Source organism: Centrocercus urophasianus, unplaced genomic scaffold (assembly GCF_019232065.1).
Source record: "Centrocercus urophasianus isolate 14NV4802_14NV808 unplaced genomic scaffold, USGS_Curo_1.0 seq_17, whole genome shotgun sequence".
NCBI classification, from domain to species: domain Eukaryota; kingdom Metazoa; phylum Chordata; class Aves; order Galliformes; family Phasianidae; genus Centrocercus; species Centrocercus urophasianus.
In genome coordinates this window covers 4,963,669-5,107,378 of record NW_024884722.1, presented here as the reverse complement: position 1 = coordinate 5,107,378, position 143,710 = coordinate 4,963,669, and the positions used below count along the sequence as shown (strand labels likewise).

General features: G+C 40.4%; 4 protein-coding genes across 7 annotated transcripts; 3 read left to right on the top strand and 1 right to left on the bottom strand.

Moving 5' to 3' along the window:
* Positions 1–11,050: 11,050 nt before the first annotated feature.
* Positions 11,051–29,455, top strand: BAG3 (BAG cochaperone 3). 3 transcript variants are annotated; one of them, XM_042818554.1, is made up of 4 exons: positions 11,051–11,234; positions 22,603–22,956; positions 25,032–25,364; positions 28,130–29,455. In XM_042818554.1, the coding sequence occupies exons 1-4, from the start codon at positions 11,064–11,066 to the stop codon at positions 28,904–28,906; spliced, it is 1,635 nt and encodes a 544-aa protein (XP_042674488.1). In that variant the 5' UTR covers positions 11,051–11,063; the 3' UTR covers positions 28,907–29,455. The 3 variants fall into 3 exon arrangements, with proteins under 3 accessions (XP_042674488.1, XP_042674487.1, XP_042674489.1); XM_042818553.1 differs by having other exon boundaries at positions 25,032–25,415; XM_042818555.1 differs by lacking the exon at positions 25,032–25,364.
* A 21,116-nt stretch (positions 29,456–50,571) lies between these two features.
* Positions 50,572–88,204, top strand: INPP5F (inositol polyphosphate-5-phosphatase F). 2 transcript variants are annotated; one of them, XM_042818827.1, is made up of 21 exons: positions 50,572–50,737; positions 64,540–64,620; positions 70,842–70,978; positions 71,705–71,833; positions 72,394–72,561; positions 72,853–72,909; positions 73,935–74,133; positions 74,443–74,622; positions 74,920–74,987; positions 75,329–75,453; positions 76,606–76,683; positions 77,140–77,260; positions 78,691–78,819; positions 80,309–80,426; positions 80,963–81,161; positions 81,702–81,773; positions 81,864–81,937; positions 83,071–83,199; positions 83,908–83,995; positions 85,540–85,939; positions 85,996–86,107. In XM_042818827.1, exons 1-21 carry the CDS (start codon positions 50,641–50,643, stop codon positions 86,020–86,022), a joined length of 2,676 nt encoding a protein of 891 aa, XP_042674761.1. In that variant the 5' UTR covers positions 50,572–50,640; the 3' UTR covers positions 86,023–86,107. The 2 variants fall into 2 exon arrangements, with proteins under 2 accessions (XP_042674761.1, XP_042674760.1); XM_042818826.1 differs by having other exon boundaries at positions 50,573–50,737; positions 85,540–88,204.
* Positions 88,205–90,057: 1,853 nt separating this feature from the next.
* LOC122160371 (minichromosome maintenance complex binding protein) lies at positions 90,058–103,264 on the bottom strand. The gene is made up of 16 exons (XM_042818830.1): positions 103,009–103,264; positions 102,135–102,220; positions 101,224–101,364; positions 100,886–100,927; positions 100,388–100,489; positions 99,369–99,498; positions 97,949–98,100; positions 97,585–97,685; positions 95,701–95,870; positions 94,724–94,847; positions 93,823–93,940; positions 93,234–93,399; positions 91,875–92,008; positions 91,139–91,303; positions 90,689–90,777; positions 90,058–90,437 (listed from the first exon to the last, which is right to left on the bottom strand). The coding sequence occupies exons 1-16, from the start codon at positions 103,064–103,066 to the stop codon at positions 90,311–90,313; spliced, it is 1,905 nt and encodes a 634-aa protein (XP_042674764.1). The 5' UTR covers positions 103,067–103,264; the 3' UTR covers positions 90,058–90,310.
* Positions 103,265–103,333: 69 nt separating this feature from the next.
* LOC122160370 (SEC23 interacting protein) lies at positions 103,334–122,257 on the top strand. Its single transcript, XM_042818829.1, has 19 exons — positions 103,334–103,500; positions 106,433–106,962; positions 107,252–107,447; positions 107,640–107,833; positions 108,082–108,171; positions 109,393–109,513; positions 109,818–109,907; positions 110,335–110,476; positions 111,070–111,278; positions 111,923–112,041; positions 112,615–112,782; positions 113,106–113,201; positions 113,385–113,591; positions 114,223–114,378; positions 114,868–114,970; positions 115,915–116,100; positions 116,338–116,500; positions 118,607–118,701; positions 120,047–122,257. Exons 1-18 carry the CDS (start codon positions 103,365–103,367, stop codon positions 118,686–118,688), a joined length of 2,988 nt encoding a protein of 995 aa, XP_042674763.1. The 5' UTR covers positions 103,334–103,364; the 3' UTR covers positions 118,689–118,701; positions 120,047–122,257.
* The last annotated feature ends 21,453 nt before the right edge of the window (positions 122,258–143,710 follow it).

Here is a 143,710-nt window from a genome sequence, read left to right as displayed (position 1 = left end):
GTTTTTTTGTTTTTTTGTTGTTTGTTTGTTTGTTTGTTTGTTTCTCCCAACATTGCCCATTTTTTCAGCTACAGAAGCTTTTTAAAAAGCAACATGAGAAAGGTCATGCCAGAAGTTATACAGGTCTGGGTATGCAGGCAACACATAGAGTTATAGAAATACATCCTGACTGAAAAGTGGAATTATTTATTTCTGCATTTGGTTATTTGGGCTATAAGCCATAAATCATTGGCGTTCCCTGAATGTTATGAGAGTTTGCAGTGTTTATTGCTACATGAAACGATGCAGCAGGACAGATGAGTTGCTGCAAGACACAGAAATGGCCTTGGATTGCCCATTACTAACCAACATCAATAATGTGCATCGCCATCACAACTGCCAAGTCCCTGACAGCACAAGCATTATTGCTTAATGCAGCAATAAAAATAATTCTTTTTTTTTTTAAATTAGGAAAAATTATTTCCTGAGTTTCAGCTTCCAAGTTCATACTGGGCTGGCAGAGGCATCAGAACAGGAGTATTTGAATACTGCTCTGTGGAGAGGGATGTAAGATTTATTCGGAGGCTATAGGAGGCCCATAAAAAGACTGTAGAACTGACTTTAAAGTTTGCCTCAGTGATATATTTGTGCCAGGTCAAACATTTTAATCTGGAAAAAATGGCTCTCAAAGTTTGCTTTTACTCTACCTTTCCATCAGTGTTTGGCCACTTTATATACATGTGTTTTGGTAACATTGTCCTGTCACTGTCAGAGACAGGTCCTGGTAACTTGTGGACAACAAGTGGGGCTTAATTCCATCCACATTCAAGAACAGAAGCACTTTATAGGGCAATTAGGAGCTGGCTTGGTTGTATTCTCAAAGTACATACTGAGAACCAAGTTCTTCCAGTAGGTGTGAAGAGTGACACAGGATTTGAAACACTGGGCAGCGCCGAGCCCAAGAGCACTTTTGTGGAAACCTCATTATTTAATTATATTTTCCCATTAACAACTACTTTTCGAGTTTAGTTAATGAGCATATCTTAATCTGTTAGATATGTACCTTGATGCCTTTACATGCCTTTAATTTACTAAGCAGAATATCACTTAGTGCTGTGTGAAGACAATAATTAATTAAAACAATGGCCCTTTTTACAGCTGGAGCTATTTTCATTGACCAAAACATGAAATAAAGACTAGAGATTGACTCATTTTCCATATAGCTACTTCTCAGGCACTGGATCCTATCTGGCCTTTTTGCTAATTTCTTTACAGCTAATATCTGGCTGATGGACCTAATGTTATATGATCCATCATGACATTTTCAAACAAGATGTAGCAATTCTTACCTCAAACTGCTAACACACAATATCTCGAGGATGCTCCAAGTCAGCACTCCTCTCTTTCAGCAAACCTATGACTGAGAAAAAGGCATTAATTGTTTGGAATGAAATGAAAAAGCTATCAAATTACAGCAGAGCTAAATGAGAAATCAAGGCCATGTTTTTAATGTGTGGTCACTCAATTATCTCTTATCGCTGCTAGTTCCAGTGGACACCCGATGGTATAAGAACATTCCTTGCAAACAGTTTTTACTGACTAAAGACTTGAGCAAGGATTTGTTTTGGACTTGCCTCTTCATTTATCTCTTTGTAAGCACAGCTTATCTTTATAGATCTTGTTAGCTTGTAAACCTTATTCTTAACTGCATACAGCAAGTCTGGAAGTTACATGGTGGCAGAGAAATCCTGCAGAGATGGTTTGCTAATTTGTTCTCATCTCTAAAATCAAAACCTTTCCTTTCTACTTCCACAGAACGTCATTTTACAGATTTATGGCAGAAATGAAGGCACAGCAGGTTTCCAAGCTCTTAATCATTACCTTAGACCATTGCTGCTACCTGCATGGTGGGAAAAGCTGCCCTGGGAGGGCAACTGGCTTGGTGCAAGCAGTGGCAGCCCCTTGTGGGGCTGGCATGTCTGACACAATGTGGAGCAGTGCTGTGAGACATGGGTCAGCCCACTGAGAGCCTGCTGAGAATCACAAGGAAAAAACAAGGCTTAATTCAATCTTTTCTCTCTCTCACTTCAACAGCAAGAGGGTTGGTCTTAGGAAGGAATCCAAGCTCTTGTGAATCTAGTTGGTTTGCTTTGTCATCTTCTGCTGATCAAATTATCCTTCCAAAGAACAGCAGGTGACACTCAAAACAATTACAAATACAGAAGCTCCAGATGTGTGTTAGAAACACCAGAAACAAAATTCCGAGGTCTCCTCCTGACTGCTGCCTTCAGGCAGCCCCCTAGCTTATCACAGTTAGGGAGTAAAACCAGGAAAAAATAGGAGCTTAGATCACATTCTAAGAACGTGCTTTCCATTCCTGGTCTCTCTCTTTTTTTTGTTTTTTTTTTCTCACCCAAAATTTCAGTGCTGCATGAATGAAATGCAAATGAAATGTATTTAGGTTTTATCTGTCTTAGTTGAGAGGTTGAGGGCTTGTGTCTACAAGGATACAAGGCTAACAGTTTGAGATCTGTGAATTTTGCAGCTGATGGGCGCTCACATGTGAGTATACACAGGAGCATGTCACAGCAGGAGATCAGAGCCAAGTCAGGATGGGAGCTGCATAATGCAAGCTGATTAACTGTGGTGCATAAATACGTGGAAAGGGAACAGTTAAATGAGTTAAAATTAAAGAAAAAAAACCCAAAACATAAAGAAGACTCAGTTTGCTGCATTGAAATGCTCTTTTATTTTGAGACCAGCTACTCCTGGAGGAACAAATCTTATCTACAGGCCAAAACCAGAAGAGTCAACTTTGCTTTTCTTGTAGTGCATTGGCCCAGCGTGCTGCTCTAAAACACCTGGTTGCAATGACAGCCAGGACTAGGAGCAGCTAGTAAGAGAAAGCCAACTGCATTTCAGCCTTATGTTTTGTATAAATGCTGCCCTCTATCCCCACTGATCTCTGGACTGAGGAGGAGGCTGTGAGAAGGCAGAAGATACCTTAATCAGACATTCCCACGTCATTCCTCAGAGCTGAAAGTGTTTCTTATGTGTACATATAACTTAATCAGGAAGCATCGAGAACCTTTACACATCTAAAGGTCATTCCACCAAAAATAAACATAAAGATGCTGCCAGCTTAAATGGAAGTTTAGTTCAATTGCCAACCAGAATTTGTCATCTATTTGTCAACTCTTAGTTTGCAATAAGAAAACACACACATATCCTAAAATAAAATAAAACCTTCTGTCATGCCACAGTGTTCCTGTTTGATCATAGTCTAAACCCCCAAAAAAACATTGGATGTGATCCCACAGGGCTAACAGGAGCAAAATGTGATCTGACAAAATCAGCCAGCTAAATGCATAAATAGACTGATGCAGTTCTGCTTTCCTGAAGCTAACAAAAAGGAACTTTGAAGACTGTAGCTTTGTCTTAGCTGGAGTTGCTTCAAATCCCCGTGTTCACAGATGTTACACTGAGCAAAAACTATCTGAGATAGCAGAACAATTGCTGGGCCATCTCCCCAGGAGTCATCTGCCTGATGTGCATGAATGAAAGACGGACAAGATCCCAACATCCCTTTCACTCCTGTGCAGCCATAGGAATCTTAACCAGATGAGTCAGTTCCAATGCACGTTTTAGCTCTGGATGACTCTGAATGTGAGGTCACAGGACTCAGATTCCAACAGATTCTTGTAGACACACTTACAACTGTTACATTATGTTTGTGAAACAAACCATAAAACACACAGCTGCTGCAACTTCAGTCTGCTGAAGATTCCCCACCACCTGGGCTACATAATGATTTTCTTGAATCTGGTTAGCAAAATCACACTAAGCTTTTCTTGCAATTCGAGACAGTATTGTACCAATCACACAGTGCAGAGCTATAAGAGAGGCCTTTTTTCCCCTGCCTGTTCAGAACCAAAAGACAAGTTATTTTCACAGTTCAAAGCTGTATAAGATAGGCCTTTATTTGCCCATTCAGAACCAAAAGATGAGCTACTTCAAACTGCAGACATAAGACTTGATTCATTTTTAAAGTGCATTTTTCCACTATGCATATTTCAGATCCATTCAACATTTTGGTTAATCATCGCAAATGATGATGAACAAGATACTGAATTAGGTTCCTGTGTTTGCTCTCTGCTCCCACTGGTCATGCAGTTAAAACAAAACTGAAGGTACAACGGGGGGCTGTGCTCTCAGCAACTTTGCATCAAGAGCTCTTAAACAGGTTTTATTTCTGAGACTTCAGTCCTGGAACAGGCAAAAGGAGGAATTGCACGCATAGGCAATTGTGTGTTATCAAAGCATAAGAGGGATTCTGTTTAAAATTCACCTGGATAGTCTTTAAAGGAGCAGGTGTATGGAATCCTGCCATCTGAAATTCTCCAAATGTACTTTCTCTTGGGAAATCTATCTGCTTTCATGTCAGAGAAGAAAGAAAATTATACAACATACACTTGGCTATTCACCACTAGCTTACAGCATCCCACATCATGTGCTCAGCACAAGGGAACCTGGGCCCAGCAAGGCTCAGTCATGCAAAAACAGATTTTTGAGCTGTCTGCTGCTCTGCTGGGATCTGAACTGCCCAGTGCCATGCAGTATCAGGTCTCACTGCCGGCTGGGTATAACTGCCAACCCTGTGTAATCAGTTCCCTCTCTTGTAAGTTCTTTGTGGATGTTTGGAGTTGGCATCACTCCCAGTGAAGACGTGGAGCTAGAAAGCGTGGTCAAATATGTAGAGCTTCAGTCGCAGAACTTTCTGCTCCCACTGATTGAAGCACTGGAGGGCAAAGGCCTAATACATAATTTTCAAAAGCAAAAATTTGTATCTAATTCAGGAGGGACTTAAGTAAGCAAATTTGGAGCAAGCCTTTTGCACATGTATTCATCAACGTGTTTTGATGTCCTGAAAATAAATTTGTCATAGGTTCACACACATATAGCACGCTTACCTTACTATACAACCTAACCCTTATAAACATCACTGACATTACAAATATGCCTGTGCTTCTCATGTGCTTCTTAACATGAGAAGATTATGTGGTCATTTCCAATCTCTTCCAGACTGTTGTTCACATCTTCACTGGGCAAAACCACCTTATTTCAAGGCAGGGCTGTGCCCATGCTGATCACCAACAACCAGCTGTTCTGTAGCTCCCTCATTTGTCCTTTGGGTGATGTTCCTGCAGGCTTATGCCCAGCTGTTGATTTTCAAGGAGTGCATAGGGGTGCAATTGCTTCTGAAAATTTCCTTCTGCTCAAATTTTAGTGAGAGTGACCACAGAATCGAAGCCTCTCAGCAGTGACTGGCAGGCAGCAGACGGGCACTTCTCGCTGGGACTGGGCTAAAGCTGCAAAGCAGCTATTGAAAAGGCCAAGGGAGGTTGCAGGAAAATATTGTCCCAGCAGAACCTGCAGGATTCTTGAAACCAAACTCTTCTTGAAACTATTTCTATGGGAAAATTTTCAGCCAAGAGAGAAGACATAGAAAATGCACATGCAGTGATCTCATGGTATGGAGCTCAGCTGCTCTGCTAGAGATAAAGGTTGTCTCTAATCTGTGTAACAGCTAAGAGACATGAAGCACATTCCCAATGCCTGCCCTAAGCATGGGATTATTCCAGGACAATACTCAATTTTACACAGAAATAGTAAAAAATTCCTTCTCGGTGAAGATCACCAACAGATAAGAATTTTCAAAAGGCTTTGTGGGATGGAAGGAGCAGGAAGAGGTCCTAGCTGTGCTGTGCCTCCAGCACGCTCCCCTCGCCACAGCAGACTCTTGGCAGCTCACGAGCTGCTAAAGGCTGGCAGTGATCTGTTCTAGCACTGGGGAACAGAAGGGGGGGCTTTGCTGTCTGAATGCTTAGCGAGGATCTTTCCATGCCAGTATAGCCCTCCAGAAATCAGATCCATTGGATTTCTGCTTTGCACTGTCTGTAATTTGTTTAGTAGATGTGACATTTAAACTGCTAACGTATAGAGAACGGATGATCAACCTAAAATAAAATCAAATATGAGAATACAGCAGGAGATGAGAAAATGTGTAATACGCACTTAGTGACAAAAATCTACTTAAACATAAACAGGGGGAAAAGTAAACAGTCTTGTGGTTAAAGTAAGTTAAAGATTTGAAAGGATCTTTTTAGCTATTGGAGTCCAGGATTTAGGGGGAAATTAGACTGCTACCACCAGTTAGAGTAACAGCAGTTCTGTGAGCTCAGAGAAGCGTAATCTCCTGTTTCAGAAAACTGATTACTTTGGGAATGAATTATTGCCCTGGTGCCACAGTGAACAGCAGATTTATGCATTATCCAGAGTTCAGTCTTCTTCAGACACATTGGGGATGCAGCTCTGACTCAGAGCCTTGAGCAGAAGTCCCAGGTTTCCTCTCTGCCTTGTCAGGCATTATTGATCCTACAGCAGGATGGCTAAAGAAGATAATATCAAATCAAGTTACAGATTGCAGTCCACTGTTCTGATTTTAGAAGGAAATTAGTTCATCAGCCTGCAGGCTGAGGTCTGCAGTGTAGCGGAGATGTTTTACTCTGTATCTCTGGAGCGGGGAGGCAAAGCTGGGAGGTATGAGCAACAATCCTTCAGCTGTCCTATCCAAATTCACATGTGAACGTGAGTCAGAGCTGCTGCTACAGACGGGATATTTCCCTGAAGCATTGTGCAAATATGTGCATGCCAACATTGATCAGATAGCAAATGAAATTATTAACACTGTCCAAAACTCTCCATCCCACATCTCCCGTCCTGCCAGTGCAACCTACAGCCTTGCAACTGAAACCCTGAATGACGGATTCACTTCTTCCAGTTCTCTCTTTGCAACTGCTCTTATCAGCAAGCTGGCCTTGAGCAGCCAGCTAAACTCTTGAAGTGGGGGGAATGCATTCCTGGCACAGTCCCAGGGAGCTCTTTGTATGGCTAAAAAATGCTAGCACTTCTAACGCTGCCCTTGCTCTCCCTGTTGGAGCCGCCTCACACTCCCAGCAGATGCTGCTCCAGCACTGCATTCTGGCACTGCTTTTCTTCTTTCTTTTTTTTTACTTCTTGACTGAGATTTGCCAGCAAACCTTGCAGAGTAAACCAGATTTCTAGGCATTCAGGGCACTGCGGCCTCGAGTACAGAGCAGCAGTTCATCCACTAGGTGGAGGCCTGTAGATACTAATGAGTGATGACCACTGCAGCGATTAAAAAAGAAAAATAAATGCTGTGATAGACTGTATTTCATTCTCCTGATTTGCAATGAAGTACGGCAAGGGTATGTTGCTCAGTGGACAGACCGAGCTGGACCTTCCATCAGAGAGCTGTCACTTAGAGCTCTGCTTAACTGGCTCAGGAACAGGGGATGTTCAACCAAAAAAGCCTACTTTGTACATGGGCATTTAGGTTGACACATTCAAAATATACTAAGCAAGTATTTAGTTCTAAAAATCCCGGATCTCTTCTGTCGCCTTTGTTCCGTATTGCAATTTTCTTTTCTCTGCATATAGATCACAGATATTAAAGTGGTTTTGAACACAGCCAAAGTCACTCCCTGACTTAAGGCAGGGTTGCATCCCATATGGAAAAATAAAGGAAAAGCAAAACTGCGCTGAAATCAGCTTGTGGGGCCTCCTTCAAATTCAAAAAATCTGAAATTTGGAAGTCTGAGTGTGTGCTTTGTGACTGCTCTGTGATTTCAACATGCAGGTTTAAAAAGCTTTTCTCCATTTAGCATGCAAACTGAGCCATCTGCTTTCTTATTAATGCTTTGTACTTTCTATTAAAGTTCATAAGATCTATATTTGTATGTCAAATAATTCCCATGTTACTCTTGTATCTCCAGTGAACAGATGATGTGGTGAGCTACACGCACTGTACACTTCCTGCACCAATATAGCAGTCAATATGAGATCAGACTGTTTGTGCATTGATTTGTGATGCTTTCTTAAAGGCACTGCATTTTCAGTTTTCTGAAATGTGGCACCCAATTGTATCAGCAGCTCTTTTTGTGTGTGTGTGCGTGCTGTCAATTAAACAAAATCCACCTTTCTGAGCAAACCGTAAAACCAAACATCCATCCATGCCTGTGGCTGTAATTTGCAGAGAGTCCTTACTTGAGAATCCTCACCTGAGACCTTTTTGCTTTTATCTGAAGTGTTTTGTGCACCTGGAACAGGACATTCAGGCAGGGAGCTGGATCAGTCCCAGCACTCTGCTTTGGGGTGAGACATCAAACTATGGAAGTCATGGGGGTGGATTAATTCATAATCTATCTCAAATTGGAATACTGAGGGACTCCATGTGCCTGCTGCACTTACTGACAGAGATTTCTTATGACTCAATCTGAAATGACTCCAGCAGAGAACACGGACTGACTCCTGATTAGAAATACAGCTCTAGACACGTGCCATACAGATTGCTATCCACAGGTTCATCAGAAACAGCCTTCTGGAATACCTCATCCAGAAACGTTTCAGCTCATAAATCTTTTCTGTTCAAATGATCTGCTAAATTGTGAGGGTTGCTCAGAAAATAAATTGAAAAGCCAATTTAAAGCTTACCACAAGACGTGTTATTTCCTGATATACCAGAGGTATCTACTTGTTTATACAGTGAGTAACAATGACATCCCTACAGCAGTGCTGCTTCAAATAACCCCAACTAGCCCTGCAGCATGGTGAGGAGGCAGCTCTGCAGCCTGGGGACAGCCCACACGAGCATTCTGCTCCATCATGTGTTGGACTCAATGGTCCTGATGGCTCCCTTCCAACTCAGGATATTCTATGATTCTGTAATCTTGGACAAAGCTGTTACCAGCATCCTCATGTGAAGAGCAGACCACCCCCACCAACATTTGCTGATCCACCTAATAATCTTTTGTTTGGTCTTGAATCAGCCAATTTTGAAGACAAAGAAGTGAGCAAAGACCCTGTAGAGCTGATTAAGATTTTTGCTGAGCAATAATTCCTTATATGAACATTTCCACAAACCGCTCTGGTCTGAAGCATGGCTAAGAACCATGTAAGTTATGAGCTGTATCACCTCAGGGTAGCAGCCATGGCACAGCAACAAAACCTGAATCCCAGGACTGCTGTGCCTAATAACCCACCTACCCAGCAATCCTTACAGCTATGAGAGGCTAAAATCTACCTAGCATGGACAATAATTTAATTAAGAGGAAAAGCACAATATTCAGCCAAGTCAAATCAATCACTCAGATGTTTTCCCTTCTCAGTCCATGCTCATCTCTGCAACCAGATGCTGCAACCATGGGTTTTGCTCCTGCAGAAGAAGCTCAGGCAGATTCTAACCTATCAGCCCATTACAATTTGGGTGAAATGTTCTGACCTGTTTCTTAGCAAGGCACAGACTCACAGCTACATTTAGCCTATGACTCTTAGCTGCTCCCCTGAATTTTCCTTTTATTTCCACCTAGTGGCTGACCTTTTTTTATTAGCTCTGTTAAGTATGTGGCTAACTATCAGCAACAAAGCAACCCATTCACTTCTCTGTATACACTCCATCAGATACAGTACCCATCTGTACTACTTTCTCAGCATACACAAGTAATTTCCCTTTTAACATCTGTGTCCCTCACATCTGAATCAGCTGCTTTTGTTGACTTGGGAAGGACTCTGCCATAAGCTACCAAGAACATATGATCTAAGTGTGCCTCTTTCTGCTCTGAGACAAGGAGTGAAATTCCTCCGCAGAATTTACAGATAAGAAGCAGAACAGGTCTCTGATATTGAGATTCTTGACACAAATATTGTGAAGGCAAAGATGGAGAGCTGTGGGAAGGGGTTCATCAGGGCCAGCACTGCTGGCTGGTCGAGGGAGGTGGTTGTCCTGCTCTGCTCTGCACTGCTGTGGCCTCATCTCAGTACTCTGTGCAGTTTGGGTGCCACAGTACAAACACGACATAAAGCTACTCGAGAGCGTCCAAAGGGTTGCAAAGATGAAGTGTCTGGAGGGCAAGAGGTGTGTGAGGAACGCTGAGCTCCATGGTCTGTTGGGCCTGGAACAGAGCAGGCTGAGGGCAGCACTCATGACAGCCCACGGCTCTTCACTTGGATTCCTTCCGATTTGAGATATTCTATGATTCTAAGGAAGGAACAAGGCTGAGCAATTATCATGGACAGCAGTGTGATAAACAGACCTCACTGTCAGAGGATGGATGAGTGTCAGTGTCAATCAGCGTCACGCCAATCTGTGACCCTGCCCTGAGCTGACAAGGCCCTGACTGTCCCCGGGTGTGCACAGGCAGCTCCTCTGAAGTGATGCACGTGGGTAATGAACATCTGCTTGGAGGAATGCACACCTCTACCTCCTCGGAGCAGCTTTGCAGCAGAGAATGTCTGCACTTCAGGGGCTCGGCATTCACTGAGCAGAGTAACTAATTGTCAGTAGGCATCTGCGGCCACGCGTGCCCCTCAGATGGCTGCAGGTAGTCGCTGTGAAGTGCTGTAACCCACAGCCAGCACACGGAGCTGGCTGACAGATGGGTCTGGGAGCAGACACACACACTGCCTTCGGATGTTGCTCAGTGTCATTGAATCCTAAGACTGAGATGCACCGAGAACGATCAAAGAGTCGATTCTGAAGTACAATGCCTGTCTACACTGCAACTTTGAAACAAGCATTATTTGGGCTACTTGCCAGGGTTGGACACACATAACCTTAACCAGTCAGGCATCAGCAAGGATGACGCTCGTGGCTTCTTGTTCCATTGCACCAGAATCACAGAATCACAGGCTCGCAGCAGCACCTGTCAGAGCGGTAACATTCAGGACCGCAGCGCTGCTCCCCAGCCCGCACCCAGCACGTCTCTCCCCGCCGGGGCTCCCCACCCGCAGCCCCGCGCCGTACTGGAGGCCACCAGAAGTTTCCAGCCGAGCCGGGCTGGGCCGCCTCCCTCCTCCCCGTCCCTCCCCTTTCCCCTCCTCCGCCGGCCGGCGCCGATTTCCAGACACTTCCAGCCCCGCGCCTCCGCCCCCCCGCTCCCGGCGGCGGATAAAGCGGCCGGGTCCGGCCTCCCCGCCCCGCACTCGGCGCATGGCCCGGCTCCGGCATGAGCGCTGCCACGCACTCCCCGCTGCTCCAAACGGAGAGCGGCTCCGAGCCGCTGCCGCCCGGCTGGGAGATCAAGGTGGACCCGCAGACGGGCTGGCCTTTCTTCGTGGACCACAACAGCCGAACCACCACCTGGAGCGACCCGCGCCTGCGGGGCGACGCGGCCAAAGTACGGCGGGTTGGGGGGCTGCGCTATGGGGGGGGGGGGGGGGGGAAGGGGGGAGGTGGGAGCCCGGCGCCGGGCGCTGGGCGGGGGGCTGCCGGGGGCTGCCGGGGCCGGGCTGCGGCTCAGCGCGTGGCAATGCAGTGAGGCCAGGAGCTGCCTTTTGTCTCTGACGCACTGCAGTCCCTTTTTTGTGCATTAAATCATCCGATACCTCGGCTCCGGGGTGTTTATTTAAAGTTGGTGAAGTGCACCCGGCCTGCCCTGGGAAGTCTCGGCTGGGTGTTTTTTTGGGTTTTTTTATTTTTTATTTTTTTTTTTTTCGGCTGCGAATGAGCCGAGTCGACGTACAGCGCTTCAAAGCGACGCGACTCAGACTTTTCAGGAGTTTTCGGATGTTTTGTTTTGTTTTTGGTCTGGTTACAAAGTCTGTCATTCGCTGTCTTCTGTGTGTAAGCGCGCTCAGGGAAAAGCTCCATCTCAGTCCTAATATGTCCATGGCTGCGGGCAGCGGGACCCGCAAAGTGGCTTTTCGGAGCCAGACTCTGAGCCTTCAGAAGTTGCGGCCGTGTGACCCGCCTTAGTATTAAAGCGGTGACTGAACAGAAAGTGCTAGAAACTTGAGCTGCATTGCAAGTTGCCAGAGTGGTGGAAAAACAGATCCTGTGGGGTTTTCTTGCATTTCTGAGCGAGCAACGCTGCTTTCATCCCGGGTACGGCCGACCGCGCGGCCTCGCCTTTACTTCTGCAACCCCATAAAATGGGCAATGATGAAGCGTAATATCGCAGCGCCGGTGGAGGATCTCTGTCCGTCCTCACGACCTAAAATGTCGCCCATCGCTGCTGTCAGGACGAGGCTCAGGATCGCTCCGCGCTGGACCCCGGCCGGTGCTGCTTGGAGCGGTGCTGGAAGAGATTGCCTCGGACTGCGCGGAGCCACGGCTGGCCCCGAGCCCAGCGCCGGCTCTCAGCTGCCAGGGCCGGCTCCGGCCTGCTGGAAGTCAGCTGGAAGAGCCCAGCTGCTCCCTGGACGTGGCGCGCGTGGAGCTGGCAGCCTGCTGCACAGCAGCCAAGTGCTTTGATCGCGGTGACGCGGCCAAGTGAGCGCTGGCTGTGGCCATTGCTTTGCTGCCCTGTCGGGGAAAGCTGTCAGCCTGCTTAGTGTGGGGAGAGATCAGTGCTGCCTGGGCTGCCATCTTAGGCAGAACTGCTTCTGTGGGGGGAAAAAAGCCCCTTGTGTGGCATGCTCTGTGTTACATAGAACCATTGGAAGATACTTGGTAACTCCAAAATGTGTCTTCAATGTAACTGGTACAACTTCTCCCTCTCCCCCGCCTCAAGAGTCTCTCCTAAAAAATGAGGAATAAAACATGAAAGAGTGTTTTGAGGAAACATGAAGTTCTTACATTTAATTGCCCATTTTATGAGTGCAGACCGTAAGAGGAAGCTCAGTGTGAAAGCAGATGAGGATCATACAGAAGTGAAGGGGCTGTGCTTTTCTGTTCTCCCACAGCTCCAGCCACGTAATGCTGTGCAGTTACACTCGCAGATACAAAGTGCTGTTTGGAATTGAGGAAATGCGTTGTAATTGCTGCAGTGTAGCCTTTCACCCCCATTTTCAACTCCGTTATTGAGCGTATAATTCTGGTAGAAAAAGATCTTGTTTAATCTAATTTGGCGATGTGAATATTGAGAGTGAAATAGGGAAAAGAGCTTTAACTCATTTCTGGATGCTGTCTTCCGAGTGGTAATGAGGCACCTGCTAACATTGGCTATTACAGCAATAAAAATATGCTTTTTAGAACCATAAAGTATAGAAAGTCCTAGCATTCTATTTATTCAAGGCTTTTGTTATGGAAATAGCACTTGAAAGTAACCCATTTAAGAGAGAAATCACATTTAAGCTGCATTTGATAATTGTATAAAAACAGGATTTGAAGTGCTCTAATGGATCAGTGCTGGTTTTGAGTGGGTGAGTGAAACAAAACAAATTTTCATCCCTATCTGATGTTAAATCTGTGGTAACATAAAGTGCCACCTCTGCTGCCAACTTGTGAGTATTACTACAGAGAGAAAAAGTTGCGCCTGCTTTTCAACTCTTTTTTTTGTGTGTGTGTGTGTGTGTGTGTGTGTGTGTGTGTGTGTGTGTGTGTGGAATTCACTTTTTTCCACACAGCAACATCTGTCACTGCTCACTATAAACAGACACATGTATGCTTTGGGACTGGTCACAGAGAGAAATACTTCCAGAGGTAGTATTGGAAGGTGGATTTCTGGGTCTTTTGACATACTGTTGCGTTAAGAGAAGCCAAAAGCTTGCAGTGATGCTGCAAGGCCATTTGTTGGAGCCCGGAATTAAGAGTACATGGTTGAATTAATGGATGGTTTCTGAAGTCTTTTTGCTTTCAAATACAGGCAGAAAAGCCAGGCATTGACAGCTTCTCAGTTGCATTATTCTTAGTCTCTCTTCAGTGAGAGGGGTTTCAGGAGTGATCAGGGAACTGCTGAAGCTGACTTCGTGTCAGACCATGTCTCGTCAAGGGTGGTAACACAGACAAAACTTGTACTGACTCTACTGATACGCTGCTTTCTGGATTAAATATTGATGTTACCCAGCGAAACCAGTGACTTTTATTGATTCCTTTTATGATAGTCTTTATCAATCCTTATTCCCTCTCCAAATATTCCGTCTTTACAGAGATATAGGCAAAAAGTGAGCTGTTGCCTGCACTGGGCAGTGAGTGGAGCACAGGTCCAAAGCTAACTGACTCCTTTTAGCTGAGCAAGCAGGCTGTGGCCGTAAGGTGCTGCGTTCTCCCAACAGCTGATCTTGGTCCTCCTACTCTAGATTTGCTGTCAGTGTAACTGTGCTGACTGCAGTAACTGTACCTGTATCATCAGGCAGAAAGAGAAATGGCTCTTGTCAAGTGTGAATCTATGACAGAGTTGTTTAAAATGAATGGAACCACACCTTGATTTTTTGCATTGAATGACTAGCTCAGTTTATTCACTGATTCAAGTTGCTTTTTCTTTTTTTTTTTTTTCTTATTCAATTTAGCCTGTTCTAGTCTTCACAGAATAACACGTCTTTCCTTTGCACATTTATTAACTGTTCCCAGTTATTTGTATGGAGCCACTGGGCTAGGGGGACCTTACTGAGGAGGAACAGAAAACCTCTCATTATATCCAGTGAGAAACAAGCCACGACTCTGCAGATGGCTGACAAATATTTACTAACAGAAACATCAAAGCCTACTGGTAAACTAATGATTTTTTTTTTTTTTTTTAAGTGTCTGTTTAGTTAATAGCAAGTCACTTAAAAAAAAAATAAAATAAAATAAAAATTCAATCAATATCATGAAGCATACATATGCATAACTTACCAAGAGAGTATTTACTAGCAGTGTCACTGTTCTTCCTATTTCTTTGCTGGGATTGTTGATTTATTTATTTATTTATTCGTATGCTTATCTGTTTTCCTGTGTTAACTTGAGCTGCTGTAGTTCAGCATGCTTTCTGCAAGGTTGTCATATGATAAATTGTTTACTTGGTATTCCCCAAAGTGTTGATAAAAATAGATGATGTTTAAAGAAAACAAACAAACAAAAGTAGCAAAGCTTGTGTTAGCGTTTACTGATGCCCCTTCCATATGTTGTTTCTACGTGCAGAAAACCCAATGGGAAATGCTGCCACTAAAAATAGACCAAAGGAATTGACTGTGCTGAGCTTCACTGAGCTCACACTGTGGAGATCGATAGCTCACTAATGCCTCAGGTCTGAGACCGTGGCCAGCACAGCTTTCAAGTCTGAGAGCAGTTATAAAAGTGGTGCATTTATTGGTTGCAACAATGCAGAGGCCTAAACCTAAGGGGAGGGAAAGCTATCTGAATCTATTACTGATGGGTTCTGTGTTATTTGAGGAACAGCTAACTGTATCTATCCTCACCCTTGCGGGTAAGTTATGACTCTTCTGTCTGTTTCCCCAAATAAGACATAGGTCACTCAGTTCCCATCTCTTTAGGAGTGAACTTATTTTTGAGTGCTGACTTCTCACATTCAAATTGACTGAAAGGCTTGGTAGACCAAATTAGAAATTGCTCTGAAATCTCAGTGTGGCCTCTATGAACTTCTGTGTCACAGTGATGCACAGCAGTGGAAGGATATGGCAAGATGTTACACTTGGATCTTCTACCTGCACTGCTTTCTACATTACTTATGCTGATAAGTATTCTGTCACAGTCAGGCTTGTGGTTTGTCCATTTCATAATAAATCAGTCATTGGATTTGAGCTATTATACTTTCTATCTGCTGTATATGTAGAAGCTGTAAGGTAGTCAGTAGGGGATTTTTGGACAAAGCCAGTACGCACCCTTCCAAGTTCCATGAAGCTGCTTTGTGTAGTTATTTAAAGCCCCACTCAGTAGAACATGGTAAACAGGGAAATAATATACAGAGACACCAATTAATTTGAAAGTGAGGGATGGATCAAAGATTTAGCTACAAGTAATGTGCCTGGGAAGTCATACACCAGGAGAAGTAAGGAAGATATTGATTTCCTGGTTCTGCTCAAGTTCAAGTACATCATACCTTTCATCTAAAGAGAACGAATACTTGTTCCAGCATTCGTAGCTAGGAATCATATTTTTAACACTTCACCTGTACACAGGCATGGCTTTTCTGTACCAAAAATAGAATTGTTCACCATGAACCATGATAAAGCAGATAACAATCTGGTACGCTCTGTGGTACACAGACAGTATCCCTCTCTAGGTAAGCTTCATCTTTTTCCTCTGGCAGCTGTGCCCTCTCAATTATGCCAAGCTAAATATTTTATATTACTGTATTTAATTACAGATATGAAACATTCTGTTTCTCCAGGTATCTTCAAATAACCTTGCAGAAACTGTTTTTAATATTTGTTTGGGTTTTTTTTTTGTTTTGTTTTTGTTTGTTTTTTGTTTTTATAGGCAGGAAAATGAACCATAAGATGGTGAAGCAACTTGTGTGACATCACCCACTAGGTCAGGTAGCATGAAAGCATGTTTTCATGGCTGATGGCAGTCTTATAATTGATAGATAGGTGCAGGGTAGCAAGTGCTTTTATAGTGCTGGGAAGTTGTTGCTTAGAGAAGTGAGGTCTCAAAACTTGTCTGTCAAATGAATTCTAGATGAAAATGTAGACCTTTTGTATAACCTACAGAATTCAAAACTGACTCTTCAGTTGTTAGCTATTTATTTTTTTTGTGACACTGTTTGGCTTGTACTCCCTTCTGTGTTTCAAGTTTCTGGCTTCCAGCTAATTGGGAAACCAATAAGTTGGCTGCCTTTTTCCTAGGTAAGCAGGCAGCAATCAAATAGGTAAATGAGGCTCATGATTCTTGATGAGGAACTTTCTAGTGCCTTAATGGGCTTTCTTCATGTGTTTCATCCAACAGGATGGGTGACAGCAACTCCCCTTCTCAGAACTCTTTGCTCCTTGCTTTCTTGGGGTGTGTTCAGTTTGGCCCACCCAAGGCTTCCTGTTAGTGGGCAGTTTGTACTCATTGGGCAGAGAGGGCAAGTGTCATCATGTCATGCCAAAATGACATCTTAGCCCAAGAAAGAATCGGCTTTAGTGATCAGAGAACAGTTTTAATTCCAGAAACAAGGTAGATGGTCTTCAGGATGGCCAAGATGTTTGCTCCAGTAAGGCTCTCAGTTCTGAAGAGCTTAGGTTTAGAAGTCCTCTTCAATTTTTAATAGTGATTATTTGTTTCTAATGACATCATTGTGCTCCATCAGTCAAAGCATACATTAATGTAATACCTGTAATTATCATACAATCATCTTGTTTTATACAAGAGAGAACAAAAGACCTATTTGCCTACGCATGTGGATGTTACGAAATAAAAGGCAGCATTCAGCAAATACAACATCAAAAGCAGCTTGTTGTATAAATAGGTTACATGTTGTGACTGACACGAAGGTCTACGGAGACAGCTCATGAGCCTCAGCTTATTCATGGTTTCCTTCAGTCATCAGCTAATGATATCTTGCTCAAATACCTATGTGCTCAGTGTATCTATATTCAGGCTGGATATTAGGTGAAACTTCTTTTCTGAAAGAGTGGTCAGGCACTGGAATGGGCTGCCCAGGGAGCTGGCTAAGTCATCACCTCTGGAGGTGTTTGGGAAATGTGTAGATGTGCTTAGAAGCATGGCTTAGTGGGCAATATTGGTGATAGGCTGACAGTTGGACTAGGTGATCTTAGGGATCTTTTCCAACCTCAGTGATTCTATGATTTGAGCACAATTTTTGCTCAGCAGAATACAAATGTAAAAACCTTCAGTGCCTGAAATGGCGGTGGGAAGCTACAGGTCAGTGCTGGGAGCAAATGACACTCTCCCACGCCGTGTGTCTAATTCCCCAAGAAGTATTAATGAAAAGCTCTTCCTGAATAACGTTGCGTAAGTATAAAGCACTCTTCAGTACTTAGACCAGGTTACAACAAATATATGGATTTGCTGACTTCTCCATCAGCAGCAAGGCTAGTTGTAATTTTGGTTTACCTTCTTAATACAACAGAGGAGGAAGGGAAATAGTGTGGCTAAAAGTGAAATACGAGTAGATAGGGAATCTATTTGTAATAGTGAATGATTTGCCTTTCCATGAAACTTCTTTTAATTGTAAATAAAACTGGTAAGCCATTCTTAGATTGGAATGGGAGCTTGTCATGTTTCAGTCACTTACTTTCATTATATTGTTGAGTTATATTCAGAAAGAGCAAAATTGTATCACTCCCTGCTTCCTGAAATCTGGGCATGACATCACAGGACTTTTGCTGTCATATCAGGTTTTGTCAGGTTCTGGCACTTCCTCAGTCACTGGAGCAATCAGGATTCTCTTATGTGCATGATACTCTTCAAGGCAGCAACTTCAAAGCTCAGAACCATACTGAAGCTGGCAGACTTTCTGCTTGCATACAGAAAGACACACATTTATTGTCTTGGTAGTGTTTGCAGCACTTTGTTCCTTTGCTAGATGATATTTAGAAAACAAGTAAAAAACTTAAATATTTGTACTGTTACTCTGCAACAGCTGTGAAAGGTGCTTTGTGTATAATGTTTCAGAGAACTGGATTTACTGTGTTATGAATAATGTCTGTACGGTTTAAGAAGTGCTAGTGTGTGATGGGAACTTGTTTTTGAACCTTTTCTGTAGCACACTGTAGTGTTTGAGGAATGAAAAACATATTTAACAGGCAGCTTCAAAAGGAAGATTCCACACGTGTTCCAAGTTTTCTAGCAATCTCATTTGTGTGTAGGATATTGTAACCAGTTTTGTTACACTGGTACAGCCATCTAGATGCCTTCAATGGCACTTGCTAGTTTAAGCAGTGAATGAACTTGCAGGTTTTTGTGTTTCAGGAACAGCACTTGAACAGTCATTGGGGCACTTCAGGTCATTGTCCACTCCTGCAGATGGTGCAGCTGTTCAGGGAACTTCGTTGCAAGTTGTCTCAATCTCTTTGCGTTTTTTCCCAATGGCATGCAGTCTGTGCCCAAGTTTGAGGATTTCATTGTTGCTCCTGGCTGTGCCCTTCCTACGGGAAGCCAAGTGTAGGATGTGGGCTATGAAGTGTTTTTTCCAGTTGCACAGCTCGTGCTGGCTGCACCTTTATTTATCGTGTCGATGACCTCACAGCAGAAGCACATGTCCCCTTCCCAGGAGGTGTGATCGCTGCGGTCTTCCAGCAGCCCCACGCTTTGTGTGCACAGAGCAGTGCGTGCTCCTGCTCTGCCCTGAGTGGCCAAGAGCACTGACTCCCTGTTGGTTTTGGCATCAGTGCTTGAAACAGCAGATTGCATCTGAGTTCGTGGGGTTGTTGCAACCTACCTGCAGTGCAGACCAGGGCTGTTCGCATCTCTAGACTTCCTGGGGAGAGTTCTGGTATTTTTGTACTTCCTTCTTTTGGGGGATTCTGTCCCTTAGATATGGTGTATGACCACAGCCTGCACTCCTGTAAGGCTGACTGCCAGTTCAGGGGAACTTCATAATTCTGGTGCTTAGAATTATTCTCAAGTTCAGCATAAAAATGCTTCTCATTTCCTTGAATGAGGGGAAGGGGAATTATTTCAGCTTTCATGCAGTAATAGGAGTATATTCCTGTATGTATTTTTTTTATTTAACCTACAACTAAGGTTTTTAATGCAAATAAAAATGCAACCAATAAATTCTGTGTGAACTCTTGACTTGTATAGATAACACTTGTTAACCTCTTAAGCAAAAGCCATATTTATTAGAGGGCAGGTAGAGACTAGAAATGGACATTTTAGCTCCCTGACGTGGCTGTGCTATGAAACTTAAGAATTAAAGCATTCAGGGAACTTGCATGTCCCTTCTCTTGGTGTTACCTGGAGAGATTTCCAGAGCTTGGCTCCACTCCCCTTTGTCACACTATCCCCAGACACACCCCAGTTTCTCCTTCGATCTTCCAGAACCAGTTTGTCAGGGCTAGAAAGGCTCATCTCCCCTGCACCAAATAGAACCTTTTTCTTTTGCTGAGAGCCTCGCTTTGGGGGATATCTGTGCATGAGGTGTTGTACTGGATCCTGGTTTAAAAATGAGCCTGAACCTCTTGCATCTGACTAAACCAAGAGCTTTTTAGTCTTCAGACACTGTGTTACAGTGGCATTCCTCAGCATGAGGTATTTCAAAACACTAATTTTGCACGTTCATTGACCTGTGAAACTGTGGGGAGAGAGGGAACAGAAAAGGAGGAATGCTGAGAATGCGGTGGTACAAACTGGCCAATGTCACCAGCTGTTGATGGAGTTAAATCTTAATTATGTGTTGAGGGGAACTGTGGGGCTGGAAGAGCAATTGTGATGAAAACACCTCTCCCAAAACTGTGATCTGTCTGCCTCAGAGCTACTGGTGGTGGGAGAAGGGGAAAAATGGCATTTCTTCCTTAGCTGAAGACTACTCCTGACTGCTGTTCAGCAGCAACAACAGAAAAACCCCAAGCCTCCTGACTACAGGGGAAAAAAGCCTGGAACAAAGAACCAGCTCTAAAAGCTGACTTTCCACAGGAAGAAGCATAGGCTTTCTGAAGCTGTAAGAATGAATGATGAATTACAAAAGCATAGCTTATGCTGTGGTTCTTAAAGAGGAGCCTGTGCTTCCACTTGGAAAAAAAAAAAAGTGCTAAACTTGCAAAAAGTTCACTTTGGACTTAAACTGAAATGTTTAAAAATAGTTCAACTTGATTTTTTTTTTTTTTTTTTCTTTGGTTTTGAGCCGCTTGCTTTTCTTTCTTTATCAGTGCTGAACTTACAGAAGCAGATCTGTCAGAGTGCTGAGATAGCTCAGAGTGAGGTCAGTGTAAAAGGGCTGAAAATGCAGATAAAGGGGAGGGAGCCAGGCTCCTAGGAAGGGCTTTGTGACAGCAGGGGGAGTGGGACACTGAATATTGTGATTATTTGTGACTTAGCATGACTTCAAGAGACTGAAGGGACTGTCCCCAGGTGCAGCAGCTCCTCCATACCCTTCTCTTGCTAGGGCAGGGTACATGTTGCTGGCCCACCCACCCCCTCTACCTCTTCTCCCAGAACTGACCCTTCTGCAGGGCGCCTGACAATGCACACTGCGAGTGCAACTTCTTTTTATAGCCGTGGGAGCTGTGCCTAAAGGTGGGCTGCAGCTCTCTGGTTACACCCCAGCCCGCTCCCACCACTACAGAGCCTGTGCTGAGCAGCTGGTGGGAGCGTGTGCAGAATGCATTGAGTCAGCAGCAGGCAGCAAGGTGCTTCTTCCGCCTGTGGAATCATCAGTTTTCCTCACTGCAAGGCAGCTTGCGTGGCTCTGCGCTTGGTGGACATGTAGCCCTGACATGGCCCTGTGTTGTTACTCGCTGAGTGTCTCTCAAACTTACTTTCTGGCATAGCCACGTGTCCCTGCAGACGCAGAGAGCATGCTGGCAGCACAGCGTGTTCAGGGCTGTGTTGGGGGCATCACTGATGAGGTAGAACTGGCAGATAATTGTCAGTCCTTGGTGTCCTGAGGCACCAGAGCAGTCTGCGTTCAGCAGTCGTGAGCAGCTTCCTGGGGGAGTGAATTGAAAATGACTCATCTGGCCATGGTGGCTCCTGGTGCAGAGCTGGGCATGAGATCATCCTTGTGCTGTAACTGGAAAAGCCAGCCACGTTCCTGCGCTGCGAACTTTCTAGGCCTCTCCTTCATACCTCCTTCAGAATTCTTTTTTTTGCTTGTAGGGGATTTCTAATCGGCAAAAGCAAGAGCTTCTGACTTTAAATTTATTCCTTTCTGTACTTATCTTTATTTTATAAATGTACCTGAATAATAGCATTCATTCTCTACAGTTTTCTCAGAAACTGGTTCTAAAGAGATACTGAAAAGAGGGGGGGAATATATAGTGGTAAAATAGTTAATTGTTACTATACAGATTCATTAAATATGCAGAAGCTACATAAACTAAATATTTTTGCTGCTAAAACACCCCTTTAAAAATAGTTAGTTTAAAAAACCTAAAAATAGGGTTTCTAGCGCTTGTACCATATGTCCCCTTATTAAATTCTCCTCTTACTGAATAATGACATTACCCTCTGAATGACAGAGGTGCTTGTTACATGATCCGACTTAGAGATACATCTGGAACTTGGCCCTAGCTGGGCCTCAAAATAGAATGACCGATGCAGGAAGAACTTAATAGAGGACTTGTGAGGGATCTTGGTACAAAGCACTATCCCCCTTGCCAGAGCTTTGACATTGTCCAGTGAGTGCACTTGGGCAGCACAGGAATTAGTATTATCTAACCTTCCAGCATTTTCCTCTTCATTATGCTATCCTGTTGGTATCTACTGAAGTGGATCCTCTCTTGGCTGTGAGTGTCTTCAGAATGAAGCAGCAGTAACTCTAGATAGGCAGTAGGAAGCACAATACCAACAAATACCGCTCTTCTGATGAGATAAATCCTGTAAGTTTCTTTTCTGCTGTTATCCATAACACTAGGTGGATTTGAAGGGGAGCTAAGGAAACATCTGTGGTCCCTCAAGCTCTCATTTAATTAGCGTGGTACCACCTGAGGCAGCTGAACTCTTGGCTGTCTGCAAATAGTGAGTGCTACAGAAAAACCCTGTTGTAATGTGGTGTTTTAGTGCCTCGGCTAGTATTCATCAGCACTGGGGATGAAAGGCTCATAGCTAATTGGTGTTCAGCTTCCTTTCTCCTGCCTGCTAACCTGGCACAGACCTGAGGAGCTGAGCTTTTCATGCCTGGCTGATGCTGCTTTTAGACAGACCTTTATGGCAGCTTTCTTATGTGGTATGTTGAGCTGAGCTACCAGCAAATGCTATGTGATGTTTTTAATTTCTAGGATGCCCAGTCATCAGCAAATGGCCCATCTCAAGATAGTCCCAGGCAGCTGCCGGCACGGGAAGGAAACGTGGTGTACCCCAAGCTCCGGGCCGGCTACATCCCTATCCCAGTCATCCACGAGGGCATCGACAGCAGGCAGCACCCATACTTTGCCGCTGCGCAGCCCGGCGTACAGCGATACAAAGCAGAAGCCGTGCCCACCGCAGCACAGGCACAGCCGCCTCTGAGGGGGGCCTATGCCAGCCCTGAGTCCCCTCATAGGGGACCAACTGAGGCTTCCCAGGCAGATAAACAATGTGGACAGACAACAGCAGCTGCAGCAGCACCGGCTCCAGCGACACACGGACCTGAGGTAACTCGTCAGTACTGCTGGGGTGTGTTTGCCTTGGTCTTTGCGGCCATGTATGACCTGAATGTCACACGAGTACTTTATCCTTTGGAAAGCCAAACCTGCCACAGGATTACATTTTCCCAATACTTCTAGAGTGTTGAAATACAAAAGTGCTCAGTTACTTCAGCAGAAATATTTGACGTTTTTCTGGCGTTGCCCGCTTTTGTTATCAAGCGATTTCTGCAGAAACAAACGTGTGAAAACATTCTCTGTAAATGAGCCTGTGAGTGGTGCAGGTGCTCCTGCATCAGGTGAGGGTTGTTGTAGGGCTTAGAGTGGTTACCCTGCAAGCTGGGAACGCAGGCAAGTCTTCTGGATTCTGTACTGTGGGAAACAAAGGTGAGCAAGGGGAGAAACACAAAAATACAAGTGGCCAATTAGCTGACAGCTTGAGCTGCTTCAGAAGTGGGGCTATGCTGCTTTCCAGTTTAATACTCTGGTTTTGTTAAGTGTATAGACTTGCATATACAGCTCTAAAAGTGAATTGTGAAATATTTTTGTCTTTCAGTTGTATGTTAAAATCAACTGCTTTAAAAAGAGTCACCCTCCTCGCTTTGCTTTTCAAAAGACAGGATTTTGGATTGTCTGTTATCTCTTCAGAATTAGCAGGAGTGGTATCTCGTAATACACCAAAGCACTAATCTCATTTCTATTCAAAGTAAAATAAGCAGGAAATTGAGCCTCTATCAGTCTGAAAATACATCACGAAGTTTTCATGTCAGCAGTGGCAGGTATTTCTCTAAACCCTGTTTCTGTGCCTGAAGAACACAATTAAAATTCTGTTTGCAGTTTTCCTGGTGGTCTCAGCTGTTGCTGCTTTATCCGTGCAGTACAAGGATGGGAGGCTTAGTTCTTCCTTCTCTCATCTTAATACAGTTGGGAATATACCTTTGTATTACATGCAGAATTGCTTCAGAAGAGTCTTCTACATCTCATGTGCTCTGAGATAACTACTGAGGGCTGGAGAAGTTGCTGTCACAAACTTAGGTGGCATGGGCACTAACTGACCAGGGCACTGACACAGTAGTGCTGGTAATATGTACAATAAGAAAAAGCATTTATTTATAGCTTTATGGGCAGCAGAGGTGAGCAGTTCACTAGCACAAAAGACATCTTGTTCCCTATCCTCTCCCACCTTGCCTGCCTACTTACTGCTTCCAGCTCCACTGTCCTGCTCTCCCATCTGTACTAACTCCAGTCTTACCTGGCTTTTCACTGAGCTATGGAATAAACCTGTCAGGAAATAATTTTTTTTCTCTCCTTCATGAGTTCAAGAATAGAGAATAGTCCATCAGCTTCTGGAGTTGGTGCAGAGTAAGTGAGCTGATGGACTAGCACAGCAGGAGGAGGGAGTGAGCTGTGAGCAAATAAAATGCCTCTCCCCAGATGCTGCAGAACCATAACATGAAATACCAGGAGCTGGATCATGCAGCTTCCCCAACGCTTGCTTCTGCTAACAGCAAATCTACGCTAGTGCAGCTATCACTCCTGGTGCCAACAAGGCTGATGTGCTGGAAAGCCTCATGGGGGAGTGAGGGGTGAAGGGCCATTAGCCACATGTAGCAGGCTTTGGCAGTGCACTAAATTACATGCTTAAAAAAGTAAATTTGTTAGCGTGAGAGAGATCAGAAGTCTGAGCTTTGTGTGCCTCTGAGTGGTTTGTTTTTTGCCTGCAGTACATAATTTGTTTGCTTAACTTTAGTTTGCCTCACATTTAACAGGTTTAGACAGGAGTAGCCATGTAGAAACAGCAAACGTTCTGACTGAGCATCCACTCCCTGCTTACTTGAGGGCTGGGAATGCTGTAGCTCAGGTTACTACTTGTGAGAGAGCATCATCATAACAACTTCTGTGGTCTGTCTAGTGAGGCAAAAAAAAAACAACCACAAAACAAAAAACCTCAACACAAACCCAAACCAAGGAAGTAGATCTTTTGCACGTGGGAACACAAGTTCAGTTTCCATTTCTCTTTGAAAATGAAAAGTGCTATGAGCTGAAACGGATTAATTTAATAATGGATTTTGTTTTCATGGCAGCCTCAATCTCCTGGAGCTTCTGATTCTCCAACGGTTTCCCCTCAGTCGTCTGGCAGATCCAATTCAGGAAGCCACCAGCTTCCTCGTGGCTATATTTCAATTCCTGTGATCCATGAAAATATCCAAAGGCAACCACCACAAGGCTACCATCAGGCCCAGAAGACACACTACCCTGCCCAGCAGAGTGAATACCAAGCCCACCAACCAGTATTTCCCAGAATTCAACCAGATGACAGGGAGCCTAAGACAACACGAGCACAGTCTCCATTCAGAGCCTCTCAGAGAGGTGCATCAAGCCGTGAAAGTTCACCTGCCAGAGTTATCACCCAGCAGGTACAGCCCTCAACTCCCATCACAGTGCAGACAGTGGTAGACAGACCTCAGGTATGTACAGTGGGGAGGGTTATTACCTTCCACTTATCTCTGCTAGCCATGCTGGGCTAGAGCTGAAACAGTGGCTCATACCCACAGGAACATGAAAGCACATAAAGCATTTCTTAAACTTGCTGAGATCCTGAAATAAGCTTGCATCAAGCCATCTTTCCACCTATCAGGATTCTGAAGTCTTTGAATTGCTGAAATACATTAAGCAAATCACTTCTGTACATGATTTGATTTTCTTCTCCTCAGAGTACAGTTTTGTGTAATTACTCTGAGGTCAGTGATATTGCATTATATGGTACTGAGAAGCCAATCAAGTCCATGGGATTTGTGGCATCTGTAAATATACCCTATTGAAGTCTCAGAACCACTCAGGAGAGCATCAAATACACAGAGTAATTTTAGCTATGGAGAAAGAGTCAGCAAGTTTAATCCTAGCTTCTTATTCCTTCTACATGTTCATAGCTGAGTATTCTGGAACAATTTTCTAACTTCAGAATAGGAAAGTTCTACCTGCTTAATGATTTTCCAAGTAATTGAGGACTAGACTTATACTTGACTGACGTGTGTATGTTATACTGGCATTTCAAATAACTCTTCATCCATATGTATAATGAACTAATGCTTTTCACAGTAAGTATGACTCCTGCTTCCTCTTCCCTACTTCTACCACTAAGTGCCAATTTCTAGCATTCCATATTGCAGGTAATAATACTTGGTGTTCCCAGTTCAGAGATTTAAAAGCTCGTTTAGATTTTTAAAATGCCAATTGCTTTGTTGAAACTGATCCTATAAGGTTCCTGCAGGCTCGTCAACTGAAAATCTGAGGGGGGGAAAAAAAAATCAGGAAAAAAGACTGAAACTACACCCTTTGTCTTCCAGCAATATGCTATTAGTAAATAGACCCCATAGCCACAGGGAGGACTCAATCTTGATTCAAATTGTGAATAAACTTTTGAGAAACGTAAGTTGTGAATCTACCTCTTTGGGAATAATACTTGATGCTGATTGCTGCCCTTTCTAGCATGTATTTTTTTCATGTTAAACAAAAAAATTCTTAAACTACATTTAGAAGTCCTTTGAGTTAAGAATTAACAGCATTATTCAGGTTGTCTTTCCTAGTATGCAAGGGGAAGGGGTGACATAAAAACGACCCTGGATTCCTTCTGTTCAGGGATTCCACACTGAGAATGACAGGAGCAGAATTAGATGAGTATTCTTGAAAACCAGGTGTTGGGATAAAACAATAAAGATTGCATCATTAATTACGTATAGCTTATAATGTTAGCTTATCTTTAAAGGGTGAGAATTTGAGCTCCCTAAACAAATCTAATATTTAATGGGTAAAACAGTGTCAGTGCAGGCCAATATATATAGCTTGAATATAAATACGGGTATGTTACTTTATCTAAATCCATGAGAGCTGAGTCTACCACCTTTCAAAAAATCATGTACAACCACAGTGGGTAAGTCAAGGAGGTGGCAAAACAAAGAAAGCACAGATCTCACGAATTCCATTTGTGGAATAAGATTTCAACACTTCTATCAGTTTTAAGAAGTTTCTGACTTGATGCCTGTTATATCTGTAGCAATCATACTGGTTGTCTCCAGTAACTATGGCATAATAAGATTGACACAGTAACCTTTGCATATAAAACTGAGAAGATGGAATCACTAAAAATAAGCACTAACAAAATTAATATCTTTAAAGTAGGGAAATGAAAGGAGAATAGCCCCAGATGAGCTTAAAACCCACCAAAGTACTGCTAGCTTTTCAAGAAATACTGACACACTAAGAATGAAGTGTTGAAAATACTAAAGACAGCTGCTGAAATCTTATTTCAGTCAGGCTGGAGCTTTGCTGTAAGGTCCTATCTTATAAAACTGCTTGTAGGGCTGATTTTAGTAGGCATGAGCAGAGTTTAGTGGGTTGTAGTTTGGTATCTGAGAATTGATTGGTGTTGGTACTCGCTGCAATAGTTCAAAAGCAGTACCTATGGTCTCTTGAGCACAGAGCTTTTTGTGATTTGGAAACCTCAAGTTCAACACAGGAAAGAGTATGTAACAAAAATTCATAGCTAATTGAAGATAACAAGAGCAGTGTGAAACAAGTCCCCTGTTGGGTTTGAAGGCTGTGTAGCTCTGCTTAAGTCCTCGTGATGTGGATGGTGCTTTAGGGAGCAAAAGGGGAGGCTCACAGCTTGCTTACATCTGCCACAGCTGAAAGTTGGATGGGCGAAACTGGAGAAGGTAACAGTAAAAGGAAAATGGGGAAACTATTCAATCTCTGTTCCAAGTGCTCTCATTCCTGTTTTTAGCTCTCTTGCTCGTCTTGCTCTTACTGGACCACTCTAAGACATAAGGCAATGGGGAAAAAGAGCTTGGAAGTACTCTTGCCAAATGCCTGGCAACAGCTTCTAATGTACTTCCTATATTTTAAGCATTAAGTCCTTGATTTTCAAGAGCATCCAGTGGCTTTTATGGGTACTTCAATTTGAGATAGCTTGAATGGCCTAGATTTCAGAAGAAAAGAAACTGACACCTCCTGAAAATTGGGGTGTTTTCTAGATTTCAATTTAAGTACCTGCAGTTCGGAACCTTTCCTAAAAAATGTTGGAACTAAGCTTTTGATTTCTGTGATTGTTATTACCTGTTTTTAAAAAGAAATAAGGAGCATTGTTGACTGTGTTTCAACACAAACTTGTCTTCTTCACCAGGTTTCTCAGCAACAAGTCCCGCCTCCAGAGCCACCAAGACCATCTCCACCACCTGAAATCAAAACTGAAACCAAGACAATCCCACCACCACCTGAAACTGAGGTGCCTGCGACATATATTCCAATTTCGGTCACCTACCGAGAACCAGATTCTAAACTACCACCTCAGAAGCCTCCAGCCATGGCAGAGAAAGCTGATAAAAAGGTTCCCTGTTCAGCTAAGGCTGTTCCTCCACAGGAAAGGCCTGCTCCTGAAGAAACTGTGACATCGAAGACGATGGAAACAGCAGAACCTCAGAAGCATCCAGGTGTTTTGAAAGTGGAGGCAATTCTGGAGAACGTACAAATGCTTGAGCAGGCAGTCGACTCCTTTGAAGGCAAGAAAACTGACAAAAAGTACTTGATGATTGAAGAGTATTTGACCAAAGAATTGCTAGCCCTAGACTCGGTGGACCCCGAGGGTCGTGCGGATGTGCGTCAGGCCAGGAGAGATGGTGTAAGGAAGGTCCAGAACATTTTGGAAAGACTTGAACAGAAAGCAGAAGATGTCCCAGAACCAGTTCAAGTTGATGGACTTCAGCCAACCTTGGCAGAGCCTAAGTCGCCACAGGAAATCATGGAGATTGAACCTGTGGTAGTCAAGAGCAAGGGAGATACCAGTAATAAAGATGCTAAAGAGGAAACCAAAATGGAAAGACATCAGCCTGAAACTAAGGAGGAAGTGTTTACCAATCTGACCACCACAACAAACACATCTAACAATCCAACCGAGCCATAACTATGTGCTGAAATTAAAATCTCTCAGACTTCGTAACTTAAAGTGTGTTTAAGTGAATTTTAAGTTGCATGCATTTCCAGAGCTCTTTTCAACTGGTTTTTAATCAACATAGCAGCTTGGGACGCAGTAAACACTTGTGGGGAAGGAGGGAGTTAGAAAGAAAGTAATGCATTTATCCTTTATTCTTACACTATGTAAAAACATGTTCTCAAAAACAAACTCTGTACATTAATCTCTTTTAGATCTGCTGAGTGGAGGAAAAAAAAATAAAAAGAAAAGGAGCAACTTTTGGGTTAATGTTGATGTGTGTTGTTTAGGATGTATTCTTCTGCAGGTGATTTTTGTACAATCAAAGGCCTGCATTGTTGGAATACTGGTCTTTAAGTGTAGCCACTCATGTAACAGCAATGTTTTATTTTTAATGTTCACAGTTGGGCACTTTAAGCAATGGTGGATAGAAAGTGTGTAAGAAACTGTAGGGATATTTATATGTGTGCAGGACTTCAATGCTATATTTTAAGAGGGAAATAAAATAATATAGAAGCCTAATTTAGTCTTGTGATTTTATGAGCTGGAAATGTAAGAGCTGCAATCGGTTTCAAATGCACTCTTCTAAGCAGACAGATTTCTGTATGTACACCATTATAGCTGAAGTCTGAGAGCTGCTTTCTCATGAAATGTGCCTTTCTCCATTCAATTGCTTCCTTTAAAATTTCTCTGTTCTACTGGCTATGTGGATTGAGTAAAGAATTTGACTTTTTGAAAATCTCCTGTTCTCCCTCTTTCCTGGGAGTTAAAAGTCAAAAGTAATTTGCTGGTGACTTACAGTAACTTACTTCAGAGTATTTTAACTTGTTCTGTAAAGCTGTTAGCCTTTTTCTAGCACTACTAGATTTCCAGCCAAACACACTTTGTTTAGTGGAACACGTGGTATTCATTTCCAGATAAAGACATTTCGTATTCATAGCATGATTGAGAGGCAGTCCTCTCACTTCGTAAGAGTTGAAGCAGTACTTGGTGGTTGGTTTAACTGATTAGCAGCAGTTAATCAAGGAACATAAAACGTACTTCAGGTTTCATGCATGAAAAATGGAAGCAGAATGATTGCAAGTGAGGGAGGAGCCTGAACCAAACTCCAGAAGTTATCTTTGGCTTTCATTTGTAAAATGAATAAATCCCTTTTTACATGATAGCTTATGTTAACAGCATATGAAGAAAACTTTTATATAGATGCTTAAAGCAATGATAGACTGAATCATGGAGTTCAATTGGAAATCAGTATTGAACCCATCTGAACACCTGGCTTTAAGGGATAGGTTGGGACAGCTCATCTAAAATTGCTGCTTTTTGTTTTAACAGAACAATAAGTGTTCTTGAATAACAAATGGACTATGAGATGCCTGCTTAATTGTAGGTAGAGCACTGATGCTTCTTTTAGTTTCATTTTGATAGTCAACACCATGTAAAAATACACAATGTCTTGTAACCATTTGGCTGCTCTAACTTTTGGAGCAGTGTTGCAGGCATTCCAGCAGAAGAGGTGTGAAAGTTCATCCGCCTGCATAATTCTTGTATGAACTCACTTCAGTGACACATTCCTCCTGCAGGATTACATTTCAGCTGAGGACACATGTCTCTGACATCATACAACAAAAATACCTAAATCGAAGAAAATCAGCTATGGTTCTTACACTCAAGATACAAGCAAAGTCTGTGAGAGGCAAAAGTCTGGCTTTCCTTAGCTCAATAAAGTAATTTAGACCAAAACCACCTCCTTAGATGAGGTGGGAATGTGGAAATTTAGATTGCAGTCATAAAAACATGCTATTTACAGGAAGTTGAACAGGTGCTGTCCTTTTGAAACACATTATCTGCTGCTAATGGAGCCTGATTCATGTTATACTATTCATGTTGGTCAGAGTAGGTGGAGTCAAATTAAATTAAAGCTTTTTTTAAGAAGCAAAGCTAGAGCTACAGCTACTTTCTGCTGGCAGTTCTTTATAAAAGACAATTCCTAAAGTCAACAATACTACTGCAGAATTAGGTACCATTCAAAATGAAGAAAGGTTTCATGATCTGTCCTAATAAGGGAAAGTACATCTGGCTGCCCTGGAGCCGCCTAGTTGGAAGACTGTTGCTCTGAGTCATAGCCTTTCTTTGTTTCCTCTGTTGCTCAAGAGTAAACTACAGGCAGTCCAGCATGTCTGACTTGACACATCAGTGTGCACATTTTGCATACGGGCTGAGATGAGGGAATAGAGAGGAAATGGGTAAAGTGAAGACTCCCACCTGGTCCCTGTAAGTTTCTGACCTGCTCTTTGTCTTTGCAGAGCTTGCTTGCATCCTTGCATTGGTGCCGATGATGTGGTTAGCTAGCAGAGAGGAAAAGAATCCTTTGTAAATTTGCATTTCTGCACTGGGGTACTGCCTGGTTTATGGGTTGCCCTGAGTGACTAGGTGTGGAAATTTGGCTTCGAAACGTAGGCAGAGAGCAATTAAGGTTTTAATGCTAATGACTGAATTACACTGCATGACACTGCATTACAAGTGTGGCAAAAAAGTGTGCTGTGAAACATGGTTTTCAAATGCACATACTGCATTTGTGATAGCCATTTCAGAAATGAAAATAACCCAAAGATTTTTAATACAAAAAAATGAAGCTGCCTATTACTCATTTTGAGTCAATGTCAATCATCTAATTTATTCAGTATGCAAATAATCCAGTAGCCAGTAAAAGACACTGCTTCAGATCATTTAAAAGTAGCGAGAAGAGTATGAGAAACCTGTACTCAGAATCACAGTAAAAGCTTAGGCTATTTTCTGATTGCATTATCTTATCCAGTGATATTTCAAATGCCAGTAGTGGTCTGTTCTCTATATTTAAACTGTCACAGCAGAAGGCATTGTGTTTCCTATAAAAATAGCATTTTGACTATTTACACCTGGCCAAATCATAGCATACCCTGAGGAAGAAGCCCTCAAGAGCAGAAGAGTGGCACTCTTTGGTGTCAGATTCCTTTCCTTTGGCGGGAGGTGCAAGTCCCTTATCTGGGATGTGTTTTACTTCCAACTGCAGGTTAGGTCAGCTCTGTTTGCAGACGAGTTGAGGAAGGAAAAGAGTACAAGCAAAACACTAACCCACGTGGTGGGGAAGCAACACAGCACAGCTTATAGAGGCAGGTCATTCCCCTGTGCTCTAGCAGCAATGTAAACCAGCCTGGAAAGGCTGGCTCAGTATCCTTAGCGAGGATATCGTGTTGGGGTCAGGATGTTCTTTTAAAAATTATAGTTGAAATAATAAAAAGCTTCTGGTAGCTGGAATGTATCTACTGAATAGGAAAAGGTCAGTCTAAGATGTAGCTTCTGTGCTTTTTGGTACTGTTTTTCTGTTTGTTTGTCTTTTTCCAAGTAACAAAATGCAGCTATCTAATGAAACTAAATTTCAAGTTATTGGCTGTAAATATTGAATATTGGATCAATATTTGGGTCTGTTACAAAAGCTAGTTTTGCTAAATAGCAGTTTGGGCCACTTGAGTGAAAAGACTTTCAGAAAAAGCTAACCTGAGCTCAGTCATGCAGGCTGTAGAATACATATAGAAGCACTGTGCTCATTCTTAAAGGTATGATTTCCTTTATTTAACATAAACATTAAATTTAAAATCCAAATGTTTCTTCAGACACATAATACTGTCATTAATGAAGTTTGAATATAATAACTTTAGCATCAATAGAATGATTTTATTGGCACTTCCACCTTTTATGAGAAGCATCTCACAATGGTGTAGGAGATCCAAATGAACTTGCCCGTTTATTTCACTGAAAACAAATAATTTGCTTAAAGATAACTGGGTGGCACTAAGACACATTAGCCTTGCTGCACAAAGTGACCCTTGCATACTGGATGATCTGGATTTCCCAGCTCTGTACAAAACCCACATTCACAGTATTGTGGGTGGCATCAGGCTGCAGTTCCGTGCAGCACTGTGCAATGGTCTGTCTGCCCTTTGTAACACTAGATACAAATGCACGCCAGCCAGCGGATTCCAAAGCAGGAGTTATTTTAAGATGGGCAGGAACCTGGTTACAAAGTAGAGGAACATGTACCAACTCTCTGTCAAATATGCTTCCAGAATTTATAAACAGGCAACTTTTTAAAAAAGGGTAGAAATTAGAGGGTATTTCAGTTATTGCCCACTAGAATCTCCACCGCTTCTCTGGAAGTTGAGAGTCTGCTCAAAAGGAGGAAGAGGTTCAGCCTTCAGCATCCCTGCAGCAGCCAAACAGAAGTAGAAAATTTCACATTATACATCAGTTTACCAAAAATTTTTTTTTAAAAAAGTGCCTTTGCCATGCATTTCATTGAACAGAATGCCAAAGGTCTGCAAAAACAGCCTTCACTTCTCAGAATTAAACATGGAATATGGAGGTCTTTACCAGCAGTCCTTTACATCAGACATCTGTACAAGGACTGTACAGTATCTGCAATGTGTGTCCCACAGCAAGCTCAGAAATCACTGTTAGAATTTGCACTAATCGATGACATAATTAAAAGTCTCAGTAAAAAAAACCAAAAACCTTCAGATTGAAGAGACACGAAAATAAGTAGTTTCTCCCAAGGAGAAATGGTACTTCTTTTTAGGAGATGAGGTAAGCTGACAAGAAAATGTGATGAACTTTGACATGCTATTACTTTAATTACGCACATTCAATGCATAGAGGATTTGTCTGCAGCGCTGTTCAGCAGCATTCACAAATTTTAAATCCATTACAAATAAGGATTGTGTGTGGGGGGGTATCTCAGTTTTAAAACAATGGAAGAAAGATGCTGAATTTAGCAACAAAGCGGTATGGAACTTTCTGTGATACCTGGCAATGAACAGACTGGGTCTGCAAAATCATCACATGAATTACTTTAGGCTCTGATTTATTGCCTTTCATCATCTGGTGGACTTTGAGTTCTCATCCATTTCTATCAGGAAAGCTCAGCTCCTCTGCAGAAATGAGCAAGGTTTGGAATAATTCTTTTGGTGTATTTCCCATAGGGCTGGCAAGCAGATAATGGATATTTTCTGCAGCCCATATAGATCTGAGGCAAAGAACACAAAGAGACAACAGTGTCTCACGGCTCTCCAAGCACACAGCTTGCAGCTTACGCTTTGTATGTAAGAACACTTTACCCAGCAGGAATTTTTCTATTTTATTTGAATAAAATTGAGATGAAATCAAGGAAAATCTAAAGCAGTGTTGCAGAGCTGCCAGAAGGATTTGATATTTTTACTTCTGTCTGGATGAGGAGCTACGAGATATGGTTTAGTAGCTTGTGGTAGCAATGGTAATGGAAGGACGGTTAGACTAGATGATCCTGTAGGTCCTTTCCAACCTTGTGATTCTGTGATTCTATGATTCTTCCAAAGGATTGAAGTAGAGGCAGCACATTCCCCTAGTTATGTATTTCAGTAGTTGTTAATGCTTACTTGCTCCCAGGATCTTCTCTCAAAGTTGTAATTTCTGATGAGATCTTATACCTCCCCCCCATCCTCTTTGATTGCCTTCCAGCTACCATGAAATCTCTGTTTCTCTTGGCCCACTGTCTTACCAGAGATCACGTGTGAAGACTTTTCTTAAAAATTTAGAGCTTGGTCAAAAAAAGTCAGTATTTCAATTCCTAGTTTACATCCACAATCAAAGGTGATCTTGAATCTTGGTTCTCAATCATTAAATTCAAACCTTTATTAAAATCACTACATGCCTACACACCAAGCCATCACAAAGACAGAACACACTTGGGAGAAGGACTGTGCAAAGAAAGAATAAATGGTATTAGTGCAAAACATTAGTGCAAAACATCCTGACAAAGAAGAAATCTGCGTCAGGGATTTTATCATTCTCAACTGCAGTAAAGTAAATCTGCTATCTGTGAGAAAAAAGTGTGACTGAAATTTCACTGTATGGATCCATTAGATTAGACTGAACAAAGGATATAAGGTAGAAAGGGTTGTATAATGATAACATAAACAAATATTGGTGCCTAGAAACAGCAGGCATAGACGCATTAAAATATTTAAGGTACCTTAAATATTAACTGCCTAGCAACAAGTCCCTGATTACTTCAAAGAAAACACGCACTACTTTGGGAGGCAGAAATCACAGCCATTATTATTATTATTACTTTTTTTTTCAATAGCAATTAGACACATCATTATTATTACATAACACACAATTGCACGCACAGTGAATCCCTGCCTTAAATAGTTTGTGCTTGACCAAACTAAGAAGCAGTACACGAGTAGGAAATCACAGGATGTGTTTTATAGAGCAGAGAAATCAACTCTTTGCATCACTGGGCTGCAGCTCCTCCCCTGCCTCAGATTTATGTTACAGCCATCCCAACCCACATAAGTCTACATACTCATTTCTTGATGTTTGCAATTATATTGCAGTTGTGCCATACGCAGGCAAACTATCCCAAGCACATTACATGACACTGACAAAAGAGCCAATTTAGGCTGTGACTCTTAATTCCCTCTGTTGTTCATGTCATTGCAAGTTCCTGTACCTTAGTCTGGTAGTGACCCACAGTGCACTCACTAGGCAGCTCCCTGGTTACAGCTGGCACTGCTAAGTCTTCCCTCACCACTACACGTACCTTACGTGTGAGCCCAAAGGCCAAATTTCCTGCTCAGTCCTTGTGAAACAGCTGAAAGGATTGTGATGGAAAAAGGTTTCCAATAATACCTAAACAAACTTTCTAATCTTGCATGTGTTCATTACAGCAGTGAGTAAACATGTTGGCAGGATGTTTCCACGCTTTGGTGGCAGGCTCTGGTAGAAGCCTACATTCCTCTAATATTTTTTTTTAAGCTTGTAAAAGGTGTCAGGTTAGGGCAGGTTTGCATGCAATTGAAAGCCTTGGGTTCCTGCAGTTCCAGTTAAAACCAACAACTTAGAAACATTTAGCATAAAAACAAAACAAAAAAAAAAACCAAAAAACCCAAAACACAACAAAACAGGATGCTTTCAGATTTGGGTTCCAAGTGAGGCTTTTAGAATCCTACTTGCACACAACACGTTTCAAGCTCCATATAATGCTGATAGCCGTTTCCAGATGGGATCCAAGTGGAGCCTCATTCACTAGTCGTCCACTCCTGATGTATTCTTTCTTGTAATGTTGCTCTCCCTCCGAGGCAGGAAAATCAAGGAGCTTTTCGTGCTTAGGAACTTCCTTGTTGTACTTTCTGTCTCAAGGATTGCATAGCCAAAGTTGAGAGTAGTTGGAACTAAAGTGAGTGTGCTGTGTAAATGATAGAGGAAGAAAGGCCCAACTTCTGTGTTAGTTCATCTGGTCACTTCAGCACACGATAGGGGTGGGCTATGTGCAGCAGGCACTCTTGGCAAATCCAGGCTCTAAGAAACTTCCAAATTTGAAAGCTGAAGTTACTTGGGCTTGAGTCAGGAAATAAGCTTCCCACCAACCTTAATCCCAGCAAAACGCAGTCAGTGGAAGAAACTCACGATGTGAAGGAATGAGAATTTAACACTCACCGTGCAGCCAAGAGTTACATCAAGAAAACACGCTATTGCGGCACTATTACTAAACGCAGAATTATCTTCCTCAGGCCAGCTGAACCAGCTGCATTGCTGCACTTGGAAAACACGGACTTCACTCGTTCCAGCCGTAGCTCTATGCGTGACGCCACCAGCAGCGTGACGCCGCTCCGGGAAGGGAGCGGCCGGCGGCGGCCGGCAGGGGGCGACTGTGAGCCGCGGGAGAGCGCGGAACGGAACGGAGCCGAACGGAATCCGGTTTGCTTGAAAGCCTTGCGTGCCTTCTTACGGCATGCAAACATTTTCAGCCAGGTCCTTTCGGAAGCTTTTTACAGCAAGAATGACTGCTTTCCATTCTATCTTCCCTAAGCCGAATCCAAACAGAACAAAACCAAAGGATAAATGGCTGCTTCGATTAAGAATCGAAGCTGTGACCACAGTTGGTGCTGTTAAACGGCATTTGTCTGTGGATGCTTGATTAAAGGTAGGCTAGTAGCATCTATTTTTAAGATTGCTGGCAAATTTTGTCTTTGTCATTATAATTAACATAGAGGCTCGAGGCAAATCAAATCAGCCTGCAGAACAGCTGCATGCATAACGCAGCCCAGAAATCTCATATTTCAACCTACTTTGGCTCTTAAAAACCAGTTTAAGAACCATTTGGTTCTTAAAAACCAGTGGTGGTGTGTGCAAGCACAGCTCATTTCAGTGAGCAGTCTATTCCCATACTTATTTATCTGGACTCTGACTTTCTGTCTAATCTAACTCATTTTTCCTGCAATTCTGCTCGTTATTTCTTATCTGGGATAAAAGATGGGATTGTTTAACCTCAAACAAAAGAAAACCCACAGAAACAAAAACAAAAAAATGGCTCAAGGATGACCTTATCAATGTGTTTATGTGACTGATGGGAGGGAGGAAAGAAGGCTGAGCCGCTCTTCTCAGTGCTACCCAGTGACAGGACAAGAGGGCATAAACTGAAATACAAGAAATTCCACATAAAGATAAGAAAAAACGTTTTTGTTGTGAGAGTGGACAAAGACTGACCCAGCTTGTCAAGGCAGGTTGTGGAGTTCCAATTCTGGAGATACTCAGAGCTCCATGGACACGCTCCTGGGCAGCCTGCTGTAGCTGACCCTGCTCTGAGCAGAGGGTTGGACCACCAGGGCCTTTCAGCCTCAGACATTGTATGATTCAGTGACAGAGGACAAAGACAACAGCTATTCTTGTTATCTTTCCAGCATTATCTTTTTATTTCAAAACAGTTTTCCTCTTTCCCATACAACTCCAAAGAACAGCAATTCTTCAAATCATAAATCACATCTTTTAAAGTTTGGATAATACTTTGGCCTATTTTCAGTGAATTCATGTAATTAGTGAAACAATAGCATGAAACAACATAGTATTCTCACTTACTAGCAGTGGAGCAAAAGGATTACTGCATAGATCTTATGTGTAATGCTCCTGTGTATTCATCTTAGCATAACTGGATGTTTTTTCCTTTTTCCTACTGGTTGGTTCATCAGTTTGTGATCTAGGATTACCCCAAAACTCCTGATTAACCAGCTGTTCTTAGCTTGTATTTATAGCCAGAGGCATTTTCTCTTGCCTGCCATTTCATGCTTTTGAGATCATTTCTTCGGCTTGCCACAAGAACATCATAGCCAAATCCTGATACCTATGGGCTTTCATGCCCTCCTAGTCTGATAATTTACTAAACATATTGGCCATTTCATGATTCTGTAAAGATACAGAATAGTACCAAACTTGTGAGTTTAGCACTAGTGCTCCTTGATAACAGCCAGCATGAAGAACAATAAGGGAAACATCCATAAGGAGGCTGGTCATGTATTACCTTTCACCTTTCTTTCTCCTCCTCTCCGGCACCAGCATGGAGGGACACCCTCAAATAGGATGAGAAGGCCACAAGCATTATCAAGCCCCAGCTGCTGAGCTGCCAGAATGTGGTGACACCCATCATGGAACAGGAAAGTACAGAGAGCACTCTCTATAAAATGAATCAGCAGCAAACCCTGAGTGGGACTTTGAATGGTGCCACATCTGGACAGCAAAACCTGGGATCCTTCAGAGGCCAGGAGCACCTCTGTGGTATTCCTGTGAGGACCGATTGAGCCTTGGACTCGTGATCTTCTACTGAAAGCCTGAATCCAGGTGTTAGCAATACGCTGGTTGTTAAGAATTTCATTGGATCTACAGAGGGCGTGGGTAACTGGAAAGTGTGCCTAACTGAGAATTCTAGAAATTCTGTGCAACTGTAAGCTATGTTAGGCCCTAGAAATTATAGATTATAAGCTATGTTGATACCTAAATTTATAATAACAAGTGTCTAATTATAACCACAACCCTGTGGCCAGTTCTCATTCCGCCAAGGATGCCTGTCCTCCACAGTATCGGGTGACAGTCAGCCATTAGGAACCAATCTACAGGAGAAACTTCCCAACTATTTGGGGCTGTGGAGGTGTCCTCACTGGACTGCATTTCCTTGGGTAATTGTGGGAAAAGCACAAGAGGCAAGATCACAGGTCATACTAAGTTGAGATTTACGCTATCTGCCCAGGACTGCTGGACTGTCAGAAGGGGATTGATTCAACATTATTATGTTAACTGTTTCATAACACTTTATTATCTTGCAAGTATCTGAGAGTAGATATTTTGATTGTTTTTCTTCTATTTTTTTTTCATTTAAGGAATGAGGCAATTTGATCTAAAATTCTCAAAGTCGTCTTTGCCTTTTTTTTTTGAAGTCTTAAGGAGGTACAGATTCAGCATTATACATAAAGTTATAACTTTCCATTGATCTCTGAAATAGTGGCAAATCATGGTAATTTAGGAGGCCAAATACATTCCCTGCTTTATGGATCCTTGCTCATCCTCTGTCGGTGTTCAGAGGTCAGTACTTACCATTCCAAGGCTGTCATGTCTCCACCCAATCCTACCAGACTGATGACATAATGTAGACTCCTGCAATTACAACACACACTTGTAATTCTTCCCTTCAATAATTGCTCAGAGACAGTGCTATTTCTTCCTACAGTGAGTATGGCAGGCCTATGGTGCCTTTGTAAATGAAAGAATGCCTTGCAATTATTTGCATCTCTTTCCCCCCCCCCCAAAGACATAATTCATTATTTATAAGTAGCCTCTAGGACATAGAATAGTTTTAGGAATGGCTTTGACTTTTCTCAGAAATATCTTCTGATAAAGCTGAGTCATCTGTGTAGCTACGTATCAATCACAGCTCTCTGATTTATCACATGTAGTCACAGAATTAGAGTGTAAAGCTATCATGGATGCACACTATATATATGTATATATATATTGCACAAACACGTACATTGAAACATAACTAAAATGTGAAAGTGAAAAATATATTAGTAATTGCCAGATGTTACATGAGGCTCTGATTTCACCTTGGCTTCTCGTTGCCATTTCCCTTCAAAAATGCAAAACTCAGCTGATGCAATGGCAATACACAACTTCCCACGTTTCTCTAACATACAGTCTTACATCTTTTTTCCCCCCTCTTATTATTCCCATAAAACACAGAGCTTTCATTTATATGCATATTAGTGTGACTGTAATCTCTTCCACACCAACACATTAAAATATTTTACACGTATCAGAATAGCCATATATAGCACCACTGTGCATTATAGAAGTATTATCTTTAGTTATGTGTGCAAAACACAAAGAGAAGTTTTTTATCCAAGGCTCAGCAAGGATTCAGACTTTCTGATTTTCAGCCCTCTTTTTCAGTCTCATGTCTATCTTCCCTAGGTTTTACAATGACCTACATATCATTGCACAGGAAGTGCAAAGCCAGCAATAAACACTATCAGCCTCTTTATAGCAATGATCAACTATCCCAGTTATTTAAGTATAGAACATTTAATCTCTCAGGAAAATAAAGTTCTTTTAATCTTCTGGTTTAGCCCTCAGATAGTCGTAAGAATTGTAATTACCAGTATGGTACTTTACTGTGCAGCGAGTGCTTGAGCCCTGCAAATTCCATACATGCCTTTTTATATCCACAAGCCACAGATGAAGGAAAAGTTGATAGCATTTTTGACCTAAATTACCACCCAGCAGCAAGAGATTCTGCTCTCACAGAAAAAGCATTCAGCATCATTCTTAGAACTTCACATATCCCTATTCCTTTCTTACATACAGATGGGCTTCTCTGCAATATAAATGCAGCTCTACGTAGAGGTCAAGGTTCTGTAAACAAGGGTTCTAATGGAGAACACTGGGTTTGTGTGATGAGGCAAGTTGAGAGATTTATTGTGTTTTTACATGTCTGCTAGAGTAATTATATTAGCAGTGTTAGAAATAAGCACCTCTGCTGCAGCATAGCTGTGCTAGAAATCTGGTTTAGATAATAGGAAGACTTACAGAAGACCCCTTTTACTTTTCCAGCTCATGTCATTTAGAAAGGTGATGTAATTATGCCAGTGGAAAAGCTCCTTAGGATGGCATCCCGCATGTCTCAACACAGGGCTCTACTGCTTTTAACATGGAAGAGCACGTGAACTGTATTGCTTAAAGTTGAAATAAAACCAGGAGTTGCACTTCAGGACTGCCTCTAATGTGTTCTGGTTTCTAAGGAATCTTGTAGCAGAAACATTAAGTCACAGCTTAAAGCAGTGATTGAGCACCTGGTGGAAGGCAGGGCCAACCCAGGGGAGCTCAGGTGCATGCAATGCTGCTGAGTGACTGGAAGGGCTGGAGCCAGGATCCACTCCTTCCCAGCCCTCATTTAAGGGCAGTGGAGCTGAGGGGATCTTGCTGGAGATCCCTGTGTACCTGAGGCCTTCTAAAAGGTAAGCAGTTTCTTTCCTTTGTTTCTGTATCCCCAGCTGCTGTGTTTGGGCTACTCCTTGCTTGCTGCAGCCTAGGGCTTTGATACCCTGCTATTGTTGCTGTGCTTTCCACCACATCATAGCATTACAGGTCTGTAGGGCAAAGCCAGGTTGGCCTCAAATAAAGCTTCTGGAATGTGCACAGTGCAGAAGCTGGTTTCCCAGCACCAGCTGTTTTGTTCTCCAGATTCTCTCCTATTTGACTATACTGCTTGCTGAAGTAGGTGAGTTTGGCACCAGTGTATCTGTATTATAGACATGATCTGATTTTTTTACTTATGAATTGTTTCTCGACAATTCGTAAGTAAATTAGTGACACTAAATCTACTTCCCTTCAGCCTTGTAAGTTCACTGTTACTCTAGTTAGGATCATTTGGAGCCTGGTTTCATGAACGACACTTTAGTAGGCTATTCAGCAGCTGCGTTAGTTCCCTGAATTCAGTTTACAGTATGCTGCACAAATGCTTGTGGCTATACAGTGCAGGCATGTACAGGAATAGAAACAGCTGGGAAGGAGGAAATGATTATTTAAGTTGGCTTTAGCACTATTGTTTGGGAATGTCACAAATGTGTCAAAACTTTGAGAAGTTCCTCTGGATTTTTCCTTTTCTTTTGTTTTGTTTTCTTATTAAAAGACATAAGTTCTGTTGGTCCTATAACTTAGCTTTTGTCCTCACTAGGAGCAAAATCTGATCTACTTCTTTAAAAACATGAACTATTTTTGCCTTTAAAAAAGCAACCCAAATTCAAAAGTAAAAATGAAGGTAAGCTCTTCCAAAAGGAGTAAAACTTCTAATTTGCTTTCAGAGTATTTTAAAATTTCATTTATTGAGTGTCTCTTAACAAAGTGCCAGTAGACTTCCATCCTATCTTCCATTAAATTCATTTTACCCTTCTCCCAAGACACTGAGTTGAACGCTGTTTCACAAATAGAAGCGTGAGCAGGACAGTACTGTCTTTGAAACCCTTCTGCAGAAATTCTGCTTCATTCTGATCCCACAGCACCTTAATAAAAACCCCTATGGTTGTGAGGAAGCATGTTTCAGAAGCGTCTATGCTGAAAGCTCCATTTGCTAAAGGATTGGTAAATGTAGGTCTGGACAGGGTGTTGTGCAGACCTCCTTGGTGCATCTGGATGATGGGATTAATGCTCAGTCAGCCCTTAATAAATGGAAAGATTATCACAGAGCTGTCCAGTAGAACATAGAATCTATTTAGTGAAGCACTTCTTGTATCTGAAATAGCCTACTCAGTGCACTTGCAAAACTAGCAGCAAAGTAGTACATCTATGCTATCAGACTAGGAAAAACAAGCAGAATTGGCTGTAGTCAAACTGGATTTTGTTATGGTGGTGGCAAGGAGTGACCTGTCATTTAACTTCAAAAAAGTAATGAATTAAATATGGTCTTGATATAATATATATATTATAAAAAATAACTTACTGAGGTGGACCAACAACAATATAAGGAATCCTGTCATGGATGATTACGCTTGCTTGGTAGACCACAGGTAGAATTTGCAATTACAGAATGAAATAAAAGAAAGTAATCATAGGCACAAAAAAAAATCCCCTTCATTTTTTGCACACAATCTCACTGATTTGATCTTAGCAGTAATTGCAAGAGGGAAATCAATATATTATCTATGAGCCATGTAATACATTGCAGATGTTAATCACATATACACACATAGTTTTGAAAGGAGGATTTTATTGTTTTCCTGTGTGCTGAGTGAGGCTCAGTGGAAATATTCCCACTGGTAAATAAGTCACTTCCATGGGGAAGGAGGAAATGCCAGAATCCTTCTCCCTGTAGAGATAACTACAACTGCCATATGGAAAAGCTATTCCAGTGAAAAGTTAAAAATAAATGCAAACAAAAATTCTTATGCTGAACTTCTTTCCCTGGTTTGGAGGGATTTTCATTTTGTTGCAAAAATTAATGTTAGAACAGTGGTTTTGTAAATTTCTGTCATAAAGTTTTTTTTTTTTTTTTTTTCCCCCCCAGAGTATTTAGTACTAAGATGTCTATAGGTACTTCTGAAGTGTTCTGGTGCCAATTGTTGGCTGTCACAAACCTCTTTTTATCTGCTGTAAGTTGCCAATCAGAAGTGCCTGCTGTGTTACTGTTATTCTAAGGCTGTTCCATCTCAAAGCAGAGTAAACCTATCCAAAAAGTACAGAAAAGCCATTTCAAATATATTTCTGAATCAGGAAGTCACCTTCTTCCATCACAGTCCCTTAACCATCTCACATAGCTGGGAGCTGCCATGTCAAGTTAGTCAACGTGTGATGAAGAATTAGGCAAATTACAGAATACGATTGCAATATTGCAGGCATCCCTATCCATGGATGTGATTGAAGATAGTAAGAGCACAGCAGCATGAATTTATTAATCATACTCCTCTACTGAAAGGAATGTGTCAAAGAAACTGGCAAACAAGTTTGTCTTGTCTGCAAATAACTGTCTTGCCAGAAAACCAGCAGGTGTAACAGGAGGTCAGCTGGACTGAATGGAGAACAATGGAGAACATGCAAATGGACTACAGATGCATTCCCTGGGCACAGAAGGGTGGAAGTAGGAAGAACAAAATGACATTAGATTTAAAAAGTGGCAAAGAGTATAAAGTGAAATAAGAAAGGCTTCTTTAACTATTTTGGCATCAAAAAGATGACTGGAGCAAAAAGTGAACCCACTGCTAAGAGACTTGCAACTCTATGATGACACAGAAAAGGCTGAGGCCTTTTCTGAGGATCTGCTTTAAAAGCCTTCCATGCTTACGGTCTAGTAGTGAACTTACCACAGCACTTGACAGTTCTGTAAATAACTAGATGGGATATATCTTAAATAATAGAGCAGCAAAAATTACTTCCCTGTATTGTCAGGTAGTTAAATAAGTGACAGCTCAACTTGTCATTCTAAAGCAATGCACTAAATGTGCTTACTATATAACTTCCACCAACTTCACCTATGAACTGGTCTCTGATGTCATATTCAGCTCATGCTTTTTTGCTAACACAGGTAAATAGGATTGCTTCAAATACTATTATTGGCATGGTGCCTGTTGGAGGTGACTTCTCTGCTCACCTGGAAGCCACCAGGAGCATGTAGCTCCTAACACACGGAAATCATGGGGATTTATAAATAAAAATCCTCACGTTACACTCCATTGTGTTGTTTCCAGGACTGATGCCATTCGTCTCAGCAGGAGTCGTGCATTTATATAAGCTATTCAGTTAGCTGTACTTTCAAGTGTGGACTGTTGCCAAATCAGATCACCTCCCATTAATCAGCGTTTAAACTTGAAACCAAACTGCGGGCAATGGGGTAATATTGAGAGTGAGAGTGCATAACTAATAGCCAGCCCACACGTTTCCTTCCCATTAGCTATTGTCAATGAACTGTAAAAATGCAAATGCAAAGTTCCTTTTTCTTTTTTTTTATTCTTGCTGAGGCTTATGGAAACATTGCCCTTCTCAGGAAAACATGCTGAATGTAAAAAGAAAACTCCCCAAGGGGAAAAAAATGCCCTAACCAAATGGTGGACAAAGGCAAAGCAAAGTCTGTCCTTGAGTTTCTGCAAGGAGCTCTGAATTATTTTAACAGCACAGCCCTATGCATTGCACTACAACACCAAATTACTCAGCAAATGCATGCAGAATGGAGATGCTGTTGTAAATGGCAATGATAAATGTATATGAAATGAAGGTGCAGACTGTTCAGGAAGAGAGGGCAATTGAAGTAAAAGGTTATCTTTTGACCCTTCAAGGTATTTAGTTCCTAGTTTTAAACCACAGAAGTTCTGAAGACAGTGCTCACCTCAAAAGCTGCTTCTGTCTCATGAAAAATGTTTCATTTATATATACAAAGTCAAGCATAAACTAAATGCTTTTCTAGATCTGGTGTTTAGTGCCCCTCAAAATCAAGCACTTGCCTGGGTCTTGAATGTTGATATTTAATAAGGAGATTTCTCATTTCTGAACATCACGTTAGAATAACTAATTGACATTCACGATTAAAATACTAATGGAGAAATGTTGTGTCATAGAGAAAGCAATCATTTTAAAGCATGGTTTTAAAATAATGCTGTTTAATGCTTGGTAGCTTAATAATAATTGGTATATCTTTTTATTTCTGAGCTGAAGAGGCTTACCTCCCCAGTGGTCCACCCCCACTGTCAGCAGAGGCTTCTTTCCTCCAAGCTAGAGCATGTCCAGACTGAATGCTTGATTTGGCACGACAAAGGGCAAGCAGAAATCTCTAGCAGGGGAGGGAAACTCCTGAAATGGATCTGCCACTGACAGAACAGACTCATTCTGGAAAGCTCTGCCCTCAGCTGCTGGTCCCATGACCCACATGGGGAGTCCCACTCTCCTCTGATGTGACAAACAGCAAAACAACTGCTCAGGGAGCCGCTCCTTAACCGATGGAGTGAAGTCCACAGCAGGGTCATATTTCTGTCACTTTAAAACTGATTGTCAGTTGTTCTCACAGAGCAATAGTAATCACCTTAGCTGAAAGTCCTCATAGGTTTACCAGAAAATTAATTCAAAGTATATGTAAAACTGAAATGTTTATATTTACACAGTGAAAGGAAGGAAGGGTAAAATTCAATATGAAATCTAATTGCACTGCGTAGAAAAGAACAACAAAATATTTCAGGTAGGCAGCTGTGTGCAGCTGACAGCTTGAAGAGAGCCTTCTACCTACTGAGAGTTAAATTCTAACATATCTGCCTCATCATTCATCTGAGTGAATCTCAGCTCCAAATCGCTCTCAAATCTTTCTTTTCTTCATCACACATTTCTCAGTGAAACAGAATGCTGGGAACGCTGCAGCTATTGCCACTAAAATGCCTGCTGCCTGTGACTCACTGTGTAACTGAAGTGCTGTCCCTCTTTGCAGGGTCACAGGGTGACTTCTCTGTAGGAGAAGCTGCAAAAATGATTTTACTGAGCAGAGCATTTGGAAAACCAGGGGGCAATGCAGCTCCTCACCTTTTCCTCTTTATGTAGCAAAAGCTGAAAGAAGCAGCTTTCTTGGCAGACCAGGAACTTTGTATTTGGACATACATTGTCTCCAAGCAAGTTAGCTCCTCAATTTATTCATTCAGCTTGAAGTTTTACAATACCTTCTTTTCTTGTGTGAGGCTTTGTTCTACTGCAATACGAAGTATATCACTTGCAATTAAAAACAAACAAACAAACAAAAAACAAAAACAAAAGCAGCACTGTGGTGTTCTGCTAGGAAAACTGTCTGCATCCTCTATTTCTAACAACCTTTTTGTCTGCTTGCCTTCCTCCACTTCCTAATAATTTTCCTATTTACATCCCTGTAATTTCAATTCTAATCAACAAATAAAAAGGCATGCTGATGCTTACAACCTCTTTTCTTTCTGCACTCTGATTCAGTGCAGATTTTGCTACACTTAGCCATTCTTTTTTTCCAAGTGTTATCCCAGTTTTTTCTGTCTGAAGGAAGTATTTATTTTTAAAGTAATGTTGTACAAAACCACTATTGTTTCCCAAACTCTGCCCACTTGCATCATTCAAGCAGACCTTGGGAATCACTGGTCAGATTAAAGACTGCCTGCAGAAAATCAGAAGAGCTTGCTTTTTTTAATCAGCTGTTGCCTTCTCCCATGACTTTAACAAGTGTTTCACAATAGAGATGCACAACAGGCTGAAAAGACTGTACTTGAAGCCCATGTTCATAATATGATGGCCTGCAGATGCAAGTTTCAGCATCCACTGTGTAAAGGCTTATATCAGAATAGGTACAGAAAATGAGGTGTAACTTCACTTTTGAAACTCCAACTTGCTTGATAGTTACTACAGAAGAAGATTTGGTAACAACATAAACACCTCCTGCTTGGGGAGACCTCATTGCTCTCTATAACTTCCTGAAGGGAGGTTGTAGTGAGCTGGGGGTCGGCCTCTTCTCTCGTGTCATTAGTGATAGGACCAGGGGGAATGGCTTCAAGCTACGGCAGGGGAGATTCAGGCTGGACGTGAGGAAGTATTACTTTTCAGAAAGGGTGGTCAGGCACTGAATGGAACGGACTGCCCAGGGAGGTGGTGGAGTCACCGACCCTGGGGGTGTTCAAGGAAAGACTGGATGTTGTGTTGAGGGACATGGTTTAGTAGGAGCTATTGGGAATAGGTGAACGGTTGGACTGGGTGATCTTTTAGGTCTTTTCCAACCTTGGTGATTCTATGATTTTATGATTCTATGCTGCTAATAGTGTTCCAGCATCAGAAATGCTTTTTCTGCTCTCCCAAATCTGCTCCGAGTGTACTTCTATTTAGCAAGAAAAGAAAGAATGGAAAGAAACTAAGATAGGAGTTACTCCATTAGTGCAGATTCTTCAGGCGAATGAGAGAAAAGAATGAGGGGAAAAAGGAGAGGAGAAGGATGAAGTCAGGAAAAAATGAAAAGAATTAAAGTAGGACAGAAAACTGTAACCGTTTACAGTGTTTGCATAGAACACTTCAGTACTGTGTGTAATGTTAAGAAATTAGAGTGCTTATTAAATAAGGTGAGCACAGGAAAGAAAGAGAAATGCATAAGAAAGAATAGAGGAAATGGTAGTGGGCTGGAGGAGGAATCCCAGCGTAACATTAAGCCTTAAACTTTTTTGAATATATATCATTTCTCTTGACCCTAAGAAGAGGTTTAAAGAGGATCTTTCCCACTTTATACAGAGACACTTTAAATCTATGAGCCTGATGCCGTTTGTAAACTCTGCTTTGTCTATTTTTACTTGCACAGTAGGCTTTATTAGCTATAATGTATTGTGAACAGGTCAAAACTGTCCACAGTTCTAGGTTGCCAGTGCTGTCCACTGCCCAAATTATCTGCTTCCCACATGTTATACCGCTATTTCTACATTGTGGCTTCATTCTCTAGAAGACAGTGAAACATGAGTAGAAACATGATCTGTAGATACTGTGTAAAACAGAAGTCAATTTGACCAGTACTGTTGAAATCATTTGCAACTCTCAAGCTGCTCTCACAGAGCAATAATGAGGTTGGATTGCTACTGCTGAGGATGTTTTGCAGGAAAAAAACACCAACAGTTGTAAGAATACCAATGTGAACTACAGGAAAAAATATTCATATTTAAATGGAAAAATAATTTTTCTTCGCAGAAATACTACACTTTTTTTTTTCTCACTATACATTCTGTGCTTAAAGGAATACTCTCTAGCTTTCTATAAATTAATTTTTATAGTACTTTTAAAATTACTTGAGTATCCTATGTAACCTGCTGAAGGGAACCTGCTTTAGCAGAGAGTTGGACTCCACAGTTTCCTTCCAACCCCTACAATTCTGTGATCCTTCTTGATAGGGCTTTTTCCAATGCTGGCTTATTTATAAATGAATATGCAAAAGATGAAGTAATTCTAAACATGACATCAGCTATTATTTTTTTTCTGGAGCTTAGAAGGCCATCTTTTCCTCCCAGAAACTTTCTATTGCCTACAATGATGAAACAAGCTAATAAGCTTGACTACTCCCATTTGCCTTCCTTGTAGGACATAAAACATAGATCTAATTTTTATATGTCTGTTGGAATGTGAGTCTGCATCTAAAAGTTATTTCAGAAAGCTTCACCTCCTCATGGAACAATTAATCTGAACAGTAATCCCATGTAAAAATTACACTAGTGCAAGTAAAATATATTACTTTCTGCACAAAGTAGCTGCTTTTCCACTGTACTGTTAGAATTTAATGAAATAAGAGGAAAGTAGTGCAGCAATCTGCATTTGAAAGCTGAATAATCAGTCCCTATGGATACATACGTGTATGGCAATGCTAAGAGGAAGCTCTGATTGCCTGTGCTTACTTAAATGCACAGTTTTAAACATAATTCCTCAAAGGAAATCTTTCAGTATTAGATCTATAGGGTAATTCATCTCTTCACTGCCTTTCTGTGTATGTTTGAGATGCCTTTGCAAGTACACGACATTGTGCTTATGGGAACACTGAGAATAAAACAATTCAAAAGAGATGCATTAAAATGCTGAGAAGCCATTTAAGCTCTTCTCCTGCGTAGCACCTGCAGGAGTGACCTGAATTACTGGCATAACTCCGCCAGTGACATTGACTGCTACATGCAGGAATGTGACAGGACACACTGGGAGCTGCAGGGCATTCGTACAGCATTTCCAACACCAGGATCTGTAGTCAAGAAAGGAGAGTGTGTTCTGCATCCCCGCCCTAGGGAGAACATTGACAGATAGGGGCATCCATTACCAAATCAAATGGAGTTTGGCTCCTTCATACCACTCCCCTATTAGTTATGCGTGCTTAAAAAGCACAAAACAAATCAGAGGCCTGACATCGTGTTTATAAGAAAAATCTTAGACCAAATACAACATTGGAGAGGAACTCTTTCTAGGAACTTAGAAGATATCATTCTCTTAAGAAAGAAGGGTACACAGAGATAAATCACGAGAAAATCGGCTTTCTAGCACAGTGTGAAGCTACTTACATTAGTTTTCAAGACACCTTGAAGATGGTCTTTCAACACGCCCAGATGCTCCTAAAGGCTGCACGCATGGTGGGATGCTCTTGGCAGTGGCGTTATGGGGAGCAGGGCTCCAGCCCACCTCTGCGGGGTTCTGCTGAGGGCTTCAGGCACCAGCACACAGCAATCGGTGCTGCCTGGAGGGAGAAAGACGCACGGTTACCCTTCGCGTCAGGAGGTGCACGCCCATCTAAAGCACTCGGCATCACAAGGAAGCCTTGCTGTGGCACTGAGAGCCCCACCAACCCCTGCCCACCTCCAACTAACGACCCGTTCAGGGAAGGCTGACAGGTCTGGGGCTTGGCGTCCCTGCCCTCAGGCGCCGTCACCGAGCGCAGACGGACACCTCGCCCCTCCGGGATCGTACCGGGCTCTCCGCTCAGCGCCCCCTCACTCAGGGCTCGCATCGGGGCCGGGTTCCCTCAGCTCCACAGACTACTTCGACTTGGCGTCGAAAAGACCGCTCCGCTGAAGGCAGCCCTCCCGTCCCAGAAGCCCCTCACGTCGCCAGCAGCGGACGGCCCGAAAGCCCACCGCGGGCGGGAGTCGCGCTGCAGCTTTAAGAGCGCGGGGCGGCGCTGCTGGGCACGGTCACGTGCGGCGCTGGGGCCGGAACCCGCGCTCTCGGCCGTCTGAGGAAGCGCCCCGAGCCGGAGCGGAGCCGTCGCGACCCGCCGGGCTCTGTGAGGGGCGGCGCGCGTGCCCGGCTCGGGAGCGCGCTTCTCCCTCTGCTCCCCATCCGCGGGGAAGGTGAAGGAGGACGGCGGCGGCGCGAAGATGGAGCTGTTCCAAGCCAAGGACCACTACATCCTGCAGAGCGGGGAGCGGGCGCTGTGGTGCAGCCGGAGGGACGGCAGCCTGCAGCTGAGAGCCGGTGGGTGCGGCGCAGGGCAGCGCGCGAGGAGAGGAGAGAGCAGGAGAGGGCAGGAGAGGAGAGGGCGGCTGGCTGGCTGGCTGGCTGCGTGCCGGCTGTTCGGGGGCGGTGAGGGAAGAGGGCCGGGGGGGGGGGGGGGGGCCGGTCGCTGAGGGGAGCGCTGGGAATGGCGGCGGGGGCCGGGCTGGTGGCAGTGCGGTGAGCCGAGGGGAGCCGATGAGCCGATCTCCTTCGCGCGCTTAACCCGGTGCCGAGGTACCTCTGGTCACCCCCGGAGCATCACTCGATCCAGTGACCATCTATCTTGCGTTGGCGTCAGCCTTATGTAAGCGGTGCCTGATGGTGCTCGCAGGGGTGTTCTGCACTTTTCTCTTCTAGGAGAAACTGGACGAGTACAGCCGCTGCAGTAAATGGCTCGCGAACGTTTCTAGGGACTGCGTAACCCAGCCTCGGTTGGGCTCGGGCTGCGCTGAGCAGAAGTTGTGGGCACAGAGTTATGTCAGCTGAGGCGCTGCAGCGGTGCTGGGCAGCGGTACCTCGTGCTCACCGACAGGGTGTGAAGCGAGGAGCGCGTTTGGTTTGGGGAACGTGCGAAGCTGATGTGACCCGCGGTTCCCTACATCTCCTGCTTAAAGTCTGGAAATAGCCCTGGTCACCGCGTATTCCACCAAACGTATGGCATTACTCACAGCTCTCTGCGACTAGGCTGAAAAAGCCACATAGGCACGTATATGGCCGCAGCTGGCTCAGTATGGTGTGCTTAATGAGCTTTCACAAGGCTGGAATTGACTTAGATTAATGGTAGGATTGGATGTCTCTATGTGTTTTATCAACAGTGCTGCTTTTTTGTACCGGTCTGTCTTGTGTTATGTCTTCATGCTCCAGCTTTGTGGTGCTTTTATCTGGTCAGCGCTGTTCATTCACATCTCTCAGATAATATTGAGGTCTGTCTCGGTGTAACGTGGCTGACTGCTTTTCTGCTCAGGGGGAAGGTCTGGCAGAACTTAAATTTATAAATCACGTTTACAAAATACTTGGTGATGTTGAGCTAGCAAACTGCTAGTCGATGAATGGATGTTTTCACAGAAGCTCAGATAGCTATAATTATCATCTTGTGTATTGTCATAAAAGCTCTTGCTTTTATGTAAAAGTAACAAAAACATAAATGTGTAAAACTGTAATTCTGGATGCTGTTGTGATTGATGTAAACCCAAGCTTTCAGACTTGTTGTCACGCAGCTGTTGCTGTGATTTCCTGGAGCCCGTCAGCTTCATGGGGGCTCTGCCAGTGCTCTGCAGTCTGTGTGTAGCTCACCAGGGTTCTGTCTGCAGTGTGACTTTAAATTTTCAGTCACTATGAATGTGATCCCTATTGTGTGTGATCCACCAATTAACGAAGAGTAATGTGATAGTTAAGTCTCCTAGTCTGCTTGACACTTGTTAGTCATGCTTTCCTATTTGGCTGGATTTTCAGTTTTGTTTTTCCAATGCTGTGGCTCTGGTTGATCTCAGTATGTTCTAGTGCTGTGAATTAAGTGCTGTACTTGCTATGTTGAAAGTAAACATGTGAAGGAAATAGTTCTGTAACAGAAGAATTTCTTGGATCAGTAACTTGATTGCATTAAGACAAAGCTGGGGACCCTTGGAGCAGGCCATTTGACCGGTTATAATCAAGGCCACTGAGTGGCAATGAGTAAATAGATTAGTGTGTAATGAGTCAGTGCCATATTAAAAAAAAACAAGCTGTAACTTGTGTTTGTTGGCATGTTGAATAGTCCAGGAAAAGGCTATCACCTAAGTATGTGTCTCTGCTAGTTTTTGGAAACTGGCTTTACTCTGTCCCCAGAAGGCTGTTCAAATTAATCATTGCACACCTATGGATTGAAACAGGTAATGCTGGCAAACCCTGCAAAGTATTGTTTTATAGGATGAGTTGAAGTCTAAAGGGCTGAAGCTGAGCTTTGTAGTGCTCTCATCCCCCAAGCATAAAGGCATGTTCAAAAACTTGCTGGTCTTGAAAGCTCTATTTCTGACCTCTTCAAATCATGGACAGAACTTGAATTAAAACAAAAATCAACCAAACAACAAAAACCCAAAATGAGAAAGCACAACCAGACGAAACACCTGTAAACTGATAAATGTTTGCTATAAGCAAAGTCTGAGGCTGGCCCAAGGTTAAAAGATGTCTTCATACGTTTACAAGATATCTCGTGGTGGTGTTTGTGTGAAGTGAAAGCAGTAATTGAGTCACTTGCAGGAAAGCTGAATCATTTGGCATTGCAGTCTATGTTAGGTGTCTTGCTGTCCTCAGTTACTATTTTTCAGCGTGGTGACAAAATATGTTGTTCAGCCCTGCTTTAAATGCCTTGCACTCAGATTTTGATCTGCTGTTTACTTCCAACTTACCCTGTTTATGCTTTGCTTGGCTACTCCTGGCAGCACAGTATAGCGTGTATTTTACAGCATGGTTTTATTGCTGTCGTGGAGATGAATTATGTAAGATGCTTAAAGATGCTGAATTCCTTGCTATCAGTAGAAAAGGGAATGAGAGTATCTCAGTGGGTGAAAACTTCTAATTCTTGCAGTGCTGGCTTTGATGATGCTTTGGGCAGTGGTGCCAGACTGAACACGGCCCGAAGTAATTGCTGCTTAAACTGGGGCGGTGATGCTGTCCTCTCCACCCTGCGAGAGAATCAACTACCAGAAGTGGGAGTGACATTCAAGTGGTGTTATTCAGAGCCAGCTTCTGGGCACTGCATGCTCAGATTCCATGACCTGCTTGTAAGTGTAAGGTGGTGATAAGATGCGCCTCACCTCTGGAGCTTAACTAGAGGCAAATGAGCATTCATGTATTATTAAGTGATTCAGGAAATTAGTGCTACAGTATTGTTTTTCGTGTGTTGAAAATGGTTGTGAATCATCAACTGAAGCAATACCTCTTTAAATATATTTCTTTTCTAATGATAAGCTTGTTACCAAACAGTGTTTTTTCTGAGTATCAGGGAAGAGATTTCAGGTTAAGTGTCTCTGAAAGCATGAAATCTGAAGTGACTCACAAATCATAATGCCATCTAACACCGTAGCTGTGTGTACTTACCTTACACCTCAAAGCCATTACTGAGCTCATGGGGAAAATTACTAGTTAGAATTTCTGGTATTCTTCTCTTCTAGTCAAATGCTGTGAGGAAAAATTCCTTTATATGAAGTCCAGTGCCTATAAATGCTCAGAGGCCTTAGTGAAGCAGGAGGCCATGCTTGACTTCATGCAGGGAGTGATGTTGCGATGCTGGTTGATGCTTCAGTTGCTTCAAGGCTGCAGAGCCCTTCTGAGCACAGTAGAGGGATGATGTGTGTGCTGGCTAGTGCTACTGAATTAGATTCTTGATGCAAAATAGGCTTCCCAAGGTGGTACGTCTTAGAAATGTGTGTTATGGAATATATTCCACAAGAGAGTTGCAGCTTTGGGAAAGTTCTTTATTACAGGTTATTTCCTTAGGGACCTCCAGCTGTTTTCTTGATACTTTGTTTTAGCTGCAGTGGTTACTGGGCTGTTTCTCCCTTACGCCTGCCCCTTCTGTTCCTTCCTTTCAGTGCTCGTAGCTGACAGCACAACATACCTTGTGGCATATGTGACAAACCAGATGTCAAACTGATATATATTAAATGCAACCCACCAGAAATAGGGCTTGAATACTGAGCAGTTAATTTGCTGCTGCTGCTTGCTTCTTCTAACAAAGGGAAACAGGATGAGGGCTGGGGTAAGCTGCTGCATAGTCTTCATCTGCTCTGATTATTTTATGTATGAAACATCAATTTTGTACCTTCTGACTGTGAGGTGAAACCTTCAATATGGGAGTATTTTTCTACTTTGTTTAGATAAGATCTCCTTTAGTTTTATCCACTTTCTTTAATAGAATGTAGTCAACCTATATCTGTGACTGAAAGATGCCTGCTACGTGTTGACCTGGTGGCAAACAAATACATCTCGAGGTGCCAAGTTGCGTGTTTTGCTTCCTTCTGAATCTTAGTGGCAGAGGAGAAGCTGAATGTAACAGGGCTGTTCCTGTCTTCTCCTCTCTTCTTCTTACGTGTGGACGTCTGGAATTGTCAAATCTGTCCCAGACCAAATGCAGAGGTATGCTGGAGTTCCTGCCCTCCCTGGAATGACTTTGGTTTTAAATAAATGAAAAGCTGTTAAGCTTCATATGCTGTTTCTTGTGAGCTGACAATTGTTAGCTTACACAGGGGAGTAAAGCTTTTTTTTTTTTTCCACATTTAAAATGGATCTGTAATTCAGATGTATTTTAGGCTTGTATTTGATAGCAGAAATCAGATATCTTTGATCTTTACAGGTTAGAATTACTAAATAATGGTGAAGATGCAGAATTAATTGTGATGAAAATATTTCAAACTGAAGCATCCCTTCATTTAAGAGGGGTCTGCATCCATAAAACAAGCTTTTTGGTCTGAGTACTGAGGTTACGATATGCTACTTGTGCTCCTTCAAAGCAATTCTTTTTTATTATTATTATTATCAGTATTACATTTGATACTGTTAAGTGTACAGGAGAGACATCAGGCTGCCGGATTTACATTATTACAACACTGCACGTGTGTTTAGGGGTAAATCTTTGCTTTGACTCATGCACTATCTTCCCTGTCCTTGACTGAGATGTGGAGCTGTTGCTGGCGCAGGTGTCAGTGGGCAGGATGAAAACACTTGGCTTTTTTTCTGTTGAAAAATAAGGTGTTTTACGATGGAATTATCGTTATGAATAAATGGTTGAAGCTCTATCATCTTAAACTGAGAGACTTAAGATGCCTCTCTGAAGGCCTTGGGTGCCACGAGGAAATGATTTGGTGGACACTTGGGCATTTCCTTGTAATGTGAGTGGGACCAACAGCACGAAAACATTCTTTTGCATCTGCTCCAAATTGTATTGCATGCCAACAACAGCTGGAGTCCTGCAGTGTCGAGGCACTTCCACTGAACAGTTCCCTTGACCTGTGGGACTTCTTGGATAGTGGTGTAAAGTTTCCTTTTAGAGGCAAATTCTACAGTGTCTTATCGAACAGCTCTCAAGTGTAGCTGAATGAAATATTGAGTGTGTTGCAGAAACTCATTTTTAAAGCTATATATTGAGACTTCAGAACCAGAGTTTGCCAGGCTGTAATTTTTCCCTCAGATATGTCAAAAATTTGAAGCTGCAGATAAACACTTCTGTCAGTGTCTGGAGGTTTCATGATTAATGTTTAATATTATCAAAAACATGGTTTCTTAATATAGTGGTTTTGGAGAACAAGATACAAATTTGGTAGCTCAATTCATAAGTGTTAAATTTGCTATAAACTCCTGTCTTCATTGAACGTTCTGTATTTTGTTCTAAAAATGCATGTGGAAATGCTGACTGAGAAATCCCCACTTGCAACTAGCAGCCTGTATTCCTTGAAAACCCAGCATCTTGATGCAGTGATCTAATTTGATCACAGATTATTAAGTGACTTTTCCACCATTTTAGATAAAGCTTTTACCAGTTTATTTTCAGTGACAATTTAGCAATATTGGTTACTGTTATAAATATCAGTTGGAAAAAAAATCTTAACCAAGAAACTGCTACTGTGAGAACATGGAAACAAAGAGCCCACATGGGGGGAGGGGTGGGAATGTGGATGGATGCATGCAGGTTTTTTTTACTGCTCTGTAAATCTTCTGTGCAGTGCATTAATTCCTGTCAGTGGGATTCATGCTTCCAGCTGGTGGTCTTCATCTCCATCAGCTGGTCATATTTTAACTGTATCCTTATCTTTCAGTTGTCAGAATTGCTGCACTTGAGTCTTCATGGGCAGTCAATAATAGGAACATGTATCAAGAAGAGGTGAGAAACAATTGGATATATATGTGTATCTAAAGGAGCAATTTGGAAATCATGCATTAACTTCTTTCACGAAAGCTCTGTTTTAATAAATGCGTATTAATACTCAATGAGTTGCATATTCTTGTTCCAATCACTTCAACTCCCTGAAAAATAAAACCAGGAATTATTTTCTGAAAAGTTGAACTGAAATTAATAAAATTCCACTTGAAAAACTTTCCTCTTCTTTTTAAGAAAGAAATCTGACATCAGTGGAAGCCCTGAAACAATGTTCATTGTGTCTGTGAAACTGGAAACAAGCAGCATTAAGTTTCAAGCAAAGTACTTTCAGGTTCTCTTGTTGGGTAGTGCAGTAAGCCTTAGTTGCTGATAATATGCTGGGGCACTCAGGAAGATCTTATGAACATTCTGAAGAAGATGGCATAAAACGTGACAGCAGTGATTTAAAGAAGAATCAGCATTCAAATCAGATTTAGAAGTGGCATGGCCTAGGAGGGAGTCCCTGCTGGCCATTTACGTTTTGCAGCTATCATTTAATTTATAACTTCTGTTGTTGGGTTTTTTTTTGTTGTTGGTTTTTTGCCGTGTCTATTCATCTGTTGTAGGCATTTCCTTGTGCTGAAATGTGTTCTAGGAATGTTTAAGGGATGTACTGCTTGTTGTCATGTGACTAAACAGTCACTCTGTTCCTAGCAAAGCATAGCACTTTGTCCCTACTGTTAAACAATAACAAGGCCTATCTGGTATGGCATCAAATTCTTTACTTCCTATTCAAATACATGAATTAAGGACTGCAGAATATGGGAATGTAGCTTTTTCTGCAGTATCCCTTGCAGTTGTCGTTTGTAATTCTAAAATCTCATAATTGTTCTCGGGCAGGACCGAATACATTTGAATGGAGTGCTGTTCCACGGAGGTTGTGGTCATTCATGACTTGAAGCAGTCCCAACATTATGCTCTCTCAAGGCTTCAGCTCACTCACAGCCAGCTCTATGCATTTGGGTTATGCTTTTCTATTTTGGTGCTTTTCCAACTGTATTCTTTCAGTGTTTTAGGTATTATTTTTAATGCTTGAGCATCTTGCAATCCTGAAGACTTGTTAAATGAAGGGATGAAGATAAAGTTGAAAATCACTTCCAAAGTCTGTATGCTACAACATAAGAGATGTTTGAGTAGTTGTTATGAAGTATGTATACTGCTAGAGTTACTTCCTGAAACACTCTGCTTTGCAGGAATTCAAGCTTTTCTAGCAGCTGTATGATTATCTGAAATGCTTATGGTCTGATGCAGAAATGTGCTTTCTGAGCAAAACATTCTGGCTGAGAAAATCAAAGAAAGAGGATTGAACAGTTAATTCTAACTTCTAGCCTTTGGCTAGAAGTAACTTTAAGAGTCAAGGGTTCTTAGCCACTGAAGCATAGTCTGCTATGTTATTCTAAGCTGCTTCCTCCTCGGGCTTTTTGAGGGGTCAAGAGACTTTACAGGTGAGGAATGAATTGAAGTGATGCTTTCTTTATGGTTGGGAGGGGAGCCTGCATTCTCAAATGACAAAACCTTTTCTGGGATTGGATGGGGATGGTTACGTGCTCCTCACATTTGGTGTTCATGAACAACTTAAGGAGGAACAAAACAAATCCTTCCAAGGTGGAAGGACGCTACTGGTTGAATTCAGTGAATGTAAAGTTCAGTTTACGTTTAATGAGGTGGCATAGGGATTGTGTGTGTGCTGAATGTGTGCTTTCTAGGCAAATGAATGTTTTTTTCCTTATGTTTTTATGGTTTCCCAAGCAGTGTTTGGTGACTCAGAATTTTGTAGCTGCAGCAGAGTACAAAGAAGTGTTCGTTATCCTTACAAGTAGTAAGGATTCATTTTCATGACACCCTTTCTCCTGGGCTTAATATCCTGCTTACTCTTTTAAAAAAAAATGTTTTGCAGCAGTAAGATAAAGATTGTGTTGTTACATCCCTCATTTTAAATCTGTCACTATCCAACCTGAATGGTATGTGAATTTGTTCCTGTTCATCTGGTCCAGTTTTGAAATGCATAAAGAATATGTTCAAGGATACTGAACTGCTTCATTTTCTTTAAAACGAGCGGGATGGATGCGTGCTCTGCAGTGTCTCTGCTCTTATGGTTGAGCCATGCATTGAATACTTGCTGGGATGGTATATTTCTCATGGTTAGGGACTGGGGAATGAACTGGTGTAAAGAAAGCTGTAAGGTGGAGTAGCAGTGGGAAGACTTGCTGGGATTTAAAAAAGAAAAAAAAACTATCCTCCTAGAAGAGACTATAGCTGTGGATTTTTTTTTACAGTGGGTGATGAATGATGATGCTTTGGTTCCTCTGCTAAAGAGGAACATTTCAATTCTAAGTGGCTGGGGGCTCAAGTCTACAACGGGCTGAGCAAGCAGTCTAAATGGCAAATTAAAGATGATTTAAATGAGTTATTAGCTGAAGAGATAGTTTGTTTCAAGTTTGAAATGGGAAATAAGCAAGTCAATATAGCTAATGCCTTGTGACCATTAGTTGTTGGTACTTGCAAGAATAAATGTCTTAATGCTCCTCCATCTTTCTGCAATTAGAGTAAATTAAACATGAAGTTAGGAATCTGCCAGTAAGAACTTAGCTGAAGTTTGCTTGCTGAAGTAGTACTCGAGGCCCTTCTTTTCTAAGAAATGCTTTATACTCTTAAGTCTTCCCAGTTAACTTGTAATCTTTTAATCCTGGCTAGTATTTCAGAACACTGCTCGAAGTTGACTGGAACTTGAAAATAGTTTCTTTTGAAAAGCCCTGAGGGTCGGGTGGTGCTTGTTGCCTTTGATCTGAAGCAACCAAAACTGGAGGAAGAAACTGAAGCAATTTTAATAAAATTAACTCCTCAGGTGTCTGGTGCTGTATTAGCAGGGCTGGAAAACTTACTTTGAATATTTTCAATAGGTTGCTTCTGAGCTCTTTCTTTTCATATATAAGTATCTGCTGCTTTTATTGAATGCTGAAAGTGGCTGTGAGAATTGCTACCCTGCCAGGCCATGGGAAGAATTTTTGAATATGTTTGTATATTTGTCTTGATACAGTTCATGCTTATTTATATAAACATGGAGCTCCTATAAGCATGCATAAATTGAGCTTAAAGTTCAGTGGCACTTGGTTTTCATACTGAGTACACTGGCAGAACACATCCTAGCTGAGGTCCATTCCTTGAAATTCCCCAGTGTTTGTGAAGTATCTGCCTGATTTCCAGCGAAATTGGAAGATAAATGGCTGTAGTTATCTGATGGATTGAACCTGACAGCAGCTCAGTGGTAAGGGCTGGATCCAAGGGATTCTAAATGAAATCTTTTTCTTAATTTCCTGCCTCCTGCCTGAGGGAGGCTGATTGCCTCCCCAAGCCCATCAGACTGGGCAGTAGCCATTTGCTGCTGAGCAGTGTCTTGTCCCAAAGCAGTGGTTTGTTTCCTTGTCAGAGCTCGTGCCTGACCTTGGATAGAATCTGCTGGGCATAGAATGGGGAGAGAGCTGGAAAGCAGTTTTGGCTTTTGACAGTCTTCCAAGTTGCTTTTATATCGCCTTTCCCAGGGTTATGCTTGTATAAACACAAACAGTTCAAGAAGCTTTATCTGATGTTTTTGCCTTTGCATCGCTGCTGGTAAGTTCAGAGAGCTGATGTGGAAATAATCACATCAGAGCTGGTTTTGTTCTGTGTTTGTGGTGGAAGTCCTATTGTGCTGTGATTACAATGCTGATGCAGTCACTGTGGAGAGTAAATGTATGCTTTGTTATCACTAATCTCAGACAGCAATCAGCAAAAAGAGCCAATTTTTTTTCCAATAACTTGAATTTATTTGGGGTAAGGGAAAGAATGGGAAATCCTATACTTAAAGGTATGTATTTGTGTACCAGGTTTCTGTCCCAAAGTATTAAGTGCATGTGCTAAGGCTTATCAAACCTGGCAGGGCTTTAAATTGAAGCTGACCGAGAGCACCACAAACTCCCTGAGCAGGGGAAGATGTTCCACCTGGCTTAGCTCACTGCTGCTGTGGACTTTTCTGTACAGTTAACTTTTTAGTTTGGTGGACAATGGCTACTTTGATTGTGTTTGGGTACAGACAGTATTCCAGTGCTTTGCTCGATTGAGCACCGTGGTAGGTAATGCTTACTGATAGAGACTTTTGGAAAATAAAAAAGAAAATAAATTCATGCTTGCTGTTGTATGGCTTCGGTATTCAGTATTCAAATATTTTCAGATGTTTTTTTGTGTATGCTAAGAGGAAACTTTATCTGAGCATTTGCTTATTTTTGGTATGACTGCTTCTTTCTTGGCTGTAGAAAGACTTGAACATCTTCTGTAACATGTATTGCTATCTACCAACTTCTGTTGCCTCTTAAATTTTACTGCATGTCATAATTAAACTAATCTTACAGGCTTGCATTTAACTTTTTTGGGTATATTTAAAATTCTTTCATAACCATGTAACTTTTGCTTTAATTTTAAGAACCCATGATGGTGGCTAAAGGAATAGCTGCTGCCAGAACTGCTGGGCAGCAAGTTAAATTACAGCAAACAGTCTTGGACAATCTTGCAGTACTATTCATAAGCTTGAGAGCTGCTTTGTCTGAAGCTGAATAAGCACGACTGCACTCAACATGAAGGCCTGTACTCTTTTATTGGAGGATGAGGTAGGGGGAACTGCTGAATAATTTGGTTCATCTACCTTATGTAGGTACATCAGAGTGTACTTCTCTAGAGCAGCAAGCTCGTATCAGTGCTTATTTTAGTTATATTTATTCAACATGGCTGGCTGTTGGCTCTGAGTCCAGAGGACACCATCATTTGGGAACTGGAGCTCTAACTAGTAAATACATTCTAGTCAGAATGTCAAAACAGATGTGTTTTATTGGTTAGAACAATGTTGAGCTGCCTGCTTCTGTGCTGTCACACATACATTCTTTTAGAAGATTCTTTTTATTAAAAAAAAATAAAAAAATAAAAAAAATCTTGTGATACTGTCATCAAACAGTGTGATTCCACAATTGTTTTTTTTTCCATAGCCTACATGCATTTCTTCTGTAAGAGTTCTTTATAGCTAAACTTTGCTGGATGCTGCAGGAAACACGTCATTCTCCTCAAACGTTGCTAAATATGTGGCTTTTCCTCCCACCATGTCACAACTCCCTGGGAACAGTTGGCTTTCATGCCTTCACTGATGTAGTTTGATAGTCAGGTTTATTTCAAGTCATTGCTTCCCAGCTTGTGGATCTGTATTTGCTACCTTTTGAGGTCTCAGTGTGATGTATATTTGACTCCCAATAGCTCCTATTTTTCCAAAGCTTGGCTATGCTGTAAGTGAACACAGGAGTTAAAGTTTGGTCAGTTCTCATTCTCTGCCCTACATGGGAGAAACGTTCCTGCTGAAGTTTCAGGCATGAAAATGAAGGCTCCTTTAAAAACCTTTTTGTTTTACAGTCCCCAGTATCAGTTTCTTTACATCTTTCTGTTGGTGGGCAAGTGTAAACTGTCATTTCCTTATACCTGTAATTACAAGTAAATCTTTTTAAACATTTTTTCCCATTTTTGTGCATTATTGGAACAAACTCACCATTGACAGCTTTCCTACTAACAGTTTGACTATTAGGAAAAAATTTGGCTCAAGAAGAGTAATGAGGTATTGGAACAGGCTGCCCAGGGAAGTGATGGAGTCACTGTTCCTGGGAGTTTACAAGCAACATAAATATATGGCACTGAGGAATGTGGTCAGTGGACATGGCCAGGTCAGGTTGATGGACCAGATGATTATAATGGTCTTTTCCAACCTTAATGATTTTGTTCTTAATATATCTTGTCATAGCAGGAAACAAATGGCTTAAAGAGACCTGGATAGTATTCAGATTTTTATTTCTGTAGTAGCTATGGTAAATATGAAGTGATTTGAATCCTTTAAATTGCTACCAGTACTGCTGTATGTGCCTGGCTTATTAGTTTTTTTATCTGCTTGTGTCTGTTTTTTTTATCTCTCATTGGCACACGGATGAAGTAAATTGCAAGTGTCCAAGATTGCAAAAATAGATTAAATTTGAAATATAGCTCTACAAGATTCTTGAGGTGAAGGTGAAACTCAGGATGTGTTGCTGAGCTGGGGAAGGTGGTGAAAAACTTGGGAGCAGGGATGACTCCTTGTGCCTCTTACCTGTAAGCTCATATCTACTCAGCACAAAGATGCTCCTGTGCATTATTTGAACTGAAACTCTGAGATGAAGAGCTCAGGTGATACTTGAATGTGTTTTATATAAGGAAAAGATATTCAGTGTATAGAAACATAATGAGTTTGAATCACTTCAGAGAGGCTTGAGCATAAATCCCTGTTCACAGGGATGCACGGTTCTGCACGGTTTCTTGTGCTCATCTATTTTAGTCTCCTTAGGAACTTAAGTTATGGCATGATTCACTTCTCTTATACTGGCTCCAGTACCAAGTCACTGTCTCTAGTGCTCTCACAGTAAAACAGGAACAATCAGGTGTTTTTCTGCACGTATCTACCATTACATGGCACAGCCTAGTTGCATATATTAACCACAACTTTGTACTGCCTCCTGCAAACATCTTGAAATCTTGATAGCCTATGCACTTAGTTCCTGCTTTTTTTTGTGAAAGCATGGTGCAGAAAACTCCTTTTAAATAAGTTCAGATCTATGCTGACTTCTCTGTCTCATATAAATACTTGCATTCTGTGATTAAACTAATGTGGTCTGGTTTACTATGAAATGTGTTAAACTGAAAGCTCAGAATAAATCTGCATTCTTGGAACAGCAGTCTCAGTTGTGAATAAGTTTCAAGGAGAATACAGCATTTAAAAATAACTGTGTTTAAAAATAATAAAATACCATTGGTTGTTATCTGCAGATTTAAAGGAGGAGCTCAGTTCTTGTGAGTAAGGTGTGGGTGGATGATTGGTCTCTTTATCTTGGGATGTTATGTCAGTCTGCTCTTGAAAATATTTACATATGGGATCTAAGATACGTAACTTTCCTACATGTAAACTGGAGAAACTTCCTCCCTTGAGCTAATATCAAACTATTGGAATAGAAAACCTCAGCTTTCCCACACGGATATTGTTTTTAATGACTTAAGCTAAAATTCTGAAATTTCTTTTGCCACATTATTGAACTTTACAGGTATTACACTGCTGTTAGAAACTCTAAGTGAATATTAGCATCTTGTTACCATCAAATGCTTTTCACACTGATACTGTCTTACTGACTTCCATCTAACAGTAGTTTGAATGCATGCTGAGATGAATACCTTTTGCAAATGATGAAGGTGGTAGCGTTGCCTTCCTGTTTGCTTTTATACTTCCTCTGTGGTTCGTTGGCACTTCTTAATATGGTTTCTTAGAAACCATGAAGCCTATATACTTCAGTATTATTCCAAAAGAAAATGTGCATCTATATGTAAATAGAAAAATGTTGTGGAATGAATAGTAGCTGGGCAGATACGACAGAGCTGAAGCTGAGTGTTAACATCTGCTTGGTCTTCTTGGGGCTACGTTAGCAGCTTAATGACCTGTATTTAATTTCACTACGACCATGTAAAGTTTCAGTTAAGTTGTGAATTCCAGTGGATATTAGGAGAACTAAACATCCATTAAACTGAATTAGGTAGCTGAAAACACTCTTATAGTTTTTTTCTGAAATAACCAGGAAGGATAAGGAGTAGAACTATAAACAGAAGGAATCATTTGGTCAATTAATTAAAATAGCTACTTATTAGCAAGCAAAAATTGAACAGCTTATGTATCTTACTCTTGTTATGGGAGTCATAGTATATTTTCTATCATCTGAGTGGGGAAAGCAGAAAGAATGATGTGCTGGCTTGACTGTCCAGCTAAGTTTACTACAAAATATGCATTATTATTATTGTTATTTTTTTTCAGCTACTGATCTTCTTTTGGCATGGAATCCTATTTGCCTGGGCCTGGTAGAAGGAGTCATTGGTAAAGTCCAGCTTCATACGGGTATGTGGCATTTTATTTTATATTGCTTTATTTATACTGCTCAATTTGTTTTAAAGGCACTGATACTGTAAATAGAACTGCGTAACTCAAGTGGATTATGTAGTGTTCTCTGCAATGGTGTAGAACTTCCCAACTATGTGAACTCATCAAAGCATTTATATTTTAGTTGTGGCATGCAAATTCCTCTTTCTGGTGCATAGTTTTTTTTTTTTTTTTTTTTTTAAATTGTCTTGTAAAAGTAGAGGACTGCATCCACAAAGAATAAAAGTCAGTACCTGAAGTTCCACCTGAGGCTCCATGTGAGATACTCATTTAATTTTTGCACAATTTTAAAAAAGTGCTTTGCAGCATTAGTAATACTGAACGGAAGTTTTTTTTCAATATCTGAAAATATGATTTTTTGTCAATTAAGTGCATTGAGGGTGGTTACTACTGAAACATATTTAAACGTAAAAGAAACATTTGGAAACTTGTTTATGATTGAATAAACCAGTGTTAACTAGAAAGGATCTTTTAGAGCTCTGAATGTCTACTTACTGTCAGATAGAAAAGCTAGCCATAAACTCTAATTCATTTTCTATGTGCTGTCCTTTTAGTAAACCATGTATTTCATGTCATTCTTGAATAGATGCAGGTAAATGCAGGTAAAGTTTCAAGTGTGTTCCAAGATGCCAGGATGGATTGAGTGCTGAAATGCATCAGATGTTTGTCACACAGGAACAGCTGAGTCAAGATAGCAGAGGCACTCTAACAGTAGAGGAAGAAAGAAAACAGGCTGTGAGGGTATGATGGATTTAGTTCTGGGAAGTGGCTGGCTCCATAGTTACCGTAACCACTAGGTCTCACTTCTGAGAGAACAGTTCAGAGCCTTTCTTTTTTCATAAAGCTTTTGGCCATTTCCTCTTTCCAGTTGCATCGCTTCATCTTCTTTGACTTCCACCTGATATTTTTCTGTCCTCCTTCTGCAGATCTGTTCAGCAGTTCTTTCTGATCTGATGATACGAGGTGGTTCAGACTCTGCCTTTCTCTGACACTCTCTTCTCATCCAGGCAGCTTGTGCTGTTCAGTGTGTGCTGTCCATAATAAACAGATGAACGATTGCTGAACTCCAGTAATGACCTTTTTTTCCTGCTGTGGGAAAATGCTTCATGCTTGCTTTTGACATGTTTGTGTTTGTTAATAAACTATTCTCATACACAAAGGCCTCCCCCTTCTCTTTAGGGACTCTCACATCAAAGCCTTTCAAGGGAGAGACCCTGATACATGCTTTCTGAAAGTTCTCCTGTATCATGGCAACTGAATATTCTTGCATGTATGCTTACTGTGAGACAATTCTGCTTATGAAAGCTGCAATGAGACTATCCCCAGCATGTGACATTTGTTAAAGTGCCAGCTTGCTGTTGTCAGGTAAATTAAGGTTATCAGGTAATAAGCCTGATATCTTTCCATATGTTTTTTACAGCTACTCTGTCAATTATGCCCACCCGGGCACTCCATCCAGTTGCTGCTTAGGCAAGTGCTAGCGTTTTGTTTCTTTGCCTTTTTTTAAATAACACACAAAGTGCTTATGGTCTGTTCTCGTGCATGTTGAGACCTTTAATGATGTAGCTGTCTAGTGGGCAGCCACTAAGAGAGAATCCTCATTGCACTGTAGTCAAAATAGGAGAACTGACTGAAACGGCCTAAGTAGGTCTTTTTAAACCAGTTATTGTCAATGAACTGTCACTTGATTATGTTCAGGTATAGTTCTATGTAGTCCTCCAGCTGAGTCATCTAACACTGTAACAGTAACTGTCTTCATTACTTATTTGTGTATCAATCTTTGTCACCTGGAAACTTTATCAGTAAGAATTGTATAAATATTTAAGTGCTGGACCGTTATTTCCATACTTGGTAAGAGTCCTGGGCAGTGCAAGCTGGATGAAATACTTTTCTTCCAAACCTCACTTGTGTCAGCAGGATCAGGAGGACCTGTTGCTCTGATTTCTTCCCTTTTTCTTTCCCTATCTCCTTCACCTGGACAAGAAAGATCAGAAAACTTATTTTGAACTCTTGGATAATTAGGTTCCTTTATGGGATTGTCCTGCTGAGCATCTTAGGTGGAACAGGCTGCCCAGGGAGGTTGTGGAGTCTCCTTCTCTGGAGATGTTCAAGACCTGCCTGGATGCCTACCTGTGTGACCTGCTGTAGGGAACCTGCTTTGGCAGGGGGTTGGACTCGATGATCTCTGGAGGTCCCTTCCAACCCCTACAATTCTGTGATTCTGTGATTATTGACTAATACTGTAAACTTTAAATACTTTCTTAAGAATGAAAGTTGCTGCCAGTATGCTATTAAGCTGTCAGTAAGCCCAAAGCCCATATTCCCTATCCAAGACACAGATCCTTACATGTTCTCAAAAGATCCACTTAATGCAAGAATGCTGGAGTAATGCTGAAGTGACCTTGAAATAACCTAAAACTGACTACAGGGATGTTCTTAATTTAGCATTGGAATCTGCCAAATTGCTGTAACTAGGGATGAGATTTAATTTACTTTAAATCTTCTGCCTTTATTGCTGGCCTAGCACAGAAGAATGTGTAGGAAAGGTTTCTTGGCAGGGAAGCAGTCTGGTGAGAAACCAGCCAATATTGCGTGGTTGTCCTTTTTAATTCTTTGAAACATTTTTTTTGCTTGAGAGAATCAATTGTACGTCTGGACATAATTGTGCGCTCAATTAAGATAAAATCTACTTAAGTTATAGTTTGCTTCTTCCCTAGTACTGAAGTTCCTTAAACAATAAGATGGTTTTTAAGGAAGGAAAAAACACCTTGAATACTGGGATGTGGTCTCTTACCCTCTGTTGGCCTATCCCAGGATGACTTATGAGAAAATATGGGTTGAAAATAAGAATACAAATGGGAGGGGATTCAGGATATATTATGAAGATAATGTGTGAAGTGTAACATTGCACATTTTCTTGGTATGCATCATTAGAATAGTATGTGCATGTGCTTGCCTCTATTTAGGAAGAACATTTATTGCATAGACATGCTATCAATTACAGAATATTAATAATGTTTTGTTGTCCAGTTTATTTATGTATGTACAAAATATAACCATTCAAATTCCTTTAGCAGAAATTCCAATACATGACTAGAGCATATTTCTTGTTAGTAGTGAAAGTAGCTACTTTTACCACTGAAGTGGTAATGGTAGCCTGGAATCAAATTCTTAGTTGAGATTCGCTGATCTGCTTTAGCAATTTTGATTTCCTTCACTTTGTTAGTATGACTTTGGCTTCTGACCACTGAAGTTACTACTAGTGCTGTTGTTTGCTAGTCCACGTGTTTTTTGTTTTTTTTTTTTCAGTGGTGGAAGATCCCATGTAAAAGTTCTAATCAGTTTTGATTAGAGATTAGTTAATCAAACATTTATTAGAATATGCTCAGAGTTAATGGCATATATCAAACTATAACCAGTGCTGGACTTCTTAGTGCCAGAATTCCTCATAACTCCACACTGCAATCAAACATTTCTTTATCTTGTAATTAAAATGCAGTTTAATGTATGCACCCTTATCAGTTTGGTTTTCTTATGTGGGTTGATTAAGACCTGAATAAAACGTTACTGTCAAGTTTCCTTAGACTCTGTAAGCAAAAAGGAAGTGAAATACTTCCCTCCCTGTCTCCAGGAAGGGAAAGCTCTTTTGTTGCCATGCCACTGAGACCTGTGGTTCAGCATCTGAAATACCATCACTGAAGTGCAACTGCTACTGCCTCTAACTTAATCCAGTCAACAATTTTAAAACATTTTCTTGGCTTTCATCTCATCTTCTTAAATTAGCAAATAGAAAATGATACCATAGTATTTTTTTGTTAGGATCAAAATACTTGCAAGAAGTGTCACTTGTATTAAACTTACGCACAGTTTAAGACTAATCATTGCTAAAAGGCACTTGGGGAAATGAAATGCTTTGAGAAACGTTAGAAAATAAATTACACAGCAGTGGTGTGCTGGCAGTAAAGCAAAAGCAGAGCTAAATTCCTCTTTCAGTGAGGAATGAGAGGTGATGGCTTACTTTAGATACAGTGCTTTACATCAATTGTTGCTGCTCTGCCATAGTTCATAATACGGTTTTAAAAAGAAAAGCAACAAAAACAAACCTTGGGATCTTGGTGGATGACCTAACACATGCAGCTTATGGAAGGACATGTAGCTTTAGCCTTCTGTTCTTAATGAAAAAGTTTTACATAACTATCTTTTCAAACTGTAGAAGCACTACTCTTATCTGGACATTCCTGGCAATTACACTGAGTTTCTGTGGTTGTTGCTGTAGTTTTTAATTGGGGGCATTTTTTATCTGCATACCTTGATTCTTGCCTGTTTTCTTTTGGCCTGCCAGGAAACTCCTGTTGTTACTTTTTTTTATTTTTTAACGTTCCAGCTGTGGCTGTAATATAAATGGAGTTTTGAAACAAATGCCAAGATAACCATGTCTTCATTAAAAAAATGCACTCAAAGGTAACAGAACTCACTTGGCTGTGTTGAGTTCTTGTTTACTGCTATTAAGGCAATATGAGATACCTTTTTTTTAATTTTTTGTAATGGTGTCATTCTGATTATTTTGCTTGAGATTTAGATGGTATCCTTTCTTTACAAATCTGTTTTATTTGTTGACATGCTGATCTCTTCATAGATTTGAATTGTGTGGTTAAACCTCCGTAAGGGAGAATAAATGAGAGTATAGTGTTCACTGAGAATGCCTGGATGCTGTGTTTTCTACCCCTGTGTTAAGCTTGGATTGAACTGGATTTGCAGAAACCTGATTGTTCTGCCCAGTAGAAAACAATCTAAAAAACCTAGAGCTACTTTACAGATAAAAGTATAAAAAACTCACATTTATTACTTTCACCTTATTACCTTATGGTTATGAGGTGTCAAGCTGAAGGCAAGAGTGGTTGTCAGTCATGTTGCTTGTATGTGTACTAAACAGCTCTTTCACACCTGCTGTCAGTAAGGATAACCTTTTTGCTGGTGTCCACTCTCATTCTCATGTCCTTGTTTTTTATCCATTGACCATCATTTGTGCAGTTAACTCATTTTTTAGGAGGCTGTGATTATGTGACAGTGTGGAAAAATGTGGTCTAACCTCAAAGCTTCCTCTATTAGAGCAGGATGACATCCTGAGTTCCCTGCCAACCTGAACCACCTCTGTGACTCCAGAGGTGATGGTTTTGATTCTGTGCTCAGGAAGTAGTGCAGAAATGCTCTTGGAAGTTGGTGTAACTGAACAATCAGTGCATGACTTCATATCCTCCTTCCCTGGTTGTCAGAGCACATTTGTACTTTTGGGAAACTGTAATTTACAAAAGCATGGTGCTCCTTGTATTACAGGCTGATATTATTCCAAAGATGGTGATACACAATTGAAACAGTGTGTTGTCACAGCACGTGTTTTTTAGATGAGCAAACTGTTGCTGAAACACATCATCTGCTTTGGGCAGAAACATTAAAGATTGAACTGCTGTTATTGGAAAGATGCTTTTAACTTGGAAGCTTTGATTCTAAGCCGAAAGTACATTGAGAATTTACTGTAACTTAACACTTTTTTTTTTTTCCCCTGAGGAACTCAGGGCCTTAAACTGGATATAGAATTTACTGTGCAAGGCAATCAGACTAGATAAAGCATATAGAATATAGGTAAAGCATATGGAATATAGATATTTTTCAAAGCACAATACTGTGAACTGTCAGTTGTGGAAGCATATCGGTCTATGGCAGCAAGCTTTTAATGCTTGCATAGGACCTCTCCACTTAAACTCAGGTGGGAGAAGTAGTCTGTCTTCTGTTTTTCTCCGCAAGAGAAGTTATGAAGGGAAAAGCATAGCTTGCTGCCTGGTGAGATCCAGCCGTTCATTTCAAGTTGTGCTGCCACTTGGAATGTTGGGGATGCCCGTCATCCTAGAGGTAATTTTACCTTTGATGGATGTCTGTGGAAAATGTCTCTCTGCTTCACTGATGGCAACTACGCTTCCTCTTTGTGAGAATAAGTAATCTTTTCAGGAGATGATTTGTTCTTGTAATGTGCAGAGGCAAAACGTGGCAGCAGCAAATCGTCATTCACTGGATTCTTCTCATCAATTAATTCCTGGCAGGGGATTTTACACTGTGAGAAAAAAATTTGACAGGTTAATTGAAGTAAATAACTTTACAGTAAGGCTTTACTAATCTTTCTCCAGATTTACCATGGTGGCTACTTCTAATTCGTCAGAAAGCATTGATTGGCAAACTTCCAGGAGATCACGAGGTGTACAAAATAACAAAGGTTGCAGTGATTCCACTTTCTGAAACAGAACCTCAGGATCTGGAATTGGAGGTATGAGTATCTTCAATATACTGGCTTTCCTTTTTTTTCGTTTTTAAAAAACCAAACACGTTCTGCTGACCACCTCTTAAGTATGAAGGTGGCAGGATTTTCAGTAAAGCCCATCACTTTACAGTGATGCACACTGGCTGTATGCATCCGCTAGATGTTTCTGTATGTAGAAACCTGTGTAAACATTCAGATCTCCAGTGTGCCTTCAACTCAGCTGCTCCTCAGATCATTTGAATATCCATAGGACTTCATGTGTTTGCCTTTTGCAAGGAGAACATGTTTTTTTCTGAATCAGAAGAGCATATACTTTTTCATGGATGTTCTTGTTTCCATCTTGCTATGGGATGTTAATTCCATGAGTTGGCTTCAAGGGAAATCCTTGCTTTAAACATTGTGTAAGTTTTGTGGGTTTTTTTTTTTCTCCAAAAAGTGAATGGTTAAAAGCATTCAACTGAATAATACTAATTCACTTTAAAGGTTTGGTAATAAGTTGAGGTGGGTCTGGATACTCAGCTAATGTAAAATGGAAGCAGACAAACAATCACAGGGGAAAATAGCTTTTTAAAAAGGAGGAAGAGAATTATGCTGTAGATGGAAATCTGTACATTCCTCCTGTGTTACAAAGCTTCTTCCCCAAGTCTGTGGACTTCGTAGACTTTAATTAAAATTTCATTGGATTTTATGCAGAGTATATATTGATTTTAATTCAATCTCATTATTACTTAGCTTTGTAAAAAGCACCATTTTGGAATAAACAAGCCAGAGAAGATTACGCAGTCCCCAGATGACTCAAAGTTTCTGCTGAAGACTCTTACACAAATTAAATCAAATGTATCTGCTCCAAATAAAAAAAAGGTAAGGCTTTTTACTGATTATTTTTATTTTATTTTATTTTCCTTCCAAAATGTTTATTTGGTAACTCAGATGTTATGATGGATGGGTAATCAAGTAGTAAGTGGAAGTAAGACCTGCAAAGAGATTCTGTAGGATTAAAATGTATATCTACCTTGTCTTAAGCTTGATTTCATTTCTTATTACTTCACTGTTGCTCTTCTATTTTTATATTTTGTAACCATATAATTGCTGAGCATTTTCTAATGAAATGTCATCTTACCCAGACTTGTTTCTAGTGGGTTTCTAAACTTCTGCAAGATGCTCTGCATGTATATGTACTATCATAAAGCTAGACAAATTTTGGCACACCATTTCTCAGAGAACCTCATACCATCTTGAAGAAAAAAAAAGACCCAACAAACTCAACACTTCTGACACTGTTGTTTGGATTTGAAAAATCTAAAGAATATTAAGATTAGAACAGAGAATGAGAAAATGTTTCACAAGTTTAGAAATGATATTTTGCAAATGTGGCTAGAATCTTCTTTTGATAAGACATAAAGCCATTACTTTCCTTTCAGATTAAAGAAAGCAAAGAGAAAGAGAGGTTGGAGAAGAGACTGTTGGAGGAATTATTCAAAATGTTCATGGATTCAGATTCTTTTTACTACAGCCTTACCTATGATCTAACAAATTCTGTGCAGAGACAGAGTGCGTGTGAGAAAACCGACTTGCCACTCTGGCGAAAAGTAAGTGTTCTACATCATGAACTGCACACATAATGGAAAAATTGCTGGTCAAAACTTGACTCATCACACCCTCAGGTAGCACGGTCTACAGTAACTGAAGATTTTGCCCTATTGCTGGATTCAATGCGTGAGAATGAAGTAAAAGTTTCTAGCAGCGTGCTCTGAATTGAGCTGTTATATTCAAAAGCAGTGAATGCTGAACTTGTACGTGCAGTTGTGGTCAATAATGTTGGTGTCTTTGCTAGGAGTATTTCTGAATACTGTTGCAAAAAATGCCTCTGTTTTAAACAGGTTGATGACAGATTCTTTTGGAACAAACACATGATTGAAGATCTTATCGTCACTGATGTAAGTTATTTCTAACAAAAGCTGTTTTTTGTAAGTACTACTTCTAAAAAGAATTTCAGTTACAATGTGTATTTTAAGGCCACATAGAAGTTGACTTAAAAACATGTTTAGACTGGTCACAATCAGGGCTGGCCTTCTGCAACTGACCTACCAGGCAAGTGATGCTCCCTTCTTCCTCCAGACAAACTTTCGTTAGCCCATGTTCCGTGCTAGTTAACAAATAAACTCACCTTAGGTGGCTTATTTTAATAAACAATGCAGAATAAGCTGTGATATGCCAGTTTGTGCTGTTGTGTGAATGTAAACTTCAGATCTATTCTAAAGCTTTTCTTATTTAAATGATGGAATGATTTTTATCTCCTGAAGTGGAGAATACTGCTTTTGTCCTTGCAAAGAATAGCTGATAAGCATAAACAGTAGTGTGGAACACGTTATTTTGAACTTCTTTTCAGAGCAGATAAAGCTGATGAGGTTTCCTGACCAATGAACAGAATTGAAGAGAGACATACAGTAACTACTTGTGGTTGGATGATCTTGCAGGTCCTTTCCAACCTTGTGATTCTAGGATTCTATGATTCTATACTTTATTTCTTTTTCTTCAGCATACGGTCTCCTGGATAAAATAGTGAACTGTAACTACTTCGTCCATTTGAGGTTAGGCCAAGTAATAGGTTCTTTTAAAGATGCTAGCAGACACCTTTCTGTATGTATTGTATCTGTCTTCATTTGTTAAAAAATTTCTGCTTAGCCTTGTTCTATCTTGCTTCATTTCCACAGGAGGAAAAAAAATCTTAAGTTGCTTTCTTTATCTTATTCCTAGTTTAAAAGTCCTCCAACTAACAGGGAAAAATGCTGATACCTTTTACAGAAATAAGACAAAGATATGACAAAAGCTTCTTTAAAACTTGAAGGGGATGTGAAGCAGCTGTATATAAATGAGAAATGGGAGAAATAATGGACATGACAATGTAGAACCAACAGGAATGTAATGTGATTTTTTTTTTTTTTTTTTTGGTAACCTTCAGAATACTGAAGTGGACTTCTGGATTATGCCCATCATACAAGGATTTGTGCAGATTGAAGAACTTGTAGTCAACTACAGTGAATCTTCTGATGATGAGAAGAGCAGTCCTGAAACGCCACCTCAGGAATCAACTTGTGTAGATGATGTTCATCCAACGTTCCTCGTGGTGCTTATTTCACGACGGAGTCGGCACAGAGCTGGTAAAGAAATGTACCCATCTCTACTTATAGGAGAGCAGCTACTGAAACTAAGCTTCGGAAGTCTCTATTGTGCATCAAATGTATCCTTGGGAGTGATAGTTTTGAGAAGAATTTCTATCTTGATAAAGAGCGCTTAAATTGGAAACCTACAAGACAAACTCTTGCCATTGATCATTGGCTTTGACTGAAGTTCCTTTATTTTTATTTTTAGAGTTGGGATGGGAAGGGAAAAAAAAAAAAGTAGTAATGTAGGATTTAGCCATTTTAATACTTAAAATGTGAACTGATTGTTATTCTTGTTCTTCCTAGGAATGCGGTATAAGCGAAGAGGTGTTGATAAAAATGGAAATGTGGCAAATTATGTTGAGACAGAGCAACTGATTCATGTCCATAATCATACTCTTTCGTTTGTACAAACAAGAGGCTCTGTGCCTGTTTTCTGGAGCCAAGTTGGATATAGATATAACCCACGGCCCCGTCTGGACAAGAGTGAGTTTTTAAGTGGAATAATTCAAAATCAGAGTTTCTTCCACACCACCCTGCTCTTAACTCAAAGGCAAAAGAAAGCAAACTTGAAGAATGATTTTTCAAATAAAATGTAGTAGTAGAACAGCAGTGTTGGAGCTGATAGAACTCATGATGGACCGCAAAAGTAATTCTGTAGAATGTATTGTGCTGTTTTTAAGCAAGGCTATCTTTGAGTATTGATTTGAGTATGAATTAATTCTTCAAAGAGAACTTACTGCTGAACAGACTGTTTTTGTCTAAGACTGCTCTGCTTTGTAGGTGAAAATGAAACAGTGTCCTGTTTTCGTGCACATTTTGAGGAACAGCTGAAAAATTACAAAAAGCAGGTGGGTGTGACATGGTGAAATAGCTCACAAAAAGTTTTTTGCATGCTTCTTGTGATTACCGGAATGATGCTACGTAAATAGAATCTTATCTCAGTTTAGAGTTACCTGACAGGTGTGGTAACTTGCAAAGATGTTTAAGCCTACTTTTATATACCTGTCCTTAGCATTTTATAGCTCTTGTGCTAACGTTCAGCTAATGTCTAGAACTTATTTGATCTCAAGTACAACTTATCAAAGACAATAGCTTATCACAAATCTTTTTTTGACTCTTGTACTACTTACAGCATTATATGAGTCACATTGCAAAGGGTAGCAAGTGTTAAATCTACATTTCTGAACAGGTCATTATTAATCTGGTGGATCAGACAGGCAGAGAGAAGATTATTGGAGACGCTTACCTTAAACAAGTTCTTCTGTACAATAATGCAAATTTGACCTATGTTTCATTTGACTTCCATGAGCACTGGTAAGAAACATGCTTAATTGCTTTGCATTTTTTATTAACCAAAGAACAAAAGGGAGGAGAAAAGCTATTATTTCTGACTTCTGCATGTGCAACACACTTCCTTTTGAATAGGGAGAATATCTTGTGTAAAGCAATATAAAAAGTTCAAGTTGGGATTAACAAGCATTGCTTTTTGTAGATTTTTGTCACTGATCTTGGTTAAATATGCACTGTTATGTGAAACTTAATGTTGCTGTGCTTTATAAAGCAAAGGTTTCTTTACATGCTGTAAGTGTGATTTGGTGGCTGACCTGCTTTTCTAACAGTTGAGCATTCTGCATGTAATTCATTGCTAAAAGGTATTTTTCTTCCAGAAGAACCCATCACATATTTAGAGAATTCTAATGATGTTCTATAACAAAATACATAAGATTTTACTTTAATGCAGTATAAATAGCTGCTGTTTTCATGACTCTGCTCTGACATTGGCATGATCTAGTGCTGTGTGGCCTGCCCATACATGTGATCTGTCGCATAACCACGTATTTTTCCTGCTTCCCTCAAGCAGACTGCAGTTGTGGACAAATATATTATCTAAAAACACTTTACTCTTTGCTTCCGAACTTAATATAAGGGATGGATCTGGCCTGGAAAATCTTTATTGACCTAGTCTGTCACTACAAGATGTTATCTGAAAGTGGGGAAAGGGGAAAGTACTGAAAGTCCTTAAGGTCACATTTTTCTCTGTAAACATCCTGAACTGACACTTAGCAATGAGTTTTCATTTCTGTTTGCTTACTTTTCTTCCAAGAACTGTAGTAATGAGTACTGTTGTTCACATGGCATAAGTGAATAGGGTACTGAAAGCACAACTCTTGGCAGAGGTTGTCAGAGGGTGTGTCTGCAGGTGTTACTATTATAGGATGGCTGGAAAAGCAGGGCAGGCTATCCCAGCTTCAGATCCATTTTTGTTGACTCTGCCATAAATATTACAGAACAGTACTCGTGCCTGAATAGCTGCATACTTGTTTTTCCTTATAGAATCAGCATTTGTTAGATTGCCTATCTCTCCCTTAGCTAAATACTTCATGTCATTTGTTTTCTGTTACTTGCAATGCCAAAGAAAATCACTACTTCAGTTCAAACTAACTGGTATGAAATTCTGTATTGTAGCCGAGGAATGAAGTTTGAAAATGTTCAAACACTGACTGATGCCATTCATGACATTATTCTTGACATGAAGTGGTGCTGGTAGGTACTTAACTGTTTTCAAGCTTGTATTAAGTTGTTTCAGGGGGACAAGTGCCTATTCAGAACCTTGAATTTGTTCTAACTGTATGTTTTGTGGTTCCAAATTTGTGCATCACTGTGTATTCAGTGTTCAGAAGCATTACTTTTCTATACACCTGACAGCAAAAATTCTCAGGTTCTATTTTCTCCTTGAGGTTTACTGTGTTTAACGTTTCTAAGGTTTCTTACATTTATGGAAAATGCTCATTGCTTGACCCATAAAACCTAGAGCTAAAACCCTACTGTTGAAAACAGTGTTTTCTCAAATAAGTGAGAAATGATAATTAATACTGAGCATCACATGGTGTGATGATGAGTGAAATCGAGCTATAGTCCATGTGTAAAATTTTCTGTGTCTGTAGGGGCTGATAAACTGCACTGCTTTCACTGAATTTTTTGTTTTTTAAATCTTGAAAGGGTTGATCAAGCTGGTGTGATCTGTAAACAGGAGGGAATTTTTCGAGTTAACTGCATGGACTGTCTGGATCGTACCAACGTAGTGCAGGCTGCTATTGCAAGAGTGGTCATGGAACAGCAGGCATGTATAACTAATGTCATTTTCTTTAAGTATTGAGTTCCTCAAAGTTCTGCTATTATTCACAGGGAAGCACACCTATTTGTGTGACCTATTCCAGGGTACTTGCTTTAGCAGCGGGGTTGGACTTGATCTCTTGAGGTCCCTTCCAACCCCTGCAGCTCAGTGAAGTTTTTGTTATTGAATAAAGCTAAATTAACATCTGCTGGAAAGGATCTTTGCAAACTGCTTGGAGAGCCATGAAGCTGCTAATATAACTCAAAATCGTTTTAAAACAGTGGTGCCTACTCTCTTTCTTCAGAGAGGAAGGGACTGTCCACATCTTGATTGTTCTTTTGTTTGGATTTAGTGATATCAGTTTAAAATGTGCAATAACATAAAGTTAGTGTGCCAGACAGTTTGATAATCTGCCCTCTCCAGTATGTAATAGTACTTGTAAATGTAACATAGGTTGGGGGAATCACTGAAGCTTCTAAAATAATGAACAAATCTGGCTGTACTTAAGCAAGGGATAGAAAATAGGGTGGGCCTTCCATAAATACAAAGATTGAATGGCTCTAAGCCTTTTATCTGGCAGTTGCTGTTTGCAGATAATAAACAGGTTTCTATTTCCATTACCAATGTAAATTCAAAAGCCATTTTTCTAAATAGGTGGTTGCATGGAATGTGGAGAGGTCTTTTTTAATAATTATTGTAATATTAGCTATGATGTGCTCTGTCCTTCCCAAATTATAGCCAAAGCACTTAAGAATCAATTCATAACTGAGAAAACACTGGGAGTTGATTGACGTGAAGTGGCATATTTACAATTACATGCATCTTTCCTTTGTGTCTTCTAGGAACTGTAGGATTAGCTTTACGTCAGTTGGGAACTTAATAGGGTTTGCAAAGTAAATGAATAGCCTTGTATCAATTTTAACCTATGTTGCAAACATACATACTTGTTGAGGTTTGTCCAGGTATCACTGCAGTAGGTCTAACATTTAGTGTCTCCTGCAGTTACGTATAATAGTATTAATTTCAGAATGGGAAACTCTACAGCTTTACCAATTTAATATGTGGACTTCAGTTGTTATACCTGAGACTTATCTGGGAAAACCTGAAAGTACTGGGTGCTCTGAAGAACACGCCTTTATTATAAACACAACATACCAAGTTGCCATTAAAGTTTTCTTTTGGGGAAGGAGTGAGTCTGAAGATGGAGTGACTATACTGGCTTTAGTGTCTACAAGAAGAATCTTCGTGGCATGCTTCTTTTCTTGCAACTAGAAAGAGATTCCACTTTATTTCCAAACCTTTGACTCTATGAGTACCTTTGTAATAAAAGTAATTAGCTTGTTTAACCTTTTAGAACTTTAACATGGATAGCAGGTCACGTTCTCCTGATATTTTCCATAAGAAGGATTTATATTAACAAGTATGTCAAATTCCAGCTCAAAAAACTGGGTGTGATGCCTCCAGAGCAGCCTTTGCCGGTGAAGTGCAATAGGATCTACCAGATAATATGGGCAAACAACGGGGATGCCATAAGCCGGCAGTATGCTGGCACTGCAGCCTTGAAGGTAAAGAGTCAACTGTTACCTGTTTTGTTATGGAGCAGTGTGCTACACTGTAGTTTTTACCTCCAATGGAAAGCTGTTGTCTTTTGGAAGAAGAATTATCCACCTACTCTGTCTTCCTGGCAGAGATTGTGACCTTTTAACAGAAGAACATTTTGTACTAAAGCTGAGGAAGGCTTGAGTGTCCAGGTGTCTTGTGGAGCTGCTGGCTTTAGATAACTTTATTCTGTTAGTTTCATGTCTAGATGCATTGCTCTTAGGTGAGCTAAGGGTTTAAGATTTATTATATGCTTTACTTCTAAGTAAGCAGAGTTAGAGTACTTTTAAGCACAGCTGAGGTACTTCAAAAGTACTCTGAGCGACTTGATATCAGGCTATTGTAGATAGTAGGATGATAATAGTTTAGTTTTTGTTCCATAAGTTTACTTAATTAGTTGTAGTACGATCTAACAAGAAAAGAATCAGGTGTGAAGTCCATTCCTGTCCACTCCTCAAGCTTTTAGGTGACTTAGAAAAACCACAGATGTAGAATTGAAGCTACTTCCTGTGTGTTCCATTGGAACAATTCCTGCTATCTGGTACTGGAGAAAATCTATGCAGGAGGAATGCTTTACATTTAGATCTGTTTTTAAGTCTCTCTACTAAACTTCGATTTGTTTGTTACACTAGTCTTTTTATTGCCATCAAAAATGCCCAACACTCTTGTCTTACTACTAGTATTTGGCTTTAACTAGGTAAAACTTGATTTACAGGCATAAATTTTTCGTTCTTCTGCTTGCTGGATATCTCTACCCACTATTGGGTTTAACATTTTGATTGTGAGACTTCTTTCAACTTAAAGGTGAAATATACTTGATGTTCATAACAGTAGTTATCAGGATTTTTAGAAGTACTCTATATCAGTTCTCAAGTTCTCTGAAAATGATCAGAATCCTCTAATGAAGTATGACTACCAAGGCTGCTTCTTACTCACCTTCTAAATCACAGAAGGCATAAGAAGGCATAGAAATTTGTTTCTGAGGCAGTGTGGATATCTACTGTTTTCTTTCAGTATGTTGAAGTTAGCTTGCTTTAGTAGCAGAGGCAAAAAAAAAAATGCAAACCATTCTCAGTAAACTCCCTTGTTTCAATAATGTTTGTTTGTTTGATAAAGGACAATTTTTTTGAGATGTTTGAACATCCCAAACTGAGCTATTGAACGTCTGGCTTGAATATTAAGGGGCATTTATCTGATTAGCTTTCCATTACAATTATACACAGAATTATATTTCTGTCAAAAGTGTGAGATTCTCTGAAGAGTCAAATGATGCCATGAGAAATACTTTGCTTTTCTAAGAACATTTATTTTCAACTTGTCTATGGAAATAGTTATTTGAACATCACTGCTGAGCTGTTGTTTGTTCAATCTGGAGTATCAGGATGCCAAAGCTTTTGAGCTAAGTCTGCTGCTTCTAAGCTGTGTGTGTGCATGACTTGCATGTTCTTGTAACAGGGTGACTTCACAAGGACTGGTGAAAGAAAGCTGGCAGGAGTAATGAAGGATGGAGTAAATTCTGCAAACAGATATTACCTGAATCGTTTCAGGGATGCTTATAGGCAAGCAGTCATAGGTAAGGATAAAACTTCAGTTAAGCTAGATTATTGTGCTTAAGTCTGTTCAGAATCATCTTGGCTTTATCTTTGACTGCTGTTTCTATGTGCCCCTGGTGTGTGTATGCATACATAACATTCATTTCTTTGCAGTGGACACCAAAGGAAACAAGCATTTGGACATTAAACACAACTCAGTTCCATGGAATATGTAGCATATGCAATATGTAGGATAAATCACTATAGAATTTGTTCCTAACTTAATTTTAGCATTAATTCTCTTGTGACGTCTCTTAAACAAAGGAAGGTTCAAATTTATTTAGGAAAGCTTTCATAATTGTAGATACTTGAAAAGTGGTTAATTAATCTTTCTGAACAGAATGTTGCCTGAATTGAGAACTCTGTAGGTATAATTTTGTCTTCTGTCAGCAAAAAAGGTTACAGCTCACTATTTTAAGAACCACTGGAGGAATTGACAAAGCAATTCACAGACTACTGTTGTATATTGCTGAACTGTTGGCAGCTTCTTATTGATATCTTGTGTTTTTAAATCTAGACTTGATGCAGGGTATCCCTGTAACAGAGGATCTCTACTCCATATTTACAAAAGAGAAAGAGCATGAAGCCCTGCACAAAGAGAATCTGAGAAGCCATCAGGAATTGATTAGTCAGTTGTTGCAGAGCTACATGAAACTGCTTTTACCAGATGATGAAAAATTCCATGGAGGATGGGCACTTATTGACTGTGACCCAAGGTTTGTTGAATGAACTGACCAATCATAACTGACCAGCTGCTATCACATCTTCTGTTAATTACTTCTGACAAGTTATATAACTTTGATAACTGGTTTGTTAAACAAGTGCAGATGTTCAGCTGTGAACTACAGTTGAGTAGTTGTAAGAGTAAAGGTCTTACAAACCTTGTGTTTTCTCAGATGCCATAAAAATGGTGGGTGCTTGAGTTTTCTGAAAAATCATCTGGCTATATGTGGAGAATGTTGTAGACAGGACTTTTAACTCCCCTTAGTTCCAGAAGGGGCTGTTTGATCTGTATTTCCTTATTCTTCCTCTACAAAGCAATAACTTGACTTCAAATTCATTGGATCATGTTAAATTCTGGTGTAATAGATGAGTAGTAGGAAATTCTAGGTGGCTCTTCATGATGATAGTGAGCATAAATAAATTCTAATTTCGTTGATAAGTCTCCTTATCGAGTTCAGAGTATGCTGAAGTATAATAGATAAACAATGGTCAGATCTTCTGCAGGCTAAACTTTAACTTTTCTCCTCCTTCAGTCTCATTGATGCCACTCATAAAGATGTGGATGTTCTGCTGTTGCTTTCTAATTCTGCCTACTACGTGGCCTAGTAAGTTACCAGCTTCTCTTACTTTGTGTAGTTTACTTTTACTAGCTTTGTTTCAAATTAGTAAGTTTTAAACTCTGATTCTTTTTCTAGTTACGATGATGAAATTGACAAGGTGAATCAGTACCAAAGGCTAAGCCTTGAAGCACTGGAAAAAATAGAAATAGGTAAGAATACATAATGCATGTGTTTCTTGAATGCTCTTAACAACAGCTCACCCAGTTAATGCATCTGTAGTTTGCTTTGAATAGAAACAGCAAGCTTCCACATGTGTTGCATCCTGTGCAGTGCATCCTAGACATTTGCTCTCTTGCTGATAAGACTCCAGAGTTCTTTCACAATCTTTTGTTCTGGTCCTGCTTGTAATGGAAGCTTTGATCCCTGGTAGGGCTCTAAAGCAACAACAAAAATGCACTCTCAAACTCTTCCAAAAAATACCAGAGCACCAAAGCCAACACCATCAATTCATCAAAGCAAAATGAATCTCTCAAATGCCAGTAACTGATTAATCAAATTCTGTAATCAGTTACAGGTATGTGTATTTGGTGGACTTCTTTATTTGATCCAAATACAGCAGTTGTCTCTCAGTTGTGTTTCAGATCTGTTTCATAGCTTTTTAAAGTTTGTTCTTTTTCAGTAAGGTCTGATAAGGAAAATTCTATTTTGGAATTGTTTTATGTTGATTAACTTCTATTGTTGCCCCCCTTCCTGAAGTTCAATCATCCATTACAGAACGCCTCATGATTTTATCACCTCCTTGCTGTAACTCTCACTATGTGTGTATAATTCCTAAGAATTCTTTGGAAAAGTCTGCCTCACTTGTGGATTTCCACAATACACCTTGATTTACCAATTAAAGTTGAAACAGCAAGAGCAAATACCTTGCTAAAAACACATAACACCTCCAGCTGTCCAGTGATAGGAACAATGCACCTTTGAAGTGCATTGAAAAGTTGAAGTACTTGATTTAAATTGTGAAACTTATTGGTGAATACATAACTTTCTCTCTTTAATCTTCTCAGAAACATTTCCTAGGACATAGGATGGAATAGATGCAGAATTTGTCTCCTCTCTGAAAGGATGGTCTGTAATAAACAGGCAGGATTATAACAAAGTGCGTGAAGTCCAGTTGCTCTTTGAAAGTAATTAATAACTTAGTTATTGTGGAAAACCTTTCATTTAAAATGCCTATGCTATTTAAACAAAACGTGAAGGTGTTTCTTACTTGTTTAGGTATAGTCTCCACAATACTTTTCTCATTATTCCATTCAAGGATATTTCTAATTTTGTTTTTTCTCAGGGCCTGAGCCTACTCTCTTTGGCAAACCCAAGTTCTCCTGCATGAGGCTGCACTACAAGTACAAGGACACAAGTGGATATTTTCACACCCTTCGAGCTGTGGTACGCAACCCAGATGAAGATGGAAAAGGTTTGTTTCTTGTGTAAAAGCTTTGTATGTGAAAGTGTACCAATTATACCAGCTTTCCTCTAGAAAACCTTTTCCATAGCTGTTAAAATTTATCCACCATAGGTTGTTTTGATATAACTAACTCTTCTACTGGAGGAAGGGGAAGAAAGCTGTATGTCCTGTGTGTACGCTGAACTGTGACTATTTTAACAGAGGAAAAATAAGCTTCAGATGTGGTTTTAAAGCAATACTTTCATCTAGAATGAAGACTCCAATTTTGAAGTAACGAATATGTAGACATGAGGATAAAACAGACTTCATATTGGCTCCTAATGAGCATAAGAAATTGGTTTAGTTACTGAAAGCAACATCTAGAAACATTCTTGCTTCTTGTTTAACTAAATAAAAGAAACTCTAATAGGGAAAACCATCACTCTTTACCTGGAGCACTGAATTTAGTCAAGGATTTAGATTAAGTGCAATTGTATGTGTTCCTTCTGCAAATGTATTATGGCAGTGATTCATTTACACCCAGTGCTTAAGGAGCATCTATTTCCTTGGATTTATTTGTAAGCTTTTAATCAGTTGCAACTTGAGTGTAACAACTCTAAAGAATAAAGGGGGGAAAACCCAACCTTAATTAAGTTACAAAACAAAAATCTGATTTTAGATCTTGGGATGTGGAGATGTCAAGTTTTTAAATCTGACAGGCTGCTAATTGGATTTCAGACACTCTTCAGTGCATAGCAGAAATGCTGCGAATCACGAAGCAAGCAATGGGATTGGATGTGCCTATTATTGAGAAAAAGCTGGAGAGGTGAGTGCTTTAATCATACAAATCTTTGTCCCAGCTTTGCTGTCCTCAGTGGCTAAGATTACAACAGTAAAATGTGTGCTACCTAAAAGAAAGAATCCTGCTTCTAGTAGGAGTCCTACCAGAAAGTAGCATACTAGGAAGTACCTACCAGGAAGTAGCATATCTAGATCCAGATATTAATTTGTTATGGTGCCTTCAGTGGTTGCTATCTACAGATGCTTTCTTAAAAGTACAAACAAGAATACTGTTTTGTACCTTTGTGACTACACGGAATATTTGTTATCAAACGTAAGTAACATACTGCAAATTGAGTACTTCATGATTAGTCTGAATTTTAATTCCTAGCTGAACTTTGATGTCTGTTTTACTAGTTCTGTAGTTAGGAAAAAAATATATATTTTTAGATTAAATCATCTGAAATGTTAAACAACCCCAGATAGTGTTTTGGGTCTTGCGTGAAGAATGTTGATAGAAGATGAGGTGACATTTAACTCTGAAGAATGTCTTAGAGTAGTGGACAGTGTGAGAGTTGGTGTTTTTAGAATTTACATTTCTTTATAAAGCAACAAAAATGGAAAAGAAAAAAATTGCTAATGTCTTGTACACCAGAATGTAGGGATGCAAGTATTTAGTCTGAGTTAATGTGAAGTGTCCAAGGCTTTATTTTTGTTCCTACAAGAAATAAACTGCTTAAATGTACGGTCTAGAAACAGATAACGCAAGACCTGTGGTACGAAGCTTTAAAAACAGAAATGAAGATGTAGTTTACTTCCCCAGAAATATGGACTTTTGTGCCTGAGTTAATAGCTTGTTCTCTGAGATGGCTGGAATCTGAACTAATGAACACCTGTGTATTAATCAGAATGGCACATCAGTTTTCATTTTTGCAAGCTCACTTAGAGGACAGTTCTAAAGTACTTCTTTTGGATAATTTGTCTAATGAGATATAATCAACTTAAAAGTAATTTGTATCTCCAAATACTGGTGAGGTGTTAAAAATCATTTAAAAAGAACAGTGGAGTACAAATAAGAGGAAGGCTACTTGATATTTAATATATTTTACTAGTTCATTCCAGTTCAAACTGCATGAGCTAGAAAATGTTTTTTGCTTGACAGTTTACTGCTGTGCTGCACAACACATCAGAGCATGCATTCCGTAACTTTCTTATGCATCTGATTACTGGGCTATCATTTCAGTTTCTGCTCAGCTGGAAAAAGAAGCAAGAAAATTTTGCTTACAGGCCCTAAATACTGATCTATTTATTTTTTTCCTAAATCTCAATATGGATTGCATCATAAACAGGGTAGGAATTATAAGGACACAGACATCAAATAGTTTCATCTGAAACTACAACTATTTGCGTATTTTTGCCTTGTTTGAATGCCGTTCTGTCACACCTTTGTTTTTGTTGTTTTTAATTTGATGTGGGTACAGTTTATGTAAAGTGCCAATCCCTATGGAAATAGACTGGAAAATGGTGAATACTTGGTGTTTATAGATGAAATGCTCTTAGTTGGACACTAGAGATTGGTTTTTCTTCCAGGAAGAGCAGCAAACCTCACGAAGACATCATTGGCATTCGCTCTCAGAACAGAGGGTCCCTGGCACAAGGCAAGAATTACTTACTCAGCAAGTTTTCGTCTCTCAATCAGAAAGTGAAACAAACCAAATCCAACGTGAACATCAGCAATCTTCGGAAGTTAGGCAGCTTCACCAAACCTGAAGTGAAAGTTAATTTTTTAAAACCGAATTTGAAAGTTAATCTTTGGAAATCAGACAGCAGCCTTGAAACTTTAGAGAATCCAGCAGTAGATACTAAAGTCCATGCTGAATCTGATACAGAAATGTCAGATAATGATTCTTTCCACTCAGATGATTTTCTGACGAATTCTAAATCTGACGAGGACAACCAGTTAACTGACTCCCTAGAGAACATAGGGCAGATAGATTACGTGCTGCCCAGCTGTGGTATCATTGCCTCAGCTCCACGGCTGGGCAGTCGGTCCCAGTCTGTAAGCAGCACTGATATGAACATCAGCATCCATGTTCCAACTGAGATTCATGTCACTCAAGCTAACCAGTCTGACTGTGAACATGTACCTGTACCTTCTGCTGACAGTGCAGAGATGGAATTTGCTAAACCTATTGATGTGTACTGCCAGAGGTTTGTACAGGATGCTCAAAACAAAATGTCAGATGCTTTGGAGTCGGAGACTTGCTCTCAAGAGCCACATCACGCAATAAATGAAACCAGCAATAATGTGTGTAAGGAAGCAGAAAACAAGACTGAAACTATCACAGGCATTCCTTCCAGGCCATCCAAGCTGGATGTACAGTCTTCTGAGCCAAATCCTCAGCTCTTAGCTGTTGATGGGACTGACTTTACTAAATCTCACAGAAGTCCAGGATCTGCTTCTGGTATCCCTGAGACAGGACTCCACACAACTCCTTCTCCAGCTGACAGTAGCAGCAGCAGAGCTGTATCTCCTTTTGCTAAAATTCGCAGTTCCATGGTCCAGGTTGCTAACATCACACAAGCAGGATTGACTCAAGGAATTAATTTTGCTGTGGCAAAGGTCCAGAAGAGCCCTGCAGAATCAGACGCTCTACATGAAATCAAACAAAAAGAACTGAAAGAAATGTTTACACAATGTCAGACACGAATAATTCAAATTTAGTTGTTAATGGAGTGTTCTTCTTGTTGTGGCTTCTAATATACCAATACTTAAAAAAAAAAAACAAACCCTAAAAAAAACCCCAACAAAAACCCAAGAACCCTATATTGGAGTTCACTGTAGCATTAACTGCTAATGAATAATGGGATCAAAAATATGGATAACTTGTTTACAGTGCAAGAGATGCAAATGAATTTGGTTCTGGCTTCAGAATTCCCTTAGGCAGCTGAGACAAAAGAAGGGTAAATCATGTTTGAACAGGTAGTTTAGACACTGGGACTTAGTAAGCATGCTGTTTATCTTAAATTTGTTGCACAGGTGTTTTTTTGGGATTAATTTTGTAGCTCTTCTGACTTATGTAGAGAATATTTATACTAAAATGGTTATTGTACTGCACTTCTGTGACCTTACTTACCTTGCACTGCACCAGCAAAATAACTTCTTAATAGTAGATTACATGTTATTTATTTTTGGACTAATATTTTTACTTGTTTCCATTGAAGTTTTAGATGCAATTTTCTATGAATTGTGCCTCTACAATGAGAAATGTGCTTTTCTGTTTTTTGTTTTTGTATTTAATTATGTTAATCAGCAATTAAGACTTCTCACTGTTCTTTTCTTTCCACACTGCCTGGGCCACTTTCAGTAAAGATATGATATCCTGATACAATCTGAAATATCCACAATCCTGCAGTGCAAATTTATCTTGTAGATTTGAGGTAAAGGGAAGTGAAGCAAATGCTCTATTTTTTTTTTTCCAGATTAAAGCTGTTCCACACCCTTTATCCAAATTCTAGGTAGTGGCAATACACTCACATTTTGAGTTAGTGTAACACAAGACCAGCCAGATACCTGAACTTCAAGCATTGTGACCCCCCCATGCTGTCACTCTCCTTGTATATTCTAACTGTCCAGCTGGAAAGATGTAACCTTTAAAACAGAAGGCAAATGTTTCATAAAGTCAGTGTTGACATCAGAGCATAGTTGTCTTTATCATCTAATCAAAACCAAATTCATTACCAGCTCAAGCTTTGCATACTTGCAGAATAAGGCTAACCTTCCACTCATGCTGGGAACCAGGTTTAAAAGGAAAACGCCAAACAGCACATATATGTGTCAAAAGATAATTCTCTTCCAGAAATGCCTTGCACTGCCATCCTAGTGCAGGACATTCCCCCAAAGCAGCTGTCGCTATGCTGTGGTTCGTAACTCTACCTACTCTAACCACTGTTATAGAGCCAGTGCCTCTCTGTTCTAGTCCATGTACTGTAGGTAGGCTGCACGTGGTGTTTTTAAAAGTAGTGTCATGGGTAGGCTAGTACAGCATCTTAGGACTCGTTCATCTGAGATCATCGTCTGATCTTCATCTAAACTGAACTGTCTGAAACTTTATTTATTTGTTTTACTGAAGTGATGTGGGTTTGGGATTTTTTGAGTGTCTATACTTGTGGCTCTATTTAAAATTAAACTACTGCTGTATTTTAATGTAAGCAATATATATGAGATATTTTAATAAAAAAAATAGAACCCAAAGATGCTTCCTTGCATGTTGTCAAGGTATATGCTACTATATAAGTCTGGAATGTTAAGTTTCAAAGGAGGGGGTAGGTTGCTTTGACCCTTTATCTGGCAGAGACCTTTTATCATTTTCTCCTGGAGCTGCAGTGCTACAACATTAGCCTGAAGGGGAAAAGTCATAGATACTCCTAAGAAACTGTTGAAAATGACACAGAACTTGCATAGCTTCTGGGGGAGGGAGAATTCCTACAAAGCTGTAGTAGCTGGAAGAAATTTTGTCATTATTTTGGTAGGAAAGAGAAACTGACCCATGCAAATATTTGCATTCATACAAGCACAGAGGGGCTTGGGGAGAACCTTAAAGCTCATCTGCTTCTACTACTCTTACTGGGGGCTGATTGCACCCACCATCCAACCTGGCCTTGACCGCTTTCAGAATCTGTCAATTAATGCATGATAAACATTAACATACTCTTAATGCTTGACATAGCTTTCAGTTTCAAGGAGGCCTGATACTAAGACAGAGGTAAGGGCATGTCTGAAAGTGATAAGACTAACTCACCTCACCTTGGCTAGCCTTCTCAAGGCTTTGCAAACAGGAAAAGGAAGCTACAAAACACCTCATTGCAAGTGTGCAGCCAAAACAGGGTTTCTCCGTGCTCCCTCCATACATTTCACTATGAAGTGAGCAGCACTCTCCAGTGTACATACCATACACCCACCCTGAAAATTTCACTAGCCTTTGTTGCTGTTGCCAAGCTTATCTAGCAGCTTCAGAAAGTAGAGGAAGCAGCCGTGCGACACTGCACACTGGAGCTCACTTCTTCTATAAGCTGTCTTGTTTTCTTGAAGAGACAGTACCATAACAAAATCATCATCAAGAGAACATTTACAGGCTGTATTTTCACATTTTTTGCCCAGAGTGGAGCCAGGTTTTAGACAAACACATCTTTAAGCTGAAAAAAAACAATACTGGCTGAAGTCAAAAGTGTATTAAAAAAAAAAAACTTTTTATAATTGAGTACCATTAAGTTGCAGACAAAAAAAAAAACAAAAAACAATTTCAAGTTGCTTCTGCTGTGCAGCTACCATTGTGCTTGGAACAGAAAATGCAACAAACTAGCAGCTTCCTGTTAACACTGTCTCACTCAAAAAGTAAGGTGGCTTAGGCTTAACGTAAAGTTCACAAAAGAATATTTAGTCTTATCTAGAATTAACTGTGATTCATATACTTTAAGCTCTCCCTGGGGGCAGAAGCCCTACCCTTGTACCATCTTTATGGATTATTCTGTATGAGTTCAGTATTTATTTCACTCAAACCACCCTTGTTCCACCAGTTCTGCAAATCATATTAGGGCAGGGGGGATTCTTGTGACCATCAGTGCAAACCACACAGTATAAGATAGAGACCATTCTTAGTACTTAATTGATATTATTCATACAAACCCCTGCATTATTAATAACATACTAATATAGTAAGATGTGGCTTATGTAAGTATCAGTTGTCCCTGTACGAAATAGTTTGAAGTGTAAAGCTCACGAGAGGGACTGGTAGGTTAGTGAGAGTTGTCTTTAAGTACAGTAAGAATGAATTTCATACTGGAATCTTAGCTAATTTTAAATTGATTCTTCATACTGCACTAGAATCAGATTATTCTGCTGCTCAGAGGGCAACAACACACCTTGCAGAGCCCTGGCTGCCTAAAGCCCAAAGTTAAACTTACAGAAACTGCTCAGCAGCAGCCTCTGGTCCTTCAACTCACACAGCTGAAGAATCACACCATACTTATTCCCAAGCAGACTCTACCCCTGCTATGAGGGCAACGGGTTACATTTTCCTATTGTTAAAGGAAATGAGCTTACACAAATTCAGTATTAAACTTTAATATCAAATCATTTGCTCAGTGTTACCAATTCTCAATTACAAAACAGGCTCCAAAAAAATTTCATAAAATATGTTTAGCTGGCTGAACAGAGATAGTGTGTTCAGATTGCAAGGGTAAATATCCATAATATCTTGGTATAAATTATCTACAAAAAAACTGGTATAAACAATATCCCAATCTTAGTATGGGTTCCATTTAGGATTAGACAAATTTTTATCATGACATCCACAAAACATTAAAGTTCATTTCCATTAACACACTTTTGCTGCTGAAGCCTGGCTTTACGCAGTGCCTCCAGTTGTTTTGCTCTCAGCCACCTCTCTCTTGACAGCGTCGTCTGCCCCGCGCTGAGGGACAGGAACCTGGATGAGCAGAAACAGCAGTTAAGGAAGAACTTGGTGATGGTTTCACATTTGGTAACCTAAAGCAGCTTAAGAAGAATTGTCAGTATCTCAGAAACTGGAAAGCAGAGGATGAACTCTACCTGGTTAAGAAACTGACAAAAACAAAGGAAAAAGATTCCTCACACACCTGCCTTAAAGGTGTCAGCATTAAATGAGTTTGGCTCCAGCTTGCTTCAAAGTCTTCCGTCCAAACTAACAGCACTACCCACCTTGCTACAAGCAGAGTTCTGTGCAGGTCATCAGCAGTTATGCTCTCGGGGTCATTCTTGCGCATTTCTACAAAGTCTTCTTCAACTGCCTATAAACAGCACAGCAAACAAAAGTGGCAACAAAGGACTTCAGTATTCAAACACCACAACTATCCTCAGATTACAGGAGAAACGTCAGGAAATCAGCTTGGATAAAAACAGGCTTGCTCATCTTTGAATATAATTATTTTCAAAATGAGTTTTAGCAAGCAGGATGTGTATGAACTCTATACACTGAAGCACTCGTGAGTACAAACCCTTGAAGGCACGCATATCCATGACAATAAAATGCTTCCTTTTCAAAGAACTTCCAACAGTCACTGCCCGGGAGAGAAATGAGCAAGTACAGTAACATAGTAAGGCACTTTCTATCTGATGGAGTTGAAAATCAGCTAGTGAAATCTTCCATACCTTCGTCACTTCATCAGATATGCTGTAATCCAGCAGTCTCAGTAGAGTTAGGTAAATTCGAAATTTGTTCAACACAGAAGGGAGCACTGCAGTTAGGAGGCTGTTCACGTACTCCTCCATGTTTGGTGGAATTATCTGTGGTTGTAACTGGACTTGGCAATCTGACTGGAAAATAAAATTACACATCATCCCTTTTCAGATGGCTTTTCTACTCCAAGATTTAACCTCCAAGGCAAAAGTCTCAGAATTTAGGCAAGACAATTCCTTCTTTAAATACTTAACAATTCCCTTTGTGAAACCCAGCGTGGAGTTTTATTCAATAAGTCAGTTTCCCTTTGAGACAAGTGCACAGTTTCTCAGTTTATAAAGCTGGACTGCAAGTGGTCAGAGACACGTAACATTAGGCTACTCTGTTTTTTCAAGGGGCAATTCCAGACAAACTGCTCTTTATTCATACACCCAACCCCTCTTGAAGCTGTTTTACAATGAAGCTTTCAGAGCAGTGGTCTACCTGCAGGCTCTACCCAATGTTGTAATGCCTGCTGATAACTTCAGTCACTACCTTGCCATCAGTATTCAACCAAGCAAGAAAGGTGGCTCTCTTACATCACTGCTCATAAGACAGTCTTCCTGTCTTCACGTGCATCTTTTCCTCGTCCCTGGAACAGTGTGCTCAGTGTTTTTAAATATCTACTAACAGTAATTATTCCCCAAATTCAAAAAGATCTTGCCGTACCGGTAGCAGCGATCGGCCCTCTGAGGTGATAAGAACATTAATATTGCATGGGAATTCCATCTGGTGGTAACTGAAGTCATAATCCACTTTCTGCCAAGTTATCAGATTACCCAAGGCTTTCACATTGTGCACACCTAGAAGAGCAAGAAAAAAAAACTCTGACAGCTTTGACTTTGACCACTTTTTCAAACTGATTTCCCCACTCCCCCCCCAATGTTTTTTAAACGAGCAGCATTTAATTGTTAGATGCTGTGGTTATCTTGATTTTGTTTGGAAAATAATAAGGAAAAGAATTTTAATAGTTCAAATATTTTCTTCACTAAAGTTTTGTTGCTTGAGTAAAGCCAGTTTAACAGCCTTCCCTCATGCAAAGGCTCAGAAGCAAATAAGTAACTTTCAGTATTAGTAATTTAAAAAGAAGTTATGTTTTTCAGTAGTGTCTACCTGAAATCTCAACCTAGCTAATTCTGCCAAACTTTGAGCTGCAATGGGACAGAGCACCAACTACTCATTAAGGAGGCCCAGCAGTCTTGCAGCATCACACTTCAGACTCATGAAGGTAGTACTGTTCTTTTAGAAGTCACTTCCAGTGACATTAGTCTTTACTCAAAACATCACATGTAGCCATGCTATACATTCTCCAGTTATTGAGCTTCTAGAAGGTAGCACAATTCCTCTTTTATGTAGGTTATTACTTAAAGCTCTGTAGAAAGCACACTGCAACACCACATCAGCTGAAATGACAGAACCACCCTTTTTTCCTATGAGACACTAGCTAATTTTGTATGCCTCACATTTAAGTCAGGTTTCATGGGATGGTTTTCATACATACAGTAAATGTATAAAGCATCAGGCAGTGTATGCTCCCCCCACCTTCTTCGCCTCCCAGAAAAGCCAAACCACTGTAATGGTTCAGAGGTAATGCGGTCTGAAGACTCATTCAAACCAGCAGCCTCTTCCATCAAGCGTCAGACGCTGCCCAGAGCACTCTATGACACAATCATACCAAATGAGACACCATTTTGTTTCACTACAGATCACCTGAGGTCTGGGACAGGTAGTACTCCTTAATAAAGGGATTCTTGGGGGGAAAAAAAAAAGTAGGTGTAGGACTTTTAATTGTAGAGCTACTCGTTCTGACTCAATACAAGCACTTCTGAGCAAAACAGCAGAAATTTCCAGTAAGCAAAACTGAGAGATCATGCATTAAATTGTCTGAGAAGGCAGCAGAACTAGCAGCATTCTACTTCAAGCAACGAAACAGAACATGGAAACCACCAGCTGTTTTGTAACAGAAACTTGTCACTGGGACACAGTTAGCACCACTCTCTTCAAATACATACATATAAAAAAAATTACCTTTTGTGTCAAGCTGTCCTTGCTCAAGCTGAGTCTCATCTATGACAAGGGAAGTGTTGCTGGCGAGCTGCAGTATCCCACTGACTAAGCGATTAGCTGTGTAGTCTTTGCGTGGGATAAATCGTGAGTGGTTCATGTTTTCAATCGTCATTTGGAGGCGATAGGACTGCAATGAGAAAAGAAACTCCTCGCACATCTCCTCTCACCTCTCCGATAAGTAATTTTTTCTTTAGCAGGAATTGCAACTGTGAACCTCCACAGGAAGTAAAATAAAACTTGCTGCCATAATACAGAACACATTTTATTCCAAACATCCAAATACTAAAGGCTTAAGAAGTGATGCGTTAAGAAAAGGTAGATGCATCTGTCTGACAGTTCAATACATACGAGGAGAGGACCTGTTTCCATATTCATCTTAGACAACTAGGATGATACAGGCTTCAACTGGAAGAGAGCCACATACATCTCCACTTTTACCTGCCCCTTAGATGGAGATCAGCAACTTTAATAAGTTACAGTCTCTTTCTTTTGGCCAATTACCCCAACATCTACGACTAAAAACAATGCAACACTGTGATGTTATTCTTACAGCTGGGACGAGCTGCTGGATGATGCGGTAGATGTGCTCGGTGAAGATGCTGTTCCTTGGACATCCACTCAAGTTGACTGTGAATTTTCCCAGAGGAAGCACATCTCGTCTCGCATAACTAAATCAAAAAGAAACATGGTGAGGGAAGTATCTGATTAACAGAGTGATCAGAGATATTGCTCAGTTTGATAAGAGAGATTGCTCTTTTTGAGTGATATCTGTGATCAATCTCTGATAGCTAGCAGGAGATTTCAGTACTGATATATACATAAATAATAGGCTCATTTTTGCTCCTTCTCCAGTGCCCATGGAAATAAATTAGACTGAACTCTGCTTTGGAAGGCTTTGCAGCATTGTACAAAAGCAGTACATTTATAGTGCTTGTGATTTGTTCTATTTTCCTTCTGCTCTACTGCAAATACTCCATGCTTTCTTTCTTATTGCTCAGTTTCCCTACTGACTATGCTTGTTCATTTCCCCTACCTGCCCTCAGCTTTCCTCTCCCTTTTCTTACTGTACATCTTCTGCCAGTTCTTGCCAAGTTTCACATTTTTTTGTGATAAGAGGAAAAAAACTACCGTGTGATCCAAGCATCAGAGCGTTCACAGCCAGCAAGAACAGTGTGTGCACACAAGTGTACTGATATTGTACCTCTGTTTAAAACTTTTATCTAGGAGATTTTTTTCCAGCTCTCAAAGCAACACCAAAAGGATGAAATTGGCCTTTGAACAAAACCTTCTGGTATTCCAGAGAATGCAGTCTGCTAATACTGCCCACTATGACAGGATAACTATCTGGACAAAGTACTGCTGGAATAAGTAGTTTCCGCTGTTCACTTACAGAATGGTGAAGAACCCCAAAAAAGAAATGTCTTTTGAAAGACAAACATCTAAATACTTACACTGTAGAGATGAGATGCAATATAAGGTACTCTGCAGCCAAACTGTCTCCCAAGAGGGCATGTGTGAGGAACCCAAGCAACTCTGCTCTAACTGGTGACAGCTCAGACATGAAATTAGACACAACTGATAAAAGAGCAGAAGACAACAATGTCAGAGAATGGACAGTTCTTCACCCCCCACTTTTCTTTACATAAAGCTTGTTTTCCATTACAATCAGATGGAGAAGAGTGATAACTCCAAGACAGAAAAATAAACATTCGTTTGCCTACAAAGCAATTACTGGCTTCAGGTAACTTCAGCTGCACAGCATTTCCTTTGAAATACTTTTTTTTTTTTTTAATTAAATAATGTTATAAATGCAAACAATACTTTTGCAGAAGTCTATAATGCTTGGAGTCTAATTTCTGAGATATATAGCTTACTCATACCAAATCAGAAACAAAAAATCCCCTTACACACAGCAGAGCTCAAAACAACCAATACAATGTATGCAAGGAAGGGATGAAGTACATCATTGTTAACGTGCAATAATTAACAAGAAAACTAATAGTTAAATCAGCCACAAAGAATGACACAGTTACTTCAAAACCAGAACTGTTTTTGCTTATTCTCACAGCATTATGATTCCTTATGCTGCACATATGTTTACTTACACTGCAGTATTAATTTGGAGATAGAGTTTTCCAGCAATTCACTACTGCATTTGAAAGCAAATGGAATCTTACAGCCAAACGGCTTGGTGAAGTCTTTGAGCTTGTAGATGCTAAGTAGGTTTCATTTAACTCACATTTAGTTCAGAAAAAGCAATGCATAAGCATCACATAAATACAAACTCATGTTTTGAATGGCTCTTCTACTTTCACAAAACTTAAAAACAAATCTAATACTGATGCGTTTGTCTCCGAGCTAAGAAATCCTTGTCCATATGTACCAGCAAACTGCACATTTACAAGTGTGTAGAGTGAAGTGTACTCACAGGTTTTACTCTCTTCTTCATTAAGGCAAGCAGGCAGTAATGGATTAAGATGTTGCAATTTATGTGCCAAAATCACATGGATTCTGGGGACTAATGAGGATGGAGGACTGTGTACTCTCTGCTCTTCTGCTGTGTCCATGCAGTCCATAGGATCCAGGGTTGAGCTATCCCTAGGAAAGGGCACAAGCAGACTTGAAAATACTCCAAACATTTTCCTCCACCTGAGCACAAGCTGTTGGAACCATGGCATGAACACAGCATGTCTGTTCCCAACATCTATTCCCAACTCTTGGTAACTTCTGTATTCCAACTATAGGAACTGTCTTCAGGGTTTTTATTAACATCAAATACAAAATCACAGTTTATAACTAGTGAGATAGAAACACCAAAGCATGCTTGACAGAGGAAGTTGGATTCTATTAGTGTCAGGAGGATAATGGATTCTTACATTCCTGGGGAAAAAAAACACCCAAAACAGACCACATTGTTTGCTGCACCACTTAATCAGATGCAACTTCACATCAAGTGTTACACACTGCTCTGTCCAGCAAATATGGATGATACTTTATATCTACAGCAACTTTTCAGAAAATATGCATTACTTTTTTGTTGTTTTCTGCCAGGTTCTAGGCACTGCCAACGAGAGCTTCAAGGCAGCCCCATAACAGCTGTATTGGCAGCTGAGAGAAAAAAAATCTGAGCGTACTTCAACTGTAGCTTGCATGTGTTACCTCTGAATTTAGAGTTCAGTTATACAAGGTTTGGTCTTCTCAGTGATGCCTGACAAAATCCCTTTCAGGCTGTTTTCATGTGTTATGCACAAACTAAAATCTAAAGGTGACTGTACAGTATGATGGCAAGGATTGGTACAAATTTGATGAACTCTTACTAGCCTTAAGCTGAAAGGCTTCATTACTTCAAGACCTCTCCAACAACCCTCTGTCTCTTTCTATCAAAAAAAAAAAAATCTTTTGTTTAGACTCTGCATTCAAGATGTTGCTAAATGCCACCACGTTGTTTATTTGTGATAGAATGACATGCAGAAAACAAATAAATAACTGTATGACACCAACTGATCTGTCAGTGCAGGATTAGCTTTCTGTCAGACAGCTGATAGCCAAAAGCAGCTGACCAGGCTGAGTTACTTTTAAGAAGCTGGCACTATAGAGGACTCATACTGCACTCTTGATACTGGATTTATTAAAAGGATAAACAAAGTCACTAACACAAATAATTTACTTGAAGCACAACTGCTAAAGGCATTAGTAGTATCTCTATTAGATTAGTCATTAAGATTATTTTTGCAATTGGTTTGCTTAGAACTGCATTTTTTCAAGCAAGTAGTCACAGAACAGAAGGTGAAACCAGAAACTTCAGAAGTATAATAATACATCTTAATTAGCAGAAAATGAACCCAACCCTATTTACAATCATTCCACATTTATGAAGAGACAGAAGTTTAAATTTAAAGTATTCTACAGTTCACAAGGGTATAGTATTAACTATGGTATATTTTATCATTTTAAAGCCTACTCAAAAACTGCTCCCTATTTATTCACTATTCATTCAGCCTCTGAGATTTTAATAGGCATGAAAGCGTACAGAACTCAGCTACAGAAATAGTTTCTGCTTTAAAGACTGGGTAACAATGTAGGAAAACATGCGTCATGAATCCAAGGCCATGGATGCTTCAGAGTATAATGGATTTTAGTTTACAGGACTGTGAATCTAATGCTTTCCATATCAAGCATTTAGGCAACAACTGAAGAGGTGAATATTACATATCACATACTTCCCTGTCTGTATTAAGGGGACAAACAAAAATAATTGGCATATTAACATAAATGTACTTCACTTCAGAACCACATGCCACCCAAGCCTTACCTCTCTTCGTTGTTCACTATACTCAGCACAGGATCCACAGACAAAATACCATACACCTCCAGAACATCATTGACTTTGAAGGTATCCCAGCTCTCATATACCTGTCCGAGAGAAGGATGCAGTGTTAGAAGTTTCATAGGCAGCATAGAATCAAAGACCAGCTCAAGCACAATACAGAGGTACTGCTGCATTGTTTTTTCTTTTTCCCCATCACAAATTCCTGCTTAAGAGGGCAAATCCTAGAAACAAATATCCAGAAGCCAGTTTCTGCCAGACATTTGAGCAGTTAGTAACAGACTTTTCCCCCTGCCACTTCAGATTGTCTGCCTCATAACTGTGCTCATCATCACTCTATTTTTCTTACCTTTACAAGACATGCTGGTCCTTTCTCCCCTGGCAATGGAAAATTTAAGTCAAGAGGAGGTGAACAGTTGGGAGAAATGAGATGATGACCTGCAGAAGCTTCAGTTTCTAATCTTTTCGGCTCCCCACATCCATGACTATCACCTCCACTGCCTGAAAGCAAAGGATTCACACACTCCTTAATAGAAAAGCAAAGTAAACAACTCACTGCACCAAGCAACGTAGAATCACACTAATTTAACAAGAAGCCAAACAAAAAAAGAGCATATTTGTCAAAGGATATTCTGACTCAAAGTAGCAAAGTATCACAAGCATATTTTACATTACCAAGATAAACAGGAGAGTGGGTAAAATCTGCCTGTCTTAAAAACTCCAAACATGATCAAACCACATCAGTTTCAACATGTGATGCTTCAACCCCATCAACTAAACAGTTCTAAATTGTGCAGGTCTGCAAAGGCAATACATTTCTGCATATCAAGTTTGAAAAACAGATAATCACAGATGTGAGAATATGCATCAACAAAGCAGGTCGCATTAATCATCTTTAGATTTTCAGCAGTAAAAAACATTATGAAAACCTGCTCTGCAATTCATCCATTTAAATACAAAAACCAAAAATGCAGCAAGTGAACCTCATGACCACGTAAGACCAAACAGAAGGTACTTTTTCACTTATTTTTCTTGTAATGGGATTCATCATTTTGAACTAACCATTTGCTGTTGTTCAAAAGACAAGGTGTCAAAATGTTCAGGAGGCCCCTATGCCAGTTCAAGTGGTGTCTCCACAAAACAGCAACAGTAGTTCACAAGTCATCCGCAAAATCAGTAAGCAGTGCACACCATCCTAACACTGACTGTTTGAAAATATCATCCTCTGAGAAGGTCTAAGAGCCTTCTTCAGCATGCTATAAAGCATCTGGTATTAATCTGCCTCCTTTATGACTTCGTAAGTCTCACAAAAGAAGAAGGTGAGGCTAGAGGGTATTCTTCAGAAATACAGTATTCTCTGCAGCAAAGCAGCACCCAATTAAGATGCAGTCCAGCCTCAATTTAAACAGTAACTTCCAAAGAAACTCATTTTCTCAAGATTACCATGAAACATGCTTTACAGTTAGAAATTAAAAGAGAACTCCCAGAAAAGGCAGCATACAAGTGCTGCTGAACAAGATATTTATTTTAGGAATTATTAACTGTGGGAAATAAAACCAATAAGCCATAGAATATACAATGCCCAACACCATAAGGTCTCCCTCATTACTTAAGCCACTGATGATGTCTACAAAAACACCAAGTTGGTTACAAGAGGCTGCATTAACCAATGCTGATTCAAGCAATTGCAAATACTTTGATTTCTAAAGTTGAATTTCTGCAAAGCCTGACAAAATGCCTTAACATCTAGTCATCAGTAAGACCATTACCCATGTGTTGCTCTTTCTGTTTAGATGGATGTTGTTCCATGTCCTCATCCTCCTCATAGCTCCTCTTGTGGCGACTTGGTGTGTAGGATGTTGAAGGACTAACTCGAGCTTGGCTGGCACTGATATATGCGTAAAATTGAGGATTAAGGACAACACCACACTCAGCAAGAAAAATTCAGGGGAAGTAAGCTCTGCTGATGTCATCTCCTATTTTGAACAAAGTATTAGAAGTTTCTTCAGGCCCAGGCAACATGCTGGTTGTCAAAGCAAGACTACCTGATGCAGTTGTTAGGACTACTTAGAAAAGAAATACACAGCAGATGCTGACGTACTTGTAAGATGCCAGCTGTGCTGCAGGTATAAATGAGTTTTGCAACATCTAATATAGTGGTGTTTTCATTAGCATGCGATGTACAAACATTGAAATGACTTTCAGGCATTTTCACACCAGTCAGGTTCACCTGAAATTTCCACTGCTGCAAGATTTTGACATGAGCATTCCCCCCAAATTAATTCCTAGCAATCACCTATTAACCAAAGAACAACAACCCCACCATATTCAAGTGCTATTGGCATTCTGTGCCAATGACAGGTAGTTTTCTTAAATTTTGAATTCAAAATGTGAATGACCAAGTCATCAGATTTACCATCAAATTCTGGTCATTTTACAAAATGCAACATATCCACTCCAAGAATTACTGTCTAACATGCTGCAAGTGTTTCTACAAGGGCTTTTGTCAGACTCTTACTATGTAGCAATGTCTTGGTTTCACCAGAAAACATCAGTGAACGCTCAGAGCTCAAATTGAGTCTCCCATTTTCTAAAGATGCACAAATATGAATTATCAGCAATTTTCAAGAGCCTTCCAATCATTACCTGTCCTGATTCCCTTGAAGTGAAAAACAAAACAACAACCCCAAAACTAAGAAGCATTCCATAAATTTGTCTCCTTACAGCTAACAAATTAATTGGTGATAATGTTTGCATAGCACAGCACTAGCTCAGAGAAAAAAGATATTTCTTTCACCCAGGCTGATTCACCAGGCACCGGAACGCAGTAGAATGTCTGTCTTTCCAAGGTGACTGTTTGTGAGGAGTTCATATCAATTTCCTGCTGTGGCTAGAATGCCAATAGAAATAACAACATTAAAAACCCAGATTAGTGTCTTTCCTGTTTAAAACTGAATATTCACACATTCAGCTACTTAGCCAGAACTCACAATGTGCCTGATTACATATTATGAAACAGTGAATCTAAACAGTCTGAAGTGCTTTCTGTCCCACCCCACCCAGTAGAACAAATGTTAATTAAAACAGAATTGACTTCAACTGTGCTGAACTTCGAAAGCAGATAAACAATTAGGAATACTCTGCTGTCCCAGTCTGAGATTAACTTTCAGTTTTAAGAGACTTATCTCCAGGAGTCCACTGTGAGTACCAAGTTACACTGCACTTATAAACTGTGTCTTTTCAACTAATACTTCATCCCAAAATGCATATAACTTGTGTAACTTACCCCACATTCTGCCACATCTCTGTATTTACCAAAATGCAAAACCTGTCAAGAAGGAAAAAACAATGCAATCATTCCCTGTGTGCCAGCAGCTTGAATATGATTTACATCTAAATTATTGCACTTAAGTCCTTCAAAAATATATATTTTTAAAGCAATATTTATTCTTTAAATTCCCCAAGAGAATTATAAATACTGTTATATTACTGATGCTATATAATAAGCTACCACCAGACAGTGCCAGACTCCACAGCTTTAGCTCTGAAAGTTGAGAAATACGATGACTTGGAAGAAGAAAATGTTAAGCATTTACAGAAGTAACAAGTCGGTATTTCACTTACACGTGCATTTGTGTTTGGGTCAACTGTTTCATATACACCCATATAAAACTCAGGATCAAACATATCTTGAACCATACAGCGAAATTTCACTAAACTGTTGGGTTTCAGGTAATGTACAGGAACATCATTCAGCGATGGGACCTGTAAAAGAAAGTTTTTCCTAAACAACTGCCATATAAGCATTAAATATCACAATGAAGTAAGCAAAAAAAAACCCAAACAAACACATTGCAAAAGCTGCCACCGCCCCTTTCTTATCATCTTATATATCCCACTGCTAACTTGCTTGGCTCAAACCTTGAAGTGTTGTTTCAATCCAATTAACAGTGCTCCAGGATGCCATCTTTGTCAGCCTTTTACACTAAAGCATCATTTGAACTCAAGTGTGTACACTTTATTTTAAATCTAAAGCATGGCTTTCCCTTGCCGAACTTCTAGAAGTTTTAGCAGATGCTATTCTTCCTCAAACATGAATATCCAAGCAGATATTTCTTCAACCCACCCGAATTTTGCAGCATTATGATAGAAGGACGTGAAAGAAGAACAGTTTGAACACTTCCTGTGTACATTTATTGCAGACCAACAGGCCTGGCCTCCAAATATGACAGTGTTTGTCAGCTCCTGCCACCTACTGGATGCCAGCACCAGCAGGCAGTGCTCAGCAGGTGGGGCCCAAGGCAAACCAGCACACTGGAGCCAAGGACTGTGGCTGCTGCAGTATCAGCCAGGAATTTGCATCTTGTTTTACATACAGACTAAAGCAACTGAAATGTAAATAATCATCACAAAGGCCTAACAGAAGTGCATATCATGAAAAGGAAGAACTTCTTAAAAATATATCACTGCAACGATTAGGAGGTACAAGAGCGTAACTTCAGAGTTGTGTAACTCGAAGAGAATAACAGTCTTACCCAATTAGTAGCATTATTTTCCTTTAATTTCTCTTTGAAGTAGTCAGTTACCTTCTTCTCCCAGTCGGAATTTGGAGTATTTTGGGCTACAAAACAAGGCACGTTTCCATCAACATTTGCATCACACAACAGGCTCCTATTCAGCACCGTGCCAACACAGTAAGCAATTCAAACATTTATCCCCATTCTGGGCAAACAGCTGAGTTCTAGACGACTTTATGAATGTTACATTGTGCCCAGCTCCCCATCCCACGCGCCTCGGGCGAACTGAGAAAACAACACACAGGCTGGGCATCGCAGAAGGGCTCTGAAACACAGCAACACTCCCGGGTACGTGCGACTGGAGGAGCCGAGGCACCGCTTTCTGCTGCGTGAGGAAGTTTTCTTTATTTCAGCGAGCTTTTAGCTCAAGATCAAGCCTAGCACCGAGCCTCAGCTATGGCAGCGGCAGCGTTCATGGGGGTACAGCGAGCAGCAAGCCCCACGGCCAAGGCCACAAGAAGAGCCCTCATTCTCCACGAGAAGAGCCCCCGTTCTCCGTGCTGCCTCCAGCTCCAAACCCACGCGCTCGGGTCTCGCTTCCAGTACTTCTTGCTGCCAGAGGAGCGCACGGCAGCAGTACCGCTACCCCGAAAAACACACGTGGGTTTGCTCTATGCTAAGTTGCGAAGCGGATCGCCCAGCTGGGACAGCCCTACGCAGCTCCGGCACAAGCAGTCAGGCCGGCCGGCCGCCGCCCCGCAGCACACGGCAGCACGCCGCGCCTCAGCCCCGCGCCGCTCCCGGCGAGGAAAGAGGCACCGGCCCGCGGCCCTCCCTCCGGCTCGCTCCTGGCAGATCCCGGCCCCCCGGCCCCCCCCGGCCCCGCGCTCACCGAAGATGCCCTGCACGATGCTGAAGGGGCTGTTGAGCCAGTCGGCCACGCACGGCATGGCGGGAGAGAAGCGGGCGAAGGCCGCCGCCGCCGCCTCCCCAGCGCCCCGCAGCCGCCGACTCCCGCTCGCCAGCCCAGCGCGGGGACCGCAGACTTCCGCCCTCCGCCTTCTCCTCCTCCTCTTCCTCTCAGAGCGGCCGCAGCAATGGCGGCGCGATCCGAACCCGCCTTTTCCTCTCGCCCCTCCCTTCTCCTCCTGCCGCACCCGCTCGTGAGGCCGCCATCTTAAAGGCGGGCGGGATGAGGGCGGAAGGGGCCGGGCTGCCGTTGGGAAGGGACGTGGACGGGGCGCAGCCATGGCGGCGGCGAAGCCCGGTGGCGGCACCAACCTTCTCTTCGCTTCCTCCGCTACGGAATTCAACTTCACCGTACCTTTCATCCCGGTCAGCCAGGCGCCGGCCGCGCCGCCGGGCCCCGCTCTCCTCACGGCGGGTACGGGGTGCTGTGAGGGGCGGGCGCTATGGCGTGTGGGGCTGAGGGGCCGCTCCTCGTCCCGCTGTGCTCGGGATTCCGTGCTGTGCTCTGCCGTGCTGTGCTTGGCCAAACTGTGCTTCCCTTCGGTAGCTCCTGTCTCACTGTGACCCTCATCTTCCCTGAGCGTGTGCCTATCCCACGTCATCTTTCATTTTCCTCGTGCGGATACAGAGCGCTGAGCAGGAACTTGAGATTTCCGTGTTAATTTAGCACCAGGGAAGGTTGAGGTGGGATGTTTGAAGGCGCAGCTGCCCGGGCAGTGCTGGGTCGCTGAGCCTGTAGGTGTACAGAGCTGTGGGAGTACAAAGCTGCGGGTTGTGGCACTGAGCGGTGTGCGGATGGGCCTGCTGGGGGGGCTGGATGGTCGTGGTGGTCGTTTCCAACCTTAATGAGTCTGATTCCCCACTCAGTTCAAAATCCAAAACTTGATTTCAACGCTGATATGCCTTAGCTAGGGAAATGAATGCAGTACATCACTGTGAGTTTACAAACATGCTTGACAAGTGTGGCTTCAGAATGGTTTTTAGATGATCCACATTTTCAGGGGCAGAGAACGGGAATAAGAACATTAAAATATCGTTCCTACTTATCTAAGATAGGTGGCTGATACATGTACTAACTGAGCTTGCACAGTCCTTACAGTTCTTCAGTGCAGGTCTGGAAATCAGCATTATGTGAGTGGCTCTCACGTGGCAGCTTCCTGGCGAGGGAGGAAATCTGTTGATGGGATTTCAGTAATAAGATGTGATTAGTTGTGCGCTCTCCTTTTTGCTGAATTTTTGATTGGATGAAGGTTCATAGTTTTGCAACTGGAGTGAAATTAATTGCTGGAGATCTACTGAGGTTATGCCACGTTCAAGGGAGGGGCATCCTGTTATATTCTACTTCTGTCGTGTCTCCCATTCACCTTGACTAGCCAGCTGTCACAAGGACCTGGATGCATAGAGCAGTTTGCATCTTGAATCACAGTGTGAAGCAGAAAGGGATGAGCCCTTGAGTTTGAATCCTGAACTGTTTTGAGGATCTACGTCAGGAATTGTTTGACATCCATGTGAAAGCTGATGTTTGGAAGCTGTGTGCATGAATGCATCTGTTGCATTTCGAAGAGTCAGTAGCAGTAAGAGGTTTGTGCCATACGGTTTGAAGACAAAAGATGTGTTCTCTGGTTCAGATGAACTAACTAACATCCTTACTGTAGGAAGTGTTCCCAATGAGGACTTGGACGTTTGTCACTAGGGATTGTCAGATGGCAGTCTGCGAGTGACAAGGTATTATCTGTGAGGAATGCTCAGGAGGCTGTCACATAATCACTGAATGTGAGAGGAATACTGCCCTTGTTTCTCAAAGCTGGAGAATCACAGGATTTCTTTTTCATTTGTACAAAGTGCTTCACTTTGTCTATGCATGTGTTTCAATGGAGTTTGTGCAAATTACAAAAAAGGTAATGTAGAGATTGTATCTGAAAACTGTATATATATATGGTTTTGTCTGTCCATTTTTTTAGGAAATGCACAGATAGAATGAGTTTTCCAAATATTCTTAAAGTGGTTTATGAATAGGGTTTTGGTAAAGGCCTTGAAAGGCTCTTGAAAGTGATACCATAGGTGCAAATTCAGGTGGTGCTTGCCTAAAATTGTTGTCATCAGAAAAGACTGGTAAATAAACATTTTAGTCATGGCAAATGCTGCTTTCCTGATTGATTAACTAGAATGGCAGCTTCCTACAGGGACTTCTCTATGGATTCCCCAGTGCTCCCTTGATGCTCTGTATTCCTGTGATGTTGGCTGCAGATAAAGATGTAAAGGTGTTTGTTATCGGCCGCTTGGAGCTGCTGGTCTCTTATTGCCTGGAGCAGATTGAGGAGCAGAGAAGCAGTAAAGGGGGATTCATCCCCACTGTCTGGGGATTATTTGACTGCCAGAGCAGAAACAATGCTCTTATGACTTCCAATAAATTGCTTTGGGTGCTTGCAAGGTGCTGTTTCCTCAGCAGGCAGGCAATGATGCTCAGACAGTTCAACGTTCAGCTGAGTCTATTGCTGGACTCAGGTCAAACTGCTTGGTTTTCCAATTTCTACTGGATCAGTGCAAAGCAGAAAGCTGAAACTGACAGGGAGCTGGTATGTGTTCTTTCTCAAGATGCAAAAACACAGACATAACAGGATTTTAAGATCTCTCCTGCAATTACACAGGATGGGGACTTGTTTTTCTGTACCAGAGATTCACCTCTTGCACAAATCTACAGTAAGGTTCTTAGACAGAACTGGACTAACTCTTGCTTGTGATGAGTCTTGCTTATCAGAGAAACTGGAGCGATGAGTTTTGGCCACCTTGCAGATAAAGTGGGAAACTGAGAGAGGGCATTGCTGATAGGTCAGGTGAGGATGGCCTTTAGCCACTAAGAGCCATTGCCAGTAGGCACAGTCAATTTGGGAATGTCCTTAATCCCTACTTTTAAGTGAGATATTGGAAGCCTAAACATTAGAGAGTAAGGTCCTATTCTTAGAATCTGTTTTTGTAGCAAGAGGAAATAAAGCAAAGCCACTCCTGTATTTGGTAGGCATAAGGGAGATTGAAGGGGATTTTAGTGTCATGGAAGCATGTTTCTTTGACAAGGTGGCTTGGAAAGGTCCTAATTTAAGTTATACTTTGGCCTTTTACTTAAAATTTTAGTTTTTGTTGCTTTATGAACACAGAATGACCTTGGCATCCTTTGTTTAACTTTATGGCACATTTAATCTTCAAGGATATATAAGATTTATAATAGTTTTGGTTTCATATAGTCCAGTAGAGTTTTGGAAATAGCTTGTAACATTACAGAACATCTTGTCTACATGTGCTGATTTGTTTGAACCTCTCTGGACATCTTTTTGTTTTGTATGTCCTTGCAGATGATTCTGCAGATGTTGGCGAAGAGGACAGCTTCTTGGGTCAGACTTCTGCCAGCCCTAATCCTCCACAGACTTTCAACTATTTCTCTCAAGTGCCCAGTAGCAGCGATCCGTTTGGAAGCATTGGGCAGCTGCCCTTAACATCTTCTGCACCACCTGTTGGAGCAGCAGCCTTCTCCAGGCCTCCAACTTCACTTCCTCTTGTGACTGGGTCACAGGACGGGCAAAATGCCTTTTCTCCACAGCTTCCCAAGTCACAGTCCTCTTCTGGTCCTCCACCTACTTCACAGGTGGGAATTGCAGGTTATCAGACTCCTCAACAGAGCTGTCCCCCACCTGCAAATGCTTCTGCTCTTCCATCTCAGCAGGGTTATAATCCTTATCGCCACACCACCCTGAGCAGCAGAGCCAACCCATACCTTACTCCGCCACAACTGCAGCAGGGTCACGCGTCAACCCCACCTGTTCACCCACCATCCTCTGTCCCACCTGTCCAGATGTATCAGACACCTCCAGGGCCATTGACACAGGTAAGTAAATTGTTCCTGATGTGGTGCTGCCAGAATTTAACAATTTAAGACTCTATTCCTTTTTGAATTGTGTGTTTTACCTTAAAGATCAATCCTGTAATTGGAAACATGCAAGTTTTCGAAAACATGAGCAATGGGCAACTTGTCTATATACTATTTTCTGATGGAAAGAGAATATTCTTGGAAAACAGAAGTAAAGGCTCACAGTGCTCTTTATTGCAAAGGATGAATTAATTCTATTAAAAAAAAAAAAAAAAATCTGTAAAATTGAGAGAGACCTTTTTTTTAGTTTCCTCAGTCTCAGTCACAGCTCCGAGCTCCCAGGCCTGCAGGTCCATTGGTGCAAGCACCTCCTGTTCTGCCACAGAACCAATATGAGCCTGTTCAGCCACACTGGTTCTACTGTAAAGAAGTGGAAGACAAGCAAATATGGATGCCATTCAGCATTCTGGATTCTGCAAAACTAGAGGAAGTCTATAATTCTGGTAAGTTAAAAAGATTTTAATCGTATCTTCTTCAGAGGTGAGCAGAAGGAACTAGATGGAAGACTTCTATGATATTTATATCTGCCTTAATGACTTAGTGTCAGTCACAGTAGTGACTGGGGCCTTGGAATGAGAGAGGAAAAAAGAATGCACGCGTTCGTGTTGTAACTGAGGGTAACTTTTGTGTCACAGTCCAGCCTGATCCTGAGAGCGTGGTTCTGAGCACTGATGGCGGGCGCTATGACGTGTACCTGTATGACAGAATGAGGAAGGCTGTTTACTGGGAAGAAGAGCCTTCAGAAGTGAGACGATGCATGTGGTTCTATAAGGGAGAGAAGGACAGCCGCTTTATTCCTTACACTGAGGATTTTAGTGATAAGCTGGAGGTAGGTATTACTTTTTACATAAGCTTCATGAAGAACTTGGAAGTACTTTTTATTTATCATATTATGATATTATGACCACTAATATCGTCTAGTCCACCCCTCAAACCATCCCCACCATGTGTACTGAGCCATGTCACTCATAGTGTAGGTACAACTATGTAGCTTCTAATGTTAACATTACAGATAATGTGCATGGCCAAAAAAGACATGAAATGAGATTTCTCAATTAAACTTGTTTACTGTTTCAGGCAGAATATAAAAGGGCTGTAACTACAAATCAATGGCATCGTCGACTTGAATTCCCAAATGGGGAGACAATTGTTATGCATAATCCCAAGGTAATAGATTCTGGCAGCTGGTTCTTGCAGAATGCATTGGGCTGAATGAGTATAAGAATAATGCAGTGTTAGTTTTGCTTAAAATTGACTTCTTAATTGTTTTGAGTATGTGTGCGTTTAAGATAAAAATGCTTATAGAAACTATGTAATATACTGTAAAGTCTTCTATAAAATTCTATAAAATAAGCTATAAAATCTTCATGTTTCAATGTGCTGTGACCTGATTAAAATACAGTGTATCCTAGTACTTAGAAAGAACAAGGGTTAAATGGCTGAAATATTTGCTAAGAGTAACTGGCAGGGAGCAGGAGGTAATTTAAATTACTTTCCAGTTGGTAGAGACTGTCTGAGGTTAATTAAAGCTAAGCTTTCATGGGAGGAAGAGCATTAATCAAACAGTAAAAATTAGCTTGAATATTTTAGCCACAAAGTCTTCCACTGCAGCTATTTCTAGGCCATGAGGAAGTAGAATTTCTAACTAAATCTTTTCTGTACTGAAAATGCTCTGCTAGCAGTGTCGTGTGATTTAACTGTGGACTTCAGACTTACTGAGCAGTGTTGTTAACTGTTCTCTTATCACAGATGCAGTAATACATAAAATTAAAAAAATATTTATCAGAATCAGTTATTCCTACATTTACCACATGTGGGTTAAGAATGTTATTACCACTAATGTAGGTTAAGAAGTTTCATCCAGGAAAAACCCTAGAGAAGAAGCACTTAAAATTCTTAGTGTCATAAATATGATGTGACACTTGTGTTAGTGACTATAAACAGTCATGCTAGTGAATTAATTGTTTTCTAAGGTTTTTATGCTCCTTTTAAATGTTTTCCTTCTCTGATGAGGACTGATCAATTTTTTTTTTTGCCTTAAATTGGAATAATTGTAAATAGGGGGAAGTTAGTTTCTTCACAAAAAATAGCCAACTAATAAGGAAGAGTGGCACTGGGATCAGGGAAGAGGCACCTGAATAATGCTTGTCTGAGGAATTGAAATTGTTAGGAATTGCAGAGCAAGCCAGCACCTTCAACTAGTGGTTTTACTTTAGTGTAAGTCATCTGGTTGCTTCTCAAACTAGTGAGAATTATCTGTGTTAATTAAGGGTCTAGAGTCTCATTTAAGAAAAACTGTGGAGAAGCTCATAGGGTTTTAAAAGGTTGTGTTTTTCATTGATTTTGTTTGTTTTTGTATTTATAACTGGCAAATGTATTCTTTCTCAGGTTATAGTTCAGTTCCAACCTTCTGCTACATCAGATGAATGGGGCACCTCACAAGATGGTCAGGCAAGACCAAGGGTAGTAAAACGTGGAATTGATGATGACCATGATGAAATACCTGATGGTATGTGATTAGTGTATGTGGGGCTGCATCTTGAGCAGTGGGTTTGGTTCAGTGCAAAAGTTGGATGACAGTGAGTGGAGCAGCAAAACACTGTTCATGTGTAGAGTCTAAAGGTTAGAATTGCTCCATAATCTAAGCTGCAATCCATTGATGTTCTCTAATCAAAGCAGTCTTATGGACTGTGTGATATCTTGAACCACGGTATGTAATAGGCTTTTGAAGCAGTTTAAGAATGCTTGACTCTAAATTTCACTAGCGTAGTAAATACTGGTACTGTGATTTTTTTCCTTTTCTTTTTCTACAGGAGAAATGGCCCAAGTTGACCATTTGGTGTTCATGGTTCATGGCATCGGGCCTGTGTGTGACTTGAGATTTAGAAGCATTGTTGAATGTGGTACGTTTTTCCTTGTTCAATTGCAGTTTTATTTTTAACTGTTAAGTGCAGATAGCTTATCTTTCAGATAAGTATGTCTTTAAAAAAAAAAAAAAAGGATTTTTAGTGGATTTTGGGGTACGTTTGGTTGTGTGTGCATTTCTTTGGGTTTATTCATTTATTTAAGGCAGTTGAGTGAGCTAAGAAGGCTGTGTGTGGTCTGATCTTAGAGTAAAAATGCACTGTTGTGAGATAAGGAGAAGCTTACAAGAAAGGCACTTAAATAATAATAATAATTGAGTAATTCTTGGAAAGGTTTTTCCACTTTGCAGTTCCCTTAATTTGTATTTTGATTATGTCTGTTGCAATTGAGGGGAAAAGAAGAATGTAGTTGTGTACTACTTGAATACCTTTACTGTCAGGTTTTCATTGCTCTGCTTCTCTACAGTTGATGATTTTAGAACCGTTTCTCTGAAGTTGCTGCAGACTCACTTTAAGAAATCTTTAGAGGAAGGTAAAGTGAGCAGGGTGGAGTTCCTTCCAGTTCACTGGCATAGTTCTCTGCACGGAGATGCAACAGGTGTGGACAGGTGAGTGTATGTTCATCTTTTTTCTGCAGAAACAACTAGAGAAGTTAATGTGCTTGTGAGGCTGGATGAACAAATGTCTGAGCGTGTTACAAAAAATACTGCTTTTTTTTTTTTTGTAATTATCACTTTGTTGTACATTGTAGGGGAAGTTGGAAAGATGTGGAGTATTTTGTATTTTCATGATGCTGAGCAACAGGATACGGAACTATACATACGTGCTGAACATTTGGTACAGCATTTTCATGGGAGTGGCTAATGCAATTGATACATGAAACACTTATGAGAGTGAATGTGTAGTACAGCAACAGGTGTGTTCCATTCACAGTGGATAGTTGTCTCTCCTGTGCCTTCCTTCAGTCTCAAGTCTGACTCTAGGAGATACCAGGGTCCTCTTTCTGAGGAAGGCACTAAGCCCTTTTTCTATTCCTTGAGCACTAATGTATGAATTTGCAGTGAGGCCAGAAAGCTACATGCTATTGAAAATATCTCTAAAGACCCTCCTGTAGTATTTAGATTGCAGCTCTGCCATCTGTTGTTTCAAAAGTTAACAAACTACTTATCTTCTACTTCTAACAATTCTCTGTTCTGAGTAGGAACATCAAAAAAATCACTTTGCCATCGATTGGACGCCTGCGCCACTTCACCAACGAAACCCTGCTCGACATCCTGTTTTACAACAGCCCCACCTACTGTCAGACGATTGTGGATAAAGTAGGGATGGAAATGAACCGCCTGTATGCGCTTTTCATGAGTCGCAATCCAGATTTCAAAGGAGGAGTGTCTGTGGCTGGACACAGTTTAGGTGATTATTGAAGGCACTGATTGAAAATAAAACCAGCATTCCTGCATGAAGGGAAGTGGAACCGTTGTGAAGCAGAAGGCTGAACTTAGCTGAAAGTTCATGTGTGCTTTTCAGACTAAAAATAAAACCCTTCTCAATAAATGCATTTATAAAGCTCTGCAAGAAAGTTTATAACTCCGGCACACATGTATGTTTGACCTGTCTTAATTTTCTTCATGAGGACTTAATATCTAATCAGAGTTTAAAAGTTAATTGGTTATCTAGTGTCATCTTAGGCAGGTAACCCACTCAGTAAAACTAAGGTCATTTTTTTGGAACACAACATACGGCTTCATAAAAGTTATTTTACATTGGTTTGGGCTGGGATTTTCCTTCCATTTGGTAAGATCTATCCATCTTCAGTCTAAAATGGTTAAAAAGTAGTTTAATACTGGCAACTGCATTCCACTTGAACAGAAAAAGACGAAAAACATCTTGTTTGCATTTTACTGCTATGTTAGTATGTGTGTATTTAAGTTCAGCAGGTTTTTTTTTTTTTGTCAATTTATATGTTGCTATAACTGCTGTATCTAATTCTCGCTGATTACTTTGGCACAGGAAGTATCTAAAACTGTTCTTAAGGCAACTTTAATTTCTGTTTCCAGGTTCCTTAATTCTTTTTGACATATTATCTAACCAGAAAGACTTGGCTTCATCAGTAAATACTGAACCTTTCTCTGGTGTTAATGGGACTGAAAAGGATGTGCCTGTTCAAGATAAACAGGTAACTTGCATGCTAATCTTCCCAGGCAATTAGATCTGATAATTTCAGCAACTTCTTCTCTAGTGGCCAGAGTTTACTGATGGTATGTTTTGACATGTTAATGGTAATGTGCCATTTTGTAAACATTGTCAAATCTCAGTACAAACTATATGCCTTTCCTTGAAGTTCCAAGTAGAGTAGTCCTGGTATTTGATCATGAGCATTATCTTTGGACTTGTGGATGCATAACTTGTCTTTGTAAACCTGAGTGGTTGAGAGATTTCCAAGAGGAAAAGAATGAATCTATTTGTTGTCAAGCTTGATGCAGTGTCTAGCTGTTTGGTCGTTAATGGAAATACGTTTTTAAGTGTTCAAAACCTCAAGCAACCTTTCTCTTGTTTCAGTAATTTTTAAATGTATAATTTCTTAGTCTGTTATTAACAGAAAACTGGTACTGTATTTTACTAAAATGAGCTTAGATTAACAAAGCTTATATAGCATGAGTGCTTCTAAGAGCAATGAACAGAATTTGTGTTTATTTGCTGTGTATTGACTTGTTACTGTCTGATGTGACTATGCTGTCCTTTTAAGATGACTGAAGATACCAGTTCCTTGGGCTCCTCAATTACCACTTCTGGTGATGACCTTTGTGAGCCTGAAGTAGATGATGATGTTCCTACTTTGCAGAAGACTCTGGAGATGCTGAGTTTATCAGAGTACGCAAGCACGTTTGAAAAGGAGCGGATTGACATGGAATCTCTGGTACAGTAATGTTCAGTTGGATCATGGGGGTTATACCAGGGTGTTGGATTTGTTATTGTTTGCTGTTTTCTTCTTTTGCCTCAGCATACTGTCAGGCGTGAAAGTAGTCATGAGCATAATTAATGCTGGACATGAAGACTAAATATTATATGACTTGGATTTTTTTTTTTTCAATTATATTATGTCACTATGTTTTGTATTCTTACATTTCTGTAGCTTTGTAAAATGTCTTTTAATTATTTCATTTGCCAGTAAGAAGTGATATATGTTACTAGAAAAGTTATTAAGTGTACTTTGTGTATATTTGTGGTTTTGTTTTTAAGCTGATGTGTACAGTTGATGACCTGAAGGAAATGGGGATACCTCTTGGACCAAGAAAGAAAATAGCCAATTTTGTAAAAGACAGAGCAGCCAAGCAGGTAAATACACTTTTCAGGAGTGAAATAAAAAGTTGTTAAGCAAGTGTAACTGACTTTGTTGCTATTAAGTAACTTCTGCTTTTTAACACACTTGTTAACAACATGAATATATTGGAAGAATTTTGATAAATGTGGAAAAAATATTTATTTGTTTTTTTCTGGTCTTGAAACCTGTCTCAAAAGGAACAGAAGAAAGCTGCAGCAGAGAAGAAAGCAGCATTGGCTGCCATGCTTCAAACACAAGAAGCTTCCCAGAAAGCAAAAGAAACAGTTACTTCTGTCTCACCTTCAGAGTCTGGTCAGCAGCACTCAAAGAGGAAGCTTCCAGTTGGTGCATCTGTTTCTTCTGTGAACGTTGACTATGAGTATTTTGAAGTTGGAACTGGTCAGGTGAGACTACATAAATTTAAACAAATTATCTGGAACAGTGCTGTCCTTTTGCTTGTTTTTGTGTGTTATTTCATTCATTCAACATTGATGACTTTGAGCTGCATCCCTCGATTGTTGTGCAGATGTTATGTTTACAAGGAACTTTTGGTGAGAGTGAGTGCTGGGAGAGTGGATCAGATTACTGAAAAACACTATAATAGTGAAGATGCCAATACAATTAACTTTTCTACTTTCACCAATGAGTGTCCTGTTCCAAAATCAGAATGGTAAGAGTGCTGTGGTACTGGATGGCCTAAACTGGTTCATGTATGCTGTTATATTTAAGTTGTACTTAATCTTAACTCAAGAAACAAGCCTTGAGTGCTTCCTATTCAAATAAATACCAATTTTTAATTTTTCTGTATCTACCTATAGTGTGAAGTTTAAAAAAATAATAAAATCACATTATAGTAATATACATATACAACACTATAGTATTAGTATGGAATGGAACAGTGCAGCTGAAATGTCTTGGAGGTACCTGTCAGCATGTGTTTGATTTAATACATGGCTTTTTTTTCCTTCCTAGTTAAGCATTATATCAATTAGCTGGCAGTACTGAGTGATTATTTTTCTGACTTTTGTCTGATAGGTTTCAGTAGTTTACAGTGCACTGGACTTTGAACCAGATACATTCTTTGCTCTTGGTTCCCCTATTGGTGTGTTCCTAACTGTGCGAGGACTGGAGAAGATTGATGAGAACTACAGGCTTCCTACTTGCAAGGGTTTCTTCAACATCTATCATCCAGTGAGTAAGCAGTATTTCTGAGTTTGGATTTTAGCTGATGCAAACCACAATACAGAATGCTCAGTTTTTAATTTAGAGCATTACTCCTCATTTCCCCCTAGGTACACTTTCAAAAAACATAATAACCCATCTGGAATATTTATTCCAGATACCTATGATATTTACTACAAAAAAAGTAGAGTTGGCTTCACAGGCTCCATGCCTATGTATGGCTTGATAATATTTGTCCTGCTCATTTTTAGAGCTTAACCAAAGTTTTTGGTTTTTTTCCTTCATTAATTTCAAACTTTTCAGCATGCTTTTGTAAAAATGTTTTATTTGAGCTATTCACAAGGCTTTTTTTAGTTTCCAGAGAGATTCTGGGAGACTTAGAAATTCTAACAGGTGTTGTAAATGCAGTATGTTTGTCATTTTCTGTCCTGTCTTGATTAGCAATTAAACATTGGCAGGTTGGTAGATAACTAACATCACTTTGTTGTTTCTTAACAGCTTGATCCAGTAGCTTACAGGATAGAACCAATGATCATTGAAGACTTGAGTTTAAAACCAGTTCTTATTCCACACCACAAAGGCAGAAAAAGACTTCATCTAGGTAAAAAGTAAACTTATGTAAACTATGGATCAAACTTCCAACTTCCTTGTTTGAGGCAATAGAGTATCATACAGTTTCAGGAGACAGTGTGTCCAGGTGCCTGTCTTTGTGTTGTTAGATGGCTTTTATTGTTTTGTTTTTTTTTTACCTTGTCCCAGATGACCTCCATTAGATGTTTAACCAGTCTTTTCAGTATTGGAAATGTTCAGGAAAAAAAATGCAGGTTTTTTTCCCAATGCAGGGGTTGGGATTTTATTGCTCAGGAGTACAAGTGGTGTCTTAAGGTGACTTAAATTTTGCATACTTAAAGAATGTCAGCTTTACTGTTCAGCTAACAGTGCGACAGTTCAGGGCCCTTTTGAAAGTCCATCTTCATTCAGGGTCTTGGATAGAGAAATTCAGTAGTATTTGTGCTTTAGGGATGGTATGTTAGAATCAGTCTGTTTTCCTAGGCTAGACGAGGTACTTGCTTAGGAATGTTTTAGCTTGCAACTCTTAAAATGTATGTAATAAAGGAAAAAAACATGGTCTTTATCTCTTTACAAGAAAGACTGATTTTTCTTAGATCTGGGTGAATGTTCCATGGAAAACTCTGATTCCTGATGTAACAGAGCAGTGTGAATATAACCATTAAACCATCAACCAATTGAGTGTTAGGAGAGCTATTGGGAGATCCCTCTCTTGTTCACTGTTTGCTACCAGTACTGAATAGCAACTTAGTTGCTGTTAACACATTTATTGTGTTAGTTCATTAACCCATTTAGTGAGAAATAATGATGCACTAATTCTATATCATCCTTTTAAATAGAGTAAGGGTGCAAGAAACACATTTATGACATAACAAGCCTGTTTCTGGTAGTAATTGAAATGTTTGTTGAATGGGGCTTAATAATTCTGGTTTTAGTTGAATGTTGTAAATATTCTTGCTGTGATGCTCTTTCTAGAGTTGAAAGACTCTCTGTCTCGAATGGGATCTGATCTGAAACAGGGTTTTATCAGCTCTTTGAAGAGCGCGTGGCAGACCCTCAATGAATTTGCACGTGCTCATACGTCTTCAACTCAGCTACAAGTGGAACTGGAGAAAGTTGCTAACCAAATTAAAGAGGAAGAGGAAAAGCAAGTGGTAGAAGGTATGTGGACACGTTTTTTTGGTTTTATTATTTATTGTTCTCCAGTTAATGGAAGCTTGAGTATCTTAGCACTTGCTGTTGAATTTCTGGTTTATGCAATGCCATCCTAGTCAGTTGAGACTGCTATAATTGTCTAATTGCAAGTGCTTGGAAATTGTAGCAGGGAAAATGAGTGATAATTATAGTTATGCAGGCTGTGCTTGAAAATAGTTAAAATCTTAAAATCTTTAATTGTAGCTGAAAAGATCACTGAAAGTCCAGACCTTCCAAAAGATGAGGATTTTACAGTGAAGGTTGGAATGCTGAATGGAGGACGACGCATTGATTATGTTCTACAAGAAAAACCAATAGAAAGCTTCAATGAATACCTTTTTGCTTTACAGAGTCATTTGTGCTACTGGTAAGAGGTCCTCATAACTTCACTCTGAAATGGTCTCCCATTTGAAAAGATGTTTTCTTCCCACTCAGGCTATATTGTGAAGTTGAATTTGTTATATTCTGGATGATCAAATAATGGAGAGAAGTCAAATGTCAAGGCAGAGAGAATATATGATTACTCAAGGATGTCATTCTCAAGATGTCCTACCTGGATTTTCCTGTTAGCTAGTTTCATTGTACAATAGTGTGCATTTGCACAATGTAAACAATTCTATAGTCCTGTTTACTATCAGGACGTTGCATATTGGTCTATTGAACCTTGAAAGTCAAAGCACATACTTTTAGTACAATCCTTTTAAAGGGAGAAGTTAATGAGCATTTTGCCATCTGTAGCTTTTCAGTTATAACTATTTGTGAAGGAACTGTGTTAGACTTCAGTATATAGTAAAACTTAATTACCTCTTTGTGTTGAAGTGAAAGTATCAGATATTGATGCTGTGCTGCTAAAGCTCAACAAAGCAAAGGAAGAAAAAGGCATAGCAGGTTTTCCTGTACATTTGGATGACTGTGATCTACCACTTGTAGACAGTGGTTGCTCATATACAGAACAACTTGTAGAAAAGGTGCAGATTTTGGCATCGTGTAGACCTGCATTATGCTGTTGCCATGTCTGCATTTGAACTTGCTGCTTTTTAAGTGATTATGTTGCAAAGGGATGATGTTATAATTAAACACATGTGAAAATACACAGATTATGGAATGGTAGAACAGAGGGTGTGTAAGCTGTATCTGGTAATACTACAACAACTTCAGTGATCATTAACTGCCTGCAGAAAGGTTTATCAAAGCTGCAGTGCAGCCAAGCACTGGTTTGCTCTGACAGAGCTCCCAAGCAGTCGGAGACCCAGCGGTGGCACTGCTGTTTTGCAGTTAAAACTGAAGGAAAGGAGCTTTATTCCACAAGATGGCAGCCAGTCACTGCTGAATTTTAAAAGCATATCTAGCCACGTCTGGGTTTTTTTTGGTTATTCATGACCCAAATATGTGAGTTTTTTTGTTTGTTTCTTCCTCAGGAGGTGGTGAGAAATGCCTTAAAAAAACAGTCTGTGTGTTGCAGGGTTCAGAGCTTCCATGTTGATCCCTCTGCTTGCTTGTTTGCTTGCTTGTTCAATAGAGAACACTGAGAAATGTGGTTGCTATCTCCATAGTAGACTGTTGGAAATGTCTGTAGATCCTTGGCTTGCATGTTTAGCTGTACAGGTTTTCTGTAAAAGATGCTCTCTGCATTTGGAGGGTCGCAGTTCTGGCTAAGTTGTCTTTGCTATCTCCATGTCCAATTTCTTTTAAAGCATGAGCTGTTACATTATGCAGCTACTCCTGCAGCTTTAGAACTTTATTGAGATTTGCCTTGTGAACTGTGTTGCTGGGTTGTTGTTGTTGTTGTTGTTTGTTTGTTTTTACAGTGGTTGTTATTCTCTTAGATTGGTATTGGTTTTTGTGCTTATATAAGACTTTATAGACATAACACGGACAATTCTTTTTCCTGAATTTAAATTCAGATGGCCTGAAGCTTTGATTTTAAGAAGAGCTGGTAAAAACAATTTTGAGACATGGCACTTGAATTATACTAGTCTTTAAATGAGACGAAAAATACTTTGATTTCCTTGGAGGTAAGGTGCAGAAGATGGCTATGGATGTTTATTACAGCCTATCAACAAGAAAGCACAAACCAATTAGCAGAAAAATAGAGTATTGCTGATAGAACTGGGCAGGAGTAAGTGATAGACTGTTTGAGGAGATTTAAGCCAAATGAATAACATCAAAGAAATGGATGGAGAAGGGGATTTCAAACTGCAGTGTAGTAAGAGTTAGGGAGAACACAGAAAGGAAAATGCAGCAGTAAAAGGTAAGCATGTTGGCTTATTGCAGAGGGAGTGTAAAGCTGATGCAGAGTTGTGACTCAGAAAGGAGATTGATAGAAGACAGGCCACATTCCCAAAAGAGATTGGGGTGATAATTCTCTGAACAATCTGCATGAACTGGGATGGGGGTGAAGAGTGCCTTCCATGGGTTAGAATGTGATCAGTGCCAAATTAACTTTTTTTTTTTTTTTGGTAATACTTTATAGGGAATCTGAAGACACTGCCTTGCTGTTTCTCAAAGAAATATACAGGACTATGAATATCAATCCTGAGCAGCCACAACATTGATGCATAGATACGTGTAAGTTTATTCTGTTGTAAGATAGAACACATAGATACACTGTATATAGATGCATTGTAAGTTTATTCTAAGATAACACATATTCATAACAAACTCAGCTGCAGCATAGATCTCCTTACTTTCCCTTTTTTCTCTGGAGTTTAAATTATGAAGGAGGTAGCTGCAAAGTGTCATCTTGATCTGAAAAAACAATTCCTAGATGTTTAAATGCAGAAGAAACCTTTAAGTGCTCTCTCTTCCCTTCTGAAAAGCTATTTTATGTCAGAGTTCTTGATATGAGGCGATAATTGCCAGCACAGCTCTGAAATGTGGTCTCTATGATATTATTTCTTCTTAGTCCAGCTGTTAAGTGAATGTTTAGTGAAGTATAGGAAAACTTGGTGATATTGGATATGATGAGGTTTCATTTATGGTGCAGTGCTGTACAGTATGTTTGTGTAGCATTTTGTCTTATGATGTTTTTGTTAGTAAGTTACTGAGTCAGTAGTGTTAACTGAGCTAAAATCACATGCAAGAATCAGTTGCACTAGCAATTGGTGAGTAGCTACCGGGATTTGTTTGTTTCTACTCACTGCAATAATACTTATGGTATTAAAAAAAATCTTTTATATGAGTACCATGATTTATTTCTAGGTCATCTTTAGGCTGCTCTTCTTGTAACAGTAATAAAAGGCTTCATATAAGAAATGTAAAGAAATGTTTGATATAACTCTAATATGTGAACTGAAGACATTTTTTGTGGAAGTGTTTTCATCTCCTGTATCTATTTTGGTTACTTGGTTGAAAATGCTGAGACCCTTTTAAAGTTCTCTTGCAAATGAGAATGTTGTCCTTCTTTATTAAAGCATAGATACCACTAGAAATTTATCCTTCTGTTCAGAGGAGTATCTTCCACTGTGTAACTTGGAAGATTTAAGTCACTATGCCCTTTTCCTTTTTAGTAAGTAGTAACTCCTTTTGTATGTTCCACTTTTGGGGGAATGCATCAACAAATTAAAAGCTCAGCTACAAACGAAGCATCTTTACCAGTATCTCTGAATACAGTAGGATAACTTAGAAGCATAAGGATCTAGTAGCTAATTGGAGTGTATAGTGTATGACATCCTATGAGCAGTTGTAAGCTTCTTCTTTTTGTAATTGCCTCTTTGTGTCCAAAACAAGTACATTTTATGAGGTTTTTGTGTTTAGAAACTGATCAGAAAAGAGAATGGATTTTTATAGATCTTTTTGAGTCCTCTTGGAATTGAATGTTGGCATATCTCATTTTCTTAGTGCTACTACAGGAATACAAAACTTGATATATTTCACATTTTTCTTATATACATGTTCTGCTTTCTCTGCACAGCCATACCTGTTGGTCTGACAGACCTGGTGAAAGCTGCTTCAAAGAACACCTGCTATTTGCATAGTTAGAGCTGGCAGGATAAGTATCAGACTTTCCCTGCAGTCCAGAACTCTCTCGGATTCTGCCTTCCTGTGTCGCTTCAAGCAAACTTAGTTCTGAAAAGATCAGCCCCATCATTCAAGAGATGAATGGAATGACACGATTTTGGTCTTATAAATCAGTTAAATTGTACAGCTGCCAAATATAAAGTGATCACTGAGGAGTTCTCTGGCATGCAAATCATTACTTCTCTCCCTCCTAACTCAGCTGACTGTCAAACATGCTTTGTCTACCAAGGCAGCACGTCCTTGTTAAAAAGGACTTGTTGAGAAACAGCAATAATCTGCTTTTCTTGACGTGTTTATTGGTCCACCTTTTAGTAATAAAACATGAACTGCAGTTATAACCACCTTTAATACAGATTACACAGAGCTGTTCCTATTTACGAAAAACTAGCAACAAGAATAATTTTCCTTACTATTGTAAGTGTTACGGAGATTTTATAAAGATCTTTTTAAGTTTCTGCTGTTTTTTTTTGTTTGTTTGTTTGTTTTTGTTTAAGTAGAAATGAACCTTTGATTTCAAGAAAGTTAGAAGTTTGTTACTGGTAGTTCAGTGTTCACACCTCTGGAAAAGAGCAGTTTAAAACCACGTTTTGGTCAAATGATTGATAGTTTAGTGAAACTAAAGGCTGCACTTGTGAGAACTGAAATACTTACCTTGACATTGCAGTTTAATCTCTCAAAATACTTAGTGGAAGTATAGGCATCTGAAGCATATGGACATGAGATAATAATCTAGGTCCAGATCAGCAGCCCAGTCTGTTTATCTCTTAATGAAGTTGAGATGAGTAGGGTTGTGTGTAATCATGAGTTTGTGTCTCTGAATACTGAGCTTCTGTAGCTTTCTTCTAGCTTCAGCTTACATGCAAATTGTGGCTTTTCTTAATAACTTAACTTTACTACTGACTGTTTGCTTCTGCTATTGCAATAAATGCATTTTGAAATGCAGTATTTTTTTTCTAAGTATATGTAAAATACACATTCTTGTGTAAATACTTTAGTTATTGTAATTATAAATACTTCCCATGGGTCTTTACAGCAAAAAATCTGTATTTCATCACAGAGTAGGTTGGAAGGGGCCTTTGGAGAGGTTTAGTCCAACTCCCCTGCTCAAAGCAGGACCAGCTTAAATTATGTGGCTTAGGGTCTTATTCAAGGATGATGTTCCATCACCTGTCTGGGCTCTATTCTTATGTTTGACTACTATTACTAAGATATTTTTCTAATATATTATTGTCATTTCCCAGGCAGAGTTTGTCTACTGCCTTTTGTCCTCTCTGTGCATCTCCAAGGACAGCCTGTCTCTGTCCTCTCTGCACCTTTTCATGGGATAGTTGAGGACAACAATGGGATTTTCCTGTTGGCTTCTCAAGGCTGAACACTTTATTCCAGGCATCTCCTTTCACGCAGAGTGCTGTAAATCCAAATATATGTATCTTAAAAGCACAAAACTAAAACAAGCCAACAAATGAAAGAAAGTACATAGCATGAAGATTAATAACTCTCTGTGAGGAAAATAACCAGAAAATAGAGGAGAAAAAAAAAAGGGTTGTGGCTTGATTGTATGTTTGTTTTTTTTCCAGTGCAAATGTTTATAAATGAAGTCTAAGGGGAAAAAAAAACATAATCAGAGCCTCTCTAAGAAATGCACTGCTTTTCCAACAGATTCCCATTTGAAGGAAATTGAATCTTTCACTGAAAACAGAATTATTTTGAAAATACTTCTGCCTAACTCAAGCAAAGAGGGCTGACTTCTGCCTCTCTGCTTCAGGAGCTGTTGTCTGTGCTGGCAGCATTTCCTCCCTCTGGAAACCTCTCCTAGCACTTCTGTTTGTAAAAGCAGTGTAATCAAATTGTGCTTGTGCCATGTGACGTTTTGTATAGTATTGAAATCTTCAGTAACTGCTTCTGGAGTTGTCCTGATGCATATATTTTTTTTCCCAGTGAATGTTAAATTAATATTTATAACTTTGTGTCTGCAGTTTGACAAATGTGCTACAAGTTCTGTCTACAGTGATACTTTCATAACAATGTTTTCCCCAGTTCCTCTCTCTATGTCATCTTGTTTCTTGTTACGAATAATAAAGTCTTGCATTTCATTTTTCCTTAACTCTCAGCATTTGGTGCCAGTGACAGCGTTAGTCTATGGAGAGCTGGGGTTCAGACCTAACAGGAGTGAGCACTCTGGAGCCACCCTTTGAAGTGCTGCATTGCTCTGACCAAGCAAGTGTTCTTAGATTGCATTTATTTTTTATCAACTTTGAATTAGGATATGTTCCCTAAATGTTAAACAAAAAAGGTAGGGGCATTCCATGGATTCTTGATGAAAAATTGAGAAATACCTGCTCCAGGTACGTGGTCTGATTTCAGTACTCAATACGTTCTTGGCCTATCTGCTTTTAATTGAAATCATGTAAGTTATTGGCAGTTTGCTTTGATGTAGTAAGAGCAGCCTGCTGGTTGTTTCCAGACTCTTGTAACAGCACCTGTTAGCATAAAATACAAGCGTGGCTCTGGATTGCTCTCTGATTTTTCCTAACTGTAAATCAGGATTAGCTTCCTAAAAGCTAATAGATCTACTCCAGTGTAAATAAAATTGCAAACATACCTGTTTACTCTTCATTTCTATAGAGGTAGGGAGGTTTTTGTTTGCTTTGATTGGTAGCAGTTGTGTTCTAAAGAATGCACAAAGAGCAGCTCTCAGTTTGCCACGGTGAAAGGAAGGAGGGGAAGGAAAGCAGGAGCTGGGCTGTGGGTACCACCGAGCTCCTGGCTGCCTCCCAGCTGGAGCAGGGAACGAGGCTGAAGAGTTGAGCATTGCTAATGCTGCTTGGGAGCTGGTGGGTCAAAACCAGGAGCTGTTTAGGCCCTCCTTGACCCTGTGCACAGGGTTATGACCAGTAATGGAATTATGTGAACATTGTGCTCTCGCTGCATTGTAAGCTGTAGTAAAACCCAAGAATCCCTTTGGCTGTCTTGTATCATGTGCACTTCTTTTCAGAGTTGGTAACTCAAGAAGCAATCTGTGCACAGAAAACTTCTGTTTCCTTTCTGTTTCCTTCCTTGTTGTTGCAAAGCCCAAATAAGTGAGAATGTTCAATAACCTGCATGGATTTGTTCATCAGTACAATTTCGCTTGCAGAATCACTTCAGCTAAGCTGTGTGACAGAGTGTGTAAGATGTGTGTAAGACAGAGTGTGTGAGATGTGTGTAAGACATTGAGATTTTGGAAAGGGTCCAGAGGAGGGCGACTAAGATGATCAGGGGGCTGGAGCACCTCCCCTATGAGGACAGGCTGAGGGAGTTGGGCTTGTTCAGCCTGGAGAAGAGAAGGCTGCGGGGTGACCTCATTGCAGCCTATCAATACCTGAAGGGAACCTACACCCACGAGGGGAGTAAACTCTTCAAAAGGGCTGACAACAGCAGGACTAGGGGAAATGGATCGAAGTTGAAGGAGGGAAGATTTAGGTTGGATGTTAGGGGGAAGTTCTATACAAGGAGAGTGGTTAGGCCCTGGAACGGGCTGCCCAGGGAGGTTGTGGATGCCCCGTCCTTGGATGTGTTTAAGGCCAGGTTGGACAGGGTCCTGGGCAACCTGATCTGAATGTGTGTGTTTGGTGGCCCTGCTAGGTAGGGGGGTTGGAACTACATGATCCTTGAGGTCCCTTCCAACCCGGGTGATTCTGTGATTCTGTGATTCTGTGTGGAGGGTGTGAGAACCCCATGTGATGCACCTTGAAGCTAAAGTGCAGCTCTCCATGTGCATGAGGAATGGTGCTTTCTGCCTGATGACTTTCAAAACCTGGAGCTCTCCAGACTTCCTTTATGCATGAAGGCTATAAAAACAGTATCTTTCATATGTCAATAAAATAGCTTCAGATCCATACAAATTCAGGCAATTAAATATGAAGTGTGTCTGTTTAAGGATGATAACAAGAACAAAGATCTGGCAGAAGGAAAAACAAAAAAAAAGCAGTTGACCTTGTATTTCTCCTTTTGCCACAAAAATCTTCAAATAATTTGTAATTTCGTCCTGTTAAAATGGCCTCTGAAATGCAAGCAGAGCAATAGTTTTGCCCCAGACTGCTTTGAATGCATGAATAGGGAAAGGGTTGATTCAGACACTGCTTGTGAGCTTCTCCAGCAGGAGCCTGCTTGCCAGAAGTCACGTTTTCCTAAGCTAAGGCTTGTTCTGGGCATAGTGAAACATTTGGTTATTCTTCTCTTTGCAGCTTCATGATTTTCTCTGTCTGTGTTTGGATATGTTTGTCCTTTCCCCACTTTTCCATCTTTGTGAAGGACTAAGAGTACAGCTTTGAATTTCCCATAAGCCTCCAGGGAGGTTCTCACAAGTGAGATGGGTTGCAGGTTGTAGAAGGGAATTAAGGGAGAAACAGATCTCGGATTTCTGCAGCCTCAGGGAAAAAGGAGCACAGCCATGTCATGACAAATACTTTCTCTCTTGTTTATTTTTTTCCCTTAGCTTCTCTGTGGAGTTGGATGTAGAGAAAATAATGATGGTTCTGCTGAATGCAAAAATAAAGTTTCAGACATAACGTAAAAGAAAATAACTTAAAAAAATCCTTAATGAGGGCAGCACTGTCTGCAAGGTATTTTGGCTAAATGATTTCTTAAGGGACTTTGATGCTTTTAAGTATTGTGCCCTGTCAATAATGAGTTTCAGACCATCCTTTGTACACATTTATGTGGTTTAAGCTGCTGGAAGATCCTTTGCTAATGGGATCACAGTGCAAGTTTCAGTATTGATTGAAATATGATGACATCTGTTGAATGATTTGGGAAATTCTCTAAGGAGAGAACCTGCTTAGAGAGCACTGCAAAGAGAAAGCTGTGAACAGAAACTGGTGGCTGAACAGAGACAGCGACTGTATGGGCTAACAGGTGTAGACACATGTATAGATACTTATGTATGATGTGTGTATGTATATACACTGAAAGAAACACTTTTCCTCTCATTTGATGATGTGGATAGAGAGTGTGAGGTGTTCAGTCTGTGGCATCTACTTGGGAAAACTCAGACAACAGTTTCCACACCTCCAGCCATGCTGCTCATGTTTGAAAGCATGCAGATATTGGCAGAGCAGTAGAAGTTGTGTCAACTTGTGAAAAATACATATGGAAGTAGAAGTTGATGATGACAGTTTATATTGAAATAAACCAAATGAAACTTATTAAAATATTTATAGGACGCAGCCTGAGATTGTTCCTTAAACTTACTTAAAGTGAGGAGACCATGGGGCACATCTAATGGAAGGGTGAAAAATCAAATCGGTGTATCAACAAATCCAAGCATCACTTGAGAAGTATCTGTGTTGAATGGGATATGTACCAAATATCTTTTGCATTGCCGAACTGGATTTACTTGTTGTAGAGTATAAAGGATTTTTGTATGCTGAAGCATGTGGGAGATCTGAGCCAGACAGTGTCCAGAGACCAGCAGTGTTAGCCAGCAGCAGATATCCTTAGTAAAACAACAGGTATCATTAGCACACCAGCAAAATCCTTTGGACTGTATGCATGTGCTGAGTGTGTAATGTGCTTAATTTGCTGATAAATGCATCTTGTTGGGCAGGATTTTCTCTATATGTGCATTGACCTTTCTTTGGTTTTCAGCAGGAGGCTCATAGTTAAAGTACAAGATAATTAATGGCGTAGCTAATCATATCAGATGCTGTAATGGAAGCAATGAGGGTAAAGCAATTATGGCTCAGCTAAGTACAAGTTAAAGTAATCTGTAGGCTAACAACACTGCAGGAACGTGCGTGGCCAACTGTGAAGCTTTGAGTGTTGGTAGGAAGGACAAATGTGTTTCAAAACCAGCATAAATTCAATGAGCCTATGCATATATTTTCAGTTCATTGAGCCTATATATGTATATATGGAAATGAATTGTGTTGTATGTCTATGATATTACGATGGAGTTACATCAGCCAGAGCCCCAAGGAGAAGCATGTAAGATCCAATGCTTCTGCCTGCCAAGATGTCAGAAGTATGATGCTCACCAAATTCATTTCAAATTGAAGCTGATGGGGAAAATAAAAAAGAAAAACTTGTACAACTTTAACCACTGCAAATCAGTAGGAAAGTCAATATGTAGAATGGAATTGGGGGTAACATTTTTGAACCCTTCAGAGCAAGGCAGTCCCTGCAGCCAGCAGGACCTGTGCCTGAGCAGCTCTTGGATGGATGAACATCGATGGATGGGCTTTTGGGCCTTCCTTTGAGGACACCTTTGGTGGGGGAGCTGGGCAGCCAGCTACCAGCACCATGTTGTCCTTCCACCTACTGCAGCCATGAGGACCTCATCTCCACAGGTATTTCTGCTGTCATTAAATGTGCTAATCCCTCAGGGCGTCAGAAGTAAAAGGCTGTACAATTTGCTCTCTGCCACCTTTTCTTCCAAATGTGCCCAACAGTTCCTGTATGTTCTGGGCTTCTTATGCCCTTACTCTGCAGTGAGAAAAGCCTTATTCATAGAGCCTGCTTTGCCTGGTGTGGAGTTGCAGCATCTCGTCAGAGCTCATTTCTTCTTGGTCACAGAGTCAGGCAGCAACATGGCCTTGGTTCTGCTCACAAACAGGGTGTCTGCAGAGAAATGAAATAATGTTTTTGTTTTACTGCTATTCACTGCTGTTGCCTACATACATAACAGACTCTCCAGTGCATTCTTGCAGCACTTTGCTAATCAAAGCAATATTTTGCAACATTTTGTTTACACTGCCCACATTTATCTTGCATATTGTAATAGAAATTTCCCTGGGAGTGAGAGGCCAATTCAGCAGAATGGCTCTTGGAAGTGATGGCAGATCTGGCTGGGAAAAGCAGGAGTCCAGATCTGAGGGCTGGTGGTGATAAAATACACCATACTACTGCAAGTGCCAGAGCAGCAATGTGCAAGTCGTTAGCCACATGAAGAAGGAATTCCTATCAGCAGTAAGGGAAAAAAACATCACTGTCTGGCTTAAACTAGATTTAATCGTTACAAATCTAAAGTTTACAGACTAAATTACGCTTTTGAGTTGAAAACATTATTTCTACTTTAAAATGTGGATGTGGAAAGAGAAAAAACACCAGAAGAAGGGACAGATGGCTTGCCTTTTTTGAGAGCAGCTCCTTTGGGAACACACCAGGTTTCAAATGCAATGAACACATAACCTGTTGCCAAGACATGTTAGAGAGCTGCTGCCTCCAGAACTGTGAAGACGAGGTGGATGTTTGAGGTCTCTGTGAAGAGGTGATTTTGGATGAAGTTGTTTTGAGGCACCTAACAGAGTGACTGAAAAATCCCATTGGATTATAGAGGGGAAAGAAAAGAGTGGTCTAAGTGTCTGTTAAACCACGGGAGTCATGTATACAACTTCCTAAGACAAACACAAGCAGCATGGTCTGTAAAGGTTTTGACACAGCCTTCTTCGTGCCTTGTGCACCATTTGGCACACAGTCATGTCTGGTTTAAAAATATGCTGCCAATACTTTGACAAGGGCTAGCTTGTGAAAAAGTGTCCCCATCTCACCTTCCCCACTACCTGGTGATCGACTCCAGGCACCAGTGGCAACCTGGAACAGAAAGATGATAAATTTTTCATTTCTTATCCTCATGTGCACTTTTGGACAACAAAATCCACGCTCAATCTTTGTCCAAGAAATAACTCCTTCAGAAAGGAAGAGGCAAAGAGATTTCTGAAAATTTTTTCTAGCTACAACATTTCAGGGCAGATTCTGTAGGCCTTCCCCTCTAGCACTGCAGTGAGTTAAGAGATGGTGGTGAAGCTTTCTGCTGTAACAGCAGAGCTCAGACAATACCTGCCAGCAGCAGAAACAAACCCTGCGCTGCTATTAACCCTGAATCCTCTAAGCAATGAGTTTCCAGATTCAATTAGTGTGTCATTATTAATATAGGCAAGAGACTGATTCTAAATAGCATTCTTACCAAAAGATAACAATGCTTCATTCTCAAGCAGAGTGTGTTCATAAGATACCCTTCTCTCCAATAAGGAGACCTTGGTGCTGAGAGTGCTGTGAATACATCCCGTGCAGGTTGCAAAAACATGAATTCACTTACACATAGCTCAGCTCTGCATTGAGCTACGTACTCAGGCAAAGACTGGGTGTTGCCATTCACTGCTTCTAGGCAGAAAAGCAGGGCTTATGTTAACAGCAGCCTTCTCTGGCTCTATCTGCAGCCTCCACAGCCCTGTCCGTGCTGTGCTCCAGCTGCTGGAAGCAGACAACCATGCCTGTGAGATGGCACAGGGGACAGCCTGATGGCCCTGCTGCTCCCTCTGCAAAGGAACAGCAGCTCTTAGGGCCCTGCTGATCCCGTGGTATAATGCACTGGGGGATACTGTCCATAGATACACAACAGAGAACCTGTTGTAGTTCTGTCTATTTTGAATGTGTTTGTATGGCTGTTTGTCATGCCCAGCACTGACTGGTGAGTAGTACACAAAGTGATGATTATTGGTGTCAGGAATTGAAGGACAATTGGACAGGAGTTATTTTTTCCTGGCAGACAAAGTGCTTGAGGAGTTCGTCAGCGCTTGGGCAGAACCTCAGATCTGGCCTGCCATGCTGTTGGAGAGCCAGTTCTGTCCAAAAGTTCTTACCCTTCTTCCCTTGGAACAGTCAGTTTACAAAAGAAAGAACTGGATGTCCCTAAGTCCTGCTGAGAACAACTGTTATTCTTTACAGAATCCAGCGTGGCACAAAGCCCAGGCCTGTCAGAGAATCCTAATGTGAAAGAGCACTAGTGAAACTGTAATATAAAGTCATCTGTTTTTCACGTTTCCTGTGCCTACATTAGGAACCTGACTGCACAGGATCATCCTGGATGCTATCTCCTTCTGCACAGGGAAATATGCTCCATAACATCTTGCTCTACTGCAACCACTGGATTTGCAGCAGCACCTACCTGCCCTCAGACATTCTGGGGAGAGCAGAATTTCCCAGTGGGCCAGTTCTGATCTCATCATGCCCATTTGCACTGGCAGCTAGTTGCTGTTATGTGCACCTGTTGGGAAACACAGAAATAAGAGAGGGAAAGGTAAGAGCCATTCCATTTATTCATCCTTTTCATCCAGATGCAATCACACTCCGTCATATTTCTTGAGAAGATGTAAGGGACATTTAATTCCTTGGAAACAAAAGCTGATGAACCAGAAAATGAACTTACCAGCAAACACAGACAATCCACGAGAGCACAATGTACACAAAATTGACCTTGTAGTGAGATCATCTGTGTGTGAGATATAAAACCTAAAATGGGCATATTGTTCTCCTGTAGCTTTAATTCCATATGGAACTACAGGCAGAGAGTCAAGCAGCCTACTTGAAATCTATGCAGTCCCTCCTCCGAGCACACAGAATAACATCGTCCATAATTTATAGTAGATTCATATTTCATGACACCATGGTGTCCCAAATGTTAGGTATTAAAACTCTCCCTGTTTTCTGCATGTATCTCATCACATTGGGCTGCAGCTTGGAGGAGTGAGGTGACTGCTATCCTGTACATCCTCTGTGCTACCCATAGCACTGCCCAACACTTTCTAAAGTCCAAGCCTATCCTATGGGTTTCTTGCTGCCTGGAGACCTACTAGGAGTTTACATGGATTGGGCCTAAGGTTGAATTTCCATTTCCACTCACAGCTTGTGTTGGATGCCATTGTATTACACTTGGAAGGACTGAGATAGTTCTTCTGTTATATCTGCTACTAAAAGCTGATTTCAGAGATTTTCTCTCTCAAGCACCGCAGCTGCCTCTATTAATTTCAGATAATTTAGGGTTTTTGGGGAGGGAAGGTAGAACACATTTTCACAGGCTCTAATATTGATTAAATTCTTCTAATGTTTTTTTCATTTTGTTGAAGTGAAACGAATTAAACTTGTGCTTGCAGACCTCTCCAAGCACCTCTTGTGTTACAAAACCCCATTAAAACATAACATCCCAGGTAACCACAGATAATTTTATTCTCCAGTACATCCATTGTGTGAGTGGTAAATTACTGAAGAGTAAATGAGATTTTAAAAAATTCTTTCAGATTCAATAATGTGTAATATTATCAGCAGCACAGGTAGATTTTGTTTTAATGAGATTTTGCACTTGCCCATTAAAAAATAAATAAAAATCCATAATTTATAGGCGGGAAAGCTGCCACAAAATAAGATGCCAAGAAAAACAAAACTCTGTTTGAAATGAGAATGGTTATCCTTTTTCTTAATTTCCATGCTTAGCAGCATTTAATTCCTAGAACTATGCCAGCCATAATTGCAATTTACATCTAATCATACAATCATTCCCTTTGGTAGCTCTGTCTTTTGGCACATCGTGTAACTAACATTATTCATGGCCATCTGAGCTCAGTTCTGTTGCCCATCAGTAACCACTTCAGGTTTTTTGCATTTTTTTCTTTCTTCTCTTGGTCTGCTCTTTTGTTTGTTGGGTTTCTTTTTGGTCAGAAATGGAATATTGCATGACAGCTCTGTTTATACCTGATGCAGAACATGAAATTGTGGCATTTCTATTATTTCATGAGATTTGGGATGTAGTAGTTAGAATGTATTCTTGAAAAAAGTATAAAATTAAATCCAAAGCTTTTATATTAAATAAATGCAATTGGTCTAATTAAGACAGCAAACTTAATGCACATGAAAGTTGAACTTCATTCAAAATACCTCATTAGAGCACGACTAACGAATTAGGATAAAATTCTCAAACTGTATTGAAAGAAATTGTTAATGAAATACATTAACACTGATGAGTAAAGCACAGTTTCTACTATTACCACTCAGCACAGCATATTATCTCCCCAGCACAGCTGAATCATTAGGCTATAAACTCATCTATACAGAGTGGCTGTGACAGCACTGACAATCTAAACTTTTGAAATCCAATCTTTGTGTGCAAGAAAGAATTAGATAACTTTATAATGTCATCAAGTTCCTTTATAAATGGAGATCTGAAAAGTTTAGCCAAAACTTATTTTTCAGACATGTTGATTAAATAGGAGCAAGAATTCCACTTTCAGACAATATCTTGGTGGGTCAGGGTCTGTATTTAAGCTCAGCCTGGGCACATCACCTCCTGGCCAGATGATGCTACAAGGGTGCTGGTCTTCAGTTTGGCCTCAGCTGTGCCTTGTTGGGCCACAGAGCTCCTTGAGCCAATCTGTAACTCATGGGCAATTCAGGTAAAGCAAGTAAATTCTTTTTGCTTTGCCATTCCCATTTTCAAAAGGCGGGGCATCCCTGGACTTCCTTTAAATCTTATGAAAATCAATACATGGAGAGACTCACAGAACTTAAAAGTAGTTATGGCTGTGTTAGAAAAACACCCACCGGTGTCTGGATACTGAAGAGTTGTTAAAGACAGAACTATTGAAAGTATGTGACCATTGAGAACTCACTTTTATGAGCAGCAATACAGACAGGAACTGATTCTTAGAATCTACTGATATTTTTTCCTATTTCCAGAGAGGCAGAAAATTGTAGTACTGTTCCTTGCTCCATTTTCTTCTCACAGCAGGTGAGATGTAAGAGTTCACTGGTCACAAAAGAAGAAGCTCTTTCAGATCTTGGGGCTAACTCAACACCTCTCCTAAGGAGAATGAGGTCTTGATTTCAAAAATCTATTTAATAACAAGTTTGTTTCTGCAAGTTCTCTGTAAATGATAAACCCTGTGAATAGAATCCAGCACTGCGTCTCAAAGCTTAATGATGAAGGAGGATGAGAATATTTGGCCTGTTGGAGTCAAAGCCAGGCTGAAGTCAGAGATGCATTATTAACAAATTATTTTTGAACATTGGAATGATATTTTAAGTATCAAAGGAGATTTTTTCACCAAGCTCAGCCTGAAAGTCCAGATCAGCTGTCCTCTGTAGAGGGAAGGTATTGTTAAAACTGGAGAAGTCTTGCAGCTTGCACCAAAGCTATGATAATCCTTTCTGGCTTTACAGACTATGGCTCTATGAATCCCAAGGACAATCAGAGCTCATGTAACTATCATGCTTCCACTAGCAGCCACCCTGATTTCAGTGGTCTCTTACTTGCAAGAAAACACAAGAAATCCCTACTCTAGTGCATAATCTATGTTTGGTTTGGGTGTTATAATATTTAATGTTTTTTGTGGCTTTTTTTGTGCAGGGGAGATTCAGGCTGGACATGAGGAAGTATTACTTTTCAGAAAGGGTGGTCAGGCACTGGAATGGACTGCCCAGGGAGGTGGTGGAGTCACCAACCCTGGGGGTGTTCAAGGAAAGACTGGATGTTGTGTTGAGGGACATGGTTTAGTGGGAGCTATTGGGAATAGGTGAACGGTTGGACTGGGTGATCTTTTAGGTCTTTTCCAACCTTGGTGATTCTATGATTCTATGATTTTATGATACATTTTTGACTGCTAAGTTGTACACCAGCTCCAACTGTACACCAATTGTTTCTTCAGGCTACGAAGGCGTAAACCTGGGGAAGTCAGTGCAAGGCTTCTTTCTTCAGGAGTAACTTTGGCAGCTCAGTTACTCCACTGCAGATATTGAGAGGTGTTATGACTTTGGGACAGATTTTCAGTACTAAGAAGGCATTCTCTAGCCCCCAAACATGAACAAGTATGAAGCCACCACAAACTCAGACAATATGATATATGGTGAGGCTAAAATGAAGCAGTTATAGCAAAATATCCTGGATGATTATGATGATGTACCCATGTATCATTAAAGTTGGAGGGGGAGGTATTTAGGGAACTGGTGATTTGCTATAATGAATGTTTGTCACACTCAGAGCAATGCACCCGCCACCCGGGATGGCTCATTTTAGTTTACTCTGAAATTCTCTCTAAATTCATCATATACTATGTGTTCTGCTGCTGACATTTAAACCAGAGCAGCATACTAATGAATCTGGGAGTGGGGAGAAGTTTTCAGCAGTAGATTTGCAGCTGCAGTGGTCTTAGCAAGGGGAGCAGAACTGAATTAGCAACCTGCTGCTCTGGCAGCCGGGATTCATAGGTGACTTTGGCAATTTGCATCTTGACATCGAGGGTTTGGGATTCAGCTTGAAAATTGAGGGTAATGGCTCACTCCCAAAATAGTTTTGATTTGTTTCCTGCTACTGCTCACTTTATTGCAATTGCGTGGGTTATTATACAAATAACGCAGTTAAAGCAGTCAGGGATGGCTTCTCATCTGGAACCAGTCTTCAGTTTATTGCTCTGAAGCCAACATAGGAACATGACTGCATGCCAGATTCTTAGTCTTCAAATAGGTCCATTTTCTCGTCACCGAGGGTTATTTATGGGCAATTCTGTGTACATGAGTCCAGGAGATAGCCCACATGGATGTTCCAACCTGGGTTCGGTATTTCCTTCATACAGTATCACAAGGGAAGGTTATTTGCAGTGAGTACCTAAAAGCAGATCCAGCACTGGAATGAAGTATTTGCTCATTTGCAAATAGTAGATTTGAAAACAGAAGGAAAATAAAGTCAACATTCTGTCTCATTATTTTTCAGCAGTCAAATTGCACTTCAGTTTTGTTGGTAAGTGATACCACTTGTATCAAGTGTCTCACATGGCAAAATACAATATTTCCATTTCCTCCAGTGGCAGCAGCTAATTAATTTTGTTACAATGCTTATAAATGCACTGCATTATGCAGATGATTTTATTATTTTCATGAATTTGTTGAACATTTAGGGTTATGCTTCCCCTTACTATTTAACTCAAACATTGGTTCATTCAGAGTGTAAGATTCTGTCCTAGAAGGCCACTTACACTTGCACTGTTGGGTCTAGGGCTCAAGTTGTGATACTGCATTTCCAAGAAGCCCAGTATCTTGTGTTAACAACACTAAAATTTCTAGCAAGCTGATTTTAGCTATGCTGTGCTAAATCCTGACGTGTTTATTGTATGTCTTTGGTCTTCTTCTGGTGTGACTCAGTAGGAATCACTGCGTTCCTCTTGATTTACACTGACACGATGAACACATTTACACTGACACAGATGTATTTTGTTCTAAATAGATACCAAATAAGTACAATTTCAGGAAACCTTCAGCTATGTATTCCATCCTCTGAATGTATTTCTTCAGGCAAAAAATTTGACATATATTTAACACAAGGCTTTGCTTAAGACCCACGCCATGCACAGAGATTAGAGACCCATCAGTTGCTATTCTTTAGAAAAACTACTTGAGCAATGTTTTTCTTCCACCCGCTAATGATAACAGATAGGCTGCCAGTAGCAATCCTGCCACCTGTTGAGCTTCATTTCTCATACTCTGCAACTGACAGCACGAACAGATCTGAACAACTGCAGCAAGTGGCTGAAGAAAGGAAAAAGGAAACAAGAAAGCTTGTGTCCAGCCCTGCTGTGACTGAAATAAGAACAGAGGCTGTTTAGAACACTGGGGCGCTCTCTACCAGATACTGCCATGGATCAAGCATGCTCAGGTAAGAGGTGACCTTGGAACACAACAGCAAGACCTGCTCCAATTTTCCCTATCAGGACAACTGACCAAAACTAAAACCAATCTTTTTTTTTAATCATTATAGCAGAACCATGGATATTTAATAATAATAAAGTGAACAAAGCCAATTAAATCCTAGTGTTTTGGATGGAATTCAATTACAAAAATAAAGGCCGTGTACCTCTTTGCAATTTGGAAGCAATGAAAACTACAGCTCTACATTTGACTTTTACAGTGAGCTATCATGACAATACCTACAGAGTTTGTTCTTCCATCCTATTTCATCCTATCTATCTCTATCTCGCTGCTTCTATTGCCAGAGAGGGCTCAGGTAGCCCTTACTGAAGGAAGAAGAATCTCCACAGTGTTGTGGTGGAATAAAGGAATAATTCTTTTCCCTCAGCTGAAAGAAGTAGCCCCACACACCAGTGAAGGTGACACTTGACACTTCATCTTCCATCAAATCTGCCCCTAGGAACAGCTTTTGCAGAATGGCTCTTCTGTTTGCATTAATATTGACTTGAGATATCACAACCCTAGCTGCATGGAACACGTGTACACTGTGCACCTCGCTTCAGAAGGTAGGAATACATAATTTGTGCAAAAAAATGGGATACAAATGAATCACAGGTAAAAATTCAGCAGTGGTAGGGAGAAATGTCTTCAGCATTTACTGTGAGATCTCTCACTCCTGAGCATTGAATCTTTTTGGTGTCAGGACACATCCAGTTCTCATTAGCGTGGAGAAAAGTTATTGCTACTAAGCAGAGCTTCATTAAGATCTATAGGATGTTGAAGGGAAAAGGGACTTTGTTGTTATGTACTGCTTAATTTAGTGCCCAATAAAAAGACCAGGAGTAAAAAAATTCAACCAAGGGAATACAAATCATGATTAAACTTAAGCAAAACTCTTCTTCTAAGTTACAATACAGAGATTAAACCTACAGGATCATTAGTAGAGCTCAGCAATGGAGTATATAGCTAATAAGGGAAGGAGAATCAAAGAGCAACTTCTCTTTCTGAAGAAATGTTTCAAACCAGTTTTTTCTTCTGAGAATTCTTGAGTCAAGTGAATAAGGAATGGAGCAAGTTAAAGGATCCGTTCAAGGATCCTTTCCATTGATGCAAATGAAAATGGATGAAGAATACTGCCCTGGAATTAAAGCTTTCTACTTCAGGTAGTTTGTTCCAAAGACTTTTACCTAATATTGTCTTTTGGAAGAAAGAATGAGTTCCATACAGTTGATTGATACTGGCTTTTATTTTATTTCAGATATGTTACATTTGGAGGGAAGGGTATGCATGCCCACAGAATGGAAAAAGTCAAAGATCCGATTACATGCAAACAGTTCTTCTATAGACATTCCTAGATGCCATTTGTGCAGACTGAAAACAAACATCCACAGACATGTCCACTTGGGTATATTAGTCTAGCCTTATGCTGCCTCCTCCTGGAGAGAGAGACCAGATCAGAAATAGATGACTAATATTTAATGGTTTCATGCTGTCTATTAATGTTGACAATCATCTGTTCTTTGATATACTTTAAACAAGACCTAATTAAAAGCTCTGAAGTCAAGAGCGATGCTCACAGAAGCTTTGATTCATTTAAAGTGCCATTTAATAATCTGGGCTTTTGTAATTGCTGTCATTTTTTTTTCCTCATGTTTGCTCACATTCTTTTAGAAACTGATTCAAGTGTCCTGAAAGTTGAGTATATTTCGAGAAGTGTAAGGCAAGTGTAAGGTTTTGAGTGAAGCAATTACTTAGTATTGCTAGAAAAGGAAAAGAATCGGATTTCTTCCAATCCAGGCATTGACTCTTTTACATGGTACATGGATGTCGATGTTGTACTTTCTTATATAGGCAATTTGCATTGCTAGAGGATTGCTCAGAGCTACGTGAAATTGTGTAGAGTCTCATGTCTACAGTATGGATTTGGGTCTCTCATCAACTTTGCATGCTGCTGCATTGGATAAGAAATGTTAAATCACAATAACAGCTTGTTTAACCTCCTTATTCTCCCATGAAAACTATTCCTCTGTTTTTTTTTTCCTCAGTAAATTCAGTTTAGGCCACTTTTTACCAATTTATAGATACTTAATTTCTGTAAATTCCTCTGATGCGAAGTAGGATATGGACTAAATTGTCTCTTGAGCTCTCTTATGAACTTGTTTTGTATGATTTAGTGTTTTATGATTTTCTGTAATTCTCTGAATGCACTGGTAGGAACCCTTTTGTTGCAGATTCAATTTGTCGCTGCCTGAGAGAAGGTGCGAAACTGTGGTCTGTTGCTGTTAGATTTACTTCTAAAGATAAGCACTACAAGATTACATGAAAAGAACAAAAATATTTGAAGTGACAAAATCACAAATTCACAGCCATTTGAATGTTTAATGACGCAATTTCAATATATGTCAATATATTTATTTATAGTAAGTGGATATAATGGCTTTATGTTTATTTATACTAGATGTATCACCAGTAATAGAAAGAGTGCAGCATCAAATAACTAACTGCAAAGTTATAAAATTCCACAAAATTCTTCTTGTAACAGGAGACAGCCTTCTTGCTTACTTGCTCTGTTCTATGTTGCATTCTATCAAGGGACTCACCACTACTTTCTAACTTTCTCTTGTCTGCTGGACTAATAGGAATAAGAAAAGACAATGTTGCTTTTTGGTGACAGAAAAATGAGAAACCCCATAGGTAAGTGAAAAGAACTGCTGTCTGTGACAAAGGCTAGGAGAGGGCAAATGGAGGAAGAAAGGGAGAGAGTGGAAAAATCTCTACTAGATTCAGCCTTCAGTCATTGGCCTTTCATGGCTGATGATGGCCCAGAATTAGGTGTAGCCTCTGTAAAGCCTTCTAGATTACAAGCTTTTTCTGTTGCCATGGTAATTTTTTTCATTTTTTTTCTCCTTACTGGGAAACTATGAACAATGCTTTGTGGTTTTGTGAAGTAAGGCAGCAGCAGCAGCTTTAAATTGCCTGGTTGGGCAAGATAGAGGAATGGTAATGCCAATTCTTAGTTCTGTGTGATAGCAATTTCTTTGAATTCAAATACTTTCTAAAAGCTGATGTTATCTTTTTCAGTATCCTTAGAGCTTTAAAGGTCACTGCTATTATCAAAAGCATTTTTTTGGCACACCGAGATAGCACTGCCTCTTCTGCTGGGTTGGAAATTCCACAATAAAAATTGCTTGGTATTTATTGCATGGATGAGCTTAATCCAAATATTAAAGCTTATTCCCCCATCTAACTTTGAAGAGGCACTTCCGTATTCTTATGATATTTTTCTTCCTGAGTAATCAGAAGTATTTTGAGCTCTACAGAAATTATTTGACACTCACTGTCCAAATCCATGAGCTCTGTGTCAAGTTTGTACTTAAAAGCCATTCATTTCTATCACACTCCCTTCAAATTCACTTTGGTGACCTTCTGAACATGAAAGGCAGTCAGATTTCTTCTCAAGCTTCAAGGTTTTAATTGCTTTCATGCAGTATCTGTCTCTAAACTCAGCTGTCACTGACTACACTATAGTTGTTTTTTAAGACATTTGAATTCACAGAAACATGTGAAAAAGAATTTTTTTCGATAGAAAGGGAATTAAAAAACACGATTTAAATTTTTTATAACACTTGCCTTTCAAGGAATCACTTTTACCCCATTAAAGTCAATGACAATCCATCCCACAGCTTCGGTGAATGCCAGAGCAGGCTGTGGCTCCTCAGCCCTTTCTAAGGGAGCTAGAAGCAGTAAACAAAAACAAATGAACTATAAGTAAAATTACACTGTTTAATATTTATTACTTGACAGAGATACTTTCAATCTAAGTATGATGTTCTCTTCTGAAAAGTCACTCTAAGAGTGGCAATGTGATATTGAATATTTATTTACTACCGTCATTTTCGCAGATGAAACTACCCAATTCATGAACAAAAAATAACTTCTTTTGCCTTACTCCTTGTCTTACAAACAGCACAGGTGGAAGTTAAGCCACATTCTTCACTGCTTATGACCCATCACCACTGAACACGGTAAAGGTCAGAAACACAAATGAAAGGTACCCATTGTAGCCCTGATTTAAAGGTATACCCATGGCTTGCTATGCAGATTTCTACATTGACTTCAGTTATCTGGGAGTTAATTCTGCAAGTTTTTGCATGTGTTCTTAGCCCTCATGCTGAAAAACCACTATCAATATCTGATATATATGTGATATATCCTGCAGTGATTAGTTCTCAGGTCTTTAATCAATATGAATGAAAACAAAATAATTATGATTTATCCATAGGTTGGGCGGGAGTAGATGCTTACACAGCAGAATTTTTTGTAGCTCTGCTGTCTTAATTAGCTGGGATGGCTACCAAAGAAATGGCAATGATGAAAAAAACCCTCAAAAAAGAATAAAAAGGGGTGATTTCAACCAGACTCTGTTGCCAGAATCCACGAAGAGCTTAAAAATCTTCAATGTGTGCTGAATGCCCATAGGGGTAACCTGTTGCTCTCAGTGGCTCTTGTGACCACCGTGCTTTTAGCATGCGAATACACAGCAAAATGGGGAAGGTAGGAAAAAGAGGAAAAAAAAAATCCCTCAGATAAATTACTGCAGAATAAGTTGCACTTAAACACACTGTTGTATTTCCTTGGATCTAACCGAGTCCTTTAAAAGAAAAACCTACTTTTTAGGCTAAATTTAAGGTAATTTATCCTCCAATTACACAAGCTCAGCAGCTAGAGAAGTGTTGGGATATAAACCAAGACATAACAAATATCCGAGATTACTTTAATTATCCATCATCCATTTGCACATCTGAGCCCTCTAAAACTTCTTTTGTTCTGGCAGCTGTTTTTGCCTTTCCACTAAATGAAACAGTTGCATGTGACCACGACAGCTTTTGGGGTCACTTCAGGGCTGCTCAAATTACGTAATAAAATAATTCATTCAGAAAATCTAAGGGCCCTGTCCTTCACCACCCCTACATAGTGATGCAGTAACTTAGAACTGACTGTCTGAATTTAAGATTAAGTAGACAAATACAGGGAGGAGAGAGAACCTGGAGGGTGTTCTGCAGCTATTGCCTGCTAGCAAAGCACTAAATCACCGAGCCTGCTAACCATCATCCACGTTCTCCATAGCTCAGAAACCACTCCAGGACTCCCCAAGCTGTACAAGAAGCCCCATCCTGCCCAGAAGGTCCATGAATCCTCATCAGCATGATAGAAATTAAACTACTATGTGTGTTGGAATTGGTTGCTCCTCTGTACACAAATTCCTCCAGATTCTTCCTCAAAAACTTCCGGATTGATGTTTGCTGTTTGGTAGCACTTGAGTGTGTTTGTGTGCTCTGTGGAGCAAGATTTAAGGTAAAGCAGTTGTAACACTCACAGGGCTTACAATCCAGCTGCGCAGTCTGAAATTAATTAATAGCATTTAGAGTACTTTGCGAAAGAAGGACAAAATTATGTTTCATGTGTACATCTGTGCAGATAGGGAAAATAAGACAGATGAAGCAGGCCTCTAAACTCTCATGAAAAGATGAGTTAGAATGTGACAACATCTGTACTAACTGCCTGGGAACGTAGCCCTAGCAAATGTGACATGATTTGAAATGGATCTCTTTTTATTGAACACCAACACACGCTAACTCACATCAGCTGCCATTTGCTTTAGGGTAATAGCACACACTGCACATTAATAGCAATTAGCTGAACTAAGGGCTGGATGCAGATTAATTTGCTGATCATTTTGGGTGATAAAATGAGGAGTTAAGTGAGATGGCCTTAAGTTGTGCTGGGGGATGTTCAGGTTGGACATCAGGAAATAATTCTTTTCAGAAACAGCAGTGATGCAGTGGCACAGAATGCTCAGGGAGTGGTGGGGTCACTGCCCCTGGAGGTGTTCCAGACCTGTGGAGATGTGGCACTGAGGGATGTGGGCATGGTGGGGTGGGCTGGGGTTGGGCATGGAATTCTGAGAGGGCTTTTCCAGCCTTAAACATGGCTTGGAATGTCCAAGGAATGTGCATGGTGAGCATATGTAGAAAGCTAAGGGCTTTTCTTCATGTTCTGGAAGAGATGTGATGCTGTGCATCAATGTTCTGCAGAGCTACAGGTAAAGGGAGGGCAGGAACTGGTAATGAGAATGGAAGTGTGTGGTCTATGAGAAACTGGGCAAAGTTACTGAGAATTCAGTTACAACTGCCTCTGTGTCTATTTTGTAAATGAACACAGAGCAGCACATCTCAGATCACATGAAACCATGAAACCTGCAGTTGACTGCAGAAGTGAGATGACTGGCACACGTCTGTTTTTGGACTCAAACCTATTTTTTTTTCTACAAGTTCTGCCATATCCACATTCTGGTCCTGTGATGAAATATTACACTCCCAACTGGATCCTATTTTGCTCTGAGCAGGCATACACCTTTATAATTCACTTCTTTCTTTTCTGAGGAAAGAGAAAGTAGAGCAAGGCAAAGCATACCGAGCGGCAGCAGAGATAACTGCGAGGCATCATCTGCTCACTGGCAGCACTGCAATGAAAGCATATGAGGAAAACCAACTCTTCAGTCATATTTCCTAATCTGGAGGGACAGGTGGGTGTGGAAAGTAATGGCAGTCTGTAATAGCCTTGGCCAGCCATCTGGTATGGTTTTTATTTGCTCTGTAAAATACAGTGAGTTTAATACTGAGTTTAGAATAAACAGTGCTGCCTGGAAATTCAGTCAGGAAAATAGACTTCCAGGAGAGAGTGAATTTCTTCCATCCCAGAGATATTTGATGTACTTACTGCATGTGTGTGTATATTTACGTATACAGAGAGATGTATACACGTAAGTACACTCATTTGCACACATGTATGTAAATTCTTTAGAAAATTAACACAGACCTCAGTAGTGTGTTTACTAGTAATGTTAGGCTCTAATGATTATAAAGCCAGACACAGAAAAACAGGAAACTTCTGAAATCACTGTGCATGGAACAATTTAAAAGATATATAGGCAAGGAATTAAACACAGTCTCCAATCAGCAGCTATAGAAGAACACTTGAGAAGTTGCAGAACCAAATATCTGAGGTTTCAGCCATGGCCAGGGCGTACACTACTTACCTGGCAGTTTTCAGCCAGACCCACGTAGAGCTTTGAACAACACAGTTAGCAATGAAGACCACTCAGGTATTCACTGACCTGCAGTTCCATCATTGTTAGCTCAAAGCTAGAATTAGCAATTATTCAGTCTGAGGGATCTTCATGGAACTGCTTTCATTTGGAAGTGAAACACCCAGTGCATTATGATTTCCCAGTTCATTGTGCTGAACAACAAACTGCAGCTTGCCAGCTCTTCTATATTTCATGATGCAATTTTAGCTCCAAGCCAGGATTTAAAAACAATTTCTGGTGTATCAGAGCAAGGATGGATGATTGAGAAATGTAATTGCTCTGGTTAGTGATGTCCTATGTGATTTCTGCTCCCTAGAAATTGTTGGGACAGGGTGGGGGGAGCACTTGGCAGAATGGAGTTGGATCACTGTGGAGTTACTTCTGAGAAGTCGACCTTCACTAATCAGCAGAAATCTGTGTGAAATGGAGATCTTCACTGGAACTGGCTCTTGGTTACCTGGGTGTGATCCATATTAGAAGCAGCATTACCAGATTTAATGGTATTTAAAGGGTATGCCTAGGTTTGGAAAAGGCCAATAGATGAACAAACAGTTCAAGATAATAGCATAAATGGTCTTATAATTTCAGATAGTACTAAAGCTGGTTTTACTTCTATGGAATTCAAGTTGGAAATTAAAGGATAGCAACTGCTTCCAAATATATATACTTTTTATTTCCAGTATAGAAATGATACACAATGAATTATAAACAAGAATAATAGTTTGGGAGGAATATGTTGCATATAATTTATTTTAGCCACATAAATCAGTCTTAACCCAAAAGTTTGAGCAAAGCCTATCCGATTGCAGTTAGATCCACAGAGATTAAGCACTCAAAAATAAAACACCCTAGAGATTAAGATGAGTGCTTAGATTTCTTACCTATTTAGTATTCACAGGACCATGAATAAGCACTGCCAAGCTAGCTTCTAGATGTACAAATTTTATTATCTGGGAGAACAAATCCTCATCTGAAGGACAGGATCTCACATTTTCACATCCTCTGCAGAGCTTTTTGACATAATGGCTAAACTAAAAGATGAACTTCAGCTTGACAGGAATCCTGGATGTTGACATTAGCTTGGGGTATTGACTGCCTAAGAAATATAAAGTGCTTGTGCTAAGTGACTAACTTTTTAAATACGGGCAAGTATTTTTAGGCTGATATTGAGAAGAGTGAGATAGAATTGAAAAATAGGAATTAGATTACAATGCTCAAGTACTTTCTTCTTGCATATTAAACATGGATCTCAAATTGCAGCACTGAACTATTCAAAACACAGAAATAATTTCCCCTAGGCTAGAAAAATACATTACCTACATGCATTTCATTAAAAACTTTCTGAGCCACTGAAATGTAAAATAGACCAACGGAGGGGTGGAAAAAAGTCTCCTCAGTAGCTTATTTATTACTACAAGCTTCTCTGCTCATAATACTTGGATGATCCCCCAGTATAATTGTTCCATGAAGATGTCAGCAGAGCAATAGGTGAGCTTGAGGCACTAATGGCAGATTCACACACAAGGGTTTTTGTCTGTTCTGTTTATCCAGAGATCTCCATGCCCACCCCCTGGAAGGCTGTTACAGCACAAAGTTTACCCAACAGACTGACACAGTGCCTGGTCACCATGCGCTGGTTTTGGCTGCAAAACCTCCCTGACTCTGAATTCAGGGCTCTAATAACTCAGTGTAAATATTTGCCAATGTGTTTTCTCAGATATATTGAGATTTTGAGCATAACTTTGTGAGTTGTTCCCGGAAACTCAAGCAAGATTTTGTTTCCAGTTGTAATATGAGAAAGCTTGCCATAGTGCCAAGAAGTTTCTTTTCTCCAAGAGACCAAAACACCCATTTGATTTCCTTGAATAAATGTCAGCAGATGAAAATTTTAAACACAGAATAATCCCTACATTCAATATT

What these genes read in the sequence shown, in the direction of transcription:
- LOC122160370 (XM_042818829.1), top strand. Translation starts at nt 103,365, where the DNA reads ATGGCGGCGGCGAAGCCCGGTGGCGGCACCAACCTTCTCTTCGCTTCC. An exon ending in CCATGATGAAATACCTGATG is followed by an intron (nt 109,514 to 109,817) that starts GTATGTGATTAG and finishes CTTTTTCTACAG; the next exon opens with GAGAAATGGCCCAAGTTGAC. An exon ending in TAGAAGCATTGTTGAATGTG is followed by an intron (nt 109,908 to 110,334) that starts GTACGTTTTTCC and finishes GCTTCTCTACAG; the next exon opens with TTGATGATTTTAGAACCGTT.
- INPP5F (XM_042818826.1), top strand. Translation starts at nt 50,641, where the DNA reads ATGGAGCTGTTCCAAGCCAAGGACCACTACATCCTGCAGAGCGGGGAG. An exon ending in CTTGACATGAAGTGGTGCTG is followed by an intron (nt 76,684 to 77,139) that starts GTAGGTACTTAA and finishes AAATCTTGAAAG; the next exon opens with GGTTGATCAAGCTGGTGTGA. An exon ending in ACTGGAAAAAATAGAAATAG is followed by an intron (nt 81,938 to 83,070) that starts GTAAGAATACAT and finishes GTTTTTTCTCAG; the next exon opens with GGCCTGAGCCTACTCTCTTT.
- LOC122160371 (XM_042818830.1), bottom strand. Translation starts at nt 103,066, where the DNA reads ATGCCGTGCGTGGCCGACTGGCTCAACAGCCCCTTCAGCATCGTGCAG. An exon ending in AAAATAATGCTACTAATTGG is followed by an intron (nt 101,365 to 102,134) that starts GTAAGACTGTTA and finishes TTTCTTTTACAG; the next exon opens with GTCCCATCGCTGAATGATGT. An exon ending in ACAGAAAGAGCAACACATGG is followed by an intron (nt 98,101 to 99,368) that starts GTAATGGTCTTA and finishes CTTTGCTTTCAG; the next exon opens with GCAGTGGAGGTGATAGTCAT.
- BAG3 (XM_042818553.1), top strand. Translation starts at nt 11,064, where the DNA reads ATGAGCGCTGCCACGCACTCCCCGCTGCTCCAAACGGAGAGCGGCTCC. An exon ending in TGCGGGGCGACGCGGCCAAA is followed by an intron (nt 11,235 to 22,602) that starts GTACGGCGGGTT and finishes TTTAATTTCTAG; the next exon opens with GATGCCCAGTCATCAGCAAA. An exon ending in CAGTGGTAGACAGACCTCAG is followed by an intron (nt 25,416 to 28,129) that starts GTATGTACAGTG and finishes CTTCTTCACCAG; the next exon opens with GTTTCTCAGCAACAAGTCCC.